This window comes from Catharus ustulatus, chromosome 8, assembly GCF_009819885.2.
Source record: "Catharus ustulatus isolate bCatUst1 chromosome 8, bCatUst1.pri.v2, whole genome shotgun sequence".
Taxonomy (NCBI): domain Eukaryota; kingdom Metazoa; phylum Chordata; class Aves; order Passeriformes; family Turdidae; genus Catharus; species Catharus ustulatus.
In genome coordinates, this window is record NC_046228.1 from 4,126,551 (window position 1) to 4,269,139 (window position 142,589).

At 44.0% G+C, this 142,589-nt stretch overlaps 5 protein-coding genes across 8 annotated transcripts; 2 read left to right on the forward strand and 3 right to left on the reverse strand.

The window, feature by feature from the left end:
* Positions 1-7,877: 7,877 nt before the first annotated feature.
* Positions 7,878-23,228, reverse strand: ACADSB (acyl-CoA dehydrogenase short/branched chain). Of its 4 annotated transcripts, none has more exons than XM_033066536.2 (11): positions 23,165-23,228; positions 19,009-19,168; positions 18,638-18,738; positions 17,986-18,192; positions 17,380-17,550; positions 16,764-16,889; positions 16,313-16,405; positions 14,248-14,337; positions 12,630-12,767; positions 11,780-11,879; positions 7,878-9,449 (listed from the first exon to the last, which is right to left on the reverse strand). In XM_033066536.2, the coding sequence occupies exons 1-11, from the start codon at positions 23,204-23,206 to the stop codon at positions 9,334-9,336; spliced, it is 1,344 nt and encodes a 447-aa protein (XP_032922427.1). In that variant the 5' UTR covers positions 23,207-23,228; the 3' UTR covers positions 7,878-9,333. The 4 variants fall into 4 exon arrangements, with proteins under 4 accessions (XP_032922427.1, XP_032922426.1, XP_032922429.1 ...); XM_033066535.2 differs by having other exon boundaries at positions 19,009-19,171; positions 23,165-23,224; XM_033066538.2 differs by having other exon boundaries at positions 9,327-11,093.
* Positions 23,229-23,369: 141 nt separating this feature from the next.
* IKZF5 (IKAROS family zinc finger 5) lies at positions 23,370-31,310 on the forward strand. The gene is made up of 6 exons (XM_033066738.1): positions 23,370-23,408; positions 25,819-25,884; positions 26,490-26,583; positions 26,899-27,061; positions 27,339-27,521; positions 30,047-31,310. The coding sequence occupies exons 4-6, from the start codon at positions 26,929-26,931 to the stop codon at positions 30,988-30,990; spliced, it is 1,260 nt and encodes a 419-aa protein (XP_032922629.1). The 5' UTR covers positions 23,370-23,408; positions 25,819-25,884; positions 26,490-26,583; positions 26,899-26,928; the 3' UTR covers positions 30,991-31,310.
* A 668-nt stretch (positions 31,311-31,978) lies between these two features.
* On the reverse strand, positions 31,979-38,576 carry PSTK (phosphoseryl-tRNA kinase). The gene is made up of 6 exons (XM_033066655.1): positions 38,310-38,576; positions 37,900-38,158; positions 37,000-37,198; positions 36,535-36,610; positions 36,338-36,431; positions 31,979-35,723 (listed from the first exon to the last, which is right to left on the reverse strand). Exons 1-6 carry the CDS (start codon positions 38,574-38,576, stop codon positions 35,536-35,538), a joined length of 1,083 nt encoding a protein of 360 aa, XP_032922546.1. The 3' UTR covers positions 31,979-35,535.
* A 1,224-nt stretch (positions 38,577-39,800) lies between these two features.
* On the reverse strand, positions 39,801-54,457 carry LOC116999600 (disintegrin and metalloproteinase domain-containing protein 9-like). Its single transcript, XM_033066440.1, has 22 exons — positions 54,388-54,457; positions 52,659-52,756; positions 51,734-51,810; positions 51,029-51,107; positions 50,255-50,331; positions 49,263-49,479; positions 48,790-48,855; positions 48,638-48,709; positions 48,128-48,300; positions 46,900-46,984; positions 45,887-46,008; positions 44,876-45,047; positions 43,956-44,045; positions 43,551-43,746; positions 43,305-43,410; positions 42,939-43,113; positions 42,466-42,546; positions 41,682-41,787; positions 40,950-41,082; positions 40,544-40,607; positions 40,165-40,217; positions 39,801-39,879 (listed from the first exon to the last, which is right to left on the reverse strand). The coding sequence occupies exons 1-22, from the start codon at positions 54,455-54,457 to the stop codon at positions 39,801-39,803; spliced, it is 2,391 nt and encodes a 796-aa protein (XP_032922331.1).
* Positions 54,458-56,280: 1,823 nt separating this feature from the next.
* On the forward strand, positions 56,281-60,825 carry C8H10orf88 (chromosome 8 C10orf88 homolog). Its single transcript, XM_033066705.2, has 6 exons — positions 56,281-56,303; positions 56,396-56,587; positions 57,587-57,659; positions 58,226-58,432; positions 59,070-59,539; positions 60,304-60,825. Exons 2-6 carry the CDS (start codon positions 56,478-56,480, stop codon positions 60,530-60,532), a joined length of 1,089 nt encoding a protein of 362 aa, XP_032922596.1. The 5' UTR covers positions 56,281-56,303; positions 56,396-56,477; the 3' UTR covers positions 60,533-60,825.
* The last annotated feature ends 81,764 nt before the right edge of the window (positions 60,826-142,589 follow it).

Consider the following 142,589-nt stretch of genomic DNA (forward strand, 5'->3'; position numbering starts at 1 on the left):
TTTCTCCTTCTTCCTGCATCCATCTTTTGGGTGATGTTGGCACTTTTAGATTGGTTTAGAGTAGAACCAGACTGTACAATAGAAGTGATAGGTATTGGAAGATAATTGTAAATAATGTTTCTGTAGTTTATAGTATAAAAAGATAATCCCACCACAGGGTGGGCAGTGCCTGGGGCTGAGCTGCTGAACAGACCTGGGCTGGGCAGGGAAAGAACTTTTAGATGAGATAAAATAAACAACAGAAAATAAACAACAGTTCTGGAAACCACAGAGTCTCCTGACTCTCTCTGGTACTTGGGGTGGAACACAGAGACTCTAAAACAACACAGGTGTCAGTTCAGGCTCCAGAGACACCACTCACCACAGAGGCGAGTTGGTTTGCAGCACCAGAGCTTTCAACCCACTTTTTTTTACTTTCAACCCACTCCAACTGCTTCAATTTCCTCAAACCGAGGGCACCACACCTGGGCACCAAGCCATTGCTCCTCTCCACAGGGGCACAGCTCCCAGCACCACTCAGAAATTGCTGTTTGTTACCCCTAATGACACCCACCCCTGATTTCCCCAGCAATACGGGAGATAATGACGTGGAAGGGACGAGAGTGCCCAGAGTGCCTCGGAATTACGCACCTACGGATTAAGAGCGTTGGGAATTTATGACAGGCAATAGTCACGAGGTGGCCATAAATGCTTTACGGGTTCACTTAGTTGACATAAAGCCTAACCTTGCCACAAAAATACATTTTTATTCCGCTGGCTTAAAGCAGGTTTGACAAATACTCTCCAGGATAACTCAAGCCTCGCGTTTTATCTTTGCTTGGCCCAGGCGCCGGCTGCCACAGAGTTTTGTCATGAAAGATGGAGCTCTGAGGCTGGGGACATTCCCCTCATGGCTTCATCTCACCTCCCAGCTCATTAGAAACCTTGGGCTCCTGCCTAGCATTTTATTTTGACATCAGAGGTGTAAATCAAGTCATAAACATATTTAAACTAATGTTGTTGAAAATCCGTAATTCTGACAGCGAAATGAGCGGCAAAAAAAGTGCATATAATATTTGGTGACATGTAATTTTAACTTCATCCCGTCCCTTTGCTTTTGAGACATTGTTACCTGCAGGATAAGGCAATAAAATAAGGATGTACAAGAATGTGTCAAATGTAGGGCTTCCCTAAATTACACTCTCAGGCACAGATTAATACATTTAATACATTCCAGTCATGAGTGAAGTACTTATAGCAGAACAACTGCTCCTTCAGTGATATCATTCACTGGAATGAACTACAGCTAACAGTGACAAGCTGGAAAAATGCCCCCACTTTTCAAACTGTACAAATGGCATTTGGACACAGTAACTCAAAACTGGACACTTCATTTCAAGTTTAAAGCTAGTGGTCCAGTCAAAAGCTATTACTCCATCTTCTTTATTTGTAGTCCATGCTTTTGTGCTCTTTAAGAATCAAATAAATACTGGTGTAATGGTTAGCAACTGCCAGTTCAACGAAAAATACTGCTAAATTCGCCAATAAGTCTTTTTTCTACACACACAAATTTATGACATAAGAACTGAACCCATTCCTGTTACAATGTCTGGATAGTTTTTTAATGTAGAGGGAGACTCACTTTAGTGATAAGAGTTTAAACCTCAACTCCTTTTTCCTTCTCTCTGGATCATACATCTGGATAGAGAAGAGGCTGAGACAAACAGCCCCTGTGTGCCAGCCTGGCTGCACTGAGCTGCTCTGTGCTCAGCTCCAGCACAGCTGAGGAAAGAGCTCCCCGTGGCTCTGCACTGACTCTTTCCCTTTTGCACTTCCACTGGGATTATTTAGGAGCAAAGAGATAATTTGCACTGGGATTATTTCAGTGCAGACACAAGATCTGCCCTCTGTTCTGCGTTATTTTAAGAACTGGATGGAGAAGGAAGGAGGCTGAGGTGGTAAAACCTCAAACCTCACTCAAGCCCTCTCCTTTTCAGCTCTTTATCATCCTCTTTGGTTCACATTTACTCCTCCCACCCTGCCCCAGCACTGGTTAGCGATAATTAGATCCCAGTTTGTGATCAGCACGAGTGTCCTGTTACTGTGCAAAGGGAGGGAGCAGATTTCCCTCTGACCAAGGAGGGGCTGGGGCTGCTGCCTCTCCATCCACTGCAGCACCATGTGTGGGCTTCAGGGCTGGAGTTTTTAGTTTCTGGTTGATCTACTGATGCAAAACAAGCAATCCTCCACATCAATCAGGTACATCACAGCCCCAGAGAAATCCCTGCTGCATCCCCACACAGCCCCTGCACCAGGGGTTTGTGAATTGATGTTTATTCCAGGCAATGGCAGTGCTAAAAATACACATTATAATGTGCTACATCACACCTAGAAAAACACTTATGGGTAACATCAGGAACTGTGCTAAACTTCTGCATCTGGCTGATGTGAGACACGAGTGGGGACAGTGTGTTGAAGGGATAAATATTCCAAGTGCCACTGGAATATTGCCAAGCTCCCCAATCAACTTTTTTAAGAGTGTGTTGCAGCAAATGTCACATTAAATCAAGAGATGGACAATGAATTTGTTTCTGAAAGGAGAAAAACTCACACCCTGACACTTTCTCAGGAAAGTACACAAAGGTGCTGCCCCAGAGCCATGAGATTACTTTCAACTTGTTTGAGGGGAGACAAGGAACTAAGCCACAAGTTATTCTGGGTTTTGTGATTGTATTGGGTTTGTTCTTCAGCTTCCCCAGGTAGTAATTATAGGTCTGCTCTGTTTTGTCACAGATATTTGCAGCCAGAAGCCTCAAAAATGGGGCTGTTCTCATGGTTTTTTTTGTTGTTTTTTTTTTTTCCTCCAGTGCAGCCTCTGTGGTGTCCCATCATCAGAAGACCCACAGCATTTGGAACACTCAAGAAAAACTCTCTGGAAACAGAAATTATTTTAATTTCTAAGAAATGTCTTACATTTTCTTTTATTCAGTTTCTTAAAGATAGTGAAGAAGGATTTTATGTTCCAAGTAATTTTATTTGGTGTCATAATTGTATCTTGATTAATTCTAGCCACATTTAAAATTAGGAGGATTTTGGTTTTGGGGTTTTATTTGTTATCTGCAGGGCAGATTTTAAAGATTTTGTAATGACTACAAGAACTGTGATAACCTGCAAACAAAGCACCTTTTGGGACTGAGAGGGGGTTTGTATTAGTTCACACCCAGTCCTAACCCAGCTTGTAAACACCTTGGAGCAGAATTCTTTATTTTTTTGGCTTTTACCCACCTGCCTGTGGTTTATTTGCATCCTGTACCACAGCTAGGGATCCTGGATCAATACAAGTAGGGATGAAAAATAACACTGTGTTCTAAACTGCTGTGACTAATTCCTTGAATTAGAAATACCAAAAAACAATTCAATCCATATTGCAGGATTTTATCCCAGGCCAAGTACCAATTCAAAATTTTACCTGCTTTCCATGGAATAATAGCAAAATATACCTCCAAATCTGGTTTTGACTCATTAAACCCTGTTGACAAAATCATTTATTTGAACTCTCCTCAAATGGAAACAAGGAAATCAGGCCTCAAATGTGTCATCCTTGGAAAAGCCAACAGGACATTGGGAGACCTGGTTCTCCTGCTGCAGTGCAGAACACAGAGCACAGAGTAAACTGACAAAATAATTGGATTATACATGCACAATTCAGACTTCCAGTTACTGGGTGCTTTCTTGCTCCTGGTTTCCACAGAAAAGTCAGGTTTTTTGTTCCTTAAGTCCTTGTACTGCTTATTTACATATGAAAAGGTAAGTTTATAAAAGAGCTTTCCTATTTTACTACACCTAATAGTTAATAATTTAAATCTGTAGCCATTATCATCATATAGATTGACACAAATGGCATATGGATCATTCTGGGGATGAGGGTTAGTTTCTTTTAAGAGAGAATTGTTTTAGTTTTTGCAGGAAATTAATCAGGGGAATGGGCTTTGTGGAGCATGGAGCAAATCTAATCTGTTCTTTGTTCAAATTTGCCTTGCTCCAATTCCTAGCAATTGTAGACAACATGCTCTTTTGTTCAGGAGCCACTTGTTACATGCATAATTAGAGACTGCAGTAGCTGTGTTTAAAGAAAAACTGTTTTCCAATGTAATGTGTGATCTTGATAATAGTATTTTCATCAAAGGTAGCAATTACATTCATTAAGCTGGGACTGGCAAGGCAGCAAGGAAATTAAGTGGAAGGTGAATAAAAAGCTCCCCATTTCTTTTTAAAATCTCTGCCTCTTTATAAGTTGAAATGCACCACGTTGAGCTGCAAACTGGAAAATACATACTGAATATAAGGGGGAAAAAAAGAAAGAAAGAAAGGAAAAAATAAAGTCCTCCTTAACCTTTCTGAATAATGATCCAGGAGATATCCTAGGGACACCTACTATAGATGCACTTTTCAAATTAAAGGGCTTTATTCTACATTAATTTCTTATGCAAGTTTTAAACGAGCTCAACATATGATTCAGGTCTTTAAAGGCTCCAGGGCTCTCTAGGATTAATTCACTGTTCTTTTCACACATGAATTAATTGTTTTGTGTTCTCAAAAACAGCAAACAGCACATAAATCAACCAGTTTGGAAAAGGCACAAGGCTGGTGCCTTTTGCAAATCACTGAAGTTTACTCTTTACACTCCTTTATTGTAAGATGCAACTTTTAAAGGAGAAGGTGGAAAAGTAGGATATATATTCTTAATTCTGAGTGGATTTCTTGAATGCATAACTCATTTCAGCAGTTTGATTCCTTGAAAGACCAAAGTTGTGGAGCCATTTTTCCAGTATGCCAATTGCATTTTCCCCACTTAATAAATCAATTACACATCACCAATATATTTGCAAACATTCCCACATAAAAAGAAATAGTTGTGAGGGGTTTTTTTAACCTCTTGCTGCCTTAAGCTTTGGAAGAGTGAGATTTGCAGATGGAAAAATGTGAAAATCTAAAGATGTGAGCACAGAGCCCTGTAAGGACTGTGCCCAGCCCATGGACTGCCCCACAGAAAACTCATTTTTAACCTCCAAGATCCAATCCTGATTTTATTCCAGGCTCTGTATCCCAGTGGGGGAAATTTCTGTCCCCTCACAGCTCTGCCCTGTGCTGACAGCAAGGGCAGGGCAGCACTGCTGACAAGTCACTGCTTGCTGGAGCCCAGAATCCTGGGAGTTTGGAACTTTCTGTGATTTCTGTGCTTTCTGACACTGACCCCCAGGAGAACACTGCTTTAGAGTTGAGGCCTTGGAGAAAGCTTCAAATTTGAGTGATAGAATTGGAATCACTGGTGTAGTTTGGGTTAGAAGTCTGTAATTTCACATAGTGGAGGGTTTTGGATTTGAGGTTTCAGAATATAGTAATAGGTAGGGACAAAATGGAGGGGTTTTGGAATTGTCTCTTTCTCCTTTTTGTGCCTTCTTCTTCTTGGTTTCAGGCAGTATTTTTGGTTGGATAGAAAATCCTGCACTGTGGGTCACAGGTGTTTGGTTATTGGGTCAAAAGTATAAATAATATAGGTGTTGGTTCTTTATATTCAGCTTTAAAAGACCCTGTAACCAGCTCGATTCAGCTCCATTTTGCTCACTTTCAGCTGGTTGCTAGAAGTGTTGCAGAACTCTCTGTACTTTAGCTAAGATTGAATAAACAACCAAGTCTGAATGAAAAATTGGTCTCCTTCATGTTTTTAATCCTGACTCTGAGTGAAGATAGATGAAAATGAAGACAAGTCACAACCCACTACAAGACCAGGGCTGAGGCATGATTTTGCAGGAGAATCCCCCAAGTGAGGGTCTCAGCCAGCAGCAGCCCAAGCAGGTGACACCTGCAGCCAGGGGGACAGGGTTAATTTGGGTTAATTTGGGTTAATTTGGCAGCACTCACACCAGGACAGGCAGAGAAGGGTGGTTCCAGGAACTGTGCCCCCTCCTCAGCAGGGATGTCCCAGCCCACTCCCAGCTCAAGGGAAGAGAGAAAACTGCAGCCAGAACCCAGCTGTCTCCAAAAATAACTGTTTCTCCCTCTGCCCTTCCCAGAAATAGAATCTGAAACCACAGCATCTTGGCCAAATTGGAATTTGCATAGTTCTGCAAAGCATTTCCTTCAGTTAGGAATGATTTAATTATTCTTCACTTCCTCTTCTAGAAATCATTCCTGGATAATGAGGTTAGCATAGAGCAGATATGTTTCAGTCAAGGAATAGATGTAATTTAGTGCCAGAAGGCTTTTACAGTTGAAAAAAAAAAAAAAAGATTTTTGGACACTTCTAAATAGAAGCAGCAGGATAGAGAAGGTTTGCTATTAAATTAGAACAGTCTGAGACACCAGACCATGGGGTGCTTTAACCCAGTGCTGTGTCAGCCCTGAAGAATCAGAGCACAAGCAGCACTCCCCTGCAGCCCAGATTCTTACACAAAGGTAACAAGGCACATTTTAAATAATTATTACATAATGGCAAGCTGCATTGCTGCCAGAGAATTGTTTATCTCTGCAAATTGGATCACTGAAGTCAAAGTACAGTGGAGCTAAAATTCTTTCATCATTAAATGGAAGATCTGTTGTTCTTTAGGTTCTTGAAAACTGTGAATCCTGCATGGCACTCAGATGTAATTTATGACAAATATCCTGCTTTTATTATTCAAGCTTTTATTATTCAAGCAATAGTCCAAATAACCTGCCTTATCAATCAAATGTAGGCACTGTTGCAATTAAACCCAGAATATTATTTTCCTTCTAAAGCCTGATTGGACAGACATTGAGAGGACCAGCTCTATCTTCAGCAGCTCCAAGACCAAACAAGTTCTTTGGAGCTTTTCACTATTTAACTATGCTTCCAGAACCTTAACTTTTATTTTTTAATTATTCCTGGATAATTTTTTCCTCAGTTTAGCAAATTTCTTCTACAGAAAACCAAAAAGTGTCTGGACAAGTTAATGTCTAACATGTAATTATCATGTCTTAAAAGCAGAAAACCTCAGCAACACTGTTTTAAATTAAACCTGCTCTGCTTATACTGAAAAATTTGCATTTAATTTGCATGCTTAGGATGCACTTAGGAAATAGAAAAATTTTACAGGGTGTCCTTGGAAACAATTCAGGCCAAAAACATCCAAGACACATCCAACTTAATGTGATGAGAAGGATGATCAGAAGATGATTCTGTTCCACTGAGGGCTGGGTCATTGCTTGAGACTTGGCTGAATGCTCCTGACTGAAGGCAGCAAACAGCTTCTCTTCAGCCTCACTAAAAAAAAAAGAATCACTAAAAACTTGTCTTTTTTTTTTTTTTTTAGTTTGTCTAAGCCCTCCAGTGTTAGCAGCTCTTACAGTTACTGAGAGAGAAAGAATAGTTTCAGAAAGATGTAAATCCAAATGATCTTGAAAGACAAAATATATAAAAATGCTATTACTGTCTAGTGAGATTGCACATATTTTTGATTTATATTTCTAAATATTTCACCAGAAAAAAAATGTTACAGTGTACACTGCATGTTCCTTTGAACATTAAACAAGCTATTAGGGAACACACTGGTTATTTCTAGTTACCCTGAATACATTCTGGGGCTGAGGAAAAGCATTGCTTCAGCTTTTGTGTATCCAGTACCAGCTCAGGGAAGTCAGACAGCTGCTTTCAAAGCAGACTGGGCTTCCAATCGAGCTTTGCTTGCTAGAAGAACTTGAAATGTGCCTCTCACCAAAAGATTTTCAAGTGGAAATGCAATAACATGTTAATTAGAATGGTCTTTACATAGCAAAAGGCTCCCAAAGAACAATAACTCTGTGGTTCATGTAAGCCTTTTCTAACACAATCTTTACACGGGGAAAAGAAAATATGAAAGAAAGAACAACAGCATAGAAAAGATGATATAAAATGTTGTATTTGAGAATTTTCCAAGTAGTGATTAAACCCTTCTGTGGAAATCTGCCTTGATCACCAACCAGAACAGAACTAGAGAAACCTGACATGACACTGTCATTCTCTCCTGGTACAAAAGCTGCAAGATCTGGTAACAATTTTAAGTGACAGATTTTTAAAGAACCATGAACTGATATACATTGATTGCATACAAGATTAGCATTGTATCAAGACAAAATCAAAATTCAGGCACTTTTTAATACATTCTCAATACAGGTTTTTTCTTCACATGCAACATTTGATACTGAAGTTGCTGTTTAAGGACAACAGACTGGATGGACTAAGGACATAAAAAGGGGAGAGTCACTAATAAAATACATATTGAGTGTACAGAGCAGCTTAAAAGCTCAGAAAGCCTCCCAGCACTGCCCACACCAGCTCTGCAGCCTGTGCCCACAGTGCCAAATGTGGAAATGCCATTTACTGCCACCCAAAAATGCCTGTCCCAAACCAGAACAGGGGCTGGGGAGCACAGGCAGCTCTAAAGACAACAGCAGAGCACTTCTCATTCCTAACCAAACATGAGTTCAGAACAGCAACGGAATCAGGCTTCAGGGGAGGAATTCATGGCAGGCTGGACAGGGCTTGGACAACCTGGGATGGTGGAAGGTGGCCCTGCCCAACCCAAACCATTCTGTGACTCTCTAAGTTAACCCTCCCCAGCATCAGTCACCAGAGTAGCCAGAGCCCTCCACACATGCACCTGTCCTCTTAAAACAACAAGGGAAGTTATTCAGGGGTTGTAATTGATTTGTGCACATATTCCTCCACAGGATTTGGTATATAAATACAAGGCATTATTTATTTCTTTCAAAACTGTGTACAAAATACAACATACATAACAAAGATGAAGACAACATACATAACAAAGAAATATTTACAGCTGTAACATTAGTTAAAGGCTTGACCTTGCTTTACTGAGAAAGAAAGCTCATCAGCTACTGTTGAATAGCTGATGAGGATGCTCAGGTTGTTTCCTGGACTCAGGCATCCCGTATCAGACTGTGAGGAATCACATTCATCTCATTTTTTCCTGGTTATTTTTTCAAATGGATGCCTGACACAGTTCTACACAGAGCCTTTTTACATAATCCTGGATATCCAGCCCTTAACAGTCCTTCAAAAAGCTCTGCACTTTCCTCCACAAAGACTTTGCTTCTGGCACTGTATTGAATCAGTTAAGTATTGCCAGCCCTCAGTCTCACACAGAACTGCAGATGATGAGCTGAGAGTGTCTGAAACCAGGAGATCACATCAAAAACCAAACCCTGTTTTCTGTGGACACTCACATGAACAAAGCAGATGAAACCTCAGCAGCCAAGAGCTGCCTCATCTTGGCACTCAGCACAGTAATCAACATTAACTCAAGCATTTTGCAGTGAGGTTATGATTATTTAGATTCACAGATAGATTGTGTTGAGCAGAATAACTGTAGTTAAATATTGTGGTGTCTGTAGTCTTAATTCTAAATTTCTCCAGCTCTTCAATCCAACTGAAAGAAAGCCTGCAAGCAAATCTGAAATGTATTAATAATGATAATGATTAATAATAATATTTCTAGAAGAAAACTTCAGAAACCATCTAGTCTACCTTCCTACTCTTGGATTTTTGAAAACCTCAAAGCTCTTGATCAAACTGATATGGGAGAGGCTTTTTTATTGATATAAGGATAATCACCACAATAATTCTTTGCCCATTAACAGGCAAAGCATGTATATAGAGGGATTAATTCACTAAAGCAGTTACTTCCCTTTGAAGTCAGAGAACTTTTTAATAGTGCTTTTCATCCTTGCTTGTTTCTTTGTCTAAGGCACTGCTTGTTTTACAAATCCCACTTGTTAAGTGTCACTTGCCCTGGTTTTGCTAGGAAATCCTCTGGGAGTCTCAGCCTAAAACGTTCTAAGCTCCACTCAGAGTGAATCATCAGTGAAAGGCAAGCTTTAAAAATGAGATTCTTCTAAGTCAGCCAAAACCAGAAAACAAATCCTTCCCTCCCCAAAACACTTGAAACAGATTGCCAATTACAGCAATTAGGATGATTTTTCATATATTAAGCTTCCTGTCTCTTGATTATTAGTTAATTAGCTCTCCAGCTCTGAAGAGGTTTCTGCTGTAAATAAAATGTCTAATTTTAGAGTAAACAGAGACAAATAAATAAAGCAAATACTTCCCAACCCCCTGCCCTTTTTTGTCTTTTAAAAAAGGGAAAAACTGTGCTAGAGAACCACTAACTTCCAGGAGCAAGGAATTCTAGGCTGTAAATTAACAGTGGCTCCCTTTAAAGTTTGTAAAATGCATTGAATGTGGAAAGGCCACTCTGAGGTAGTATCACAGCACTCCCATTACCCAGCTTGTATCTGTCCTTTTGCAGAACTACTAGGGCTTTTTTAACCCCATTTCAGAAAGATTTCAACTCAACCTTTTATGAAAGGAGAACTATAAATAGGCTCTTAGATTAAAACCCTTAACAGCTGAGAAGGCTGGAAAGGGAGGTGGATATTATCCACCTTTCAGGAGTACAAATTGGGGCTGCAAGGGCTTAATTACAAAGATATCCTTAAGAACACACTGAGGGCTGCTGTAAAAATGACTCCAATTACAGCAGCTCCACAGATATCATTCCACCTGGGAGAGAGGAAACCACCACTTCTCTCTCCTTGCACCCCATGCTAATGCAGGCAGCACATCCCAACTGCAGTTCCACTCCAGACACCAGCTCTGCTGCACGTGGAGAGTCCCTTCTCCCAGGTGGATTCACAGAAATGCCAGGGATTTGGATTCCTTTGTTTTCACTTTGAAATCTCCAAGTGGAGATGAACTGCTGGCATGGCCTAAGGGAGCTAAATTCAGCACCTGGGAGTTTCTCAGGCAGAAAGAAGTTTGGATTTGAATATGGAATTCATGATTGCACATGAATTACTCACTCTCCTGAAATGGGGAATTTGTGGTTTTCTCTATGATTTCACTGTGATAATGTATTCTTATTTATGGTGTCACCAATGCCTTCTGTAATTACAAATAAACAGGTAATTCACAATTTGTGCTCAGGGAAATAATTTTCATATACTATCAAGAAAGTCCTTATGGTTTCAGTACTCCTGTGCTATGAATTTTGCAATTGTGCTCAGCTGGATATTTGAAGTTCCTTCATATATTGTACCTGAAATCAGAAGAAAACAAATTAGTAAACTCTAAACCCACAGTGAATTTATGAAGACAGACCAAAATATCATCCTAAAGTCCAGTTAGAACCTTTACAATTATGAAATGAAACTTTACTGTGCAATTACTAGCACAGAATTAGAATTATTTATATAATATTATAAACGTTCATGTTTTATTATCTGTAACAATTAAAGCACTTTTCTGGCTGGCACCACATAATGCAAATACATTTTCCTGAAAAGCAATTCTTAAGTAGCCAACAAAAATGAAGAAGTTCCAAATGCTATTAAAATAAAAGCCAAAAGATAATACTGTTAAAAATATCAAACTGTTGTGACCAAGGATTATCCTGATAAACAAGAAAGCCTTGAAAAGAAAACTCTACATGGATTCAGATCTTAATGCCAATGAAAGTATTTTCCATTCTGTTTTTTTTACACAAATTTTCTTAATAGAATGGGACACAGTGTTTGTGTCTCTATTTTGTTGGTATCTAATGAAATATTTTAAGTAGCCTTGCATGTACATACATTTATACCTAAAGTTTTATATCTGAGCCTTTGAATTGGAGTTGGCACATATTAAGGAAAAGATATCCAGAGAAAAAAAGCCAGCCCTTCTTCCTCAGACTTTAACAACACTAAAGCCACAGGAGATACTTGGTAAGAAAATGTCACTCACCAATCTTGCAGTCCCTGTAGTACTTTTCTATTGGGTAATTCTTGGTGAATCCAACACCACCCATCCATTCAATGCATTTACTGGTTGTCAGTGTTGCAACCTATGAAGAGAATTTCAGAGTTACAGGATTCTACTTCACCACAGTGGTGGTAAAACTTACACTTTGTACCTAATTAATAACAAAACAGGGAATAAAGAAGGAGGGAAGGAGGATGGGTATTTTGGTATTTATTGTCAGCAAGCCATTTTAGGATAAAAATGACATAAATCAGAGGACACCAGGAGTTCATTAATTGTTACAGTAGTAGTTTCTATACTGCTCAGTGCAAAAGACCAGCAGTGGTATGCAAAACAACAATTGCAAAGAGGGAGAAGTCATCCAGTTTGGAGTCATTTTAAGACTCACAGATGTGACCAGCAGAGCTGAAATGGTCACAAATGAACTCTTTACAGTGCCATTTCTCATGCCACAATAAGATTTCTGAGAAAATTAAATCTTTCTAAGTAAGTGGAAGTATTAATTCACTCTCCTCTTTCAGTGTTGTTGGCTGGTTTTAAAAATTTTATTTAGGGGCATGAGCAGTTTATTATTTGTTGACTTACTTCAATTCTGTGCATAGACTGAGAAACACAGAATGGTTTGGGTTAGAAAGGATCTTAAAGCTCATCTCATCCCACCCTAGTGGAAGGGACACCTTCCACTGGCTCAGGTTGCTCCAAGCCCCTTGGACACTTCCAGGGGATGTGGCACCCGAGATTAAAAGTCCATCCAGAGATTTCAGAGCAAAGATGAAATAGGAGCTACACACAGCAGAGGGATGAAGGTCTGGAGTGAGGGAGCTGCAGGTACCTCAGCAGTGAAGTACTTGGCCATGCTGGCCTCCTTGATGGCCGGCCTGCCCGCCTCCGCCAGCCGCGCCGCGTTGTAGGTCAGCAGCCTGGCTGCCTCCAGCTGCGTGGCCACCTGGGCAATCTGGTGCTGCATCCCCTGCAACAGCAGCACAGCACTCAGAGAGAGCCACAGCCTCACTGAGCTGCCAGCAACAACCATTCTGCTCTCCATGGAATGTACCTGCACTCTAAAATGAAAACATGAAATACAGGTGGGAAGTAATTCCGTGTTCCAACAGAGGTTGGGAAAACTCCTGGGCCACTGAAGTGCTTTCAGGAACTGCAGTCCTATTTTCCCCTTTCCTGTTCTTGGATCAGGAGCACTGGGGCTCTTTTTGCCTGGCTGCAGAACAGAGCGTTACCTATTTAAACCCAGGAATATAAAGGAAAATTTTATCCCAATGTTAACATCTTCCTCTGGATTACAAAGGCATGAGGAAGTCAGAGCTGCATTTTCATTCTGCAGCTGTTCATTGAGACAAAGCCAGGTCTGGTTCCTTAATGAGCTTAGCCAAGGAAAACTTGCACACAAATATTTCTTGAATAAAATGGAGAACTAGCAACGTGACAACTCCTTTTCTTGTCCCAGAGGCACAAGGTAAGATTTAGAAGCAGCTTAAAAGTCCAGAGGACACAGCTGAGGAATGGATTCAAGGGGAAGGAGAGAGGTGATGGAGCTCCCATCTGAATGGTATTACAGGAGAATGGGTTTATTTAAGAACACCCAAATATTATGATCATTGAAACTGAACATTTAGTAGTCTAAAACACAATGAAATCTTTCATCTTATTAGAACATTAACACCGTTCCCTCAGATTTGCAGAAATATATAGGCAGGTCAAAATACCAAAATGATTTGGCAATTATAAATTCCATTTCCCATTCAAAAGACGTAGTTCCAATCATTTCCTAGGTATCTATGAGTGCTTCCTAAAATTTGCATAAATTATGAGTAGTGCTAATGTTCCTTCTCTTCAGCTGAGATGTAGGTTTCTTTTAACAAGAAAATTACTACAGTAATTACAATTATGTATCTTCCTTATTAAACTATACATCATTTTTGCAACAAAGAGTCTTTTTCGGTGTAAGAAATAGATATTATAATGAAAACTAAATGTCTTTGTACAACACAGGAAATCTAATAATTCAATCAGTTTTCCTCATCTTTTTATCATTTCTAGTGTCTCCAGAAAAAGCCCTTCCCCTACACCTCATGAAAGGGTATAAAAACTGAAGAGCATTCAGCATAGTGTGGTATCAAAACCAGAAGGGAGTTCCATGTGCATTGTTTCCAAAGAATGTCAATAAGTTATCAAGCAAAAGGAATATGTGAATAATATTTTTAATTTTTAAATTATTTGTGTGGCACTTGCAAAGGCACACAGCACTGAATTGATCAATTTTAGGTGGCAGATGAACGTTCATCCAGAATATTTTTGGAAAAATTCTTCTCCAATATTGAGGAGACAAGGCATGAAGTGGAACATGAATTATGCAAACATAATACTAATTTTACTGCTGATTGTGATCACTATTCTTTCTGAAGGAAACATCCCATGTGTCCATTAAGAAGTACCTGGAAATCAAAGATGCTTTTCCCAAACTGGACTCTCTCCTTTGTGTAGGGAACTGTACGGTCAAAGCAGCCCTGGGCCAGTCCCAGCATCTGTAAGGAAAAATAAGGATATGGTCAGAAAAAACTGATTAATTGAATGCACCTAATGGAGATGATAATAATTGGTCATCTTCTGGTCAGACAGGTTGATATCCAGGGAAAAGTTGTTTTCTTCCTATCTAGATATTGTTAAAACTTGTATAGAGAATTTTACAGTTATCAGACAAACTGAGGTGAGTTACAATAAAGAAAAGTTTGAGGAACAAACCTATTACATGCCCATTTCTTACCATAGGCAAGTATTTGTGAAAACACTACCACTCATTTTTTGAACAAAACTTATGGGTCAACTATAATTGCAAAAATACTAAATGTTTTTTTTTTTAAATTCATAATTGTGAACTGAAGATCTATAGATCTACATTACCCTATTAAAGGAAAATAATCTGAATAATTAATCAAAACTATTTTCAAAAGCAAAATAATTTCTCATTTTCTAGAGGACACCAGACTGCCAGAATTAACAATTTATTTCAAAAGTTAGATACATAGTGGAGTGGAAGGAGAGATAACATCTCCCAACTCTGCAGAACAACTGTAGAATTTAGATCAGTTTTGTCTTTCCACAAAGGCAGAAGCAGTAAAGTGTCACGTCAGGCAGCTTAGAAAAACTACCTTTAATGATGTACAACAGAAAAAAATGATACCTAGGAAAACAAAAAAAAGAAAATATTGCAGTCTGCTGCTAATTAGCCCCATTATCAGATTTGTCATCTCCTTATATGAATTACAAGAACCAAGTACATCAACTTCAGCACCTGTAATAACATTGCAGCTGCCTTGCACTAAAACCATCTGAAACTGTTTTCAAAGCCACAATTACATTTTATAAGATCTTCATTATCTTTTAAACCTATTACTACTGCAAAACTAAACTCAATACCACAGGGCTTTAGAGCTGCTCTTCTTGTCAAGTCCATTTCTCTTAATTTGAAGGTGCCAAGAAAGCAGTAACTAAGATATAACAACTGCCTGACCTTAACTTTTAATTAAGGTGTAACTTGGAGTAATTAAGAGTGAAATCCAGACCACGTATTTTACTGCCAGAGCCTTTATATTATTTATATCTCTGGGAACAATGGGGCCCACAGCCCTTTTTAAATGCCATATCAGACAAAGTTTAATCAGAGGTAATCTTTAGAAATGATGGAAAAGCCAGCCCAATTATCAGCATAGTGTATTGCCATGCAGAAAATCTCAGTTTCATGATGATTTCTTCTGGTCTGTCTGCAAACCAGGGCAAAAGATAAATGAGATTGGTAACACAAAAATATTGCACAACAAAGTATAAACACAGAAAAGATTACTTTCAAAAGTAAATTAAAAATATAAAAACTAATCACAAGTAATTTTATTCTCGGGCCGAACCTGATTTCCACTGAGATCAGCAGCATTCTGAAATCCAAGTGGACTTTACAGCAAAATACAACATTTTGAAGTAACTCCAAGGTCAGTAAATATTTCCCCCTAAGATGCCATACAGCGCAATTTTCAAACACAATAATGAACTGGAACAGTTCTTCTAGAGAAAATCACATTTGTTTTCAAAATAAGTTGTTGGGAAGACATCAGTTAGCACTTGGTTACATTTGCCAGCCCCATACAATCCCAGCTGGAATCATTAATATTATACATGTCAGTGTTTTCCAAAGTCAGTTTTCTTTGTAAAACAAATTTTCACAGTGGAAGACAAGAATGTGGACATAATTCAGTAGCAATAAGTTAATGACCAAAGACAAGCTAATTGTCATTTAATGTTTTTTAAGTCTACTGCTTATGTCACCACAGGAGAATTTTCCCACTGGCAGCTGTTCCCAGCTTCACTGTAACTTTGCTACGGGAACAGTGACATCTAGTGGCAACTGAGCTTTTAATAATTTTCTAAACAGCTTTAAATATTCCACAAATTTCAGTCCAAACTCAAATTATATCCTGTTTGTGCTCAGTAATAAACCAAACCACCCACCTGTGCAGCAATCCCTATCCTGCCAGTATTGAGCATTCCAATGGCATACTTATAGCCTTGTCCAACTTGTCCCAGGATATTGCTCTCAGGAACCTAAAAAATAAAACCACCCAATTATACTCTGCTTTGCAACTACTACAAGTTTTATCAGTTGTTTCTCATAAGTAAAGGCACAAAAAACAAACCACAATTTGATTCCTAGAACACATCATTAGAGCATTCCCATGATTAGAGATTCATGTGGCTATAAACTGATGACTGAGAAAAACTACATCAAAATTTAAGAAATCCAACCTCTCTCTAGAGTTCTGTGGGAGGAAAATGCTAAAATATGCCCAATAATCAGTGTGTCTAAGGGAAAAAATAGGGAATTCAGTTAATATTCTTTTCTTATGTGTGGTCAGGTTCCAGCTGTACACAAGTTATGCTTCAGCAGCTGAACTTACAATACCTTCACGTTGTCAAACGTGACTGGGCAGGTGGAAGATGCTCTGATTCCCAGCTTGTCCTCCTTCTTCCCCACGTGCAGACCCTCTGTGTCACGATCCACAATGAAGCATGTAATTCCTCTGTATCCCTGGGAGGAATTAGAAATAACCAAAAGTTGTTTTTTATACTAATATCCATCAAAATCTACTACCTACATCCAGAGTGGGAGCTAACCTGATACTTGCATACTCAGCTATGTAATTTTTTACTGGACATACTTTACTATAGAATAATTTTTAGCTTTCCATTTTGCCTTTTAATAACAGGAACTTGGCAGCTAATTCAGAAAGGTTGGAAAAGCATAAGACTGTGAGTCCTGTTACTCAGAACACCACCAGGGCTGAGCTCTTCATCTAAGCAACCATGATCCTGACATTTTTATTTTCCCTGGCTGGAGGAATTTATTAAAGAGCTCACCAAGTTCTCAAGTTTTGTTGGGAGATATTTTTAAAGGTTTGCAATCAGCTAGGAAAAGGTGCACAGAGTATTAACCTCACACATCAGATTATTAATATAAAATCCACAGTTTCAAATAGCAGCAGCTGTCACCGAAATGCAAGAATTCTGTAGCAACTTACTAAGGATGGGTCTGTATTTGCCATGACAAAGAAAACTCCTGCATCTTCTGCTAAGCTTATCCACATCTTTGAGCCATTGATGATGTAGTAGTCTCCTTTCTTTTCAGCTCGGGTCTTCAAGGAAAAAGCATCACTGCCAGACCCAGCCTCTGAAAGACAGAAACTCCCTAACTGGCAAGGGAAGGGAAAAAGCCAATTTAATTTTCATAAATATAAATAAATCCTACAGGAAAAATACTTATAAACCAGCATAAGCCTCTTAAATTCAAACATTTTAACCTATTCCATTAAAGTAACTGAGTTTCAGCTATGGAGATTAAGAATAGAAACACTGTGTAATTACACATCTCTCAAAGTCAACTGCTTTACAGTTCTTTTCCACAGTAAATTAAATTTTAATGAAACTAATAAGTGCCTTTCCACTTTTACCTCTCAGCTACAGATGACAGGATGTATCTGTATCATCACAGATCTCAGCTCTAACCAGTGTTTCAAAGTTCACACATATTTTCCAGAGCTGCACACACACATTAATCACTGAAAAAAAATTCCCACTAACATTACTAAATAATGTAATTTTAATAGTTAAGTAAGACTTTGACTCACTGTGTCTTTAGACACCCTGGGCAGATAAGTTCTCTTTTGTTCTTCTGTTCCATAGGTGGTAAACAATTTATTTGTTAGAGTGTTTTGGAGTTCACACACAAGAGCCACAGCTGGATCAACTTTGGCCAATTCTTCCACTGCCAATATGATTGAAAAAAATGAGGCTCCAGTTCCTCCATATTCTTCCCCAAGCTCAATACTCATCAGCTGAAATTGAAAAGGTGCAAATACATAAATTTGGTGGTCCTGATAGCTGGAAAAGGTAAAATTGAATCCAGGAATGAACTTGGCAATGTAAGGCACAGAGGACTCCTGATTCTCTTCTCCATCAACACTTGGAGTCATGGCCTTTCCAGTATCCAATTATGCTTATCCAACTGAAAAAAAGTGAGGGAGGGAAGACAAGGAACTAAAAGATAAGGTGAAGTATGTGGTATGGGGGAGATGGAAAAAAAATTACAGTAAAAGATGGAGAGTGATAATGCTGTAAAGAAAGTTGTCATGGTTGACAACTCCAAAATTTTTAATGATTCATTAGTTAATTTGATTTATACCCCTCAATCTTTTAATCTAAAAACCTGAACAAGGCACAGTTAGAGATTCTTTAAATGATGTTACTTTCCAAATAGAAGATAGGTAAAAGTGTACACACCCCCTGTTCAAACAATCCCTGTACGATGGAATCCTCCATTTTTGCATTCTCGTCCATTTTTTGCACGAAAGGCGCAACTCGCTCCTGGGCAAATTTGGTCACTGTAATGAAGAGAAGAGAGAAAATGTGTAAATATTCCAACAGTCTCCCTGGGGACCAATAAAACAGGAATGTGGTGCTTCTCACAGGTTATACATGTGTTCTGCCTCTCCCAGAAAAGTAAGTAGCCCAAGCAACACAAGGCATAAAGCACAATTCCCACAAAAATCTCAACACTTAACTAGAAATAAATAATGAAAACAAAATTTTTAACTAAAATATCCCTTCTACTTGAAACACTTCTAAATTTTAACTACAGAGATAATAGCTACCCATGTCTTTCAGCATGGCCTCCTCTTCAGTGAATGTTTGAAGTGGAGCACAGACAAGTCCATCACTGGCTAGATTTGGCTTGAGTTCTGATTTGGAGGATCTAAAAACACGGGGAGCAATCCTCCAAGGAGCCAAGTTTGCTGGCATGTGTCTTCTCAGCTGCTGGCAACAAATACAGAACATGCAAACAGTTAGATTTGTATGCAGACAACAATATATAACTTTATCCAGTTATATATGAAATATCTTACATTTAATGTTCAGCTTGAAAGCTTTTGGGAAAATACAACCTCTCCCTCCCCTGTGTCCTAAAAGAAATACCTTTTAATTACTTCTCTTTTAACATGAAAAAGTTTTCTTTCTGGAAGTTTACTAACACAAGGTTATTCTACAAAGTATGCACAAACTTTTTTTAGTCAATTTTAGTGTAACAGCAAATAAACCTTAGTAAAACTATTTATTTTTATAGATGATTTAGCAAGTTTACTGCAATATTCAGAGCAGTGTGTATTTCAATGGAATTAATACTTTAATTAACAACTATGATAAAGTACACATTAATGACTTTTGCAGGCCTGCCAGCTTTCATGACTGCCTTTAGCTTTCTCCCTGCTTTTCTAGGGACCAGCAACTCTTGTTTCTAAAGCAATCTGACAGCCCCTCATGTGGATTATTGGTATTTTGCTTTTAACTTATAACTTTTAACTGCACTGGGGATTTCTGTATTCAAACTGAATTCTCATCCACCACTTTATGATTTTCAGAAAGAGCACACATTTTGTAGACAAAGCCCTGGAATTTGAATGCTTCTGTACAGTTAATTTCTATGCAGTTAAAATCCCACAGTCAGTACGTTGATAGTGTAACTCATAATGAATGTGTCTTATTGGGTCGATTTTTTTTAAAAGCATGGGAAGGAACTAAAATGAAGTGATTTATGCTGATGCTCTTCCTTTGTCCACAATATACAACAATGATTTCAAGAAGCATTGATTATCCAACCAATAGTATTTAATATGTGGCAAAAGTCACAAAAATGAACAACCAGTTGCTTTTGGAGGAAGCTACACACAGTGATTGTCAGGACACAGATAATGAGACAGCTTTGTCCCTCAGAGACCTAAAAGCTTTTGTGTTCAAAGACTTATTTAGAAAGTTTTAGAAGGCTTAAGTTTGGTATGAAGGCCAATATGCCTTCCAAACACAGAATAATTTCTTAGAATTTTAAAGGAAGTTGGCATAAAGGATCTGGCTCAAAAAGTAATGAGCCAGCAGTAGCTAAAATGTATTCCTGAAAAGCAGCACAGTTTGTGTGTCAAAATGACAGGACAGAACAATGGTTCTGCTCTGCTCTCACAGCTCCCCACAGCCAGCCCACTCTGGGGCTGATGTCCACAGACCTGATCTCTGCTGCAGATTTCTGTCACTTCTGCTATGTCAGTCTAAAGTGTGGAGACACAAATATCTCACCATGCCAACTGCTGACAGAAACCCCCAGGAGAGACACAGCTGTGCCATAAAGTATATGAAAACACATGTCTGCCAACACACATTTTTGGCAGCACTCATTCTTAACCCCAGAGTGAGGAACAGACTGGCTGTGCCCTAAGCAGGCGCCTGTTTAGCTCACAGAACACAGGGCAATTCCACAATGCACATTGTGATAGCAGCATTCCTCAAAAAACAGCACAAACTCTGGGGTCAGGAAGTAAAAATTCCTTTGATCCTTCTAATAATTCCCTCTCTTTCATGTTGGCTTTCAACACTTGTCATCTCCCTGGCTGAAGAACTGATGTAAAACACATTGATGAACTCTTCTGGAGATAAGCAAAAGTCTACTGTGATAAGGAAACTCTGATTTTGGCACAAACAGATGTATATAAAATAGAACCCAACAACAACAAACAGTCAGAAGTGGTATAGAGAAAATAAATATTGCTGTGAACATTCAGTGTTTATTCATGTCCAAAACCCCATGTGACTTAAAACTACTGGTGAGCAGGGCTAAATTATGAATATATTTGGATGGTCAGCAAGAGCTGCAACACTTTCAAATTATGTTACTGGAGTCATTGTGGGTGTTCACAAAATAAAGAAAACATTGTTTTAATAGAGATTAAACCTCAGGCAACCATGTTCTGGAAGCAGTCAGCCAGGAATGAATTATTTGCAGAACATGCAGCTATGCTGGGGTCACCTGACACCCAGGTGTGCAAACCTCCACCTGTGCAAGTCTGCCCTTGGCAAGGTCTGAGAAGGAAAAACTTGAGTATACACATGTACATGTCTATTTAACACTGTGCTGCTTCCTGAGCAGTGACAAAACACAAACATTTCCTGCTCCTTCCACCACTTCATTTCCAAGCACAAAGAAAAAGTGTTTTCCTCCATGGCGGCATAAATAAGGTGAATCACTGGCAATATAAAGTATAAAATAAGACAAGTTTGGATTGGAAGGGACATTAAAATCTCATCCAGTTCCACCCTCTGCCATGGGCAGGGACATATTCCACTATCTGAGGCTGCTCCAAGCCCCAGTGTCCAGCCTGGCCTTGGACATTTCCAGGGATGGGGTGGCCAGAGATTGATTCCAGGTGGAGGCCAGGGCCTCACCATCCTCACAGCAATCTGGGATTGCCTCTCCTGAAACCACCCCAGGCTTTCCCTCCTTCCCATCACTTTCCCTGAGAGTAGGAAAGGTGTCCTACCACAGCAGGATAAACAAAGACATTTATCAACCATGCTTTGGTAAATACTTGTTTGAGACATGACTGAAACAGTGCTGCAGGAGCAAAGGAAAATTCCTAAAAAAGTCACCTTGAAAAGTCTCAGAACCAATGGGATGCATCCAAGGGATGGGATTAATGCTGGCAGCAGCCACACAAAGAGCAGCACCTCACAGCTGAACCAGAGGAATAATAGCTCAGTGTGGAAATCACGTTTTAGTTCAACATTTAGATTTAAAAACTAAATAAATAATCAAGTCACTACATTATTGTGTACCTTTCTTTTCTTAGAGGCCATGTAGTACCACTAATTTCAGGCAGTTATTTAAAGAGCATGTGCATTACTTAAATCCTTGGATGGTGCTTCCCTGTCTTTTTTCCTGCTCTTCTTCTGCATGTAGTGGTTTATGCTGCTACAGGATTCAGACTGCTTGACCTGCTAAACACATGCTTTTGCTGACAACACTGATTTTTCTGTTTACATCAATTATCTCCATCTCAGCTCTTTAAAAGATCAGTTCTCCTGGTTTTCTTCTGTTTATTTTGCAATCTAAAACAAGATTTTAATGCTGGACCTGGCAGCAGCACTAAGATATAAACAGAAAAAACCCAAAGCAATGTTTTCCTCAGCTCACTTTGCCTGCTTGGTGACTTCCACTCCTGTAACCATCCCAGCTGGTTTCCACACAGCTGCTGTTTCCCAGCAGACAAGCTTGCCTTCATTTCTGGGGTTGTTTTTCTTTATTTCAATTTATTTCCAGAACCACAACACACCCATGAGCTGCAGTGAGAAGGTCCAGGCCAGCACATCTCACTGCACAGCCAAGGGTTACGTGGCAAAACACGGGGTCTCTGCATGACTTGATCACACCTCCAGTGCCACAAGAGTGTTTAGAAAAACAGAATATTCCGAATTGAAAGGGACCCACAGGATCATCAGTCCAGCTCCTGTCCCTGCACAGACACCCCAAAAACCCCACCTGGCATCCCTGTCCGAACTCCTGGAGCTGTGGCAGCCTCGGGGCTGTGCCCATTCCCTGGGGAGCCTGGGCAGTGCCAGCACCCTCTGGGGGAAGAACTTTTCTCTAAAATCCAACTAAAGGGACCTCAAAGCGCCTCTGCTGCCAGGACGGTGCTGAGCACAACCTCACAACCATTTCATAACGAGAACTTTCCTCAGCACGAAGTTCCCCAACACCGTCCCCCACTCCCCCACACACAAACTCAAGGGACAGGAGGAGAAAAGGACTTTTCCCCACCGCCCCCACGCCTCGCAGAGCTGCCCCAGCACCCGACAGCTCCCAATCCCGGAGCCAGTGGCCCCCACCCGACACCAGCAGGCTCGGGAGCTGCAGCAGCCCAGCAGGACACGGCTGTGGCCTTCCCTCGTCCCCATTCCCCTCGCCCCTGTCCCGCCCTGAGCCGTCACCTTCGCGCAGCCCCTCAGCCAAGCTCCCGCCGCCGCCGCCATTTTGGCGCCCGCCCCGTGACGTCGAGCCACCACCCCGTGACGTCACAGCCACAGCCCCGTGACGTCAGAGACAACGCCCCCTCCGCTCCCGCCGGCGCGCGCGGGTCTCGCGAGACTGCGGTGGGCGGGGCCGGGCCGGGCCGGGGGGTGGCACAACAAACATGGCGGCGGCGGGAGGCGGGAGCGGCGCGGGGCGGCGGCGGTGAGTGCTGCCTGTCCTCCCCTTCCCCCTTCTTTTCTGCCCTTCCGTCTCTTTCCCTCTCCTTTTCTCTCACTCCTTCCCCCTCGGGGACTTTCTGTGCCGTGAGGGAGCCGGGTGGCGGCGGCGGGGGGCAGCGCTTGGGGAGGGCCGCGCTGCCCCGCCGGCAGCGAGGCCGGGTCAGCGGCGCAGCCCCGAGGCTGCTCCCTTGATGTGAAGCCGGGGGACACAGAAATTACAGAATCACAGAATTACTGAAATCGCAGGGTCTCTGTAATCACAGAATCACAGAGCGGGTGAGGTCGGAAGGAATCAATCCGGTCCCGTCTCCCTGCTCAGGCAGGGCCGTCCCAGAACACACGGCACAGATTCTGGGATATCTCCAGTGAGGGAGTCTCCACACCTTCTCTGGGCAGCCTGTTCCAGCGCTGTCACCCTCACAGTAACAAAGTTCAGGTGGAACTTGCTGTGCATCAATCCCTGCCCGTTGCTCTGGTGGCATCGCTGGGCCCTGGAGCAGAACCTGGGCCCTGCTGTGCCCCTCCCTGCACACAGGGACACCCAGGCACGGAGAGGGATAGACAGGGACAGAGAGGGATAGACAGGGACACCCAGGGACGGAGAGGGACAGGCAGGGACAGCCAGGGCTGAGGGCCCCTCTCAGCTGGGGCTCCTCTCCAGGCTGAACAGCCCCAGCTCCGTCCCAGGGGCAGGTAGGTGCCCCAGTCCCTTCAGCATCTTTGCTGCCCTTCACTGCATCCTCTGCAGAAGCTCTGTCTCTCCTGTCCCCAGGAGCCCAGAAAGGGACACGCGGGTTTCTGGGAGGTTTCCCGTGGCCGTGTCGCCTCCCTCTCTCGTGTGGGGAGGAGAAGGAGGAGGCTCGGGATGGGCCAGGAGTGTTCGGGGTTGATGACAGGTCAGGGGTGGCACCGACGCTGTGCTTCACTCCGCCTTCCCACGGTCCAAACTCTTGCAGCAGGACCGGGAAGGGTTGGATGGAGTTTGGAATCCTTCCTGCTTTAATTTATTTGCTGTGGAAAAGATGGAAGAGAGAACACCCCCCTTTTTTCCCCTTGGATTCCTTAGAAGAAGGTGGGATGCATACATATGCTCACAATAATTTTATTCTCTTACTACATACATGTCCTCATAGATATTTTATTCTCTTATAATTACTGCAGGATTAGTTCTGACTGTGTGTGTGAAACGATGAACTTTCTTCAGCAGCATTATTTAGGCAGAATATTCCATCCTGGCACCTTTCTTAGCTCACCTCAGTGCTGTGACCACTGTTCAGGCCTGCAGTTGTGCCTGGGTAGAAGATGAGTAACCAGTGCTCTGCTCCTGGTTGTGTGAAGCTGGAGGAGGTGTGGTTGTGTCAGCAGAGCTCGGGTAACACCCGGTGTGATCACCCCATCCTTGATGTGTGAAATGTGAGCTGGGCTGCTCAGTTTCTGATAATTAGAATTGCATTTTCTGGTTTGCAGGAGTGACACAGCAGGGATCAGATGTGCGTCATTCTCCCCTGAGAAGGCGATCTGCTGGCTGTGTAGCTCTAAAAAAATGCCACATAAAATCACAGAAGTGTTTGAGCACACAAATGGGAGCTTTGGCTCATGTTTAAATTGTGGTGACTTCAATACACTGATGTAAAAAAAAGGATGAGTGTTTTTGTGATAAATCAGTGAGGTAGAGAAAGGAAGTTTTATGCAGTTGATCCCTAGTATCTTTATGATTTTTTATGTCATTTTCTTTCAAAATTAAGTGATTTTTAAAAGAAATCAGTGCAATTATGTAAGGAGAGAATTGGGATTGTTCAGCCTGGAGTAGAGAAGGCTTTGAGGTGACCTAATTGTGGCCTTCAGTTCAGGAAAGGACACAAAACAAAGATGGAGAGAGACTATTTACAAGAACCTGGAGTGGCAGGACAAGGGGGAATGCTTTTAAACTGCCAGAGAGCAGAGTCAGATGGGATTTTAGGAAGGAATTGTTCCCTGTGAGGCTGTGAGGCCCTGGCACAGGGTGCCCGGATTTCCTGTGACTGCTCCTGGATCCCTGGCAGTGCCCAAGGCCAGGTTGGACATTGGAGTTTGGGGCACCTGGGACAGTGGGAGGTGTCCCTGCTATGGCAGGGGTGGCACTGGATGGGATTTAAGTTCCCTTCCAATCCAAACTATTCAATGGTTTTATGAAATAAGTCTCAGTGCCTTACCCAAAGGCACACATGGATTCTCCTCTGATAGCACAAACTTTTCATGTTTTGAATGATTTAATTTTAAATTGTTATTTCTTATTGTAATTCATGGAAAGTTGGCCTGGTCAGGATTCTATGTTACTGTTGTCTATTGTCCTGTTTTCCCCTTCATATCTTTAATATTATAATTCACATCCTGATGTCTTTGTTTTATTGCAGGAGACACCAACAAATGGAACACAGATTAACTTAAGCCTGCAGGAGGCTGGTGACACCTGGAAGAGGGTAGGTACAGACACACATAAAGATGTGTTCCAGACTAACTTAGTGGTGATAATCAGTGCTGGGAGTTGGGCACACTCAGGTAAGGTGTGATTTGGCATCCTCATCTGGATGCCAAAAATTAACAAACATCTATAAGTAGCTTTGGATACACAGGAGAAGATGTTTAAATTTCTGGGGAATATTTTAATCATTACAGTGCAAAATAATGGACTGGATTGAGGCTTTTACTCAGGATAGGAAAGTAAAATTTTGGGAGAACAGTGAAGCAGTGCTCTGTCTAAGGCTTCTCTCCAGCTCTGCTAATCACCAACATTAAATTGTTTGCCAGCATTGCAGTTCCCAATATAGATTGACCCAAATCTGGGGTTTTTTTGGAGCCAGATGTTTATTAGGAAAAAGTCAGTGAGTCAGAAGTGTCTTTCAGGTGACATTCAGGAAGTAGAGGATGCAGTCTTTGAAAAACTTTAACTGTAAGTGTGATTGTTTTAATAAAATTTAGAGCGTTACAGCCCTGTCTTTCAAACACAAATATTTTTCAGGTTTCTTATAACTCATGGGAGTTGGGAAGAAATAATGGACTCACATTTCCTTTTTATTCCTTATAGGGAAAGTGGAGAAGCTGTGCTCTCTGCTTTTTATCTGATGTGTTGGGGTACATTTTGGAGCATGTTTGCTACTTAGCAGGGAACTAAAATTCAGGTATGATCCATTTTTTTAAGACGGGTTGCTTTTTATTATTATATATTTTTTTATTTTAAAATTTTATTTACTATTTTGTTATGTCATTTACCTGTTGTTGAAAGTGATTTTCCAATAAATTGTATTTGGTGATCTTTAATGAGTTAAAAATTCAAAAGCCAATATTCTTATGGTGGTCAGTTTGTTCTTTGACTCATGCTGTGTGATAAAATTAATTCTTCACTTTAAAAAAATCCAACCCAAAACCTGAACTTGTTTGTATGAATGCAGCTGAATTCAATGACACTTGTTTTCTGAAAACATTTTCCCTTCTAGGCACGAGAGGTTGTAAATGAAAGAGGCAATATGGGGGAAAAGAAGGCAGAACCCTTGGATTTTGTGAAAGATTTTCAGGAATATCTGACCCAGCAGACTCACCATGTCAATATGATTTCTGGATCAGTTACTGGTGACAAGGAAGTGGAGACTCTCCAGGGAGGTGAGCTGATTCCAGTACCATAAATTTGATTTTTTGGAGAGTGGTTTCAGTGTTCTCATTCCAGGTAATGGTGCAACTGTATAGAAGCATTTCAGATAGTCATGTTCATGTCACAAAGGATGTGTGTGTACCTTTGTTTCAATCAGGGCATGGTTTTATAGCTCTCTATATTTAAAGAGCAAGGGCAGAGAAGCAAAAGCTATTTGGCATTTGCTCACAGTGTGACAGATGGTGTCCTGCAGATTGTTCATTAAAACCTGTGTTGCATTTTTCACAGCTGGGACAGAGGGTGATCAGAATGGTCTGGATCATCCTTCTGTTGAAGTTTCACTGGATGAAAACTCAGGAATGTTGGTGGATGGCTTTGAAAGGACTTTTGATGGGAAGTTAAAATGTCGATACTGCAACTACGCCAGCAAAGGAACAGCGCGGCTCATAGAGCACATCAGGATTCACACAGGTGTGGGATGTTCTGCTCTGCTTGGCTGGGAGGCCTTGGGTATTGATTTACTCAACATTGGGATTTGCATGTCAGGAGTTGGCAAATTTAGGCAGTGTGAGCATTCTTAACAATAACTGGGTATTGGTGGGCTTTTATAGTTTTATTTTTGTGATGGTGTGCCATGTACCTATTTAAACTGCAAATTCCTAATGACATTTTTATTATAAGTAACTATATGGGAGTAAAGTCTAGCATGGAAGCTTCAATGTAAATTGAAGGGCCCTAAAAATAGCTTTTAGTTTTTCTGTGCTGATGAGAAAAGTGACAAATGTACATGTTCCTACATAGAGATTTATAGGGCTTCCTCTGTTGTTTAGCCGTGAAAATACTCCTGTTCTGCACAACATTCTAGATGTGCAAGTACAAAGCATAGTAATAAGAATAAAGTTATTGTCAGAATATTCAAATGTGAGGATATACCATAAAGTAAGTGAGTGATACCAGGAGTGAACAGAAGAGTTATCCACTGTGGCTTGTTAAGGAGTGTTTGCCACTGTTGGATGTATAAACCTGAAAAGCAAAATTCTCATAAAGGTTAGAATATCCTAAACTGTTCTGAAAGCTCCAACTTCATGGCAGTTGAGAGAAAACAAAAAAATAGGTGCTTGTGAAGTCTGTCAAGTGTATCACACCATTACAGAAGACTTCAAGGTGTTAGGCAGAGCAAAAAAAAAATTATGTCCTGCAAAGAATGAAAATTTTTACAGGTTTCCAGTCTGGTATGGACTGTCCCAAAACTCCCAAGTGTCTCTTTTCAGTGGTCTTGGGTAGGTGGCATTTTGGGACTCACCTGTTGGAACTGGCCTTGCACTGGCCCTGCAGTGTTGTCTTGTTTCAACAGGGCATAATGGGGTAGGAAATGGCAACCAACCAAAAATCAGAAAATCAGAGTTCTGAGGTTCAGATTCTGAAGACCTGGTAAATTCTTTTCTTGTCTTCCAGAACAGGAAAAGAGTTATTTTGGTTTGGTTTTCCTGGTTTGGTTTGGTTTCTTTTTTCACTCAAGGGAGGAAGATCCAAGGCCTCAGTGTCCTTTTGCTTGGAAGGCTGGCAGAGGGCCAGGAGATGGATTGCTTGTGCTGTGAAGGCTCAGATGAGTCAACATTAAAATAGGGAAGTGGCAGCTGACTCATAGCCTTAGAGCAGGGTAAATAAACAGGTACAGCATCCTGGACATCTGCCAAAGGAGTTGTGACCCAGGCATGATCATGCAACCATTGCTATTACTATTATTATTATTACTATTATTATTATGTTCAGCCTACTGCAGAATTGGCTTCATGCAGAATCTAACAGCAGATAATGAGTAGTTATCTCTGTGTAACCAGTTTAGAATGAAATCAGATTGACAAACTCCCTGCATTCACATAGAATTTGCCAAGTCTCCAGATCTTTACCCATCCTTGTGTGTATATACATGAGTACAGAGAGATGCTCATGGAAAAATCATGGTTTTACTTGGTGCAAAGAGGGTGCTTAGAGGTAGCTCAAAAGTTTATTTCTTTCCTCTTGGAGAGCCAGTGATGTGGAGGGAATAAAAGGAATCTATTTGATATCCCAGACTATGATTCCAATCTGTGGAATGCTCATCAATCACAAGACAGGGATTTAGAAATTGAGCTGGCACTCTAGATGTGAAGAGTAAGATGATCTTTCATTTCAGCACCTGAACACATATCAGAGCCTTTAGGCACTTCTGCCATTGCAGACCCAGATCTGTAACTCCTAGAAGTCTATCAAGGGAAAATCAGAAGTCCTGAGGTGCTGTGTTACAGATGTGCTGGCCTGTTATTATGTTACAGAGTTTTTTGAGTATTTTTTGTAAAGTTTATGTGAGTATCTATAAATTTTGTTTAATAGAAGAGCAAAGTTCAGTTTTGCATGTGCAAAGGAGATGATGGTCTCCCTGATCATCATCCCATCTCCCATCTGGAAGAGCACACAGCTCTCCAGGAAATACCTGGCTTTTGTTTTCTGTTACAACTCTTTAGCCACAGGATGCTTTGTCAAAGCTCAGTTCTTGAGTGGTTACCTGTGTGTATGGTTGCTTAGGTGGTAGTTCAGGATGTTTAGGAGTAAGGATGTTTGGAAAGTCCCAGAGGGATCCCTTCTCTCAGTGTTTAAACAGAGTTACCATGAAGAACAGTAACATTTTGGTGGTAGGGACATTCCTGTGAGGGAGAGGTTGAATCCAGTTAAGGGCACCACACAAACATCACTGCATTCAGTCCTTGCCATTGTTGCTGCAATTCCCAGGCAGGTTGTGTGTTATGCTAATTCCACTCAGGATTTTTCCATGATGATCCTTAAGGTGAGGCAGAGCTGTCCCAGTGTTCCCCACTCTGCCAGGACACCCAGCAGAGCTGGAGGCTGGCGGTGACTGAAGTCTGACGAGCAGCTCTCAGTGAGCCTCTCTGTGCTCCACACAAAGCCTTTCCCAGGCGCTCCGAGGTGCTGTGGGCTAATCTGTTCTGATTTTCCAGGGGAGAAGCCACACAGGTGCCACCTGTGTCCCTTTGCCTCGGCCTACGAGCGTCACCTGGAGGCTCACATGAGGTCCCACACCGGGGAGAAGCCCTACAAGTGTGAGCTGTGCTCCTTCCGCTGCAGCGACCGCAGCAACCTGTCCCACCACCGCCGGCGCAAGCACAAGATGGTGCCCATCAAGGGGACAAGGACTTCCCTGAGCAGCAAGAAGATGTGGGGGGTTCTGCAGAAGAAGACCAGCAATTTGGGGTACAGCAGAAGAGCGTTAATTAATCTGAGTCCGCCTTCCATGGTGGTGCAGAAACCAGACTACCTTAATGATTTCACCCATGAAATCCCCAATATCCAGACTGAGGCGTACGAGAGCATGACAAAAACGACTCAGAGTGGTGGCTTGCCAAGAGATCCCCAGGACCTCATGGTGGATAATCCTTTAAACCAGCTCTCCACCTTAGCAGGGCAGCTGTCCAGCTTGCCACCTGAAAACCAAAATCCAGCCTCTCCTGACGTCGTTTCCTGTCAAGACGAAAAGCCTTTCATGATACAGCAGCCTGCTGCACCTGCAGTAGTTTCATCTGTGTCAGCAAATATTCCTCAGAATTCCTCTCCAACCAGCCCTGATTCCCGGCCCACACACAATCAAAGGAACTACAGTCCCGTGGCAGGGCCCAGCAGTGACCGCAGTGCCCACACCAGTACTCCCAGTATCAGCAACAGCCAGCCCAGTACTCCAGCTCCAACCCTGCCAGTGCAGGACCCTCAGCTCCTGCACCACTGCCCACACTGTGACATGTACTTTGCAGACAATATCCTTTACACCATCCACATGGGATGCCATGGATTTGAAAATCCTTTCCAGTGTAACATTTGTGGGTGTAAGTGTAAAAACAAGTACGACTTCGCTTGCCACTTTGCAAGAGGCCAACATAATCAACATTGACTGAGAACATGCTTTCGTTTAGTTTTTTAACATATTACAGTCTATTTTTCATACTTGCTGATGGAAAGCTTGCACATTCCCATAGGGAATCTTCACATTAATGAATTCAACAAAGGAGGCAAATTGATTTCCATGTTCATGTAAAACTTGCCAGGAAAGTTTTGTATCAGTTTCAGTTGCTGTTTTGTATGTAGCCTTTCAAAAAAAGCCAAGAGTGCTGTAAGGGTTGGAATGCATTTACATGCTGTGGTTGCTAAATTTAAGTTGCTTTTACTTAATCCCAATAAACATTCTGCAAGGAGCAGAGCGTGTGTCCTGAACCATAGGATATAATTCCCAGATTGTTTACTAGGCAAGATAAATTATCCATAAAATACAAAAGGTCAATGCAATACACATTGTGTGGAGACAGGACAAGGGGAAATGGCTTCATGGTGGCACAGGGCAGGGTTAGATGGATTTTGGGAAGGAATTGTTCCCTGTGAGGGTGGGCAGGCCCTGGCACAGGGCACCCAGAAAAGCTGTGGCTGCTCCTGGATCCCTGAAATGTCCAAGGCCAGGTTGGACATGGGCCTGGAGCAACCTGGGACAGTGGAAGGTGTCCCTCCTTTAAGGTCCCTTTCAAACCCTCCTATTCTGTGACTTTGGAGAAATCCTTAAAAACCTGGCTACTCAAACAAACTGAAGCATTTTTCACACACAATTCAATTTGATGTCAAAGGTGCTTTTGTCTGATGAAGGTTAATAAATTTTTGTTTAGTGTAGTCTAAATTCTTCATGCTAGGATTTAAACACTAATTTAACTATTAGCACAAAACTAGGAGATAAGAATTTTATTGTGAATAAAACTATAGTAGAAAAAAAAGAAGCTAAAAGCCTGTCATTCATGAGTTATAGAAACAAAAAAAGTAAGATACCTTATTTTACCTACACTCTACAAAATTTTCCATGCCATTGTTTTTCAGAGAAGGGAATTTTTAGAGACATAAGGAAGAGCCTGTAGAACTAGTATATATTCTGTGAGATTTCTAACTGCCTTAAACTGAGTTGTACAGATTTTTAAAATTTGCACAATTAGACTTCTGTCCTGCTGACAGAAGTTCTGATAGAAACAAAAAACAGTTTACAAATTAAAACTCCTTTGTTCAGTTTTCTGTTGGGCCAGGCTTCAACTGAGAGGTTGCCTGTATTTTTGAGAGTTGTATAATGCAGTTTATTGTACATTTCAGCTGGTTTGGAGACCTGGTTTGATGTCCTTTGGGTGTGCTGGGAATAAGGGGAAGGAATTCTGGCTTTTTCTGGGCTCTGTGTAGGATGCAAAAGAAAACTGAAGTTGTTGTTAGGAATTGTAAATGGCAAATGGTAACTGAAGTTGTTTATTTTGTTTCATAGTGTACACTCATCTTTAGAAGCCCTCAGGCTAAAGGACAGGCACTTTAACATAAACCTGAATAAAACATCTAATTAAAATTAATAATAACTTTATGTACTAGATAAGAATTTGAGACATTAAAAAGAAAGGAAGAACTGTTACTTTTGCTATATTTAGACATGCACTTTTACCTTGATTTGTCCTACCTGAGACAAATTAAAGCTTTCTTCATATATTCCCCTTTTCCTATCAGCAAACTGTATTTTGTTAAAAGGAAGAAGATTTTATTAATGTTCCACAAGTCAGAGGTTGGAATCTGAATAGCAAATGTTTGGCTTATTCAAATTTATATTGTTATGGGAGCTAAAATCCTGAAATTAATGGAAAAACTTAAGAGTGATCAGGGTGAGATCAATGCAGGAAAACCACCTGTGGAAGAATTTTAGCTGTAAAAATAATTTTGACTTTAATTAAATAGAAACATGGATACCACACATGTTTCTGTCTGCCTGACTGACCTGTTGAATTTCTGTTCCTGAGGAACTGGGTTCTTGGCTGTGCAGTCTTGTAGTAATGAGGTCAGAAATCTGCCACTGAAGTGGTTCCAGTGTAGTGAAGATGAACAGTAACACTGTCACTGCTAAAAATTGTTCTATTTTCAGGCCTGGTTCAGAATTAGTTTTGCTGGATTTGTAAGACAATGTAATTTCCATTTTTCATCAGGACACTGTAATTGCAAAATATTTCATTGTTGCTTTATACTTTTTAGATTTATTTTATAAGTAAAACTGCAAGTCTGTGTGTGTAAACATCCTTCATTTTAAGAACTGCATCCTTTGTTTTATTTAAAAGCTGATTGAACTGGAATCCAGTTAGAAGTGCCTGCTCCTGGACAGACTTTGGAATCCATTTTTTTTTTTTTTCCAGTCAAAGAGGGCAGAAATGGTGGCTGTCTTTGGATCACACATTGAACAATTCTACAATTTAAATTTGGCTCAAATACAGTGTTAGGATAAGAGACATTCCTCTTGAAGACTTTACAATTAGTAATTTATGGAAGTGGTTTTCCTTGCCTTTTTGACAGAATGATAATCTCCTCATTCCTAAGCTCTGGCATTTCCAAGGAACTTGTGGAATGGTGCTGCTCCAGGGAGCACCTGGAGTACTGAGAGATCACAGCAGCCAAGTTCTCCTTGCTTTGTGGGTTTTTCCTTCCTGGTCTCAAAGGGGAAGTAACTTCCATGTGCACTGGGGCTTCTGTTGGCAGTGTTAACATTGTTGGAGGCTTTTCTTTGTCTCAGGATTTGGTGATTTAGAGAAATGACTCCTGAGCACAATATTTAAACAAAACTGAGGACAGGTCACTGATGGAGGAGTTGGGAGCAAGAGGAAGCCAGGATCTCATGGGAAAGGGGCCCTTGTTTAGGAGGGGATCCTGTTGTGGGGAATGTGTGTTCTTAAAAAACAAAACTCAGTATGAAAAAATCTATCCCCAAGCGTCGCAAATCATTGTTTGGAAGGATTTTCTGCTGCTGCCTGGGTTCTGCTCTGGAGTAACTGAGGGAAAGATTAGTTGGGACATCCGTGAATGATTGAGGAATGAATAAACTCTTTTTCCTGTTTCCTTGGGCAAACTCCTCGTTGCAGGGGGGTTCTTGGGCAGCAGCAGCAGCTTTGGTGCTCATCCCAGATCCCTGGGGTGGATTCCCAGGACTGGGATTGTTCATGTTCCATGATCACACTGTGTGTTCAGTTGTGCCAAACAATGTCCTGACATCATTGTCCCCTTCTGTCAACTGAGGAACTTTTTTCCTATTTTTCCTGTTCTATACATACTTTTGACTATAATTTAAAGATCAGAGTTGGTACTAGCAAATTCTTTCCAAGTATGATCCCTTGCACAAGCAGGCCTTACCCAGAGTCAGTGAGGGAGATTTGTTCAGGATTCTGGGATTGAATCCTTAAAAGAACTTTTCTTATTGAATCCTCCATGTGCTACACTGCTCTTACTTTTGTTTGTTTGTTTTTTTAAACCCAAATCCTTATATTATAAGGTAATGAGTGATTAGAATTTTAACTGTTATTACTGGAAGTTTGGGAAGAAGATGGAATTTTCTGTTAAGTTCTGTAGTTGTAAACATGAACTTTGTGGGGGTTTTGTTTTTATTGTCATGCTTGTTTTATAGCCTTGTGGACATTTCTAACATGCACTATTTATAGCACTCTTAATACACATTTACTGTTTGGAGACTGAATATTCCAATGAACATACAAATATTTGAACAGCTTCATTATCTCAGTTAATACTTCATCTGTGAAGGAGGCAATAGGAAAAAAGTTGTTTTTTCACAGACATATATTTAGATGAAGAGGATTTAGACATAAAATGTTGATTGGCATTTTAATATAAAACTCAGTGCTGGGAGACACTTTCCAGCAGTGTTTTCCAACCAAATAATCTGTTACTGTTTGTTTTGTTCCAGAACGTTTTGGGGTTTGCTTTTTGTTTCTTTTTGACAGAGGGAATGTAATTTAGAAGTCTTCACTGGCAAGTTTTCTACTAATTTTAAGCTTGTTTGAAAAGCTACAGCAAATGGATGTTCTGCTGCAGGAAATCTCTCCTGCTAAAGCATTTTTCATTGAGCAATCTTTGTGTATGTGCATCTAAGTACCTACTTTGTTAATAATATGTATTTCAGTGTAAAGAGCAGATTTTATGCAAAAACAAAACCTGTTAGAGTTGTAAAATAAATTTTAATGTTAGTGAACGTTTTTGAGATGACAAGGTTAATTCTGAAATAACTCTATCTCGTGTAGTTCATGTTGTGAAGCTTTGCTTTTGTAAGATACGAATAAAATAACACTTTCTAATTAGGTCTCATGTCAGTTCTTAATTGCAGATCCTTCCATGGGTGGAGCTGTGATTTCCCAAGTGCTCCTCCTGGGTTAACTCTTTCTGATTCCATTAAATTTAAATCTCAGCATGGTTTGCTCTTGGCTTCATCTCCACAGCCAAGAAGAGCTTGGTTAGACTTGATTAAACTGTCTCTTCCATATCATGGGGAGAGGAGGCACAGGAGCTCCAGAGAAGGGAGCTGCACCTCAGATCTCTCAGCAGAATGCTCAGAGACTGCATTTGAAACTCCTAAACACCCAACATATTCTCTATGTCATCATTTTAAAATATACTTATTTACTACATTGGTTGCCTCATGTTGGAATGGAGAAATAACACTTGCAGCAGGGTCAGAATATTGGGTTTTCAAAGTCTTTCCTTGCCTCAAGTCTTCCAAAAATTCTGCTTTCAGTTTGTTGAGTTCTTCTGCCAGGCTCTTCATCTCACTTGGGAGAACATTTTTACCTAAAAGAAAATTGAACTTTTAACTTCATGCTAACAGAAAAAATCATGGAATCACAGAATATCCTCACTTGGAAGAAACCCACAGGGATCATCAGTCCAGCTCCTGTCCCTGCACAGACACCCCAACAATCCCACCCTGGGCATCCCTGGGAGCTTTCTCCAAACTCCTGGAGCTCTGGCAGCCTCAGGACTGTGCCCATTCTCTGGGGAGCCTGGGAGTGCCCAGCACCCTTTGGGGGAAGAACCCTTCCCTGAAATCCAACCTAAACTTCCCCTGGCACAGCTCCAGCTGCTCCCTCCTGTCCCTGGCCACAGAGCACAGGCACAGAGCTGAGCTTTTCTGTTAAAGACACTATTGCCATGTGTCCCAAAACAGTATTAAAATCCTCTAAAATGGGATCATTAAAGCTGTATTTAATACAGCTAATAAATATTATTTAACTATTATTAAATCTACAACCTTTACAAATAACACTGACCAGAACTGTGAAGGTGTTGCCTCAGGCACACCTGCTGGGATAGGATTCCTGAGCACTTTACCCCAGGGGAAGTTCAGGGACTGTTTTCCATTGCCAGCTGGCACCTGGGATAGGTAGGACAGGTGGAAGAGGTACCTTTGGCATCCTGCATTGCCTGAGAGATGACTCTCCTGCACGCCTGGTCAGCCTGATGGACAGCACTGGCTGCACAGATGGCTCGAGCTGCCTCCTGCCCAGGGCCACCATGAAGGAAGAAAACAAGCAAACACCTTGAATTTACTGCACTTTTGAAGTGCTTTTTGAAACAACACCCTGAAGCCCAGCAGTGCTACCTTTTGCTCCGTGTCCTCCTCGTTTGGCCTCTCTGGATTTTCCAAAGCAGTGGCCAGCAAATTCATGATCTGCTCACTATGAAAACAGAGTAAACCATGGCAATCAAACAGATACACATTTTTTCTTTTCTAATGATGCCACAGAAAAAAAAAGCAGGAAGTTTTCAGTTAAATTTTTAAGGCAATCAGTGAAATAATCTGAAATGAAAAACAATTACAACTCAAATTATTTCCAGACTCAGTGTTTCAGACAATTTACACAGGGTAGGAATGCTGTGAGTTTTGAGGTTAACTCTGCAGGGCATGGTGGCTGTGAGTTCCCAACAAGCCTGGGGTCTGTGTAACTGCCTGGCTTCCAAAAATCACCACTGGAAATATTTTTACACACTGTGTAGATACAACAAGAAGCTTCTACCACTGAAAATAGCACTTAGGGAAAACTCCAGGAGCAATCCAGTAACATACTCATCCTCTGAGATGCAATCAGAACTATTCAGAATGAGGCTGTGCTGCTCCCAAGCGTTTTTCCTGAGATCTGGCATTTCTATTTTCTTTGCCATTAATTGTATTGTCTGCTCAGGCACAGGGTCACTTCTGAGGCGATTCCTCTGCAGGCAGCGTTCCAGTGGACACTCTAAAAATAACTGGCAGAAGCCCAAGGAATCTAAAAAGAACAGAACAAGACAATTTTATCTTTAAACAGTTCAAATAACAATTTCTGAGAGCAACATGCAGGAGAAAGGCTCTAGATGAATGAGGAGCTTCTTCACTGGTTGTGATCCTGACATGACAATAAATCTAGACAGGGAACATAATTTTACCTTCAAGGCTACACAAGTAATGTCTGAGATCAACACACAGAACCATGGAATGGTTTGGATTGGGAGACACCTTAAAGTCACCCCTGCCATGGCAGGGACACCTTCCACTTTCCCAGGGTGCTTCAAACCATGTCCCGCCTGGCCTTGGGCACTGCCAGGGATCCAGGGGGAGGCACAGCAAATCTGGGCACCCTGTGCCAGGGCCTGCCCAGCCTCCCAGGGAACAATTCCTTCCCAATATCCCACCTAACCCTACCCTCTGGCACTGGGGAGCCATTTTCCCTGCCCTGTCATTCCATCCTCTTGTCCAAAGTCCCTCTCCAGCCCTCTTGGAGCCTCCTTATGTACTAGAAGGTCCTTTAAGGCTGCTCTAGAAAGAGGTTTATATAATCTACCAATTTATAATAAGGCAGTAACAAAGTTACATTGATTGCTACTCCATTACATGTATCCAGCAATCAGAACAACCAACGCTCCAAGATAGCACAGAAGCGCACTGAATTTCCTACAAACATCCTCATGCCGAAGATCAAGGAATAATTACATTTGCGGGCCAGCTGGTACACCTCGTAGCGCATGCTCTGGTAATAGAAGTTGTCATCCAGCAGGAGGAGGAGCGGCCGGGAGGCGGCTCCGGGCTCACCCTCGGCGGCGGGCAGCAGCCCCTGCCGGCGGCAGCAGCCCAGGAAGCGCTCCCAGCCCGGCTGCGCGGGGCCGGCCGGCGGCGCCCCGGTGAGCAGCGCCCGCAGGAATCCCTCCAGGCACTGCAGCAGCTCGCGGCGGCTCTGCTTCCAGCCGGGCAGCTGTGGAGAGAGAGAGAGAGAAAGAGAGAAAGAGAGAGATCACGGCGCCGCATGGCCGCTGCTGAGCGCTCCCTGAGGGGCCCCGGCGCGTCCCGTTGCCTGGCAACTGCGGGCGCACGCAGTGACGTCACCCGGGCGCAGCCGCACTGACCAATGGGCACGGCTCCTGCGGGCCCGCCCCCGGCGCGCGCGGCAGGAAGGCCTCCGGCGGGATCAGCTCATCGTAGGCGAGCAGCGCGCAGGCCCAGCCCGGCCGCTGCGGCAGCCGGCGGCTCAGGGCGCGGGCCAGGGTGGACTTGCCGGCCGCGGGCAGCCCGCACAGCAGGCACAGCCCCACCCGGGCACTGCCGCCGCTGCCCCGCTGCTGCTGCTCCGCCAGCGCTGCCGCTGCCGCCGCTTCCGCCGGCGCTGTGCGCATGCGCCGAGCCCGCCCCGCGGGGCGCCCCCTGGCGGGCTCGGCGCGCACGACAGAGCCGGGCACGGCCGCTTTTAGCCCGGTCTGGTTTTTCCCGTTTTTTACCCAATTCTGGTGTCACAATGAGCTCGAGAATTCTCTTCAGTGACCCCCGGAGCCCGCGTGCCCAGCCGCGCCTTTTGTGGTGATCGCAAAACAAAATTCCAACCAAGTGTGCTGCCCCTGAGGATTAATTTGAAATTGTAATGTAATAAATAAAATCAATGTAATATTATACCTGAGGTCTAAATGGTAGGAATATTTAATAATAAAAGTTTGAGATTCTGAGGGATCAAAGAAGAGGACACAGACTTTTAGCCAGACTTTTGGGTTCTTTTGTCCAGCTCTCAGTGATGTGGCCATTTGAGGACTTGGAAATATTTTCTCATTCAGGCAATCCTACAATTTATTCACTGATTTTCCCAGTTTGTACTCCCAAATTTGCATCAACACAGAATGACAAGAGTTAATCTGTTGCTTTTGTAGAGGAATCCATTTCTAGGGAAAATGCCAAGCTGCAAAACGCAGTAAACACTGAACCACTGTGGAGCTGTAGGAGGTATTTCCCAATATCCCGTATTTTCTGTAACAATAGAGATGGATGGTTCTTTCAGATCGAGGACCTGCAGAGTTTGTGGTGTCCCCAGGTGAGGTTACTTTATGAAGTACCTGAAATGGAAGGTGACACTGCTGGTGGGTTGTGGGCTCTGGTGGGGCTGATGGCAGGCAGGTGTCAGGGCAGGGCACAGGGACTGTCCCCAAACCTGGCTCTGCAGCCTCCAGAGTTCATTCTGAGCAGAGGACAGCCCAGGAGGTAAAGTGCAGATCTCCCATCTTTGGGTTATGTCTGTGAATAACTGAATTCACTTCTCTGTGGCCTGGGAGCGAGGCAGCAGCGTGGACGAGTCCTGTTCTCTGACACTGTCACAGGTTCAATCCTGTGCAAGTTGAACTTCAGGTTCTGATTTATAAAACCAGGAGGTGAGGTAGAGGAGGCACAAACACAGCCAGCAGCAAGGAGCAAAACATTGGGGTATCACCAAATCTGTGTTCAGTGCTCTTGGCACCCACTCCTTCCAGGAGGGACTTGCTTTCCAAAGGCTGCACAAGGAGAGCCCTGGAGCACTGAAATCCTTTACTTTGTTTTCCACACTTGTCAGAATTGGTTGAGGGTTCCCAAGAAACATTTCAGACAATTGGTCTAGGTGGGACTGGGGGCCGCTGAGGTCCTGAGGAAGCTGCAGGATGCTGGGTTTGGACTGGCTGCCTGCAGTGTGGAAAACACACATTGTGTTTAGTATTTCATGACTTGAGACACCTGACATTTCTAAACTGGCTCTTTACCATTTTTAAACAGTTTCTAGCATTTACACTTCCTTGCAGCATTTCTCTGTGTTTATGCCAACATTCCTCCCTCAAGCCTTTAATCTATTACAGCTCATGATGCTGCATGAAAAATCCCCCTAAGCAGGACACAGGACATCAATAACTTCACTTACAGCAACATAAACATAGGAAAGATGAAGTGAAGAAGGTTTTAAATACTACAAACCTTGTACCAGGAAAATGCAGTATGGTAAAAATATTGTGACTTGGTGCAGCAGGCTGGAAAAAACATGGCAGAAAATCAGGTTAGCAGAGAACACAAAGTGTAAATCATTCAGTCTTAAAATAACATCCTTTTAGAACTAGTTCTCATTTGCTGGAGGTTTCTTCATATACTCTTGCAACATTTTGTTTTGATAATTTTTATTCAGTTTTATCAGAACTAGACTCACAGCCTGGCTAAGCAGCACCTCCAGTGTTTGGCCTAAGAAATAATACAGGTGGTTTCAGTGTATCACAAAGTCATAATTAAGTGTGTTGGAGAAAAGGCACTGTGCAGCTTGGGTTACCCAACATGAAATAATCCAAGGCTGCATCTATTTTACCTGATTATTTCCTGTTTCATGACTTGCTCTGTTGCCTTGCTTTGGTTCCTGCCCATTGTTATCCCTGAAACAGAAACCACACAATCAGGAAATCCTTCAGGGATGCAGCATTTTCCAAGGACAAAGCTACAGCTCAGAGGTCTGGGTTCTGCTTTGAGTTCATCCTGTTCCGGACTTGACAAGCAATTATCAACAAAAATTAGGAAAGTGAAAAAATGCTTGAGAACAGATAACTGGAGTGTCTAGATTACACTTCCAAGGAGCAGGGGATGGACTGTTAAACTCCCCACTACTGCTTTTAGTCTGGTATTTTAGGAGGTGTGGAATATTTGTGTAGATAAAACATCCACCTGCACTGACCTGGAGCACACTCATGTTGAAATAGCAGCTGTAAGAAGGGAAATACCTGTGCTGTCCTCTGCTTTTCCTGCAGAGTTTCCTCCTGATTGCATCATGTTTAAATACTGCTACTGCAGTGAGGATGGCTACAGGCAGCACAAGGAGGAAGAAAATCAGCAGCCCATCTCGAAGTGAAGTATCTAGGGAAAAAGGATTGAAATAATGGAATTTAAAATATTACAGCTTTTTTTTGTTGGTCTAAAAAAGTACAATCTTCTAATTGTTGTAGAATAAAATTAATAACTTCACTGAAATTTATAACATGTTACAATAAGAAAAATAGGATTTAGCCTTATGGTATTACAAGTTCTTTCTGCCTTACCCACCCTATGTATATGCAACATTTTTCCATAAAATTTTTTCAATAATTCTGAAGCAGACAAATTCATTTTGTATTTGCTTATCACAACTGCTCTGCATGTTTGCTTTGCCTTCCTAAACTTTTAATAAATACAAAACAATTTTTCCCTTTCCCAAAATACAAATTTAGTAACATTTAACAAAACATGAATTGTTTCTACCCTCAGAGGGATCAGAGATTTTCCTTAGAAAACTACAGATTATGAACTTTGCTTTTAGACAAAGGGATGGAAAACATTTTGTGTGTAAAGGGCAGCAAAAGCTACTTCAATATCAAATACTAGTGTTTGTTCTTCAAGTCAGTCCATGAAAGAAGCTGTTATTATGGATTATTTTCTCAGTCTCTGGGGCAGAATGAGGGCCAGTTTCAGTGTCCTACCTGTGTGAGCTGGCCCACTGTCAACACTGCCACCATAGCCAGACTGGTTACAGAATGGGGGGGCCCATCCTGGATTGCAGTGGCAATTCCCATTGTTGTTACACACCTAAACCCAAACAACAGGGAGTCATGAGTCAGGCAGGGACAGTTCCCATTGCTGTCACACCCCTGCAGCTCAAACACAGGGATTAGTCAAACAACACCTCCCTGAGAGTGGCCACTCAAACCTTTGGTATGGATTTGGAGTTCCACACATGGAATGGCATGTGGGAACAAGAATTACTGCATACTATTGCAGTATTGCAATAGGAATACATGAAATATTAACTGGGAATAAGCTCTCCCCCTCCATAAAACCCCAAAGCACTGAGGGATTCTGATACCCCATGGTAATTCTCTCTAAGTTAACATTTGTGTTATTTGCCTTCAACAAATCACAGTCCAGAAACATAGTTTTACAACCTTTGGACTCCATTTTGATTTTTCACAGACACATACATAAATCAGGAATTACCAGATTCTCATCCTCAAAGGAATATTTTCCTTTTACAATTCACCAGCTCAGTAATATTAAAAAAAATCCCTTGGGAAATTCAGACAAAATGCCTCTCAGTGCTAGTGCTAAAAGGTTTGCAGTGTTCTGGCAACATGAATTACAGGTAAAAATAAGTGGATTTAACTTTCAGTGCAGATCAGGAAAAAGCAAAGCCACCTGCTTGGTTATTGCTTAAATGCAGGGAATTTACACAGGCTAGAAACAGGACACAAAGCATCATCTACTCACCCCATTATTATTACACTTCTGCTTTACATCACAGCTGTAGCCCAGATATCTTGCATCAAGACATTCAAAACCTAAACAGGCCTGGAACAAGTAATTAGTGTCTTGCAATCACAAAACTTTAAAAAATCCCATCTTTTTATAAATATACTATATAAGTGTATATATTTGCAAGTCTGCAGCTTTCACTCATATGTTAAGGAAAAAGACTGATACAGCATTCAGTATTTCAGAATGTTATAACTTCATTTGCCTCAGGTTTGCTTAACTCTGTGGATGCACTTTGATGGAGTAATTTCAATGACTGATAATGTAGCACCTCAGTTTTTTAAGAGCTAAATAATTGTTTATATGTATTGATCTCAAAAGATTTTATTGTGTTACAGCATATGAACAAGAGAACCAAGTAATGTTTTTGGAAGTTCAGAACTTTCCACCTGAAATATATTCTGTCATGCTGCTGTGATCCCACTTACCTTGTTCTCTCCACAGGCTGTCCCATCATGAACTTGAGCAGGATCAGGGATATCTGACCCTAAGTCAAAGTCAGAGGACCAGCACAAAATCCCAGATGCATTATTGACAACACTCCAGGCTGGAAGGTTGTGGAGACTGACAGATGTGCACTGGAGCTTCCCACACAGACTGTGCCTGTATGGAATAAAGGACACTCAGAGACAAGGTGAACAGATAAAAATCAGTATCACTGCAAATCCATTCCAACTTTTTAGCTTGCATTTAAAAAATATATTCTTTTAAATCTCTTAATTTAGGGCTTTGTAATAAATATGTTGTTTTACATTGAAGATTTTAGGGTTAGCTTGTATTTGGTGGTGACTTACTGGACAGGGCATTTCTTGTACACTCCACCTTTCATTCCACAGTTTCCAAACCTATCTCCTTTAATATTTGCTTTTTCAAAACATATATCAGGTGCTTTTCGTGCCCCTGTACCAAAAAAAAAAAAAAAAAAAAAAAAAAAAAAGTGAATCTCAGTAAGGTGTCTGAAAAATACCAGAAAGAAAAATTGTAAATGTCTATCAGGAGCCTACAAATGGGTTTACATTAATTAAATAATGCTACCATACCTTTGCCATAGATAGATTCACACTGTGAATCAAAGCTCTGGCACACTCCATAGTAGCAATAAGCCTTGCTGTTGCTGCATGGGTGACCATTCATGATGTAAACATCATCTGGGCAGTAGGCAGTGCTTCCATTGCAGTACTCAGGGAGATCACAGGCATCTTGTTTTGCTCTGCACTCTGCTCCTGCCACTTTAAACTAGGAGCAGAGAGGGAGAACACTTTTAGTATTGCAACAGAGGAAGTTCTAGAGTGAAACAAAGACAGCTGGGAATATTTAGTGATTTTAAAGAAGACAAATTCTCTTCTTACATGCTCTCTTACATCAAGAGGACTAGGATAGCTCTTTTCAAACATTAAAAAACCTCAGTGAACAGTAACAATTTAGTTGAATAAAGCACTGCCTACCTTGCAGTTTTTGCAGCACAGTCCTTGAGCACATTGTGAGCCAGGTGTGAGTTTGCAGGTGGCAGCATCACAGCAGGGGTTGGAGCATTCCTGAGAACATTGAAAAGGGATTCTGTTTTATTTGTACAGCCAGGAAAATACTCACCAATCCATGTGGATAAACAGGCCAAACTTTAAATAACTGTCTGTGTCAGCTTCTCACGTTCTCCTGCTTTAAAAAGAACCAGCAGACACTGTTGCTGTGTTTGATTTGTACAAGTCAGCAGAAAATCTCCTGTTCTGTTGTGGCACAGGGATGCCAATAGAACCAGGATTTGCTGGCAGCCTTTTGATTTATTGGTGCCTTTTTTGAGACACTTTTACCTTCTGAAGAATGAGCCAATACATCCATTGTTGGAGGGACATTTTGACAATGCAAATGTGACTCTTTAAAGTCACTTTGTGTAGGCAGAGTTTAAGGGTTGCAGTTAACAAACCTGTACATGTTCTATAGATAAAGTCTCTGTCATGGAACAGAAATATCCATGATGCTAAAACCAGCACAAAACCCAGTGGTGTTCCCACACACTCTGCTCTGAATTTCTCTTTTTTCTTAGCAGTGCCTCAATGTTCTGTGAATCCCAATAGCCCTCAACTGAGTCCACATCAAAATCAAAGCATGATTTTAAACTTTTACTAAAATTTATTTTGATATTGCTTGCAAAAATGCAAAATTACAAGGAAAACTCCTCAGATAATAATGCAGTTAGGCCAGTATTATATAGAAGAATAGGATAGGATAGGATAGGATAGAATAGAATAGAATAGAATAGAATAGAATAGAATAGAATAGAATAGAATAGAATAGAATAGAATAGAATAGAATAGAATAGAATAGAATAGAATAGACAACAAGTATCCACCTCAATTTCATGCATTACCTGTGGTTTGCCACAGTCACATTCTTCATTGTTATCCACCACATTATTACCACAGACAGGTTCTTTGTACACATTACTTGTTTTGGGAGGATTTCTGAGGCAGATTCCTCCTCCATTTAGAATAAAGGCCTCAAAATCATCAGCACTACAGGTGCTGAAATTCCTGGATCCACTGGAAAGGATAATATTTTATTAATATAAATATTTTGCTTACAGGAGAACATACAACTCAAGCTCTTAAAATATTGTTTTTCCATAATAAATACTGTATTTCATAATGCTAGGAGATCATGAAACAGTCAATTTTTATTTTGCTTTGCATTAAAGTACAGTACTAAAAGCTTAAAATACTATTATAATATGAATGGTTTTAGAAGCCAGAGATCATCAAATTATCTGTTCTGGTGTCCTGTATGAAACAGGCCTTAGAAATTCTATACTGAGTCTAAAAATGTTTGATTAAAAAATATTCACAGGAAAACATTCATCTTAGCTTGGAGTCCCTAAGAATTGAGAAATGCACCTTCCTAGAGTATTGTCCAATGTTCAGTTACTCTGATTTATAAATACAGCTGGGGATAAATAAAATATTATGATCTTTTTCTCTGAAGGGGAAAGCCAAAGAATACAAATGAACTGAAGGAAACATAAGCCAAGAAGTATTTTTAAAAATTAACTGTTAAATAATTTGTTGTATATTTCCACAAACCCAGTGAGTACATGTAAAGCATTCTCAACAGAGTGAAAAAAACTAGCAACACACTATTATTAAAAAACAATAATTAAACCCAAAAATTTTTTTATAAATAAAGAATGTTTGGTTCAGAAAACAGATAAAATTTCATATAAATTAAAATTATGTCAAATCCTAAGTCAGCGAATCCATCTCTGTGATTAAATTTTTCAAACAACTCCCCATCCACTAAAGTTCTTCCAGATTTATAGGAATTTCACAGCTTGTAAGGCTGAAAACAAAATGAATAATTAAAATAAAACAACTGGAAATCTTACTTATCTGTGCTGTGCATGATATAGGATGCAGGACACCTCTTATCATCGTGTTTCATTCCCAGATTGTGCCCCAGTTCATGTGCAACTACTGTGGCGTGACGTAACATTTTGTTGTGATTCAGCTAATAAAGAGAATCCAGTTTTAAAAAGTGAAACTAAGGAAAATACTGTTTGTATTTGTATGTAGTACTGTTTATACCCTGTGATTTACTCTCACCAAAAGCTCTCAGGGACTAGGAAGGCAGAATACCAAACTTATTGTAAGGTGAAAGCAGCAAGGACTGACAATTTGTCACTTTATTTTCAGGTAGGGCCAGATTTCTGCCACTCCTTCCCTGAGGATCATATTCTGGATAATAAATTGGCAACTGATCTGGGTCACCACTGCAGGTTTTATTCTGTGTGATTCTATTCTGTTCTAACTCTGTTAGACACTAATTTCAAATAAGGCTTTAACAACAAATGTACTATTAAAGAACAGAACCTGCTTCTGAGATTGTCCCCAGTGTTGTGCCATCCATACTTTAAGGAAACCTCTGAGTTACTGGTTCTGCCCCAAGGGTGGAGAAAAATAGAGTTTTGTACTAATTTTTAAATTTTTTTGCCTGTTTACAGCCCTGTTCTGAGGAATTTCAGACACTCAAGACTACAGTGCATTACGTGCACTTTCTATTTATTTAAAGAGTAAAAAACCCACCATTATTTTGCAGCTGCATTCCCATCCCAGTTATGAATTTTAATGATAGAAGGATGAGATTATGCAATATTGAGTTTGATGAATCACAAAAGATGACCAAAAGAATTCATTGAAGATTAAATGAGTCAAGTGGGCTGGAATTTGACAAAGAAATTGGGAAGTACTTAAAAACAAAACAAAACAAAAGGTGCAAAATATGCACAAATCTTTACATAAGAAACCCCATGAAAGAAATCAGCCAACTCCAGGACTAGGGTGATTTGACCAAGTAGGTCAAGGACCAATTTCTTCCACACCCAAATTATGATGTACTTACAGTGCTGATTGACCCTCCCTGGACATGTGAGCACACAGTACCCACAAAAGCCATTCCAATGGATCCACTGAAAGAGCTTCTGCCTCTGCAACAAAAGCAGTTTAGAGGTGGTGTTAAAGATGGGTTGAAAGTTCATGATTTCTGCCAAAAGACACTGATGAGCCAGAAAGAAATATTACAAGGCAGAATTTGGTCTTCCTGAAGTCAAGAAGGAATTTATCACCACAGCAGGGTTTCATTCTAATTAATAATGAATATCTGTATAAGAGCTTGATAATAATGATTAATCACCCAAGTTTGCTATGTCAGTGCACTCAATTACAGATGGCTGAGGTGGGAAGGGACCTCTGGAGGTCACCCTGTCCCTGGAGTTGATTAACTCTTAAGAATCCATTATAGTATCTTGTCTTTTTCCAGGTTAAACCATTTTGCAAGTGCAGAGAATTATACTCCAGGTAAATTTTAATTAATATACAAGCCCCAAATCTTATTGTCCTGAGGTGATGTTATGGTGCTTGTAATCCCCAGTCGTGTGTTCTGTTTAAGTGAAGGTTTGTTTTGTCTACTTATCAATTGGCTCACCTCCCCCATCATCTGTGCTTAGGGGAGGCTAGGTTTGCAGGCTTTGCTGGCTCTTGCTTGCTTGGTTGCTTTGCTTGCTTTGCTTTGCTTGCTTGGCTTTGCTTGCTTGGCTTTGCTTGCTTTGCTTGCTTGGCTTTGCTTGCTTGGCTTTGCTTGCTTGGCTTGCTTGCTTTAGCTTTGCTGGCTTTTGCTTTTGCTTATTAGTTAGTTTAGTTAGGCAGTCCAATCTCTTTCCCTGGACTGTTTTTTTGTTCTTTCTTTCTTTCCCTTTCTATACACCATCTGAACCTGTTCTGGACCAGGACCTGTGGATCTGCAGCAGTCATCCCCAGCGCCAGAGACTGATACCACTCACAGGAGAGATTTTCTGAGTTTGTCATCCTCTCACACCGGTGACAGAGTTTTGGGGATGAACAGTTTCTCTTCTTGTGTTGGGGAGTGTTTTGTTTGATTAATAAACAGGTTTTTTCCACTTTTCCTCTGAGGAAATTCTTCCCAAACCCGGTGGTGGGGGGAGGAGTCGTGGGGGTTTTGTTTTCTGGGGGCTCCTTCCGGAGGTTTTCCCTAAATTTGCCCTAAACTAGGACACATAGACATCATATCCTTAACCCTGGCAGCATGCTTTTCCCACTGAATGCAAACTTACATTATGAGGTGACCAACATCATTTCTTGAGCGCTTCAGAAGATCTTTCTGTCTCCAAGAAACAAATCTGCTCAGCACATCTCCAGCTGAGCCATCCATTACAGATATGTGGTTGGCATCTGTCCAAACCTCTAATCCAACCAAAACAATCTGAATGTTTAATGCTGTATACATCTGGAAAAAAGGTGATAATTAATGTTCCTCAGCTGTTCTGATGGAATTCTAAAAGATGACTTCATTACTATTGAGTAAACCATAAGCTGAACATAGTGACCAAGACATAACTTCAGTTTCTTTGAAACTCAATATATGATGTTTGTAATTATAAGTGAAACATAATGTATTTGTTAATTGTAAACGAAATAAAAATATTTAGAATATAAAACATGGTATAACTGAAACCAATCTACTTTATGAAAGCACCCAAATATATCTTTTGGAAAGAAAGCTGCTCATCTGAACACTATGATAAAATAGAAACTGCTGAATCCAGGCAACTTAGCTGACCTACCCCATCAACATAATTAATCAGCTCCACTGTTTCCTTTTGCACTGCAACAGGATCAGAATTCTTCAGCAAAAACTGTAAAATACCATAATAATGTCAGAGGAGAAAAATGAGCAAAACATTAAAATGTATTTAGTGTTGGATGATATCATTACCCTGTTGTGATCCACAACCACAAATAATTCTACATAGCTCTTCTGGGGCAGGACAGCTCGCTTCTCCTGCAAATCAGAAAGCACAGTAAGTTAACAGAATGAGTTTGCAGTGTTGCATTTTGTAATGAATCTGTGTTAGATTACTACATAAACATCTGTGTGTCAGTACTTCACACCAGGTCAGACACTGATGCATGAGCTGAATGGCAGCTTGTGCATTCAGTCCCACCACAGCTGTCCTGGCCAGACTCTGCTCTTCACTACAGGGTTGCTTCAAGCTATGTGAGATCCCCATTGTGCTCATCTTCTGTCTTCTAGGATTTCCTCAGCAGGGCTCCCACCAGCTTGGTGTCCATGAAAATGAAGGCCACAAGGAAATGTCTGCCAGGTCAATCCCACCTGCAGTGATGCTGTGCAAGAGCCCTGGAGATGCCTTGGACTGCAGCTCAAGGGAGAAACAGAAATAGATTTACCCTGAGGAGCCTGTCCCTGCTGGAGGTACTGTTTGATGAAAATGTGTGTGTCACAGACTGCTTCACAAACATCTCGTGCTCCAGGCTGCCATTCAGCACCCCACAGTGGAAGGGGATACCCTGAACATCTTCCAGTTCATAAAGCACATGTTCAAATGTGCTGGATGTGTTGAGGGGCTCCATTCCATACCACTTGCCTCCAATGTAGAGAATTCCCCTAACAATCATAATAGAATTAAACATTATTTCACCATTTTTCCCTCCTGGTTATGACTAGATGAATAAATAACAGCTGGATACTTAGACAATATGTTGAAACAAATTATTGTTTTAAATTATATTAATATGGTGTTAATTCAAATGCCTAATAAAATATTATTTAAAATACTCAACAAGTGTGGGTTTCTTGAATCAATTAGAAAAGGAAGAAAAAAGAGAATGAAGCCAAATTCTTAATAAATCAATCTGGATTGTGGGTACAGAGCTGATACAAAGGGTCCCTTTCAGCCCTTATCTCTGTTCATTTACAGGACTGATTTATTGTGAGTGACATCTCTCTGTGAAACTTCAGCTGAAAGGTACATGGGGGAATTTTATGCCATTTGTGATTTTATTGTATTTGAAACACAAAAAATGGGTTCAAATGTGGACAAATTTTTTTCATGGAAATGGTTTGTCTTTTGAAATGTGCCCATTCATAAGACAAAGTTGTTTGCAGGAGTGTTTTAAGTCAACAAAAGCTTCATCAAGGTAGGAATTTTTTTTTCTACAAAGGTATCTCTGATCATGACATTCACATCAAGTACTAGAAGCTTCAGTTCATGCCCAGGTTCTGCCTATATTTATTACAGTTTCTCTTATATTATCTTTTTTTCTGTGAAGGAATTTTGGAAAAGGGGAAAAAAGCGGGAGTTGAGGGAAACTATAAAACTATAACAAGTTTCAGCTTCATCAAAAGATGAAATATTAAAAAAAACAGGAAGAGAAAATACCTAAGGCCATCACATGTGCTAAGAGCAAGTGTGGAGTCAGCAATTCCTTCAACAGTGCCATGATAATAACAGTGTGTCTGAAAAGAACAAACCCACATAATTAGTGGCACAACAAGGTGGTTGCCTTCAACTGCAAGCTTATTTTCCAGCAAACCATATTATTTGCATGACATCAGGCCTGGCTGTTAGAAATTTACAGAACTCCCTACTTGGAAAGTAATCCTGACCTTCTTGGAGGAGAATATTCCTTGACATGAGTACTACAGTAGCCCTTGGTCCCTTGGCTCTAGAACACAGGCAGCTTTTTAGTTTAACCCATCACCATCTCTTCTAAAAATATTTTAAGCTACATTGCTCATCTTGTTATTAGAATCCTCTGAGAAGATCTTTCATGTACAAACCACACAAATATCACTGAGTTCATGTGCAGTTTGAAGTTGAAAATTAAATTTAGAAGTATTTATGAGATTTGTTTGATAGAAGATTTAAAAACTATAAAGCTTTGATGCTGCCATTGTACCTTAAATTGCATATCATGCAAAAGTGGCTCAAATTAATTTGCCATAATCTCCTGGCAAATCCTTTCACACCTTGGGGAATAGGGGTGCTGCACCCCACAAATAGCCCAGTCCCTCATGAACCCCATGTTTAGATCACTGGTAACTGTTAAACAGAAATGTGAAAACTCACAAAAGTCTCACTCCCATCTCATTCTTGGCTTCCCTGTTTTTTTCAAAGTCTGACACAAAGAGGAAGTTTTATTATGTACAATACCTCATTTTTGGATGGTGTTGCCTGGAGTTTCCCATTTTCCCCATATGTGTACAGCTTAAAGTCATCACTAAGAAGTTTTCTGGAAACAAAAATAAATTACTGTTCTTTTAATGGTCTAGAAACAAGAAACGAGTCAAGAGTCCTGGTAAGTGCTACATTCTGTTAGCAGCACACTCAGTGCTAAATTGTTATTCAAATCCAAGCACATGAAACAAAAGGAGCTGGAATTTTTGGAAAATAAGTTGTTTTGAAACTTATTATTCTTTATTTTAACTAAAATGTGCATAGAGAGGAATCTAAGCAGACTCAGTTGCATTAAGTCCTGGCCTATTAGAGGTTCAGGAATGAGAAACAAGAGAAACAGAAAAATTTCTTGAAACAGAACACAGCTAAAACTCTTCTGCCCTGCTGATAAAAAACTAATGTTGAACTGAATTCTAATTTTCCCTAAGGATTTTCTGAAATATTCTAAAATTATAAGCAGTGTTAATAAAAAGAAATAATTTTTTTTCACAGCTAGAAAAGCTATTATTTCCTTTTATTTGCAAGATACTACCATAACAGAGACATTATATTAACACTATTTAATAGAGTTGTTTTGTAGTTGCTGCAATCTGCCATTTAAATTATTTCTTCTGAATTTTTTCAGTATAAAAATGCTTGTCTGTATGCAACTGACCCTGAAACAAGACAATTATCACATACTTATTTTTCTTCAGTTTCAGGAGGTATGTTCCATTTTTGGTTTTAACTGAGTAAGAAAGATTGTCATCTGAATGTTCCTGAAAACAGAATAAAAGATATCACTTAATTAGGTTATTTCTATTCAGTTTTGTTAATTCCATGTTTTGCTTGACAAGAGAGGCCCAGCTACTGTGTATGTTTTAAGTAAAAAAACACAGATTCCTCACCCTCAGGCTTTAGTATTTCAAACTCTCAGCAGCAAACTGAACATTCTTTCCTGTGTAAAGTTTAAATTCTCTGAATCTATATTTTTATTCAGACAGGAGGGCACAGTCCATGAATGCAGTCTTTGCTAAGTACCACATCATGCTTTGTGACACTCCTTATGTAAATCAGATAAACGACTCCCAGTCTTTTATCCCCTAATTGGTTTGCTCAAAGATGACTAATGCTGTTTCATTAACAGTTATTTCAGTAAATGAACTCAGTATCTGGCACAAAGGTGAATTACCTCAGAACTGAAGAACTAAGGCTCAGGTTTCTCTTTTAACTCATCTTTTAACCTGTGCCACTCTGGGGGACCATTTTTATCTTTTAAGTGCTACATGGCTGAAATCCTCTGGTTATTATCCAGTGACCAGAACACAGAGAACATGGATGTTAGCTCAAGTTCAATATCTAATCTGACTCAGAAGAAATGAAAATATTCTTCATGTCCCTTCTCACTTCTGTTTTACAAGGTCATTAACAGGATTAGAAGTTTGGAAGGCAATCACAGGCCTTTGTGGGGAAAAAAAATACTTAAAACTAGTTGAAAACACTAAGAGAGAATGTGGGGCACATTTCATTACAAAAATCTGTACACCATCCATTGTGTGTGTGGAATGTAGGACAGTGTTTTGGAAACCAGCAACAAGAAAAAAGAAAATCAGACAGAATAACAAACCTCATGAGAAAATGGGGGATGTTTCTCTCTGCCTGTCAGACTTCGAGGAATTATTATTTCTGATGTAGAAAGTCTGGATGTGTGTTCAGAGGATACACCTGAAAATAAAGTTTGAAACTGGTAAAGAATCAGAAAGGATAAGGCATTATGTTGGCACCTGCACAGTGCTGATAGAAAAAAGCCTACTCTGATGCAGCCAGAAATGGAGAAAGAGTGAAAGAGATCAGGAATGATCAAACTGACTTTTAAAAAAGTTATTTCAGATTAAAACTGGGGTCTTCTGGAGCACACAAAGAAAAACTATCAAAGCATTTAAACAAAATCTTAATTCTCTCATATTCTGGTTTATTAAATTTGTGATTTTGTCATTTTTTCTTCCATGACTGACAATTTTAACCTGATACACTACAGAAAACTGCAGCTGGCTGTCCTTTCTCCATTGTCCTGAATAAGAAATACTTTTAGTTGTCCTCTGGATACAATTTGTCCATCTCCTCTGTGGGTGAAAATGTGGCTCACCACGCTGCCTCCTGCCATTGCCTAATCTTGGCATTTTGTTTGTTCTAGCAAGTCAGATCTTTGCAAAAGGTTTGTAGCCTTTTGCATGATATCAGAATTATCTCCACAACAACATGCTAATGCAGGAAGCTAAAGATAAGAAGCCTGCCAAGTATCTGGTTTCAGGTAAATGGTTATATATAATCTCTATTACCTTTTTAAAAAATTGAGTGAAGTTGAATTAATCTTTCTTTTTCTTGTTTCTTTGATCAACAGAGACACAACCATTGCTTTTAAACAGCAATAACATGAGTTTTAACAATGGAAGTGGTTTCTTCCTTATTAAATTGTTCTTTTATAAGGAAACAGATTTCTTCACATTTATAGTAGTACAAAGTCACCCTCAGCCTCCCACATTCCTGTGGAAGGAATTCATAATTGCAAAAAAGTCACACAACCAGCCAGCCATTCAAAGCTAGGAGGGTTCTCCAGTGTAATGATGATCTCTACCTGTTAGATAGCATCAGGATTTTTAAAAGCTAGGTGCAGGTAGCATATGTTTAACAGTACAGGCTGTAATTGCAATCAAAATGTGGAAGCTGATATTAGCAAACTGGTCTGAAAGGAATATCAGCACTTGATATTGTGATTTTGCTCTTAATCTTCAATAATTTTATTATCTAGATCACAAAATCCATTCTGTTTCACGAGTCAAGCATATGTTGAACTAACCATGGAGATGCTCTTTTAACAATTCAAATTTTGACACCTGAAAGCAGGAAATCATCTTTAATGCATGCCATAAAAATAGCACTTTCTATGAAACATTTCAGGTGTTACACTTAAATCTAAAATGTGAAGCCAAATCATAAATGGAATTAAGGAAAAATGACAATGAAATTGTAGGAATTTCCCTCCCATTAGCCAAGAAGAAATGTTTTCCTACAGTCTCTAATATTGATAAGAGTGCCAGCAACTGCAGTTGTCACAACCAGTGTCCTGCACAGAAAATGATGTAGGTATTTACATGCCTACAACATCCAGGATGTAAAAAAACCCACAGAGAGCTCAATTATAAAAAGTTTAAACCTGTAATCTTTTCCAAGATTCTCTCAATGAGCAGGGCTGCACATGGAGAGCCGTGGCTCAATGTTAAAGATGTGTATCATTACAATCAGGGTCCAAGCAGACTTGGAGAAACTTCCTGAACATTTTAAAAAAGAAAGCTTACCTTTTATCCAAAAAGGGTTTCCAGTAGAAATGAGTCCAAAAGTGAACAAAAATAAGCTGTGCATTAACATGACTTCCTGGAGAACCTACTCCAGCATCTGAGCTGGCTCTGGCTGCTCTGCAGGGAACCAGAAGAACAAGAACCGTCTGCTCCAAAAGTAAACAACAGAAAAAGCTCTCCGATACTGCATCTCTGCTGAGGAAATGGGAAGTAAAATTTAATCCACCAGGCTTGTGAGAAAACTGGTCAGACAGCCTAATGCAAACAAAAAGCAGCACATTCTTAAATGCTGATTGGAGAAGGAGCATGTCCCGTGTCGGGATCAAACTGGTTTATTCTAAAGGACTTTTAGCCCACGGTGAGATCATATGAGATTAGAAACACAGAATATTGCTACTGACAAATACAGTGTTTAGGATGTTTATCCTGGCTACTGCCAGCTCAATAAAAAGTAGCGTTTTTAGAATCAATTTACTCTGAAATTTCAGCTTCTTGTCTTCCACTTTTTCATCTTTACTTTAAAATATAATGCATATGAACACATGAAAATCCCCAAAACAGAGGTTCTACCCAGCCCCTTCTATGTTAAACACAATTCTCCTCACCATAAGTCCATAACTTTCTGCAGATCATTGCTCTTCCAGGATCAGAGTAATCTTCCATGCAACCACATTGCCACCAAAAGCAGAAGATAAACGCTTCTAAAACCAGAGGAGTTTGTAACGCATTTCAGAAGTATCAAGTGCATTTAGAAACACAAAAAAGAGACTGAGACAACACACACAAACATTTACATTAATTAATTTTAATTAATTCTTTGATTAAAGCAGAGAAAATCCAGTTTTCCATTGCTGGTAAATCCTATAAAACAATGTCATAAGTGACAAAAAGCAGAATGTTGGTTGTATTTGCTGTTCAGGTCCATTTCCCGGGAGTCACAGACTGAGAACACCCCGAACATTCCTGCACTGACAGAACTCGATATCCTCATTCCCTGGTTGTGTCTGAGCCTCAGGAGCATCATTCCCCAACTCCAGAAGGTGAGATCCTACTGAAAATTAAATGAACCCCATCTTTTATTGATGGCCTCTTTTATTCATAGCCTCTCTCCTGTTCGGTGCACTATCAGGACACAACCCGCGAGAATCCCGCTGCTCCAAATTTTGACGTATTAGCAAGTTTTACAGAATCCAAGAATCATTTCAGTTGGAAAAGACCTTTGAGATGTTGAGCCCAACAGGGGATCGCACTGCGGGGGAAGAAACTTTTCCTAATATCGACCTTGGACCTCTTCTGGTGCAAGTTCAGGGTCAGTCTCTTCTCCCAAACAACCCGTGCCAGGACAGGAGGACATTGTCTTAAGCTGCATCACAGGAGGTTTAGGGTGGATATTACGAGGAATTTCTTGTCAGAAGGAGCGATGGTGGGAGGTGCGGGAGTCGGAGGTGTTTAAGGACAGCCTGGACGTAACACTCGCTGCCAAGCTACGCTTGGCACGGCGATGCCGGGTCACCTATTGCACTCAGACATCTCAGAGGTGTTTTCCACACGAATTAACCCCGGTCTGGGCTCCCCTTCGGCCACCCGCAGCCCGGCCCCCGGCGCTCCCTCAGGCGCTTCCCGCCGCCGCCCAGCGCGCACGCGCGGAGCCCCCGCGCGGCGCAGGCGCGTCCGGGCCGCGGTGCCGCTGAGGCTCGGTCGGTGCCGCTGCCCCGGGCCGTGTCCCCGCCGGGCGCTGCCCGCGGCCCCGCCATGTCCAGCGGCTGCGCGGCGGCGGCGGAGGAGGAGGAGGCGGCGGAGGAGGGAGGCCGGGAGCCGCACTGTGTGTCGGCGCGCTGCTCCTGGCCCTGCGCGCCGCCGGGCGGCCTGGCCCGGGCGCTGTGCCTGCGGCGGGGTGCGGGGGACGGCGAGCCCGGGTGAGGGCGGCGGGCGGCGAGAGGGGCGCTGGGCGGGCCGGGCAGGGCTGGGCTGGGCTGGCGGGACTACCCGTGTCTCTTCCCCCCGGCAGCAGCGAGGCCGTGCTGGCGGAACGGCGGGCGGGAGGAGAGGAGCCCTGCGAGCTGCGGCTGCAGTGCCGGCCCGGCACCGAGATGGTGTCGGTGGGGATCGTGAGCCAGGCCCGGAACATGGAGGTGTACGTGGGTGAGGAGTACTGCGGCACCGGCCGGGGACAGAGCCGAGGCACCTGCCCGGCCCCGGGGTGAGTGCTGGGCACGGCCGGGCCTGGGTCCCGCACACGCTCTGGGTGTCTCTGTGAGGGTCTGCTGCTCTTACAGACGTGGTGTCTTCAACAAGGCTGAGAGAACTGAGGTTGTTCAGCGTGGAGACCCTAGAGCCATTTCCACTGCCTGAAAGGGCTGCGAGACAGCTGGAGAGGGACTTTGGACAAGGGCTTGGAGAGATAGGACAGGGGAGGATAGCTTCACACTAACAGAGGGCGAGGTTAGATGGAATATTAGGAAGAAATTCCTCCCTGTGAGGATGGTGGGACCCTGGTACAGGGTGCCCAGATTTGCTGTGGCTGCCCCTGGATCCCTGGTAGTGCCCAAGGCCACGTTGGACATTGGGGTTGGAGCAGCCTGGGACAGTGGGAGGTGTCCCTGCCATGGCAGGGGTGGCACTGGGTGACTTTCAAAATTCCTTTCAACCCAGCCCGTTCTTGGGTTCTGTGAAAGACCTCTTGTCTCTTTGATAAGTAGTCATCTCACACTTCAAAGGACAAGAGAGAAGATTTAAAAAAGAAGGTTTTGTTTTCCCCTTCAATAGTTTTTCCGTGCTTTGCCGGGGGAAATAAAGCAATGTTTCTGTTTTGTTTTTAAGTCATTACATGGCACATCTGCTGCTTAATTAGCTAAATAGAAACCAGTCGACTCAGAGCCTCAGGGAGGATGTGTGAATAATGTACTGAACCTCAGCAGCTTCTCTAGTGCACAGTGCATGCACACATACAAGTAGTTTTTTGCATAAATATTTGATAAGATTCATTACAAGTTGCTTATAAGCGTTAAAGCTGCTATTAGAAAGTAAAAAATTGCTAAAAACTAGAAACTAAAGCTGCTGTTGGAAACCATAAATTTGCATTAGAAATGTGTTCCAGTCTGTCTTGTTTCTTATCTAAATATTTACCAATATAGTTTATTTCTACAAAAGAAGTACCTTGTATATTGATGTCACAGCTTGTTTATTTTTATTTTTCTAGTGAAACTGAAGAGGTTACTTTATACCACAAGTACCTTAAGTTTGAATGCCCTGCAGCCTCCTGTACAATTAAGGTAGGGAGTTGAACAGCATTGTTTTATTTTTCTTTTATCTTTTTAACCACTTAATCAGCTAAATTACATTGCTCTTAGTAAAATTATTGGTTTTATCCACTTCATTTCTTCACCTAATGACTTAAAAATCTGCTTGCTGATACTTTGTCTTGATGGCAGAGTGCAGCTTTTAAATTGCTATCTCAGTTTTCTTTTCATGAAGACTTCATATGATACAGATAATTTAGTCTTAGAGAAAAAAAAAGCAACATAGACCAGATAAACTGCAGATCTCTGATTAGAACTGTCAGCTCTGGGGTTAAATAAGCTTGTGAAGATTGTGTGGCCACTACTCTTAAATGCTTAGAAAAATCTTTTGTTTATCTTTGTGGCACTCAGGTACCTCTGTTCCAGTCAGAATTTTATGGAGAATAATAGCAAGGAGAAATTGGCTTAATTTCCCTGGAAAAGACTTCAGCACATTTTATCCCAAGACTCTAAAGAACAATACATTGTCCCCTATGTACAAAGAAAACATGAAATGTTTTTTTCCCTAACCAAAGTATTTTTTTTCCTTCTTGCAATAGCTGCTCTCCTTTGGTGAGAAACACAGAGTACTCATCAGTAAAATAATTCTAGAAGTGAAAGCAGTGTCTGCAAAACTAGCAACTGATTTTCCTTCACTAGGCTCAAGCATAGACCTAGACAGAGTGCAAACTATAATGGAATCCATGGGATCTAAGTTGTCTCCAGGTGCTCAGCAGCTCATGGACATGGTCCGGTGTCAGCAGAATGTAAGTCACTGTTCCACAGGCACAAACTGCCACTTTACCACTTAGGAATGTTCAAAAAAGATTTTGGGTTTTTTTTAATCTGCACTTTCTGCCATTTTCATCCTAATTGATCTGTTGCCACTCAAATGAGTGCAGTGAGTAAAGATTGTGTACTCCAGGATTGTTATTTTTATATGCATAGTTATAATTTTAAGCTTTACTGCCACCCTGCTCTCCTGCCTGTTTGCACTGTAACTGGTCAAGGATGGTGGGCATTTTCCCTGGAGTGTTTAGGGTGTGGATAGCTGGGCTGGTTTGTCTCTAATGGTCATTATAACCATGTCACCTTCAACTGAAAGGGAACAACACTTACTTTAGATCCTAATCCTGCAAAGTAGGCTGTACCAACAGAATCCTGAATCCATCTGATGTTAATAACTCAGTTTGGGGGTACAGCATGGTGGAAATGAAGTCAGTAAAGCTCTTCTTTTACTTTGACACTGACAGGATAATTAACACTTCATAATTACAAGGAATATAATTCTAAACTACTTCTAAAATCTTTACTAGTAGAATGCTGGGTCATAAAGTATCTGTTGTTGTTGCTGTATATTTTCCAGTATATTTGAATACTCAAATGGGCTTTTCTCCCCATCAGAACAGTTTCCCTCTTGGAGACAAACTCAGTTGGATCTTGGGGAAACATTCTGACTTTGGAGGTGACCGTGCAGTGGATGGATTGTGCAGTGCAGCTCTTCAGTCATCACTGAGTCCATCAGCCAGTGAGCCTTTGCCTGTTAAAAATCACTTAACAAGTGAAGCAGTGCATAAAGATTTAAAAATAACTCGTGATCTGAACTCAGAGGTACCTGAAAGAGGGAATACTTTGGATTCTAAAAGACTCCCTACCCTGCAAAGTGCAGTTGACCTCAGGAATGATTTGAAAGCCATGGGATCTCTGCAAGTGCAGCAGCAAGGAGGTGACACTCCAAACGTGGCCAACCCACAGGTGCTTCTTCCTTTTCTTCAAAACTTGTGCACTCAGGTGAATCACCTTCGGCTCAAGGATGGGGAGAGGCACCTTGGGAAGAGTGCAGTGGCTAAAGAGGAAGGTGTTCAGAGTGCTGGGTGAGTTAAGTTTGGTGAATCTCTCCAAGCAGTACTGACTGTTTCTTGATAAGTTTAAATAAAATCCATAATGCAAGCATTTTCTTCTCATTAGCAGCAATAGTGAATCTTAGAATGTGTGGTTTTGAAGGCTGTGGTGATGAGCATTACAATGTTTCAGATGAGCTGCTTGAATGTAGTTTTTCAGAAGAAGTCACATCATTTGTTGTTACTAAACTTTTGTTTTTTACAGTGCAGATGTCACAGTTACCCAGTTTGACACCTCAGGAACAATAGTGTCACTCATGAGATGTGGGAATGTTGTGTAGGAATGAGGATTTAATGGAGACTGAATATCTCAGCTCCAGTATTTTTAAAGAATGCAGATGTCAACCCAGAGAGTTGCAAAACTTGGATAACTCTTGAAACACTTCTGCTGACAGGGACAGTCTGCCATGCTGACAGAATAGAAACTTTGTGTATATTGTTGACTTGTGTGGATTTTATTTTATGTAATTAAGCTCTCTAATGCATAATTGAGCCTTTGGAAAAACAAGGTTGAAAGAAGATGACTGTGTACAATAGCATGTTCATGAAAAAAAAAGAGATTTAAAGTGTGGCAGGCAGGGTATTTTACTTGTGCTAAAAACCCAATGGCTTCCAAAGTTCACTGCCTAATAAAAGAAATTTTACATTTAAAAAATGTTCAGGTGCTCAGATCTCTATATTGCCTCTTGTCATTAAGAAATAGGTTTTGCTTATTCTTATATTTGCTCTTTTTACAGAGTGGAACAACAGCCTATTTGCTCCTATTTGGAAAAGATAATTTCAAAAAATCTGGATCTGATGGAGAAGAAACTGATGGACTATATTGACTGCCAAATCCAGGCTCTTCAGACACACATAGACAATAAAATGTTCCTCTTGATGGACTTGGTTCAGAACTCAAAACCAAACAAAATTTCCCAAGCACACTATGATTCTAATGAGGGGTTTTCTAATGGAGAGAGATAGAGAGATTCAATGTGAATACTTTGAGAGTAATTACACTTCACAAAGCTTATATTTATGCAGTTAAAACTATAAAGAACCTCAGTGTTAACTTGCATTTTGTTACTGTAATTCTATCCACTGTTGTACACACTTGTTAGTTTTATGAAAGATCTTAAGAATATGTGTTTTTTTTTCCTGAATGTGAGAGTTTTGTATGCCCTTTGTGGCTTATTTATTTAAAGAACATTGCTAGAAGCTGAACAGTCCCCCAGTTGCAGTTTGAACAATAAACTGAGTTACTGCTTATCTTTTTACCTACATGTAATCAGTTCACTTTTTTGGTTGTATTCATTTTTGATGTGAAGTGTGTTATCAGTACAACAGAATATAGTTTATTGCTGCTTTTGCTTTTTTGGCACTCCTGTTGAAGACATTTATTGTTCTGTTTCTAAAAGGAAGGTTGGATTTCATTGGAGCTGTCTTTTAGAGAGCTGGGAAATGTGAACCCACCCTGGGTTCTTTGGGAGCCTTGTTGACTGTACAGGCACCTAAATTAGGAATCCAGGCTCCTTAAGAGATACCTACAACAAGACTGTGATACTTTTTTCCCTTCTAAATTACCTGAGTGTGCAGGAACAAGTGAAATGAATGTGTGCTCAGCAGACTTTATCCAGGTTTCATTATCCTGAGAAGTGCAAATACTTCCTTCATGGTTCCTCTCCAAGTGGATGTTGTTCCCAGACAGGATGTGCTGGGGTAGCTGCAGAAGACCAGAGGTGTTTTCCTTACTGCATCACGCTTCTTTAACCCACTGGGATCAGTTCTGCTGTCATTTGGGGAGGTGGGAATGTGTCTCCAAATGCCTCTTCTGTGGAAGGCTGAGTTTCAAACTTCATTCTGTTTGTTGCTCTTAGGTTCTAGGGTGCACCATTTAAGTTGGAGGTGTGGGGACTTGATGGTAATCCCCTCAGCTGGGTGCACAAACATTTTTGGCAGAAGCTAGTGATGGGAAAGCAAGTGTTGACACAAAGCAGCATAAGCATGTACAACCCAATATCTTTATTTATTCTGCCTGATATTTTCTTCTCCAGGAAAACTGATGTCTTTTGAAGACTGTCACATCCTGATGGTATAAACCCACAGAAGTAGATTTGGAAGAGAGGAAAATGTGCTTTGAAAAGACATCTTGCAGTTGTCCCTGATCTTAACTCCTGCCAGGTGCAGTTTCAAAATTATTAAAAAAGATAAGATTTGTTTTTTTAAAAAACAAAAGGACCTTAATTATCTTGTACTTCATGCCTGTAAAGGTGTAAAGTCATCTAAAGGTATCTATCTAAAGGCAGACACACTCTTTTTCAACTCAGTGACTTGAGATAGAGTACTAAGTTGAGAGATTTTTTGGTTTGGATTTTTTATTTGATAACAAAAGCTGAAATGGATTTCTGAGTGTTGTTGAGTTCCAATGCTGTTAATGTAATGGTTTTTTATTTTTTTTTCCCCTCTTCCCTCTGTGGGTGACAAATGTGAAGAGCAGTTGACACTAGACAGAAATCTCCAGAAGTAGTTAAAATGGGCTCTGGACACTTTGATAGCTGTATCCTACCTGGTGTTTGTGATATTTCAGTGTCACAGCTACCACAATGAGAATGTTTGAAATTAAAACCACAAATGCCAGAGTGTAGAAGTTGTATTGTTGCAGGTTTGGTGTTTTTTCAGCTTCCACTTCAGTGAGGGATTCTGTGTAGAGAGAAAAATAAAGTGTTTAAAGTTTAGAATGTTACATTATTTAACTGGGGATTAAATAAGCCTTCTTTCAGATATTTTCATTTGGTATGACCCACACAGAGTGGAAATCCTGAATATGAAGTACTGAAGAGTTGTAAAAATTGGTAATAAAACAATCCTGCAGAACATCATGATGTTCAATTCTTTGGTATTGCTGCAGCCAAGTTTCTGCCAAGCAGTGCTGTCACCGTGAGAGAGATTTGAGGCATTTGCTAGGCTAAAAAAAGCAACTTGTGGTTCCAGTGGTTTCCTATCTGCTCCTCAGTGAAACTCATCTACTTTATAATACCTGGTGTGATCTATTTGCGCTTTTTCACATTTACAGCTGTGTCCACTTCCACACATATGGATGCAAAATCTTTCACTACTGAAATAAATGAGAACATAGCTAAAATGTTACTAGAGTTCAGAAAGGTTAATAATTAAAAAAAAATCTCATTACTCTTAAGAGCAAGATTAATTCTAAATATTTCCTAGATCTGATACCTGAAAACAAGTGGCCCAATGGGCTTTGGGCTCTATTAAAGTGAGAACAACCAGCACAGTGGGAGTAGCAATAAAAGCTTTTAAAAATAGCTTTTCAGTATTTTGTGGTTTCTATTTGCTCTCAGTTCCTGACCACTGAGGATCAGACTGCAAATAGCACCCAAGCTTCGTTGTCTTACAAACACCTCTGCAGCTCTAATTTAAAGGCATGGTGCTTTTGGTTTCTGCTCTCAACACTGTCCTTTTTATTCCTTTCTGGTCAGTGCATGGAGTGGGAGGATTTAACCTTGCCTGGAATGACTCAACTGCCTTCATTATCTGGAGTACCAACAATACACCTGAATGAAGTGCACACATATGAATATTATTTTTTCCCTCTTACCTGAGTGCTCAGCAGCCCTGAGATCTCTTCTGAGGCGGATGGGCCCCACTACAGTGTTAGTTTTCCATGTGTATGGAGAGATGGCTCTTTTGTGCCTGGAGATGCAGCCTCTGGCACAGCGAGTGTTGATGTTGTTGCTGTCACAGATCACAATGTCACACTGCAGATAAACTGATGGGAATCTCCGCAGGAACCTGAAGGCCCTGAATTTGAATCTTCCATGGTTTTCAAATGCTGGGTAGGTTACCACAGTGTCATCTTTATTGCAGCTGCAAAAGAAGGTACAGATGTGTTAAAACAGTCCACTTAGAATAATCATTCTCACTGAATGCAGTGAACTGTAGGTACAGCATTTAACCAGGGCACTGTTTTTACATGTGGCCATACAATGATTGCTTTTTTTTTTCTTTGCCCAGCATGATATGGTGCATGTTTTTCCTAGCTCTGTTAGTGGAATATCTTTAAATTTTTCTGCAACTCACTTCCAATCACAGCCTGCTAAAGAAACTAAGTGGAAGAGACAAAAATAAGGAAGTGCAGTTGGTGTTTAGATTGCATTTCCTCACACATTAGGAGACTGTGATAAAGTCATCCTTACCCACTCCTGATCAAGTCGTACGTCAGAGATCCAAAATCAGGCTCTGGAGATGCTGTGCAGGTATCAATGAACACCTGGAGATTTGGGTCAGTGGAATGAAGAGTCACTTCAGCAAAGAGGGTTTGGTTCAAGTCTACGTAGTATGGGGAGTACTGTATGGGCTTGGAGAACGACTCTGACTCGTAGAAAGCCATGCTGACGTTGTACCTCCCCTCAGCAGTCAGGTTCTGGATGGCATTGTTTGTTGTGATGTAAATGAGTTCCAGGGTTTCATTGTTCTTCATTCTGCACTGTGCAATGATCTCAGTGTTCCTCTGGCGGGTGATGGTGCTGCCAGCTGGAGCCAGGGAGATGGTGTTGGTGTAAGTGATGCTGTGACCTTCATCCTGGGGAGGGAACCGTGGGAAGGGCTCAGCTGGGATTGCACAGCAGAGCAGTGGAAAGGAATTGTAATTAAGTTACAAACCTGCCCAGCTGGGCTTATCAGAGGCTCAGGGTGTATTGGAAATGTGAAACAGGCTGCAACCAAAAAATCTTATCAGTTCTCTGCCTGTTTTTTTTCCAAAGCACTGAACCAATCCAGGCAGCAAAAAGGTTAAGGAATAGTGCACGGAGCATGGGAAGTACCAAAGCTATGCTCCAGTCACCCTTATTGAAACAGAGCTATGAACTAGATCTTGGGAATCTTTTGGGGGTTAATTTATGTGGATTCTACCATATTTCTTTTGAAAGGTTTGTTGATTATCAGATTCTTAAAGAGGTGAAAATGTTCTTTGTACTTCAAGACAGGAAACATGGAATGGGATGAGCTAAGTGAAAATAAAATCAATTTACTCACATGCTGTTCATACACTGCTTTTCCTAGCTCTTATCTTTCCTAAACTCTTGTTAGCTTTTCCATATTTTTATCCCCTTTACCTTTTTGATTGTTCCACAGCTGGCCAATGGGAAAGAGAAGATCACTGAATCTGTTACAACTGGTCTGCAAGATGGATCATTCAGCTGCAGGTCATCTTCCCTAAAGCCAAGGGAGGCCAGGTAAGACTTGCTCAGAACAATTCTCATGCTGTATGAAGAGCATGTAAGGGTTGCTGCCATTGAAAAAGAATCAAACAAAACCAAAAACCCATTAGGACAAGCTGCAGTGGTTATTTTTCACTTTGTCTAAATCCTTGAACCTGTCACATGGTTCTGGATTTGTCAGTGAAAAAGCTCGTGCCTACTTGAGGTCATGCAGAAGTTGCACCAAAATTTCAAAACTCATGCTGAAAGTTTAATTTAAAACCAGTAACACAGAATGGGTCTCTGCCTTTTTAAAAGGGAAAAGAAATCAAAGTGCTGTTGCAGAATGGTGGATAAGGAAATTGATTTTTCTCAGACATTGAGGTTTTAGAAGCTCCTTTCCACCTCAGTTAATGGGAATATGGGCATGCAAGGATATGGGACCAATAAGGAAAATAAGGCCCAGCTCAGGGGGAAAGGAAATTGCAGCCCACCTAAACTCTGTCTAACCAGTGCAGACCAGGAAAATTCCTGAGTACCTTAGGACACAAAACCATTTAAACTAACCAGACAATAAGAGTTTATCTTTGCGTCTTAGCATGGTAACAAAAAGAAGGAAAGAAGGAAAACCTCCAATTTTAAGTGGTGCCAGCCAGAAAAAAAGGACCCAAAAGTGAAAGAACTGTTTTTCTTTTGCAGATGGGTCAGGAAGTAACTTATGCTGTATAGGTGAGATAATGTGGGATTTTTGTGTGTAAAGACTGCCAATAAAAAGGCTTAACTCCTCAGTGTCAGCCATCAGTTCTTTTGGATGTTTGTAAGAGAAGAATCACATAATGAAAAGAATCAGCATCCTCTCCATGCAGCAAGGGCACTCACTGTTGGGCTCCATGGGACCTGGCAGGGGAGCACTGGAATAATGAGCTGAAAATCCTCTGTAGGAGTTGGTGTCATCTGTGGACAGCACAACTGTCATTGTGTTTGAAGAAGACTCAAATGTGGGCTGGGCAAGGCCACACACTTTCCCCAATAATCCAGAACCCGTGGTGAGGCCATCATAGACTGCTGTGAAGTCAAGTCGGCAGTTTCTGTCCAATTCCAGGCTGCAGACACAGGAAAAATCATTACAGGGAAATCTGAGTGCAGACAGCTTTGGTTGTACTGGATTTAGGATCCAGTGCAGATAAAATGAGAGTTCCACTGAAGAAAAAGAATGGAGAACAGAACACCACAAATGGACGTCATTAAAAAAAAAGGCATTATTAAAATTATTTAAATAATTTTTCAAGTATAGAGTGGGCCTATGTGGGCCTCTGGAACCTCTTGTGTGTATCACAGAGGTGAAATTCCTGCAATTTTTCACCACTGGAGGGTGGATTTTCCCAGAAGAGCATTAGCAGATGGACCCTGGCCAGGAATGCTCAGAGCATTCCAACCTGTGCAGAGTGGATCATCTTAGAGGGCAGTGGTGAAGGTAATGATTTCCTGTGGAATCCTGTACATTTCATACTGAATTCTTGCAGGGCATTCTGCAGTCTGAATATCTCAAGAAATGGACCTACCCCTCATGATTGGTCACTGAGGTGTTTTCTGGCACTGCAGCAGCTTTAGGGTAATGTGCAGGGATGTGAAACACTTCACAATAATTTTATCATAACATTCAACAAAACCCTTCATTTTTAAAGTGTACAGATGTTCTAAAAGCTAAAAAGAGCTTCTTCCTGTGTTTAACAAAGTAATGCCTTTAAACAGAAAGAATAAAGAGCATTAGGGAATTTACTCACAAAAAATCCTGGAACTGTAAGTTTATCTTGGAGTTTTTTGGTGCTTTTATGTACCAAACACAGTATCTGAATTGAGGATAAGGTGCTGGGTAGTTGGGGCTGCTGAATGTCCCATTGGGACCAGTTAATTGTCCTCCACAATTTTCAGTACCTGAAAAGGAGATACATTGGTAACAGGATAAGTCATACAATGAGTCATATTAAAAAAAATCACACCCAAACCCTTATGTGACTGCCAGGATTGATTCTTTAGGACTCCAGTCCTCTGGAAAGGATTAAAGGTACTAAAGATGAAATTCTGTAGGGATTTTGAGGTCAGGTGGAATTACAAAAGTGTTCACTGCTTCTGTGAAGCTCAGGGTGATGACACCTGAGCTGGCTGTAGATGAGTTAACTTTGGTACTGGGAGCAACTTAAGTGAGAGCCACATTTTGGATAAATTTGGTGCCCTCTAAAAAACTCATAATGAAGATGCTACACCAACCTTACATGGTCTGTATGGAAGTGCAAAATCTGCAAGTATGAGAGAGATTTTACTTGATAGACAAAGGCAAAAAAAAAAATCAAACCAGTGGAACCTCAGACAAATGTAGATTAGAAATAGGACAGAATTTTTCAGCAGCAAAATTTGGCTGGAGCAGCATGAAGTGGGATTTGGTAACTACACTGTAAAGTTGAGCTTTTTAAGAGCTTAATACCATTCCACCAGGTCAGCAGAAGCAAAGGGACAGGTCACAAGCTAAGATTGATTTTGTCCGAGCTATTCTTATCTTTTAAAAGAAAAAAGTTAAGAGTTTCTTGAATTAAAACCCTTACTGACTTCTGTGAGCTGTACTTGGCAGGAGTTCTGACTAGATGGTCAAATTCTCCTGGGTAAATACTATAATATTTGCCAGCTGAGTACATTTCATAGAAGTCTGGAAGTAAAAGTAAAGTCCCATAATGTCACCTTTGCCATCACTTTTCCAAGTAAAATTTAACTTTTTTGGATCTCTGCAAATGCATTGTTTGTGCCCCTTTCACTGATTTTTGCCCCATTCCATTCTCTGAGGCCTGAAGACCTGAATGAAACTAATTAAAGTTTCTTTTATTATATTTCATTGCTGCAGTTCAAATATTATTTAATGACTTACCTGGCCCTGGTGAGAAGAAGTAGTAGTAGGCAAAGAAGTTTCGTGTGAAAGCCTCAGAGTTGGTTGTTATGAGAAAAGTTAAACTGTTTGAGGATGATTCCAGCACTGGGACTGCATCTGTGTCAGCACACACTTGTCCAAGAAGAGGTGAATCAGTGGAGGGACCATCAAACACTTTAATGCTTTCTGATTCACAGCTTGAAGAAGGAGCAAATCTATTGGAAAAAACACAGTGAGAATCATCTGAGCTCATTGACAGGCTCAGAGGTAATTGTGCACATGGGTTGGGGCAGTCCCACAAATACAGGCTGGGTGGAGAATGGGAGCAGCTCTGAGGAGATGGATTTGGGGATGTTGGTGGTTGAGAAACTCAACATGACCCAAAAGTGTGCATGGGCAACCCTGAAAGTGAATGGGTTTGGGCTGCCTCAAAAGAAGATTGGTGTCATGAGACTCAGACCTGGAATGCTGCATCCAGCTTTGGGACCCCAGCACAGGAAGGTTGTGCTGGAGTGAGTCCAGAGGAGGCCATGGAGATGCTCCCAGGGCTGGAGCCCCTCTGGAACCAGGATGGGAGAGCTGGGGGTGCTCACCTGGAGCAGAGAGGGCTCCAGGGAGAGCTCAGAGCCCTTTCCACGTCCTAAAGGGGCTCCAGGAGAGCTGGAGAGGGACTGGGGACAAGGGAGGGAGGGACAGGACACAGGGAATGGCTCCCACTGCCAGAGGGCAGGGATGGATGGGATTTGGGGAAGGAATTCTCTGTGAGGGTGATGGAACACCAGCACAAGTTCCCAGGTTTGCTGTGGCTGCCCCTGGATCCCTGGCAGTGCCCAAGGCCAGGTTGGACATTGGGGTTGGAGCAGCCTGGGACACTGGAAGGTGTCCCTGCCCATGGCAGGGGTGGGACTGGATGGGCTTTAACTCACATCCAACCCAACCCATTCTGGGATTCACTGGAGTGCACAACACATTCAATAGAGAGAAATATTTAGAGGCAATGCATTTCTGTGCTATATTCTAGTGAAATGAAACACTACAAAAGGAACTGTAGCAAATACTTACTTAAAATAGGAGAAAATGAGCCTAATTGTTTGATTTGTATTCCTCTGGATTTGCCAGATGCATCTTGCATTTGCATTTAGTTCAATCCCTAATGCTTTGTTGGGCTCATGAAGTGAAGTCCCACAACGAGGCACCCCTGTTGAACAACAGCAACCACAAAAACAGCTTGTAAGGATGTCTCTCAAGTTTTCTCTTGCAGTAAATGTTTCATCCTCCATTATGTAATGACTGGGAGAGTCCATCAAATAGATATGAAAAATGTGCTAATTTAAAAAATTTTATTTATATTACTTAATTTTATGAAATCTGATGAATCAGATGGTAAAAGAATATTAAAAAACATGGTTTATCCTGATTTTCCTAGTAGCAGAGAAAAGGATCAAGCTAACAGCAAAACTGGAATTGCCAAGTGATGAAGAACACCTCAGCAACCCTCTTCAGCAATGTTTGTTACCACAAACAATTCAAGCCTTGGGACTTGTAAGTTCTCTTATGAAAAAAACCCCACAACTCAACTATGTCTGACATCACTGATGCTACTTAATAAGCTGTGAAGTATTTGCAGTCATGGCCATTGGATAGGAAACTTTAGAGAAAGTTTATAATCCACCTTGAGCACAAGATCTCATTTCTACTTTAATATGAATATTTAAAAAATGGTCTAAAGCAGTCAGAACAATTTTCTACAGAGTGCATGCAGTCCCAGATAATAAGGCCAGGCTTTCTGATGCACTTCAGAGGGAATAGAAAGGTTTAGGAGAGGTTTTTACCATCCCAAATGAAACCTCCTCACTGTAAGAGCATTAGATCAGTCCTACCCTCCTGCACTCTGGGCGTTTCTGTGGTCACACACCACTGGAACAGCTGCAATACTTCATTATCCTCCAATACCTACCCTCCTTAAATCAGCTACATGGCTGATGTGAGCACAGAATGGTGATCCCAGACAGAACAACAAACAGCTCTTTATTGCTTCTGGTTGAACAAAGGAAAAATGAACAAATCTTTTTCAAAAAGCAAATGTTTCCCAGCTGGTCTCCTGATTGCTGTTATTCCAATATAGTATTAATTTATAAAAGCAGATTTAAATTCCAGAGTAAAACTGCTTCAAAATTGAGTTCTTAAATTAAAATAGCTGCCATAGGGTGGAATATATAGAATTATTATTTATTATTTATCACTTTAAATGCTTGCAATCACTTTTAGGTGTCACTATCATGCCATCAGCTCATTTACTTTTAGAGATGTTTAACATTTTGCCCTTCAGTTGCTTATATAAGACCTGTTGTGCAGAAATCAATAAAATATCACAGATAAACAGATTTCCATACCTGTGAATTCTATTGAGTTGCCTTCAGCAGGAGCCAGGGCAGTAAAGAGAGGCAGAAGGAGGAACTGCTTGAGCAGCTGCATTTTGAGGGCAGAGGGGGAGGGCAGGCTTTGGCTTTTCTGACTTTTATACCCCCTGCTATTTCACAATCATCCTGTAGTACAAGGTATCCTGGAGGGAGGGCTTAATCTGCCAGTCACTGTTTCTTTTTAACAGATATAAATGAGAAAGTAACAGGTGGGCCCATTTTTTAAACAGGCAGTGTGTGGAGCAAATTTAAAGTGCAATTGTCAGCTCTCATGGTTCAAAGCACATTTTTCAGCAGATTTCATTGAGAGGTTTTTTGGGGCTGTTGGCTCGAGCAGGAATGTTGTGGAAGGGTTGACAGGCTCTCTTGGGAGACACATCTGCAGTTTTCTCTTAACACTGCTCAGCAGGAGCTTGTGTTCTCCCACCTTCATTTTGACATCTCTCTCTTTAGGTTACACTGGGCAAATCATGCCCTGTCCTTGCTGAGGGTTCCTCAGGTTGTTAAGTGCAGCTATTGTAAAAGAGCTGTCATGGATATATTGCTGAAACATCCAGGGATGAGCAAGAGCAGGTTTGTGTTTGTCACAGATCAAAGATTGCACTGCCACCACTTTGCAGACAGAACTTTCTCAGTCCCACACTGGGAGCTACAGAAGAAAAAAGGAATCAGCCTTTCCTTCCTGAGGCAAGGAAACAAGCACAGCCCTGAAAGCCTGAATTCCTTTTGACAACTTTAACAAAGTACCTGTTCCAACATATTCACCCCATTTTGTCTCACAAGGAGCAAAGCTCTGAACTGCAGGGTATTTCTCAGTGCAGCAGTGAGTTCTCAGTCTTTAAAGCTCCTGAGGCTGTGCCAGTGCCCCAGGTGTGCTGTTACCTGGCCTTGGGTCAGGGTTTGGGATGTGGGAGCAGCCAGGGCTCCCTCAGGAGCTGCCTGTGCTTTGTTCCAGCATGGGCAGCACAAACCCCACAGCTGTGCAAACAGGGCTTCAGCCAGCTTTACTAGAAAAGACCTTCTTGAAACACAGCCAGGTGTTTTCTTTTGTAGTGTTGGTTTTTTGTTTGTTTGTTTGACAAAACCCTTTTCTTTTATAAGCAAACTGATAAATAATACATTTGTAATGATACTGTATTTCTAATCTCAGACCTATGACTTCTCTAAAACAGCTCTCTCTGATTTTTAACTCACTGTAAGGATTTTGAATGCAACAGTCTCTTCATCCTGAAATGTACTTAGACTTCCTTTGAGTGTGGAGGCATTGAATACATGTTTAAAGATGTTCCAGAGCTTTTGAATTCCCTTTGGCTTCTGGAAATGCTAAATTTGCATTTAATCTGTGTAGCATTTTATTTCTTAAACCTACACATGTACTTGCAAGGAATTTTCAGGTGTTAACATCCCTTTTGTCATTGGATGTGAATCTGCATGTGGATCCCTGCCAATCAGTCCTGTGCCCATCAGAACCAAACGCCCTTTAAATCGTTACCTGTGACAAGCAGAGCACAGGGTTATGAGTGTGGAGAGAGTTTTATATAAACTGAACATGGGAAATGAAGGAGCACTGAGAGGGAAACAAAGTCTTGATGAGAAAAAACCAGGCAGCTGATCCATTTATTTTTTGTCACTGAGAGTATTTACTGAAGTTTAGGCTTTTACAGATCCACTGTATAGATCTGAAAGATCTGAAATTAAAGAACCCAAGTTAAGATTATATACCTTTAGATTTACACCCACTACAGTACATTTTTAGAAATCAGCAGCAGATCTTGGAAGACAATGAACAGGTCTAGAAGTTGTCAACATGCCATGGTCAGAAGGTTCATTACTGGGGGACAATGACAACAACGACGCCGTCATCTGTGCTTCTCTTGGCTCTTCTAGAGCCTGGGAAACCTGGGAAACGAGGGCCTCTGTTCCCTGGGAAGGGTCGGGGTGGAAAAGGGAGCCTGTTCCCTGGGAAGGGTCGGGGTGGAAAAGGGAGCCTGTTCCCTGGGAAGGGTCGGGGTGGAAAAGGGAGCCTGTTCCCTGGGAAGGGTCGGGGGGGAGGAGGGGGAGCATTGCACCCTGACACTTTGCACCGTAGGCAAACTCTGGACTGTACAGAAGCTCTGTAAGGGAACTGGAAAAGCCTCTGGTCTGATGAAGGGCGATTCCCACAGGTTGGGTCCTTTACACACCTGAAAAAGTAAAATAAACCACCTATAAATTGCCATGTAATGATTGTGGAATGCTCACTAAGCCTGTTTCCTCATTTATAAGAAACTTTCTTCCAAAAATGTCCCTCTGTGATGTTACTCTCAGTTCACAACACTGAACTCCTGAACACGATGCCACTACATGGAATTTGATTGTTTGCTGGTGTGATGTGCATCACAACACACAAATATCACACATGTAAAGCACCTAGTGGAATTTTGGGAATATATACTAAATCACATTATAAACTGTACAGTGTTGAGGTAGTGGAATTTTACTGCACACTCCGCTATGGTTCATGCTTATTTAAAACAAACTAAAGGACAGCCCAGCCCTGGAAAGAAGGATTTTGCATTTTGGAAGCTCAGAGCTGGCCATGAAGGTTTCCCCTGGACAGCCAAGACAGCACCAGCATCCCAGCCCCTCTGACATGTCTTTGAAACCCTGCCAGCATCATCTGGTGCCATAAACCAGTGACTCCAGCAAGAATGGCTCCAGGGACATCTGGATCAAACAGATCCAGACATGCACCAAAAATGCTGCAGAAATAGTGGTGTTCTGCAAAATTTTAGTGTGATTAGTATTGGTAGTATGGGTATGATGGAGCAGTCAGATCAAGTTGTACCTGAGCATTTGAGGGGTGTAAGAAAATGGTGTGAAATCATTTTAGGGGTATCCCAGGCTGGGGCATCTCACATGCACAGATAAATATTTACCCTTCTATTGTTACTTTTGGCATCCCAGGTCTCCTTGGCTGGCACACGGTGTTTAGGTATATCAGCAACAGCTGCTTCACGTTGTCAGGCAGGGGAATGAGGTCTACTGCAGAGGAAGGAAGAGGTAAACTCAGAGAAAAATGCAGCACATATTAAATACTGGCTTGCTTTGCAAATTTAAATGAGGGCCTGGAATAGCAGCTGAGTGGAGAGGAAATTAATTTCTCTCTCTTTGATGATATTCCATTAAAAGCTCATTTCTCCCCCCTACAACTAGCAGCTAACCCCAGTGTTACTCCTTGGTGTTTTCTCCTGGAAGAGGGTGAATTTGCCAGGATCATGAGATGTCTCTGCCTGTGAGCCCTCCAGAGCACAGGGCACTGGCTGGGCAGCAGCTGGCAGGCTATGGGAGCACATTTCAAAGATTTTTTAACCATAAATGATGCAGATCTAGGCCAGCTCATCCCCTTGGCACTCCCCACTGAGGATGGCTCTGCTGCCAGCCCTGTATAAGCAGTGTGTGATCCCTGGCTGAGCCATGGCATTCCCAATCTCTCTGCCTGCTTCCAGCCTCTCCCACTTCTCCTGCACTCAGATCCCCTCTGCCAATGAACTGCCAACCCTTCCCAGCTCACATCTCTCACCCAGAGCGTCCTGCCCTTAGGAAGGGAAGTCATTGAGAAGAAGAAAGAATCAAATATCTTACCTGAGCCGGTAGTTGCTGCATTTGTCTTTGGTTGGGCTTTAAATGCAAAAAAAAAAAAAGGTTAAAAAGTGAGCTGATTGAGGAAAATATGTGCTTTTATGCCATCAGTTAATAAACATTGTAATGAGCAGAACACATTAGGAATTAGGACTAGAAAATATTATTATTATATTATTATTATATTATTATATATAAATATTATTAGCAACAGTTCTGAGGAATAGAATTGTCATGGATGAAGTTTTCATACTAAGAAAGTGTGGGGGCTTGAGTACTACAAGTGACATATTACTGGCATTGATGGGGGCAAGATTTAATTTTGTTTATCTCTCTGGTGGGGACATAATCCCATGCTCAAATGTTTGCTTTGCACCTGAATTTCACTTTTTTGTATGTTTTACTAAAGCAGCCAAGTGCCTTTTATCAAAGTGTAGTTGATATGGCCAGACTCTAAGAGAATCCCTTAGTCTGCTCTATGAGAAACTGAGGCAGAACATTATCAATTAGTGAGCAGAATTTGCAATTCAATTTTTTCAAAAGATAAAGCTCACTGTGGAAAACTAAGGTACAAAGCAAATACCACTGAATATGTCAAAAGGATTCCCATTGACTCAACTTCCATAGGGATGTGGCTTTGAAAGTGCAGGGGGGCTGACTTTGTAGGAGTGATCTAGAGGAAATCTGAATTTATAGTGGTGTAGTGTGTCTGCTCCAGTGAATTCCAATTCCTCAGAACTTTCAGCAGAGCAGGTATTCCTGCCATATTAATACCAACAATTCAGGTCCCTCAATTTGTATGGAAGCCAAAAAATTATCCCCAAAGTTCAATATTAATTTAATGAGATGATGCATGCAGTGGAGACAGGGACAGCACATCATCAGGTCCCAGCTTTGATAAAGAATTAAACCAGGATAAATCTGCATCACTTACTGGTGGCATTGGCTGTTGCTTCAGGAGTTGGAGGGACTGATGGAGCAGGTGAGGCTGTCACTGTGAGGAGAGAAAATATGAAGTTAAACATTATCCATGTTCTGAATACATTTCACATGAAATATAGTACATTGTTCACCACAGCTGAAGAAATGACCAGAAATAAATACCTGGGCTTTCAGCTTTTGTGGACTTGGCTGTGACTGTCAAAGAGAAAACAAAACCACACTTCAGGACCTGTTCCATTATTGTGTGGGCAAAACCAGGGCTGCCAAGGGGGAGTGGAGCAGGATTTTACTCAAACTGATGCTTAATCCCAAAATTGTGACCATTACACAGAAGTCATACACACCTGCTGCTCCAGGTGTTGTGTCTTGTGCAGGGGCTGATCAGAGACATGAGAGAAAACAAAACTGCAGGTTAAAAACAGTTTTCCCAGGTACCCAAACCTCAGGAGATTGCAGCTCTCACTTGAGGGCTGGCTGGGAGGAAAACACATCCCTGTGCTGCCTGTGCTGCCTCTGGCCATGTGGCAGCTCTGGGGCTCCTTGCTGAGCACCAGTTTGGGGTTGCTGGATAAAGTTTCCAGCACACGGTGCCTGCCCAGTGCTGTGTGCTGGAGAGGGCTGTGGTGGGCACTGAACCTGACCAAACACATCCCAGGGTGTGCAGCGACTGGGATGCAATCTGGGGAGTGCAGGAAGGATTTTCTGGGAATGGGATGATCAAGTGCAAATCTGAGTTTATATTGATGTGGTGTGTCTGCCCCTTCCTGAGTGCTTTCATCAGGGCCAGTTTCTCCTTTCCCTTTTGCTCCTTTATTGTGTCTGGAAGCCAATTGGGATTATCTCTGATTCTAATCCCTGAGATTTTGTTATTATGGAGACAGGGAGGCAGTCAATACATGATCAGGGCATGATATGCAGTTAAACCTGTAAGCCAGAACAACCCTGTGTTACTTACGAGTGGCAGTGTCTGCTGGGGCAGCAGTGGATGCTGCTGCTGGGAGAAAAAAATAAAATAATTCAAATATTGTCTACATGTTAAATGTATTTTTCCCCCCGACACCCATAGCATGTAGGTCATAGTTACTCTTTATTACTTACCAGGGGTAATTGTTGCTGCAGGACTCGGAGCAACAGTTGCTCCTAGTAAGAAAGTAAAGGGAAAATTAAATATTAAGTATACATATTTTTATATATTTTTACTCTGAAACTTGTAACATGTAAACCAGAGTAACACTGTACTACTTACCAGGGGTAGTGTTTGTTGCTGCAGGACTAGGAGCAACTGTTGCTCCTAGTAAGAAAGTAAAGGGAAAATTAAATATTAAGTATATATATTTTTATATATTTTTACTCTGAAACTTGTAGCACATAAACCAGAGTAACACTGTATTACTTACCAGGGGTAGTGTCTGCTGCTGCAGGAGTAGGAGCAACTGTTGCTCCTAGTAAGAAAGTAAAGTGAATAAATATTAAGTATATATATTTTTATATATTTTTACTCTGAAACTTGTAGCACATAAACCAGAGTAACACTGTATTACTTACCAGGGGTAGTGTCTGCTGCTGCAGGACTTGGAGCAACTGTTGCTGTGAGAAAGAAAAGATGAAACTAAATTGTATGTGCATGTTAAATGTATTTTTCCCCCCAAGACTGATAGCATGTATGCCGCACTAATGCTGGTTTACTTATGAGTGGTTACATTTGCAGGTTCAGGCTAGGAGAGATTGTTGCTGCAAGAGAGAAAAGATTAAATTAAATTCTGTGTGCATGTTAAATGTATGGTTTTTTCCACCAAGACCCACAGCATATAAACCAGAGTAATGCTGCATTACTTATTACAGGACAAAAAAGTGAAATTAATTATTGTCTGCATTTTAACCATATATTTTTCCTCTGAGACCTACAGCATTTCCTGTTTATAGGAAATCAGGGCTGAGATGTAACGGTGATAGAAGCTATTTTTTTCTAGGATTCCATGCTAATTTAAGGGATATGGATTGGGTTTGTTTTTCCCATCCTTTAATACTGCCTGGTTCAGCCTCTCTCCCCATCCTTGCTGCAGGGCTGGCACAGCACCATTTCCCCACGACAGTGGCAGAGCTGTTTCCTCAGCCCAGGCTCATTTCTGAGAGCTGGGTGCTTACAGAACACTCCTCACATTTATCTCCCTTGCACAGGGAAAGCCTCTCAGAGATCTCAAGTCCCAAACTAGTTTTGTGAACTAGTTTTTTGGAGTGTATTTTTCTTTCAGAGAGAAAGGTCAGGTGCTGCCAGCAGCATAATTTGAGCCCTTCCTGCTTTGTGGCCACCACAAAGTGCCCCATGTGCTCACTCCTGTCTCACCCCTGAGAGTTTTGGGGTTTTCATTTTGGGATCTTTTGCTGACCCCTGGCAGCTGTTTGTGAGCAGCTAATGCACATCCATCCCGAATGAGGGCTGGGTTTCCTGGGACTCTTTGACCTTAATTCCTTTTTGCTGGCCATGATCAAAGCTCCTTCCACCCCAGCACCGTGCCAAGCATTTATTTCTGTAGAAGCTGGCTGGGAAGAGCTGTCAGCAGCAACGTGCTTGGCTCCTTCCCCAACATCTAGTTCTAAACAAGACTGCCAAATATGAGATAATTGAGAGAAATGCTAATTAACCTGTTGATTCAGGTGCTGAGTATTCATCAGAGATGGTGAAAGGTGTGAAATAGAAAGTTTAGGACTGTTTTAAGGCTGCATTAGCTGTCTAAATCCAGGTAGGGATAGTGAGAAAGAGGCAGATTAAAAATTCTCTGTTCTTGACCTTGAATTGAAGGCAGAAATGAATTTGTTGTTATTCAGCTGATATTAAAAATGGCTTTATGGGAGGGAGGCACCTCTCCCATAAAAGTTTCTGAATAAATTAATTATTTAATTAATCTGAAATATCATCAGTAATCTGAAAATTTAGGGGAACTTTTTCAGCAAATAAAGAACTGATTAAATAATAGTCTCAAGAATCTCTAATGTCTTTTTGTGGGATGCCAGCTGAACAGCCACTTTTCACTTTCAGCAAATCAATAAAATAATCAATATCTGTATTTCTTCTCAAATAAAATTCTTTGTTAAGTGTAGGATATATTCAAAGGAATCAGTGAGCACTGAATTTTCCTGAGACTTTAACACAGTTTACCTTCAGTAAGTACAAATTTAAGTAATAAATTAGTTGAGCTGGAATGAGCTTTTTTCCCCTTTAACCATTGAGCAGCATCCCAGTTACACACTGTGTCTATAAGTAAGATGAAAGTGTCTGAACAAGGAAGGTAAATAGTGAAATCTGATCAAAGCTCTGCTAAAGAGTCTTCTAAGAAGGAAAATTTTTGTTTCTATCCTTTTGAAAGTGAAATGACTGCCCAGAAAAAGGCGGAAAAAGAGCAACTGATATTTCTTCACTATCTGGTGAAATTCTGGTTTGAATATTTTTTAATACCCAAAAATTATTTCATAAATTCATTAAAGCAGCCCATTCATTAAAAAGTTGTGAAGTATACTACAGAATAGGTGTCAGAGTGAGAGTTTCCCCAGAAAAGAGGGTGGAGAAGGTGGGAGGTGGGCACACATTGCAGCACGATGAGCTGGACCTGGCTCTTTCTCACCTTCCCTCACTGTAGCCTGTGGTGCTGGAGTTGTTGATGGCTCAGTGTTGCCTCTGGCTGGGGCAGATGTGCTCAAATTTTCTGCTTCTGTGGCAGAATAGTCTGTTGAAGCTTTGAGGGAAATAAAAAAAGCAGGAGGAACAATGGACAATATTGCCCAATGTAACCAGGAACCAGAATTAAATTTTGTTTGGGTTTATCTTATTCCTAGAAAAGTGTGAAGTCTATCACCACATAACACCACAACAAAAAAATATTTATTAGTTGGATTTTTAAGCTTCTTATCTACTGAAGCAGTATGTTCATAGCCCTCCTTATTAAAGTTCTTTGCATAATTTTGGCATACAGCCTGGCTGTCCCTTAGCTCATTTAGAGTCCAAATTGAATTTGCAACTCAAACTTCGCCTGTGTAAGCTGTGCTTAGGATTCCTGGTGTAGTCCCTGCCTCAGGCTCTTCATTCACTGAATGGATGAAAAGGAGGAATACAAGGGTTTTGAAGGGACTGTGGAAGTGTTGAGAAAATACTTTACTGGAGAAAAACTTCAGTCAGTGATAGAAAATGGAGCTGATGATTGCTGATATGCTTTAGATTATGTCCTTGGAGGAAAAGAGACTTGGAGGATTGTAGCCTCTAAAATCTGGTAATTTGAGTCAAAACACCCAGGTGAGGTTATATCTTGTTAATATTACACATAAGATGAACTTTTCTTCACTGAAACAATGAGTTAGCAGTTGACTGATCCCGAGGTTTATTAATTTACTTTAATCCTATCAATGTAACCTATTTTGAAGAGATTCAAGCACTATTATTAGATTTTATGGCATTGTGTCTGTGCCTTACCTTCAGCCAGTGTGGAAAGGATTTCTGCAGCTGGAGTTGTCACAGCTATAAACTCTGCAGGTAACAAGTTTGATTCTGTAGAATTTCCAGAGGCTGTGAGAAAAAGGAAGGAACATGGAGGCAGCACTCAGGTAAGGCTGAAATCAGCTCTTGGTGAATTTAAATGCCTTCAGATTCCATGGTGTGGATCCAAAATGTGCCAAATCCAGCTCCACTCACAGCAGGCTCTGCCCACAGCACTCACAGCTCCCACCTGGCTGGTGGCAGCAGGTCAGTGGCAAATTCATAGACAAACATGAGCTGCACTGAGAGATGCTGGTTGTGCAGCACATTTTGGGCTTCTCCACTGAAGTTCCATCCTAACCACTTTTTTCTGACAAGCTGCATGTTGTGCAAATGCCCTTTAGCTGCCTGTGGTGTAATCAGGATTTCTAACGTCCTGCTTTCATCTGGGGTGGAAGGGAGGGAAGCAGTTGTGCCAGGGGAGGCTGAAAGGTGAGAAATTAAGTGGCTGCAAGCAGCAATTAAATATTAAGGGTGATTTCAAGAGCTTGATTCAGATCCCAGGTTTAATAAAAAAAACCTGATCTATCTGGTGGGGGTTATCCCTGCCCATAGGAGAGGGCTGCATCCAGGTGATCTTTAGGGTCCCTTCCAACCCAAACCATTCCATGATTATCAGTCTGCTGAATAACTGAGAGGCTCATCCCCAGCTGAGGAGAATGAGTACAAATGTTTGTCTGTGATCCTAAATGTTTCCAGAGCTTTTATGAATGTTGGACACAGAATTGCAATGATCTGGACAGTTTTTCTTTGCAAATTTGTTAGTGTATTCTTTATAGTTACAACTCCAAGATATTAATCAGTAAGTGGATGTATCCCTGTGTCCTGGCAGGCTGATATTTTTCAAGTGAAGATGTTGTAAGGGGATTGTTCCTTCACAAAAGAGGAACCAAGGACAACTATATTGTCTGCTATGAATATTTACAGGTTTACATGGTCACATCTTAATTTAGCTGAAATGCCCAAATTAACTTAGTGTTTGTTTTAAAAAGCACATGTAAAATGGCAGTTCTTACCTTTTTCAGCTGTGGTTGGGATTTCAGGAGCTGATGTTCTAATTTCATCTATGACAGTAGCAGGTGCAGAAGACACATCTGGGGCCAGTTGAGGAAACACAAAGCAGAGAGAGATTGGCAGCAATTAGGAGTGAACATGTGCATGAAGACCTTAATGAAGGGAAATAAATTTGGGCTTTGTGGGACAATGAGTCTTGCACAGCCTTTTATACTTTATTCCAAAAAAATTACTTTCACCTCATTTAATATTTATTAACAAAGGCAGTCAGTCTTTGTGTTGTTCCTGACTGTTTCACTCCTAGAGGTGCAAAAATCATTTGGAAAGGTGCAAAGAAGCTGTTGTAAGGGAGAATAAAGTATGAGATTTTTTGCTTTGGGGGTGACTTCCAGCCCCCAAGTGTGCCTCACCTTCCCTGAGGGTTGTCACGATCTCAGCAGGAGGTGTCTCAGTCTGGGCTGGGGTTGGGCTGGGAGTAGGGGAGGCACCTGCAGAGACATTGCAGGATCTGTGACATCGTTCACACTTTGGGTTTCACGGCAAAGAAAGATCCTGGACTTGAACTTTTGGTCATGTGGCTCAGAACAACATCTTCCAGCAGTCACTGTGAGTGAACCTGGGAGGTTTGTGTTCCTCCTGTCTGCTTTAAACAAATTGCATCTGTTGCTCAACATTTCCACACATGACATTTGCAGCTTGCTTTTTTACCCTTGCCTTTGCCCAACAGAAATCAGGGGTTATGTGTTGTGTGTTGTTGTGTTGTCACAGTTGTTACTGTGTTAAAGCCTTAAGAAAAAATGGTTTTGGGAAGCAGCTTTTCATTTCTGTATTACATACAATAAAACTCATGATTCTATACAGTAGGAAACTGCCTTTTAACATCTACTCTTCTGTGACTGTCTATTATGAAAAGCATAATCAGCACCTAGAAATCACAAGAAACATTGGTAGAATCTATACTTTAAGGTTTCTAGGATGTTATGATTATTTCAGCAAAAAATGGAATCAGAAACTTAGACCTGGACTGTAAAGACTTGCGTCATATTTTACTAATTATTAGTAGGTATGTGGCAAATGCAGTTTGTATTAGCAATGCAAAGAAATAATGAGAGTATAAAGAAATAATGTTGCAGTGGATGAGTAAACAGCAATTTGGAGCAATAACTTATAATTCAGAGCATGTGCCTTTGCAGAAAACTGTCTGCCAAGGAGCTGTAATCACATGGGTTTTTGTGTTAAAAATTAGACTCTGAGCATTGGGGTGATTGTAAAGAGCTCATTTTGAGACTCCTGTCCCAAAAGCTCAGCCTTTCCTGTTGGTGCAACTGTGTAGTGCATTGCATCTGTTAATAGAAAAAAAAAAAGCAAAACTTTGCTTTATTGGGCAGTTATTTGTATTATATATTTATGGCAAGAATTATTCTTGTTTCCACTCACACATGCCTGGTTCACAACTGGATGGGTCTCTACTTTCTCCTTACTCTTTGCCTTTCTTAGCTTGGGGGTTGGCTATAATCAGATGCTGACTGAAGTGGTCCAGAACTACCTTCTTTTCTTTATTTTCATACTCAGAGTCTGCTGCCCAACCTTGTTATTTTGTGGAAGATGTCATTTTGCTCCTCAATCATTCAGACTTAAACATAAGAAACACCCCCACCTCCAATTTTCAGCCCTGATTTCCAAGCTCTACCCTGATGCTTCTTGCATTTATGGTGAACAGGATAGTACAATTTCTCTTGTTAATTTAGCTTTTACCTGAGCAGATGACACCAACATCCTCATTGAGTCCACAGTTGTGCTTGCCCCAGCCGGCGTGCCGGCAGTCCCAAAGGTGGGATTCAGTTCCTCTACACTGCACATCATCCAACTGGATAATTTTTCCACTGGGGCCAAAGTGAGACAGTCCCAGGACAGAGACAGCTTGGCCACAGTTAAGTTGTCTGCACACAACGTTGGCACTGTTCATATTGAAATAATCATCACAGACTGTGCCCCATTTTCCATCATGAAAAACTTCAACCCTCCCGGCACATCGGTCCTCTCCAGATTCCAGTCTCAGCTGTGGTTGTGGTGGAACTAAAGCAAAAATTGACAGGTAAACCCCAATTTGTTTGTTTATAGCTAAACCTCTGCTCTCTAAATTTGAATCCCCATGGCTCTGCTGTGTGCAGGGCCTGATCTACCCTGGCAGGGTATGGCTGTTTGTGCTGCTGGGGCACAGCTCAGCCACATCTGGCCGAGGGAGATTGGCACATCTGCCAGGTGTGTTCACACTCAGGAGCACATCTCTTACCTTTGGGCTGAAATGTTTCCTTAAGCCAATCGGTAAATTTGTTCCATAGGGAGTTTGGGTCTCTGTCTGGATTGTTCCACCAGGTTCCACTTGCTGTGGCAGAGAAGGATACATATTAGTCCTGAAGTAATACGTCATACTCTTGTTTTGTAAATAATTCAGTACAGCCTGCCCTTAATCTACACTCTGTGAAATCACCTCTTTTTGTAAGGGATTGGCAAGGCTTTTTTCATGGTGCCTCTGGTGATCAATAAAACTCCAATTATCTCATTCAAACTAGAAGATTATAAGTTTGAAGGAACATGTTATACAGAGTGTATTTCCAGCTCTGTGTTTCTTTCCCCCTCTTTGTCTACATTTTAAAATGTACAGTCTAGAATAATTTTAATTAAAACTAGAATATTAGAAGAAGAACATTTAGATAACAACTTCCTCAAGCTATTTCCCTCATGGAAAAGAAACAAAGGAATATTCTTCAGCTTTCTTCAGTCTGGAACCTTCATAGATTATATTTTGAAATACAGGATCTTAATATAATATTACATGTATTATATATATTGTATTATGTATTTTGAAATACTTATATTTTGAAATATATATATATATATATATATATTTTGAAATACATTTATTTTGAAATAATATGGATTTGGACTGAATCTTTGAAGTAGAAGACCAACCAGAAATTCTATGGTGCAAAACTCATGCACAATATTCGAGGAGAATCTTTGCCACCACTTCCCATCAAGCCAGCCTGTATTAGTAAATAATTCCACACTCTAACATTTCCCTGCAAGCATGAAAAAATGTCCAAGGCAGTACCTGGTTCAGACAGGAGAGTGGTGCTCAGCAGAAGCAGCCAGGTGAGACGCACGTGCAGGTCCATGGTTCTTGGGGGTGATCTGTTCTAGCCCAGCTGCAGAATTTATACCAAATGGGTTCTGGTGTGCATCAAAGGCAGGTGCTGTGCAACTTGATCCCTCCCCCTGCACTTCCAGATCGATGCCAAGGAAGTGATTTAGAGAGGATTTTCCTTTCACAGGGTACATCCAGACATCCGGATGAGGAGATCCAGCTCAGGGAGATGTTCCAGACTGGCCACTGAGATCTTCCCAAACACTCCCTGGGCCGGCCCTGTGTTGATGGTGAGGCTGTTCCAGGAAGCAGAGATTTACTTTTGGAGATTAGGCTGTTTGGTAAGGATTCTCATGGCACCCATGAAGATAGTTTCCAATTTACAACCATATTAACCAGATTAAATTGGTGTGAGGATTGTGCCAAAAGATTAGCATACCAGAAGTGTCAGGCAAGTCTCAAACAAATTCTCTTTGTTTGCCAAAGTTACTCCTGTAAGAAGCAGTTTTTGTTATTTTCCTGACTTGTTTTTAACCTGGGAGAGGATCCCTCCAGCACGTTTCAGATCTGCAGTCTCTCTGTCTGACTTGCAGCCCCCAGAGCAATAAAAGAGTTTCCAGTCCTCCTTAGCATGAGGTGATGGTGTCACCCCAGCCTCTGATATCCTAAAGGATGCCTCCGTCTCTGCCTCACTTTGTCCTGTCAGGGAAAGGGACTCAGCTACAGCGAGTAAAAAAAGCAAAGCTGAATTTTCTTAGCTGAATTGAAAATGAACATAAATTCTTTCTTTTCATGAATGCTTTTCTTATTTTCATGGCACAGCACAGCTCTATTTGGAGCCCTGATACAAGGATAGAAGGTGACATGGAAAGAACATGACTGAATGCAAAAATCTTTTGTTATTAAGAAGCATCAAGATTTGCTTTTTCAGCATTCCTCATTCTCCTTATGAAACAGATCCCAAAAAAGGGTAAATCCTGTGTGCAGCAGGGATGACAGTAGGGCTGACTCTTGTGTCTTGGAAGAGCAAAGCTGTTCCCCAGAACATCTTAATCAAAAATCTGCTCCTAGGAAAAAAACAGGGCTTGTAGTGAAATGGCTCTGGGCTGGAGGTTCACTGTTAATCTTTCTTCACACAGTGAAGTTTTGCTGCACCAGAAGATCTCCCCCTCCCTGGAAATAACTTTATTTAGTGTTACAATTTCTATAAATGTCTGGGCTTAAAGGGAGTAAAAGAAGAGGGAAAATGTGGAGCTCTTCTGGTGGCTGCTGCCACTGGAGGGCAGCGGGGCCCCGTCCTTGGGAATCAAGCACGGGGCTGGGGAAGGATGCTCCAACACCACAGAGCTGCTGTGGTGCCCATAAAGACACTCCACCTGAGCAAATCCCGTCAAATACACCTATTTGTGATGAATTTCACTAAAGGGTTTTTGAAGGAATAAATTAGGGCTGACTGCCTTTCTTCTGTATGCACATTTATTTGTATTTCTCATCCCCTGGGGAAGAAGAAAAATCACTGATGTGTGTGAACTGACAATTTTTCCCCATGGTGTAGCAATGTATTTGTTATTTCTTTCACCACCATACTGCACTTCTGAAAAGCTTTCATATGCAGTAAATTCTGATTAGAGAAAAGGCAAATGCCAGCTGAAGTATGTCACATCCTCAATACCATAACCTGCAAAATGACTGCTTGTATTTATTGTGAATTTATTATAAAGTGAAAACTTTATGTATGAAGCCACTGTCTATGGACAAAACTGAGTATTGAGTGCTGGGTCCAGCTTCCCAGTCCCAAAAGAGAATTCCCTTGGGATAAGGATGTCACATCCAGCTCTGGAAGCCCCAGTGAAGGAAAATCTTTGTCAGAGGTGAAGGCTGTGCCCAGGTCGAGGGTGTCAGTGACCTTGGCCCACACATGGCAGGAGAGGTCACTCCATCCTGTTACCCAGCCAAGGCTTCTGTCAACACACCTTGCTTGTCTTGGCATCTACTGCATTCCTGCAGCTTTTCCTGCTCTCCACTTCTTGTGGACAATGGTCTTAATGGAGAGCTTTTCTCAGCCTCCAGAAATCCCTTTGACCTCAGCTTGGGCAGGGTCACACAGAGTGCCACCAGTGCTGGTGACATTCTCCTGCACCCTTCGAACATTTGTCAGCACAAACACGGGAGTGCCCTTGGGGTGCTGGCACTACTGTTGCCTTTAAATTTAATTTAAATTTTGGTGATAAAGTCAGTGCAGTGAGGCACATGAAGTGTGCAGTGTAACTCACTCCCAGAGCAGTGAGGATAAGACTCTGTAGGCTGCCAAAGTTCGTGATTTATTCCCAGCTGAAGAGTGGTTATGAAATTAGTTCTAATGAAATAAATCACCTGTGTCAGACAAATGATAGTGGGTATTTATTGATATATTTACAATGAAGTGTTTAAATTAATAAAGCAAAATCAAGGTTCAACTCATTGAGACAAGGATGACCAAGATATGAGGTTCATCAAGCCAAAGCAACACAATGTCATCATTATTTCCTTATGACTGCATTTAATTTTCTCCTTGCATTTTAATATCACTTAAAGGCCTTTGAGTTTCATTAGGAAGTGCAAAAATTCCCTTAGGGTTTTATTTATGTAAGGTAAATCCAGATAACAGATAATATTAAAAATGCTGTTTTGTGCAACACCTTTCCTTTTTTAAGCCCTGAAACTTTCAACAACCAGATCCAGTGAAGAGGTTTTTTCACACACAAAAGGTCACATCCTTCCAGTCCTGTGGCAAATCATATTTGTATTTAGGTTTCATACATTAAATCTCCTGAAATATTAAAAATCTATGGTTAGCCTCATGAAAACTCATATAAATCAGAATTGCTGCTTTCATTGTGGTCAAAATACACTGTATTTTAAGTTTTTTCTCATGCATAAGCTACTGAAGAAACAAAATAAGGTGAAAACCAGTAATAATTTAAAGAGAATGCTTTTATGGTAGGGAATATTTTTTCAAGATAAAAATGTTTGAATAAATATGAAATTGAAAATGCCGGGTATTTCAGTTCCTACAGAAGCTGTCAGAGGAGCAAATAGACAAAATACACATTTTAGAAATTGCAGTTTCTTTAAAATTAACTCTATTTTTAGAAGAGGTTTTTCATCCAGAGGGTGGTTGGGCACTGGAACAGCTCCTCTGGATACAGCACCAAACCTACCAGAGGTCAAGAAGTGCCTGGACAACATTTTAAGTCAGGTGGTTTAATTGTAGGTATTCCTGTGAGGAGCAGGGAACTGGACTCAAACAAACTGGATTATTTCCAAAACAAGATATTCTATGATTCTGTGATAACACTTCACCATTTTGTAAACCCTGTTTTGTTTCACAGAGAGTCCAAAACTGTAAAATTAATTACGAGCTGACTGTCCTTGCTAACAACTTGAAAAATCAGTGGAGAACAAGACTTTGAACTTTTTTTTTCCATCAGGCAGACATTAAAAAATGTTAAGGGTTGTGTTTGGGTAAGGACTCAGAGGGCAGAAGGTCATGGCTTATCCTGCAGAGGGATCTGACTCAGCTCTGGCTCCTTTCTCTTGCTTGCTCTCCCTAAGCTGCAAAGGAGTCATGACTCTAAATCTTTGCATTTGGTTTATCCTGGTTATCTCACTCAAATAAATGATCCTCAGGTGTTCAATAAAAGCTTTGTCAAGGCAAGATATGTGGGATTAGGACCATAAGTTCAGGAAAAGTCTCCTGTGTGAAAGTTTGTTGGTTCTGTGAGGGCAGAATGTACCTGGGGATTGATTTTGCTGCTCCTCCCAAGCCTGGGTAGTGAGCAAATAGAGTTGGTTAAAAGAGGTTACAGCTGCCTAAAAAAGTATATAACAGGATGGAATCTGAGTGACACTGCTTAAAATGCTCTGAAAGATTTTGAATCTTAGTTGGATGGAAGTTTGCCATGTCAAATATGGATTAAAAATAAAGAAAAAGGAGGGAAACACTGCATGGGACAGAGATTTGGTGACAATGTGGGTACTAAGAGAGACATAATGTTGTTGAGAAATGTGTTTTATAGTTCAGGGGAGCACTTTTCTATTTGACAAAATTAAAAATTCACTGTGGCTCCTCTTGAGCAAGCAAAGATATTGCCTTGTGCCCTAGCAAATGGCTCTGGCATCACAGTGACTGTCACACTTCTCTCCATGCCACCCCTCATGAGAACACTCTGCAGGTATTTCTCCTTTCTCCTGCACTGCACAACACCCATGATGAGTTTTCTCGGGCTGTGAGCAAAAGCCACATCTCCTGAAGGTGCTGCAGCACTTTCACAAACCTGCTGGTTGCAGACAGCTGCTGTATCACTTCTATCCCAGAAATCACCACAAATGTTCCCCCAGTCTCTTTCACAAACTATTTCAGCCTGTCCTTAGCACTGGTCCCACCCATTCACCACCCTCACTGACATTTATTTGAAAGACAAAAGAGAATTTCCCTGAATATGGGCATTTAATAGAAAGATAGAATCAGAGATTTGTGCAATCAGAGGTTTATGCTGCTTGAAGCAGGTTGTTCTGGGTTGTGTCTGTGAGAGCATTGAATACCTCCAGTGTTTTGCTCTGTACAAATTCAGTTCTGAAACATCAGAACATATTAAATGCAGTTACACAAATGTAAGAAGTTTTTCTTCAGATCCTGTGCCAGCTGTGAATGAAAAATTCAGTCACTTCTAGGTGGAGTTGGGGTCACTGCAGTAACAACTACACCTAGCAAGGAAACAGAGTATTGCACGTGGTGCTGAAGATGTTGTTGAAACAATAAGATTAATACACCCTATTTCAGGACTATTACACAGGTCTACAGCAGAAATCAGACCATTAAATGCATTTATTTATGACTACAGGGAAAAATATGAAGTGTTAGCAATAAAGAGGTTGTATAAATGAAACAATGTGATCACTGAAATGAAAATCCAAGGCAAATCAAAGTAAAACCAAAGGATTTGATTTGATAGGGTTTGATACTGCAGAGGGAATGTTGCTGGAAGGCAAGAAACTGAAAGAGCAGTGATAGCGTAATTTCATGGAGTGGAGATACTTCTAAAACGTTCAAGTAAATTTTTCTGCAGGAGTTCCTTTCCAATAGCTCCATTTTTTGAGTACCTTAATAATTGTTTGAAGTCTCTCTCTTTTGTAGGACCAGAGGTAACCCCTCCCTCCCCTTGGGCATCCCACGGTGGCCCAAGAGCAGCCAGGGAGAAAACATTACCAAGGCAGCGGACTGCCTTCTCTGCAGCAAACAAATCGCTATTTTTTTCCAAAAGGCAATACCAGGATCCTCTCAAGACTGTCCAAATTCCAGCCTGTCTTTCAAACAGTTAATTCCCAGCTTGATTTTTGTCCTGTCACACTGCAGCCTTTGGGCAGCCCCTCGTGATGAATCCTTGGGTGCTGGCAGGGAGCAGCCCTGTTGTCTTCCCCAACAATGCATTCCTTGGTGAAATCCTGTGAACTTCTGGAACAAAGAGGGCTTGTCTCACGCTGGCAAGGCTCAGATCAAGTGTTTACTCTATGTGCTCAGAGTGCTGCTCCCAAACGAAGGGAAACTGAAGCAGCAGGTTCTGGCAACCCTTCTGCAGCTGGGGCTGACCTTTGGATTTCTGAGCCTGAATCAGGGATATAAAGATCCAGCATTAGGGACAGAGGGCCTGGCTTTGCCAAACAGAGTCATGAAATCAGAGAGGTTGGAAAAGACACACCTTTGAATGGAGGCATAGAGCCCTCACATGAAAACAACTCAATTTTCATCATATCTCATGAAACAAAGCTCTGCTTGAATCCAGGCTTAGCAATGGAAGATGGTAACTAATGCCAACTGCTTCTGAAACATCTCAACATCACTAGTCAGTCACTGGGGGGAAAATAGAGATCCCACCTCTCTGAAATGATGGTTCCTGAACACTGAGAATAATACTGAGAATAATACAGGAAAAAAAAAGTGACAGCCATTCAGACTTGGCAGGCTCTTTAGAACAGCAGCATTACAATAAATGTCTGTATTACACCCTGTGACTAATCCACTTATTTCAGAAAAAAAGGGAATATTTGGTTGGATGAGCACCAGGTGATTCAGGGCAAAAGAGGTGCTCCAAGTGTTATTCTAGGAAATGGAAACAACTCTCACTCCTCTGCCACAGCTGGGTCACTGACGAGCTTCCTCAGCCAGGAGAGGTTTCATTAAAATAAACTTCTTGTGTCATGAGTCTGAGAGAGAAGAACTCCTCATATTCACAAGCTGCTGTGTGGATTTTAGTGTCTCCTTAATTTTTGTCATCTAGATAAAAACAGGCAAAAATTAAAAACATGATAGGGAGATTCTGGTGCAACCCTGTCAAAAAAGCTTGGTTGTGACTTGGTGAGTCTGATAGAGTTAACTAAGAAAATAAAATTGTCAGTTGAGTGAAATGATCCCCAGAGAATGTTCCTTTAGTTAGATAATTGGAATTTGGTACGAGCAGTGGGAATTGGGCATTACAGGACCCCCAAGCCAGAACTAGGAGCAGAAGGTTGTGCTCAGCTACTGAATTCAGCTTGATGTCAATGGATGTCTGAGATTCCATGGGGAAGCATGGGGAGGAAGTAATGAGAACAAGAAAAATGGTGTTTCTTACCCATACCCTGCAAACCCTAATCAGCTTCTTGAAATCTCAATCTACATGAGGATTTGTTATTAACAACTGGAAAATGAATCTACTTGCTGGCTATGAGATGTAGAAACAAAACAATGTTTATTTATACCCTATTATAAATATTTTTGTGGCAGGTTCTTGGGAAGGAGGGCTAGAGAGTTGAATTATCTGCTTCAAAGAATAAACAGAACAGGAAATCCAACATACAAACAAGCAAACAAGGACTTTGTTTCTGAGCTCTGCTTCAACCCCTGGCCAAATAGGTGGCTTGGTAGCACTGGGAACAGCATGAAGTCAGGAACCCATGCAATTATTTACTAAAATATATATATGTATTTTAAATCAAATTGATTTTGCTCCCTTCTCTTCCCATTAAAGAAACCTTCAGGAGAGTTTCTCAAGGATGTGCAGTTTTGACAGAGTTCTGAGCACTTTCAGCTGTTTGCTCATTCCACACTGCCACCCCAGTTGGATGGGGGAGAGAACTGGGGAAAAAACAAAATAAAATAAAATAAAATAAAATAAAATAAAATAAAATAAAATAAAATAAAATAAAATAAAATAAAATAAAATAAATAAAATGTCTTAATCCCCCCAGCCTCCTCCCTAGCATGGAAGCACAAGGAGCTGACAAATCCTTTACTGAGTGTGAGAGTTGCTCAGAACCATCAGTGTGTTCTCAGCATTATTCTCATCCTAAATCCAAACAGGAATCCTCCCAGTGCTAGGATGAAAATTACCTATCCCTGCCAGCACCAGGGCAGGGTGCAATTCAGTCACTGGGCTGTCACTTCTAAAGGATTTTCTCATGGTACTGCAAATAAAATATTTATTTTTGGTGCTGAGATGATCACTTGAGTGCATACTGCTGAGTGAAGAAGCACATGCTGCATGGTTGAGCTGTGCCAGACACACCAGGAGGAAATGAAATCACCTAATACCAAAGTCAGACTGTTATTCAAAGGAAAAAGCTGCCAAGTGATGGTTGGTGTGTCTTGTCTGAGGGCAGAGGAGGTGGCAGAAATAAGCAGCCCCCAGAAATCTCATTTAAAAGAGCAAGAAGTGTCCTACACATGCTCCTGGTTCTTGAGACCCTTGTGTTTGCAGGCACCAGCTTCTCTGTGAGGTTGGCACAACACTGATCCCCTACAAACCAAACAAAAAACCAAAACAAAAGGCCAAATAAACAATTTTAGCTTACATTTTGGCTTTAATTCTCTGTGTTTTTTAAACTAAGACATGAAAGGCAGAAAATCACAGGTCTTGCTTTTCATGTTTTCATGCACCAGTGATAAATGTTTATGTGGCATTTGGCTGTTTGCATTTCCAGCATATTTCAGTCTGGTTTATGAATGTGCACAAGACACTCTGAAAGTCTGGGTAAGTCCTGAGAAGCCAAACTCCTCACAACCACAAACCATACAACCATGGAGGCGAAAAAAATTAAATAGCTTTGTGAACAGCATCCAAAAGCAATAAAAACTGAATAAAACTCTTCCTTTTGGAAAGCAGATATGAAATGTCTTTCACCTCATGACTGACATTTGGGTGAGAGCTGAAAAGTCTCCTGGCTGAGGTTCAATCTCTTGGATGATATTTGTATTTTTTTCCTGTTTTAGGATGTATGGTAATGGGATTGATAGAGCAAGCCTTTGGAACAGATTGTGTGTTTCAGCCTCAAAGATTGCAAACAAAATGTCTTTAACAGCTCAGCATATTTTGAATTTGGATTTATTCAATCTAGAGAAGTTAAAACTTAACGGAAAATATATTAATCAATGCTCAAAATAATCAGAATATTATATATCTGCAAATCCAGTTGCTGTGGTAAGATCAGTTTTTACACTTCCCTTCCAGAGATGATCCATTCTCACCAAATTAAATCTTCCTTCCAATGAACCTTGAAATATTTCTTGATGCCTCATCCACATTTTCACTCCAGCTCACAAAATTTTGAGGCATTAGATAAATAGTCTGAGAATGATGAAGGTGGAGAATTAAAAAGGAGAAAAATGATAAAATAATTGTGCCAAACAACATGTGGCACGGAAGTTGAAATTATTTCTTAATCTTTAAGAGGTGTTACGATTATAAAGCTGTTGTAGGGCACTGTAGCAGAATTTATTGTAGATAAAGATGCCACAGCTTCCCACAGATGCCACGTGTGGGACTGTCATCAGTGAAGCATTTTGGTGGCCCACAATATGTAAGGTTTGCCCTGCATTCACCCAGTGAGTGATGCTGACCTTTGCTCTGAATTATCCCATGTGAAAGCAGCTTCTTCAGTGCCAGTCTTGCAGGAAATCCTTCAAGAACAGAAACAACAACTGCCAGGAGGGTGACAGCACCAGCCACCAGTGTGAGGGAATTTTCAATATTTAAATATTTATATTAAGATAAATTCCATATTAAGATATTTAGAAGTTCCCTGTGTAGTGTTTCAGAAGCAAGGGCTCAGACCATTGCTTGGAATTTTTAACCAAACAGACCACACTCTTCAACACAGTAAAATATTTGTATTTTAAGCACAGAGACATTAATTTGAGAGACAAAATAGATTTACTGGCTTGTAAACATTCCTTCCTTCGATTATAAATTCTGCTCACAGAACAGATTAATTTTGATCTTGGAAATCTCTGTATTTTATAAATAAGCACAGACCCATCAGTGTTTCAATGAGAAATATAGCACTAAAAGCAAAACTCAAAATAATTGGAATATTGTACAGCCACAATTCTGATTGCTAGAAGAGCCCAGCCCAGTGAGTGAAAGTTATTGGGGCTTGATCTCAGCATTTTAAAGACCAAGGCACAAAGAGCTCCAGTGTAAAAGGGATGGCTCCCAGATCAAAGTCAGAAATAACCAAACTCACAGATTCATTGCTTCCAACTGTTTGGACAGACTTCATATTAGCAGGGATGACAACTCAACAAAGTAAACTGCATAAGCAGAAAACAACTGAGGGAATGAAATATTTCTCAGAAAAGCTGGGAATTTGCTCCCAAATGGCTGTCATGGAATTATGGAATCATTTAGGTTAGAAAAGACCTTTAAGGTTATCGAGTCCCACCATTAAACTAGCACAGGTAGGTCCACCAACAAACCATATCCCCAAGTGCCATCAAATTCACAATCAGACTGGAGCTAATTAGCACAATTCAAGGAGTTATAGCACTAAAATGGATTACAGACAAGTCTCCTCTGGGACAGCCAGAGCAGTTACACTTTTTAAAAACAGGGTTGAAAGCAGAAGCTTGCAAGGTGATGATCCCTTTCTATGGCAAAGTTGGCAAAAGCAGATTTCAGCAGAATTTCAGGCAACAGAACTGTGGCTTTTCTTGAAGCCCATTGGTCATCCTAGAGCGAATATGAGAGAAATTGATTCTGCTTTCCTGCTTTTTCTGAATTTATTCACTCTGAGCACCCCTGTCCCGGAGCACAATGGGTCCAGCCATCACAATCACTTCTTCATCAACAGAGCTGGTGTCTCTCTTGGCCCTGGAGCTGCAGCCCCTGTAGCAGTGCGAGGAGAAGTCCCCGAGCCTGCAGACCAGCATCTGGCACTTCAGGTACACTGACGGGTGCCGGCTCATGAACTCAAAGGCGTTGAATTTGAACCGAGCAAAGTGGCTGGAAGGGGAGTAGTATGTGGCGTAGGAGGGATCTCTAGGACACCTAGAAAAGAGCAAGAAAGGGGTTTAGTCTTCATGGATACACATATGCACATTCCTGCAAAATTAAAATTCGAATTATTCCTTTTGTTATTATAAATTCCTGCAAAATTCAGATTAAAATTGAATTATGTCATAGTCATGTACTAGGAAAGCAGTGGGATAAAAATGTAACTTTCATAGCATAGTATGGACTTTAAAAATATAGACTTTTAAAGTACTATGAAGTAGCTGGAGTATTGGCAACTCTTCTTTTTCCAAGAGGAGGACACTTGGAGTGGTGAAGAGTGAACAACAAACTGTTAGTAATGTCAGTGTTATACAAGGCATAAAAAATGCTTGAACTGGTTTTACTAAAATATTTAACTCCTAGGATGGCAATTCCTTCTGCCAGTTTTCACTGCCTCATCTACTTTCCTCCCACTACTTTGAGTTTTGTTCACAGGACAAAGAAGGAGTAAGTGAAAAGAAATTATAGCAAAGTCTAAATATAATTCCTTATTTCCAGGCTCATAGTGTAAAAAAAAAAAAAAAACAAAGACCATTTTTCACAGTCTGTTGATGTTGAGTTCTAACCCCATCCAGATTGGCTGCATTATTTAAAATAAACATGGATGACGGGCGTGCTTCTGACAACTTGAAGAAAGCTCTTACCCATTCCTGATTAAGTAATAGGCCAGCGTGTTAAAATCACGAGGGTCAGGTGATGCCACACACGTGTCCACAACCACCTTCAGGTTTGGGTCCGGGCTGTGAAGACAAGCTTGCAGGTACAGGTTTTGGTTGAGGTCGATGTAGTAGGGAGAGCTGCGCACTTGCCGCTGGAACGCCGCAGAGTCGTAGAAGGTGATGTTCATGTTGTATCTTCCAAACTGGTACTCGTTCACATCCACGGTGTCCTCAGCAGCGTACATCACCTGCTGCCAGCTCTTCCTCAGCATCTTGCAGCTGACGTTCAAGTTGATGTTCTTCTTCCTCTTGATTACGTACCCAGAAGACGCAACCCTGATCGTGTTGGAGTAGTTGATTGTGTCGTTGTTCTCCTGTTTAACAACACAATTCAAAATCGGGAATTGTGCTTTTCTCACATCCTGTCCCAGTTCTAAGTTTTGCTAAGCTAAGCTATGCAATTGGGTGCCCAAAGAGGGGAGTGTACCTCTTGTATTGTCCCACAGCCGTTGTAGGGAATGTTGAAAACAACCTCCCGTGACGTGACTGTTGGTCTGCAGCGATTGTCGTTCAGGGTGACCCTCTGTGCTGAGTAGCCCTGAGACCGCAGGTACTGTCTGCTGACCACTACGTGCATGTAGTCTGGCAAGCACTGGATGGCTGGCAGAAGAGAAAGGTACAACATAATTGTGACTTTAGGAATTTAGTAATTATTAAAGGCATTATTTTTTTTTAATTTAGAAGTCAGGTAGTTCCCACCCCAACCCACTGTATTTCACATACATTTCCACACATATCTTTAAATTTACACAGATATTTATTTTGCGAACAAAAGCAATAAATAGGCTTTTCTGTTGAGAAACACTGGCCAGGAACTTACTGGTGTTGTGACCAGCTGGAATGGAGGAGTAGTGAGCCTGAAACCCTCTGAAGGAGTATCTGGAATCGCTGTGGAAGCGAACACTCATCATGTTTGAAGAGGACACATATGTGGGAAAGGAACCAGAACAGAATCTCCCAAGAAGAGGGGAAGAGTGGAGAGGTCCATCATAGACTTCAATGTAGTCATCCTGGCATGTCCTGCTTTGCATCCTGGTAGAAAAACATCAGCACCTTGTCAAATGCATTTCAGAAAATCTGATTTCACTGCCTAAGAGGTCATAAAGTCTTTCAGCACGTAAAGTTTTCTCAGCAAAATTTAATTTGGCTTTTATGCAGCTTTAGCAGAAAATGGTGAGTAAAAAATGCAACAGCAATCCAGATTTTGATCTTGTCTTCCAACTCTGCATGTTATTGGAAATATCTTTAAAACTAGGAAGGTTGCCTGTATCAGATAAGATTTCAAACTTCTCAATAAGTTTTGACTTCGATATTTGCCCAGGAAATCAATGTTTTACTTACGCAATATCTCTAAATGTGAGTGTTACACGGAAATTGTTCTCTACTTGTATTTCCCACACGCAGTCAGCGTCGTTTGGATAACTTCCAGGATAGTTGGGACTCTGCAGAACCCCAGAGGAATCTGACATTGAGCCACCACAAAAATAAGGTGCTGCAGAAAGAAATGGGAAGGAATTTACTTACAGTAACTTCTGCAAAAGTGTGCTTTAGCTGTATGTGCCTCATGCCCAGCTATTGAAAAGTGGCTTCCCTGCCAACTGCAGGTCTATAGGAGCTGAATCAAAACTAATATTTGTTTTTGCTTTAGGTTTGCTTTCTTGTTGGATTTGGAATTCCATCCACGGTGTCAGACTACCCTCTTCAGGCTGGGCTGGTAACATCTGGTTGTTTTCTGCCCTTTTTTAGAGTTGAGGTCAATTCTGGGAGTGTCATGACAGTTGAAATGGAAGTCTGTCTGTCCTCAACAGACAGCTTCTCATCAGTTACTCTGCTGCTTCTCTTTATTGCCTTAAGGTCTTTGGAGGGTAAATAATTTGCAAGTTTTCTAGAAAACAGTAATTTTCTGGTCTCAGACTGAAATAAGTAATTCAGGCTGTTGGGAAAAGCCTTAAGTACAAAGAGATCTGCAAAAAGATTTAGTGTTCCTGCCAGCATGAATGACATAGTTCTTGTTAAACACACAGGTAATCCTAAAAGTGCCTTTGTAGGAAGGTGAGCACAAGCTCTGAACATAAATCCTATGTGACATTTAAAGATTAAAACCCATTTTATATTCTGCTTGAAAGAGATCACTCACACTTGCACCTATATTGTCATAGAGACAAAAAATAAATTTACAGAAATGTGCAACACGCAGACAGACAGACCACAAGTTAGCAATGTGAGAAGAGGCAGGGAAGAGCATTACCTGGAGGAGGTGTTGAGGTGGCCTCTGGACCTGGGGGTATGAAGGAAGAAGAGACACAGGTGAGAAGGGCAGGAAGAAAGAGAAAGGTTCTAGAGCCTGGATATGGCATTGGCCTGAGACACAGAGTGTAAAATGGGGATCACAGGGAGGCAGGGAACTGGAAACAGGAGGCCAGGCACAGAGGGCCATGAGCTCCATGGGAGATTCTGTTGCCTCCACTGCAAATGATCATATTCTCATTTCTTTGGATCATAACCCAAAATCAAGCATAGGTCTAGGAAACAGCTCAGGTACTACCCATGCAGAAATAGAAGGCAGAATGATGCCAGGACATGTTGCTCCTGGTTGCAGTAAGAGGCAATCTCTCTGCAAAGAGTTTCATTTAAGCAGCAATGGCTGCAGAGTTCCTGGACTCAAAGCACAGCTGCCCCCCTTGCCAGCTCTTCCCCGTGTTGTGTTTGCATGGTCACTTTAGTTTGTGCTGGCATAACTGGAGAGGCTCAGCAGGTGCTGGGAGACTCCCTGCAGTGCAATCAGCTCTGGCAAGGGAGGTCAGGAGCAGTGGGTGAGAGTGGACAGGGTTACCTGGTGCGCTGCTCTCTGCTGTGCCAGCCGCTGTTGTGGTGGTGGCCAGCCCTGCTGGGGTGGACGCCTCGGTTGTGGCAGGGGTTGGTGCTGTGGTGCTCACGTCTGGTGGGTTGGATGTGTCTGTGAGGGAGGTGATGAGTTCAGTGGCAATGGCCATGGAAAGCAGAGCTGGAGGCCAAATGCCAGGAGGGAGGGTGGATCTCTTCCCTTCCTTTCCCCTACCCTGGCACCAGCCCTGCCCCATCCACCATAAAGAACAATAACTCAATCCAGAGCGTACCCCCTCACTGGAAGCTGAGAGCAGGAATTGTGGAGAGCCTGCTGTTCCCTCTTTGTGCAAGAATTAGGACTTTGCATGACATTGACTTCATTCCCAGGTAGAAGACCCCAGCCTTACCTCTGTCCTGGCCAGACCCAGAACTTCTTAGAATGATATGGCAAAGACCTGGTGTTCTGTGTTGGGCACTCACCTGCACAGATGACACTGGCATCTTCCACGTGCCTGCAGTTGTGCACGCCCCAGCCGTTGTGCCGGCACATCTGCAGGGAGGGCTCGTCCCCGCGGCACTGCACGTCGTCCAGGAAGATGCGGCCGGAGCCCAGGCCGAAGTGGGCAGTGTCCAGCGCAGCCACGGCCTGGCCACAGCCCAGCTGCTGGCACACCACCTGGGCATCCCGCAGGTCCCACTGGTCGTCACACACCGTCCCCCACGTGCTGCCATCGTACAGCTCCACGCGGCCCTCGCAGCCGTTCCTGCCGCCCTGCAGACGCACGCTGGCCCCTGGCACATGGCACAAGGCAGCGATTGGGGTCACTCCAAGTCAGCATCCACAGTCCCCACCTCCCCTCCTACTGTTTGCAAGATTTTTAGCAGTGATCATGATCTAGGGTGATGCAGACCCCGAGGACTAGGAGAGGACAGTGGCCGGGGAAGGACCCTGCGTACGGAGATGGCTTGTGTGCCCTGTCCATGGTCCTGCTGGGGGCTGCTGGATCTGCCTGGGGACAGATGGGCTCAAGACTGTGAGTCATGTGCAGAAAAACCCTTTGCTACCCTTGCATGGGACCTATTCACTGAGGGGGACTCTGTTGCACCCTGGAGATGTTACTCCTTGCACTGAGCAGGATCAGCCCTACTAGACTCCCCTCTTCTCTTATCATACCAGCTTGGGGCTGGCTTTAAAAGCAGGCCTGAGCTGGACTTACCTGTTGTGACTGGCCATTGAGCAGGAGGGGTTGGCTGGGGAGCTGCAACAAAAACAGAAAGTGAACTAATGGACACGAATCCAAGAGGATTGTAACAACGGATTGACATGGGCACATGGACATGTACATGGTCATAGACATGGACATGAAAATCCTGGCTGTAGGACTAAAAGGGGAAGAAAGCATAGATTTCTGTCCAGCCTTTCCCCCAACCAGACACCAGTCTGATGTGCTCCTAGGCTTGCTCCTTCTTTCCCACCCTACAATCTCTCAATCTGCTCTTTGCCACCTTGCCACTCAGCTCCAGCTCAGACAAGAGACATCAACATGCCAACTCTCAATGGAGGAACCCAAAACCCTTCAGATGGGCTCTGCTGGGCACCCACCTGCACAGATGACACTGGCATCCTCCTCGTGCCTGCAGTTGTGCACGCCCCATCCGTTGTGCCGGCACATCTGCAGGGAGGGCTCGTCCCCGCGGCACTGCACGTCGTCCAGGAAGATGCGGCCGGAGCCCAGGCCAAAGTGAGCGTTTCGTGGGGCGTCCACGGGCTGGCCACAGCCCAGCTGCTGGCACACCACCTGGGCATCCTGCAGGTCCCACTGGTCGTCACACACCGTCCCCCACCTGCTGCCGTCGTACAGCTCCACGCGGCCCTCGCAGCCGTTCCTGCCGCCCCGCAGCCGCACGCTGGCCCCTGGCACAAGGCACAAGGCAGGGATTGGGGTCACTCCAAGTCAGCATCCACAGTCCCCTCCTCCCCTCCTACTGTTTGTGAGATTTTTAGCAGTGATCATGATCTAGGGTGATGCAGACCCCGAGGACTAGGAGAGGACAGTGGCCGGGGAAGGACCCTGGGTATGGAGATGGCTTGTGTGCCCTGTCCATGGTCCTGCTGGGGGCTGCTGAATCTGCCTGGGGACAGATGGGCTCAAGACTGTGGGTCATGTGCAGAAAAACCCTTTGCTACCCTTGCATGAGACCCATTCCCTGAGGGGGACCCTCATGCACCCTGGAGATGTCACTCCTTGCACTGAGCAGGATCAGTCCTATTAGACTCCCCTCTTCTCTTATCGTGCCAGACTGGGGCTGGCTTTAAAAGCAGGCCTGAGCTGGGTGAGGTGGACTTACCTGTTGTGACTGGCCATTGAGAAGGAGGGGTTGGCTGGGGAGCTGCAACAAAGAACACGGAGTGAACAAATGGGCAAATCCGAGAGGATTGCAACAAGGGATTGATATGGATGTGCACATGGACATGGACATGGACATGGTCATAGACATGGACATGAAAATCCTGGCTGTAGGACTAAAATGGGAAGAGAGCATAGATTTCTGTCCAGATTTTCCCCCAACCAGACACCAGTCTGATGTGCTCCTAGGCTTGCTCCTTCTTTCCCACCCTACAAATACTCAATCTGCTCTTTGTCACCTTGCCACTCAGCTCCAGCTCAGACAAGAGACATCAACATGCCAACTCTCAATGGAGGAACCCAAAACCCTTCAGATGGGCTCTGCTGGGCACCCACCTGCACAGATGACACTGGCATCCTCCCCATGCCTGCAGTTGTGCACGCCCCATCCGTTGTGCCGGCACATCTGCAGGGAGGGCTCGTCCCCGCGGCACTGCACGTCGTCCAGGAAGATGTGGCCAGAGCCCAGGCCAAAGCGAGCGTTTCGTGGGGCGTCCACAGGCTGGCCACAGCCCAGCTGCTGGCACACCACCTGGGCATCCTGCAGGTCCCACTGGTCGTCACACACCGTCCCCCACGTGCTGCCGTCGTACAGCTCCACGCGGCCCTCGCAGCTGTTCCTGCCGCCCCGCAGCCGCACGCTGGCCCCTGGCACATGGCACAAGGCATTGGTTTGAGTCCCTCCAACACAGCATCTGCAGTTACTTGGAGTAACTCTACTGTTTTGCAGTTTTGGTCTCTGTGACCATGATCTGGGATGTTGCAGAACCAAGAGGATCAGGGGAGGGCAGTGACTGAGCAGACATCACTGGAAAGTACATGGCGGATCTGACCACCTCTGGCCCTTGCTGCTAATGTCCTGATTGAGCTTCCTGGGGACAGACAGGCTCAAGACTCTGGGTCTTGTGCCGAAAAACCCTTTTCAACCCTTTCATGTGTCCCATTCACTGTGGGGGACATTCATGCAGTCTGGAGGAGAGAGGGGACCAGCATCCTTGCACTGACCAGGATCAACCCTGTTGGACTCCCTTGTTCTCTTCTTGTGCCAGGCTGGGGCTTTGTTTAAAAGTGGGCATAAATAGGCAGAATTTAACTTACCATTTGTGAGTGGAGCCTGAGGAGGAGGTGTTGGCTCTGCCACTGCAAAGGAGAAGAAGGAGTGAACAAAAGGGTAGTGAATGCATCAGGCTGGTGGCAAGGTATGGACATGGATGTGGAAATGGTCAGGAACATGGACATGAAAAGCCAGGCTGGAGGATTAAAGGAGGATGACAGTGTGGAGCCGTGTCCCACCTTTCCCTCCATCCAGACACAAGCCTGATGTATCTCCCAGTCCTACCCTAAGTGCCAGACTCTGCAATCCATCCATCTGCTCATTGCCAACTCTGCTCTGCCCCAGCTGTACTGAGGGAGATCAGCAGGGCACTCACCTGCACAGATGACACTGGCATCTTCCACGTGCCTGCAGTTGTGCACGCCCCATCCGTTGTGCCGGCACATCTGCAGGGAGGGCTCGTCCCCGCGGCACTGCACGTCATCCAGGAAGATGCGGCCAGAGCCCACACCAAAGTGAGCGTTTTGTGGGGCAGCCACGGGCTGGCCACAGCCCAGCTGCTGGCACACCACCTGGGCATCCTGCAGGTCCCACTGGTCATCACACACCGTCCCCCACCTGCTGCCATCGTACAGCTCCACGCGGCCCTCACAGCCGTTCCTGCCGCCCTGCAGCCGCACGCTGGCCCCTGGCACACGGCACAAGGCAGGGATTGGGGTCACTCCAAGTCAGCATCCACAGTCCACACCTCCCCTCCTACTGTTTGTGAGATTTTTAGCAGTGATCATGATCTAGGGTGATGCAGACCCCGAGTACTAGGAGAGGACAGTGGCCGAGGAAGGACCCTGCGTACGGAGATGACTCTTGTGCCTTTTGCATGGTCCTGCTGGGGGCTGGTGGATCTGGCTGGGGACAGACAGGCTTAATACTGTGGGTCATGTGCAGAAAAACCCTTTGCAACCTTGCATGGGACCTGTTCACTGAGGGGGACTCTCTTGCACCCTGGAGATGTCACTCCTTGCACTGAGTAGGATCAGCCCTGTTAGACTCCCCTCTTCTCTTATCGTGCCAGACTGGGACTGACTTTGAAAGCAGTCCTGAGCTGGGTGAGCTGAACTTACCTGTTGTGACTGGCCATTGAGCAGGAGAAGTTGGCTGGGGAGCTGCAACAAAGAACAGGGAGTGAACAAATGGGCAAATCCACGAGGATTGCAACAAGGGATTGATATGGATGTGCACATGGACATGCACATGGACATGGTCATAGACATGAACATGAAAATCCTGGCTGTAGGACAAAAAAGGGAAGAGTGCATAGATTTCTGTCCAGCCTTTCCCCCAACCAGACACCGGTCTGATGTGCTCCTAGGCTTACTCCTTCTTTCCCACCCTACAATCTCTCAATCTGCTCTTTGCCACCTTGCCACTCAGCTCCAACTCAGACAAGAGACATCAACATGCCAGCTCTCAATGGAGGAACCCAAAACCCTTCAGATGGGCTCTGCTGGGCACCCACCTGCACAGATGACACTGGCATCCTCCTCGTGCCTGCAGTTGTGCACGCCCCATCCATTGTGCCGGCACATCTGCAGGGAGGGCTCGTCCCCGCGGCACTGCACGTCGTCCAGGAAGATGTGGCCGGAGCCCAGGCCAAAGTGAGCGTTTCGTGGAGCGTCCACGGGCTGGTCACAGCCCAGCTGCTGGCACACCACCTGGGCATCCCGCATGTCCCACTGGTCGTCACACACCGTCCCCCACGTGCTGCCGTCGTACAGCTCCACGCGGCCCTCGCAGCCGTTCCTGCCGCCCTGCAGCCGCACTCTGGCCCCTGGCACATGGCACAAGGCATTGGTTTGATTCTCTCCAACACAGCATCTGCTCTTACTTGGAGTTACCTCCTCTACTGTTTTGCAGTTTTGGTCTCTGTGGCCATGATCTGGGATGTTGCAGAACCAAGAGGATCAGGGGAGGGCAGTGACTGAGCAGACATCACTGGAAAGTACATGGTGGATCTGACCACCTCTGGCCCTTGCTGCTGATAGCCTGATTGAACCTCCTGGGGACAGACAGGCTCAAGGCTCTGGGTCTTGTGCTGAAAAACCCTTTTCAACCCTTTCATGTGTCCCATTCACTGTGGGGGACATTCATGCAACCAGGAGGGGAGAGGGGACCAGCATCCTTGCACTGACCAGGATCAACCCTGTTGGACACCCTTGTTCTCTTCTTGTGCCAGGCTGGGGCGTTGTTTTAAAACTGGGAATAAATAGGTGAAACTGGACTTACCATTTGTGAGTGGAGCCTGAGGAGGAGGTGTTGGCTCTGCCACTGCAAAGGAGAAGAAGGAGTGAACAAAAGTGTAGTGAATGCATCAGGCTGGTGGCAAGGTATGGACATGGATGTGGACGTGGTCATGAACATGGACATGAAAAGCCCAGCTGGAGGATTAAAGGAGGATGACAGTGTGGAGCTGTGTCCCACCTTTCCCTCCATCCAGACACAAGCCTGATGTATCTCCCAGTCCTACCCTAAGTGCCAGACTCTGCAATCAACCCATCTACTCATTGCCAACTCTCTGCTCTGCCCCAGCTGTACTGAGGGAGATCAGCAGGGCACTCACCTGCACAGATGACACTGGCATCTTCCACGTGCCTGCAGTTGTGCACGCCCCATCCGTTGTGCCGGCACATCTGCAGGGAGGGCTCGTCCCCGCGGCACTGCACGTCGTCCAGGAAGATGCGGCCGGAGCCCACACCAAAGTGAGCGTTTTGTGGGGCAGCCACGGGCTGGCCACAGCCCAGCTGCTGGCACACCACCTGGGCATCCTGCAGGTCCCACTGGTCATCACACACCGTCCCCCACGTGCTGCCATCATACAGCTCCACGCGGCCCTCGCAGCCGTTCCTGCCGCCCTGCAGCCGCACGCTGGCCCCTGGCACATGGAACAAGTACAAGCTGACACCAGCCCGGCATTCTGCTCTGCCCACAAGGGACACTGCAACAGGGAGCCTGCAAGGCTCCTGCAAGGCTGGACATGGGTCTAGGGGACTGGAATTACCTGTGGAATGTGGCCAGGATGTGGTGGATGCTGGAGCTGTGGATGCAAGGAATAATTTGGTGTAAGTGACCAAGGTTCCAAACATAATGTCATGCACCATGCCATGCAGATGAGAGTAGACCTTTTTCTAGAAGCCCCCGTCCTGTCATTCCTACAACAAGCTGCAGATCTCTTTCACTCATTTGATATTACCATCTTGACATTGTTGTTTCACACACGACCCCTGTGCACAAAGTGTTCTCTCCCGAATATCAAAATATTTAAGGCGAGAACTTTCATTCCTCCAGCCACATCCAGAGTGCCAGACCATGTCAAGGAAATAGTTCTAGTACTCCCCATGCAGGACTTGAGGCAGTTAATACAGAATGACTTGTTGCTCCTGGTTGCAGTGAGAGGCAATCTCTCTGCAATGAGTTTCATTCAAGCAGCAATGGCTGCAGAGTTCCTGGACTCAAAGCACAGCTGCCCCCCTTGCCAGCTCTTCCCCGTGTTGTGTTTGCATGCTCACTTTAGTTTGTGCTGGCCTAACTGGAGAGGCCCAGCAGGTGCTGGGAGACTCCCTGCAGTGCAATCAGCTCTGGCAAGGGAGGTCAGGAGCAGTGGGGAGAGCAGTGGGTGAGAGTGGACAGGGTTACCTGGTGCGCTGCTCTCTGCTGTGCCAGCCGCTGTTGTGATGGTGGCCAGCTCTGCTGGGGTGGACGCCTCGGTTGTGGCAGAGGTTGGTGCTGTGGTGCTCACGTCTGGTGGGCCGGATGTGTCTGTGAGGGAGGTGATGAGTTCAATGGCAATGGCCATGGAAAGCAGAGCTGAGGCCAAATGCCAGGAGGGAGGGTGGATCTCTTCCCTTCCTTTCCCCTACCCTGGCACCAGCCCTGCCCCATCCACCATAAAAAATAATGCCTCAATCCAGAGCTTTGCCCCCACACTGGAAGCTGAGAGCAGGAATTATGGAGAGCCTGCTGTTCCCTCTTTGTGCAAGAATTAGGATTTTGCATGGCATTGGCATCATTCCCAGGCAGTAGACGACCCCAGCCTTACCTCTGTCCTGGCCAGACCCAAAACCTCTTAGAATGATATGGCAAAGGCCTGGTGTTCTATGCTGGGCACCCACCTGCACAGATGACACTGGCATCCTCCTCGTGCCCGCAGTTGTGCACGCCCCAGCCGTTGTGCCGGCACATCTGCAGGGAGGGCTCGTCCCCGCGGCACTGCACGTCGTCCAGGAAGATGCGGCCGGAGCCCAGGCCAAAGCGAGCGTATCGTGGGGCATCCACAGCCTGGCCACAGCCCAGCTGCTGGCACACCACCTGGGCATCCTGCAGGTCCCACTGGTCGTCACACACCGTCCCCCACGTGCTGCCATCGTACAGCTCCACACGGCCCTCACAGCCGTTCCTGCCGCCCTGCAGCCGCACGCTGGCCCCTGGCACAAGGCACAAGGCACAACATCAGGTTTCCCACACCCCAGCATCCACAGCCTCCTCTCCCCAAATGTTTTGCAGATTTTGCCACAGCGACCATGAATTACAATAGTGCAGACCCAAAAGCGATTTGCAGAGATTGTTGATGAGGATAAACTCCAGGCATGCAGACAGCAGTCTAGCCCAGGAACCTGTTGGTGTCCTGTTGGAGCTGCCTGGGTTCAGAAGTCATTGATTCCATGAGGCATTTCCAGAAATACCCTTTGCAACTCTTGGGTGCGAACCAACCCCAATGGGGACCAGTCAAGCACCCTGGAGTTGTCATGGGCCAAGAGGATCAGCAGCCTTGCACTGAACACGAATCAGCACTCTTGGACTCCCCTCTTCTCATCTTATGCCAGGTTAGGCCTCACTTTAAAATTGGGCATAAACTGGGTGAACAGGACCTACCTGTTGTGAGTGGCCATTGAGAAGGAGTAGTTGGATTGGCAGCTGCAAAGAAGAAGAGGGAGTGAACAAAAGTGCAGTGAGACTTGTTGCAGTGTATGGAATTGGATATGGACATGGTCATGACCATGGTCATGAAAATTGAGGCTGTCGGACTAAAGGGGGAAGAGAGCTTGGGTCCTGCCATTCCCCCCATTCTGATACGAGCCAGACCTGTCCCCAGTCCTGCCCCATCCTCCCAAAAGAACAATCCCACCCTCCTGCTCTTTGCCCACTCATTTAACCTCTGAAACAGGAAGTGTGGGAAACCCAGTGTGCCCTATCTGAGTAAAAATGTGTCTTTTGTATTGCACATGCTTCAGCCCCAGGTGGCAGAAGATCCCAGTTTCTGCCCGGGCTCCAGCAGGGGAGCCGAGTGTGGCTGTTCCCAGAGGATACACCCGGAATGCTCTTAGAATGATATGGCAAAGGCCTGGTGTTCTGTGCTGGGCACCCACCTGCACAGATGACACTGGCATCCTCCCCATGCCCGCAGTTGTGCACGCCCCAGCCGTTGTGCCGGCACATCTGCAGGGAGGGCTCGTCCCCGCGGCACTGCACGTCGTCCAGGAAGATGCGGCCGGAGCCCACACCAAAGTGAGCGTTTTGTGGGGCAGCCACGGGCTGGCCACAGCCCAGCTGCTGGCACACCACCTGGGCATCCTGCAGGTCCCACTGGTCATCACACACCGTCCCCCACGTGCTGCCATCATACAGCTCCACGCGGCCCTCGCAGCCGTTCCTGCCGCCCTGCAGCCGCACGCTGGCCCCTGGCACATGGAACAAGTACAAGCTGACACCAGCCCGGCATTCTGCTCTGCCCACAAGGGACACTGCAACAGGGAGCCTGCAAGGCTCCTGCAAGGCTGGACATGGGTCTAGGGGACTGGAATTACCTGTGGAATGTGGCCAGGATGTGGTGGATGCTGGAGCTGTGGATGCAAGGAATAATTTGGTGTAAGTGACCAAGGTTCCAAACATAATGTCATGCACCATGCCATGCAGATGAGAGTAGACCTTTTTCTAGAAGCCCCCGTCCTGTCATTCCTACAACAAGCTGCAGATCTCTTTCACTCATTTGATATTACCATCTTGACATTGTTGTTTCACACACGACCCCTGTGCACAAAGTGTTCTCTCCCGAATATCAAAATATTTAAGGCGAGAACTTTCATTCCTCCAGCCACATCCAGAGTGCCAGACCATGTCAAGGAAATAGTTCTAGTACTCCCCATGCAGGACTTGAGGCAGTTAATACAGAATGACTTGTTGCTCCTGGTTGCAGTGAGAGGCAATCTCTCTGCAATGAGTTTCATTCAAGCAGCAATGGCTGCAGAGTTCCTGGACTCAAAGCACAGCTGCCCCCCTTGCCAGCTCTTCCCCGTGTTGTGTTTGCATGCTCACTTTAGTTTGTGCTGGCCTAACTGGAGAGGCCCAGCAGGTGCTGGGAGACTCCCTGCAGTGCAATCAGCTCTGGCAAGGGAGGTCAGGAGCAGTGGGGAGAGCAGTGGGTGAGAGTGGACAGGGTTACCTGGTGCGCTGCTCTCTGCTGTGCCAGCCGCTGTTGTGGTGGTGGCCAGCTCTGCTGGGGTGGACGCCTCGGTTGTGGCAGGGGTTGGTGCTGTGGTGCTCACGTCTGGTGGGCCGGATGTGTCTGTGAGGGAGGTGATGAGTTCAATGGCAATGGCCATGGAAAGCAGAGCTGAGGCCAAATGCCAGGAGGGAGGGTGGATCTCTTCCCTTCCTTTCCCCTACCCTGGCACCAGCCCTGCCCCATCCACCATAAAAAATAATGCCTCAATCCAGAGCTTTGCCCCCACACTGGAAGCTGAGAGCAGGAATTATGGAGAGCCTGCTGTTCCCTCTTTGTGCAAGAATTAGGATTTTGCATGGCATTGGCATCATTCCCAGGCAGTAGACGACCCCAGCCTTACCTCTGTCCTGGCCAGACCCAAAACCTCTTAGAATGATATGGCAAAGGCCTGGTGTTCTGTGTTGGGCACCCACCTGCACAGATGACACTGGCATCCTCCTCGTGCCCGCAGTTGTGCACGCCCCAGCCGTTGTGCCGGCACATCTGCAGGGAGGGCTCGTCCCCGCGGCACTGCACGTCGTCCAGGAAGATGCGGCCGGAGCCCAGGCCAAAGCGAGCGTATCGTGGGGCGTACACGGGCTGGCCACAGCCCAGCTGCTGGCACACCACCTGGGCATCCTGCAGGTCCCACTGGTCGTCACACACCGTCCCCCACGTGCTGCCATCGTACAGCTCCACGCGGCCCTCGCAGCCGTTCCTGCCGCCCTGCAGCCGCACGCTGGCCCCTGGCACATGGCACAAGGCACAACATCAGGTTTCCCACACCCCAGCATCCACAGCCTCCTCTCCCCAAATGTTTTGCAGATTTTGCCACAGCGACCATGAATTACAATAGTGCAGACCCAAAAGCGATTTGCAGAGATTGTTGATGAGGATAAACTCCAGGCATGCAGACAGCAGTCTAGCCCAGGAACCTGTTGGTGTCCTGTTGGAGCTGCCTGGGTTCAGAAGTCATTGATTCCATGAGGCATTTCCAGAAATACCCTTTGCAACTCTTGGGTGCGAACCAACCCCAATGGGGACCAGTCAAGCACCCTGGAGTTGTCATGGGCCAAGAGGATCAGCAGCCTTGCACTGAACACGAATCAGCACTCTTGGACTCCCCTCTTCTCATCTTATGCCAGGTTAGGCCTCACTTTAAAATTGGGCATAAACTGGGTGAACAGGACCTACCTGTTGTGAGTGGCCATTGAGAAGGAGTAGTTGGATTGGCAGCTGCAAAGAAGAAGAGGGAGTGAACAAAAGTGCAGTGAGACTTGTTGCAGTGTATGGAATTGGATATGGACATGGTCATGACCATGGTCATGAAAATTGAGGCTGTCGGACTAAAGGGGGAAGAGAGCTTGGGTCCTGCCATTCCCCCCATTCTGATACGAGCCAGACCTGTCCCCAGTCCTGCCCCATCCTCCCAAAAGAACAATCCCACCCTCCTGCTCTTTGCCCACTCATTTAACCTCTGAAACAGGAAGTGTGGGAAACCCAGTGTGCCCTATCTGAGTAAAAATGTGTCTTTTGTATTGCACATGCTTCAGCCCCAGGTGGCAGAAGATCCCAGTTTCTGCCCGGGCTCCAGCAGGGGAGCCGAGTGTGGCTGTTCCCAGAGGATACACCCGGAATGCTCTTAGAATGATATGGCAAAGGCCTGGTGTTCTGTGCTGGGCACCCACCTGCACAGATGACACTGGCATCCTCCCCATGCCCGCAGTTGTGCACGCCCCAGCCGTTGTGCCGGCACATCTGCAGGGAGGGCTCGTCCCCGCGGCACTGCACGTCGTCCAGGAAGATGCGACCGGAGCCCAGGCCAAAGTGAGCGTTTCGTGGGGCGTCCACGGGCTGGCCACAGCCCAGCTGCTGGCACACCACCTGGGCATCCTGCATGTCCCACTGGTCGTCACACACCGTCCCCCACGTGCTGCCGTCGTACAGCTCCACGCGGCCCTCGCAGCCGTTCCTGCCGCCCTGCAGCCGCACGCTGGCCCCTGGCACAAGGCACAACATCAGGTTTCCCACACTCCATCATCCACAGCCCTCACCTCCCCAAATGTTTTGCAGATTTGGCTGCAGTGACTTTGATTTTAGGTGGTGCAAACCTAAAAGGACCAAGGAAATGGAGTGAGAGAGCAAAGATCCCAGGTACATGAAAGGCTCATGCCTAATGAGCAAGGATCTGCTGGGGAATTCCATGAGAACAGCCTGGGGGTCCTGGGAGCTGCTCAGGGCATGGGGGTGTTTTCTAAAATGCCATTTTTGCATGCTATAATCATGGGACATTCCCTGAGGTGTACCACTCATATCCCTTGCAGATTATTTGAGGCTATGGGCCATGACAGGGTATCCAGAAGGGACTGGCCACCATTGCTTGATGTTTGCAAAGCAACAACCATGACCTGGCATCAGGACAGATAGCTGTGTCTTGGGCTGGCCCAGCAAGCACATAGGCTTGAGGGAAGAGATTGCCCCACATCCAGGAGCCGTGGAGTCCCTGGCAGACCAGGGCTTGGACTCAGTGCCACTGCAGCTACCATTGTGCTGAGGCTCAGATCCTCCCTGGCAGAAGCCCTTAAATGACCAGACCCCTTGCCATGGGCAGAAGGGACCAGCAACATTGCAGTGAGCAGGCTCAGCCCAGCAGGCCTCCTCTCTTCTCCTCTGCGGCCAGGATGGGGCTCATTACAGAACTGGAAATATACTGGGTGGGAAAGAATTACCTGTTGTGTATGGCCATTGAGCAGGAGGGGTTGGATTGGCATCTGTAAGGAAAAGAGGAGATGAATGAACTAAAGGCAGCAAACTTGTGGCAGAGGATGGATGTGGACATGGATATGGATATGGATATGGATATGGACATGAACATGAAAATGCTAGGCTCAAGGAATAAAGAGAGGAAAGGACATAAAAATCCTGCCATTGACCTATTCAGAAACCAGCCTGACATGTCTCTAGTACAGCCCATGCAGTGATCTCACAAACCTACTCTTGGCAACCACATGGAGCACCTATACCTGTGTGACTGGAGAGCCTGTAATGCCCTCTCTGTGCAAAAATGGGGATTTTGCATGACATGTGCTTCAGCATCATGCAGCAGAAGACCCCAGGCTCTGGTCTCTGCCCTGCTCTGCATGGCTGCTTCCCATGGAGGACACCTGAATGCATCCTGAGGTGCTGGAAAGCTGATGGGCTCTGCTGGTCACTCACCTGCACAGATGACACTGGCATCCTCCCCGTGCCTGCAGTTGTGAACGCCCCAGCCGTTGTGCTGGCACATCTGCAGGGAGGGCTCATCCCCGCGGCACTGCACGTCGTCCAGGAAGATGCGGCCGGAGCCCAGGCCAAAGTGGGCAGTGTCCAGCGCAGCCACAGCCTGGCCACAGCCCAGCTGCTGGCACACCACCTGGGCATCCTGCATGTCCCACTGGTCGTCACACACCGTCCCCCACGTGCTGCCGTCGTACAGCTCCACGCGGCCCTCGCAGCGGTTCCTGCCGCCCTGCAGCCGCACGCTGGCCCCTGGCCCACAGCACAAGGCACAAGCTCACACCAGCCCAGTGCTCTGCTCTGCCCACATGGGCCACTGCAACAGGGAGCCTGCAAGGCTCCTGCAAGGCTGGGCATGGGTCTGGGGACTGGAATTACCTGTGGAATCTGGCCGGGATGTGGTGGATGCTGGAGCTGTGGATGCAAGGAATAATTTGGTGTAAGTGACCAAGGTTCCGAACATGATGTCATGCACAATGTCATGCAGATGAGAGTAGACCTTCTTCTAGGAGCCCCTGTCCTGTCATTCGTACAACAAGCTGCAGAGCTCTTTCACTCATTTGATATGACCATCTTGACATTGTTGTTTCACACAGGACCCCTGTGCACAAAGTGTTCTCTCCCGAATTTCAAAATATTTAAGGCGAGAACTTTCATTCCTCCAGCCACATCCAGAGTGCCAGATCATGTCAAGGAAATAGTTCTAGTACTCCCCATGCAGGACTTGAGGCAGTTAATACAGAATGACTTGTTGCTCCTGGTTGCAGTGAGAGGCAATCTCTCTGCAAAGAGTTTCATTCAAGCAGCAATGGCTGCAGAGCTCCTGGACTCAAAGCACAGCTGCCCCCCTTGCCAGCTCTTCCCCGTGTTGTGTTTGCATGCTCACTTTAGTTTGTGCTGGCCTAACTGGAGAGGCCCAGCAGGTGCTGGGAGACTCCCTGCAGTGCAATCAGCTCTGGCAAGGGAGGTCAGGAGCAGTGGGGAGAGCAGTGGGTGAGAGTGGACAGGGTTACCTGGTGCGCTGCTCTCTGCTGTGCCAGCCGCTGTTGTAGTGGTGGCCAGCCCTGCTGGGGTGGACGCCTCGGTTGTGGCAGAGGTTGGTGCTGTGGTGCTCACGTCTGGTGGGTTAGATGTGTCTGTGAGGGAGGTGATGAGTTCAGTGGCAATGGCCATGGAAAGCAGAGCTGAGGCCAAATGCCAGGAGGGAGGGTGGATCTCTTTCCTTCCTTACCCTTACCCTGGCACCAGCCCTGCCCCATCCACCATAAAAAATAATGCCTCAATCCAGAGCTTTGCCCCCTCACTGGAAGCTGAGAGCAGGAATTATGGAGAGCCTGCTGTTCCCTGTTTGTGCAAGAATTAGGATTTTGCATGGCATTGGCATCATTCCCAGGCAGTAGACGACCCCAGCCTTACCTCTGTCCTGGCCAGACCCAAAACCTCTTAGAATGATATGGCAAAGGCCTGGTGTTCTGTGTTGGGCACCCACCTGCACAGATGACACTGGCATCCTCCTCGTGCCCGCAGTTGTGCACGCCCCAGCCGTTGTGCCGGCACATCTGCAGGGAGGGCTCGTCCCCGCGGCACTGCACGTCGTCCAGGAAGATGCGGCCGGAGCCCAGGCCAAAGCGAGCGTATCGTGGGGCATCCACAGCCTGGCCACAGCCCAGCTGCTGGCACACCACCTGGGCATCCTGCAGGTCCCACTGGTCGTCACACACCGTCCCCCACGTGCTGCCATCGTACAGCTCCACACGGCCCTCGCAGCCGTTCCTGCCGCCCTGCAGCCGCACGCTGGCCCCTGGCACACGGCACAAGGCACAACATCAGGTTTCCCACACCCCAGCATCCACAGCCTCCTCTCCCCAAATGTTTTGCAGATTTTGCCACAGCGACCATGAATTACAATAGTGCAGACCCAAAAGCGATTTGCAGAGATTGTTGATGAGGATAAACTCCAGGCATGCAGACAGCAGTCTAGCCCAGGAACCTGTTGGTGTCCTGTTGCAGCTGCCTGGGTTCAGAAGTCATTGATTCCATAAGGCATTTCCAGAAATACCCTTTGCAACTCTTGGGTGTGAACCAACCCCAATGGGGACCAGTCAAGCACCCTGGAGTTGTCATGGGCCAAGAGGATCAGCAGCCTTGCACTGAACAGGAATCAGCACTCTTGGACTCCCCTCTTCTCATCTTATGCCAGGTTAGGCCTCACTTTAAAATTGGGCATAAACTTGGTGAACAGGACCTACCTGTTGTGAGTGGCCATTGAGAAGGAGTAGTTGGATTGGCAGCTGCAAAGAAGAAGAGGGAGTGAACAAAAGTGCAGTGAGACTTGTTGCAGTGTATGGAATTGGATATGGACATGGTCATGACCATGGTCATGAAAATTGAGGCTGTCGGACTAAAGGGGGAAGAGAGCTTGGGTCCTGCCTTTCCCCCCATTCTGATACGAGCCAGGCCTGTCTCCAGTTCTGCCCCATCCTCCCAAGAGAACAATCCCACCCTCCTGCTCTTTGCCCACTCATTTAACCTCTGAAGCAGGAAATGTGGGAAACCCAGTGTGCCCTATCTGAGTAAAAATGTGTCTTTTGTATTGCACATGCTTCAGCCCCACGTGGCAGAAGTTCCCAGTTTCTGCCTTGGCTCCAGCAGGGGAGCTGAGCTTGGCTGTTCCCAGAGGATACACCCGGAATGCTCTTAGAATGATATGGCAAAGGCCTGGTGTTCTGTGCTGGGCACCCACCTGCACAGATGACACTGGCATCCTCCCCATGCCCGCAGTTGTGCACGCCCCAGCCGTTGTGCCGGCACATCTGCAGGGAGGGCTCGTCCCCGCGGCACTGCACGTCGTCCAGGAAGATGTGGCCGGAGCCCAGGCCAAAGTGAGCGTTTCGTGGGGCGTCCACAGGTTGGCCACAGCCCAGCTGCTGGCACACCACCTGGGCATCCTGCATGTCCCACTGGTCGTCACACACCGTCCCCCACGTGCTGCCGTCGTACAGCTCCACGCGGCCCTCGCAGCCGTTCCTGCCGCCCTGCAGCCGCACGCTGGCCCCTGGCACAAGGCACAACATCAGGTTTTCCACACTCCATCATCCACAGCCCTCACCTCCCCGAATGTTTTGCAGTTTTGGCCACAGTGACTTTGATTTGAGGTGGTGCAAACCTAAAAGGACCAAGGAAATGGAGTGAGAGAGCAAAGACCCCAGGTACATGAAAGGCTCATGCCTAATGAACAAGGATCTGCTGGGGATTCCCATGAGAACAGCCTGGGGGTCCTGGGAGCTGCTCAGGGCATGGGGGTGTTTTCCAAAATGCCATTTTTGCATGCTATAATCATGGGACATTCCCTGAGGTGTACCACTCATATCCCTTGCAGATTTTTTGAGGCTATGGGCCATGACAGGGGATCCACAAGGGACTGGCCACCACTGCTTGATGTTTGCAAAGCAACAACCGTGACCTGGCATCAGGACAGATAGCTGTGTCTTGGGCTGGCCTAGCAAGCACATAGGCTTGAGGGAAGAGATTGCCCCACATCCAGGAGCCGTGGAGTCCCTGGCAGACCAGGGCTTGGACTCAGCGCCACTGCAGCTACCATTGTGCTGAGGCTCAGATCCTCCCTGGCAGAAGCCCTCAAATGACCAGACCCCTTGCCATGGGCAGAAGGGACCAGCAACATTGCAGTGAGCAGGCTCAGCCCAGCAGGCCTCCTCTCTTCTCCTCTGGGGCCAGGATGGGGCTCATTATAGAACTGGAAATATACTGGGTGGGAAAGAATTACCTGTTGTGTATGGCCATTGAGCAGGAGGGGTTGGATTGGCATCTGTAAGGAAAAGAGGAAGTGAATGAACTAAAGGCAGCAAACTTGTGGCAGAGGATGGATGTGGGCATGGATATGGATATGGACATGGACATGAACATGAAAATGCTCGGCTTAAGGAATAAAGAGAGGAAAGGACATAAAAATCCTGCCATTGACCTATTCAGAAACCAGCCTGACATGTCTCTAGTACAGCCCATGCAGTGATCTCACAAACCTACTCTTAGCAACCACATGGAGCACCTACACCTGTGTGACTGGAGAGCCTGCAATGCCCTCTCTGTGCAAAAATGGGGATTTTGCATGACATGTGCTTCAGCATCATGCAGCAGAAGACCCCAGGCTCTGGACTCTGCCCTGCTCTGCATGGCTGCTTCCCATGGAGGACACCTGAATGCATCCTGAGGTACTGGAAAGCTGATGGACTCTGCTGGCCACTCACCGGCACAGATGACACTGGCATCCTCCCCGTGCCTGCAGTTGTGAACGCCCCAGCCGTTGTGCTGGCACATCTGCAGGGAGGGCTCGTCCCCGCGGCACTGCACGTTGTCCAGGAAGATGTGGCCAGAGCCCAGGCCAAAGTGGGCAGTGTCCAGCGCAGCCACAGCCTGGCCACAGCCCAGCTGCTGGCACACCACCTGGGCATCCTGCATGTCCCACTGGTCGTCACACACCGTCCCCCACGTGCTGCCGTCGTACAGCTCCACGCGGCCCTCGCAGCCGTTCCTGCCGCCCTGCAGCCGCACGCTGGCCCCTGGCACATGGCACAAGGCACAAGCTCACACCAGCCCCGTGCTCTGCTCTGCCCACATGGGCCACTGCAACAGGGAGCCTGCAAGGCTCCTGCAAGGCTGGGCATGGGTCTAGGGGACTGGAATTACCTGTGGAATCTGGCCAGGATGTGGTGGATGCTGGAGCTGTGGATGTAAGGAATAATTTGGTGTCAATGACAAAGTTTCCAAACATAATGTCATGCACAATGCCATGCAGATGAGAGTAGCCCATTCTCCAGGAGCCCCTGTCCCGTGATTCCTACAGCATCCTGTAGAGCTCTTTCACTCATCTGAAATGACCATCATGAGTTTGCTGTTTCACACACTGAACAGTGAGTGAGAGACGGCAGGATTACCTGGTGTGCTTTCTTCTGCTCTCATAGATGTGATCAATGGTGATGTTGCCATCTTTATGGATGTGGTCGTCTCTGCTGAAGCAGTTGTCTCTGCTGAGGTGAACATCTCTGATGAGGTGGATGCCTCTGGCATGCTAGTGGGTAGTGCTGTGGTGGTCATTTCTGGTGAGGTGGGCACCTCTGTTGTGGCAGTGGATAGCACTGTGGTGGTCATCTCTGGTGAGGTGGACATCTCTGGCAAGGTGGACATCTCTGGTGTGCTAGTGGGTAGTGCTGTGCTGGTTGGAAGTAGTGGGCTGGTCATTCCTGATAAGGAGATCATTAGTGGCATGGCAATGGGCATGGGAATGGACATGAAAAGCAGAGTTGGAAAATTAATGGGGGAAATCAGGATATCTTGTCATTCTGGGAGTCTCCCTGCAGAGCAATCAGGTCTGGGAAGGAAGTCCAGGAGCACTAAAGAGAACAGTGAGTGACAGTGGACAGGGTTACCTGCTTTGCTCTCCTCTGTTGTGGTGTCCAATCCCACTGTGGTGATCATATCAGACGGTGTGTACAGCAGTGACATCTCTGGTGAAGTGGACATCTCTCCTGGGGAGGTCAGTAGTGATGTGCTGTCCAGGGTCGTCATTGGCGCTGTGGTGGCCAGCTCCTCCAGGAAGGACTCCTCTGCTCTGGGGGATGATGGCACCGTGGTGGTCTGCAGTGAGATTGTTGTCTCCTCTGTGTGGACTGTTGATGCTGACATTGTTGTCTCTCTTAGAGGTGTTGTTGGTTCTGGGCTTGTTGTCTCTTCTATGGGGGTCATCTCCAGTGTTGTTGTTTCCCCATATGTTGATATTGGCTCTGTTGTTGTTGGATCAGACTCTTCTGTGAATAAAAGAAGAAAAACACTCCACACATGAGCACTGTGCAATGGGTACATCTGTGTGGTAGCTACAAACTGAGTTCCTTTAGGATGAAGTGAAATCAAGTACAATTACTCTGATGGTATAGTCCATCTTGCCAGGGACCAATGGAGAGAATGGAGGTGGGTAACATGCAATTTAAAATTTTTCTTGTAGTGGTATTTCCAGATGGTAATCAGGGTGAGGTTTTGGCATGGCATCTGCTCCCAGCCCCAGGAAACCACAACCCCGGCACAGCCTGAGACTTTACAGGCTCCTGGCATGAAAGGGGGAGCTGTGGAGCTGCTGGCAGCAGCAGGGTTGGACCTGTCCCCATCGTGAATGCCCTTCTTCAGAGGATCAGGACATCCCCAGCAACAGGCTGGGCAGTGGTCTTGGGATGGTGTTTGGTGCAAGGGCAGGAGTGGACCAGGCTGAACCATCTGTTGAATACATCCAGCATGAATGGAAGCAAGAAATAAATGGCATTTACAAAGGCTCTGAATACCTCACATATAGATTAATAGAGGTAATGTAGCAATTTTTATTCTTTTCTTCTAAGTGAAAAACACTGGCGTAGTTAGCACTTCCTTCTAGCATGGGTTCAGCTCTCCAGGCTCATACTCTCTAAGGAAATGTGGAAAACTGCAATATAAATATAAAAAACTTCAAGAATCTGTTGTCATCAGCCATGTCTCGGTTCATTATGATCTGTTGTTAATACATGAGAAAATAAGATATAAATAACTCACAATCTCCTAAAAAATAGTGGGAAAGTGAAATGAACACAGCAAGGTAAAAGAGTATTCAAAATGGATGGATATTCACAAAGGAAAAAGGCATTAATGGACCTCAACTAAGGAAGACTTGAAAAATATGGAAACAATCCAAAGTGGATTGTGAGCGATGACAATCTGAGTTATGATTGTGAAATTATTATTGCACATAACAAATCCATTAAGAGTGGACCTAACCCCATTCCTCCCTGATAAACTGCCTATCAGACATAGCATTGCCTCAAATTTTGAATTGTTTCCTTATTGCCACTGCCAGGTTGGACTAGGTGTTCCACATGTCTGCAACGTATATACGATCCTTGGGGTTTTTAATTGCTTTGCGTTGATGAGCAAGTGCAGTTTTTACACAACCCATAGTAAGAAAAACATGAGCCCATGCTGGTTCTGCAGGGTCAGAGGAGTGAAAAGACAGGATTGGGGGCAAAAAAATGTGGGAGTACCTGAGCAGACAACAGAAGCATCTTCATAGTGGGCACAGTTGTGGATCCTCCATCCGGTGTGATTGCAGCGCAGCAAGGACACCTCATTTCCTCTGCACCTCACGTTGTCCAGCACGATGTCACCCTGGCCTTGCCCAAAGTAGGCACTGCCCAGAGCTGCAATGGCCTTGCCACATCCCAGCTGCCTGCACACGACCTGGGCATCTGCGAGGTCCCAGAAGTCATCACAAACTGTCCCCGACCGTCCTCTGTAATAGATCTCAACACGACCTTCACATCGGTGCCTTCCGTTCACCAGCTGGACATATGGAGCTTTGGGACAGAGGGCATGGGCACAAAACAGTCAGGCAAATAAGCTGGAAGGGACTGGAAGGAGTATCTATTCTGCCTTCTTCCCCTATTGTCCCTAGAAGGTGTTGCCCAGACCAGTATTAGGTGCCTGTGAGGACAGAAGTGATTTGTACCATTTTTATTCCGCTCCCAGTTCTCAAAATCAGCCATGGATATTTTATGCAAGATCCCTGCAGTAAAGTTAGGCTAAGCACAAATGATTTAAGCAATAAAAGAAAATTTTGGGACAAGTTTAAGGACCTAGAGTACACACATCACCAAATCCTATAGCTTATAAGAGTAACTTTAGTTGAAGGATTCCACCAAATGTTGTACAGAATGGATGATGATCTCAACAGGATTACAAAGATTTCAATAGAAGTTCAGTGGGTTTATTTCTTATATAGTAGTAAAATGCTATTAAATTAAAAAAAAAAGAGATAACCTATCATGCATACAGCTGATTACTGCATTCATTCAGGTAAAGCCCATCTGTTTTTCAGTTTTATATGTCTTGTTTAGACATTCTGGTGTGACCAGCATGAAAATCCTGATTTTAGAGATCCATTTTTGGTGAAGAAGTTTATTAAAGGCCTTACTACCAAGTGTAAGCAAGCAAATAAATACTGTAACTTTGGATTTGCAGTATTTACACTCTGGAAATCAAAACATGCAGCTGCACTTGTTATATTTTGCTTTGCTGCCAAGCACATATTTACCTTGTTATTAAACACTAAGTCATCCAAAGCAAAACAAATCTCAAAAGTTAACAGCTCCAGGATTTCTTCCCGGCACCTAATTCTTTGCTATTGACCTAGAAGTACAGTCAAGATGGTGACCAAACTAAATTTGCCCTGATTTGTATGACTTTCAAAGGGCAGAGCTATAAAAGTGCCCCTTGACTTATATCTGACTTGTTCCTTCAAATATCTACTTGAACACGCACATTTTTGAGCCCTGCTCACAGGGTTTTTGAGAGGTGAAACAGCAAACCTGGCAAAAAGTCAGAGTGGGATTAGGAAATGAAAGCCAACCTAAACCAGTTTTATTTGCTTTCATTCAAGGCCTGTCATCACTGTGAGAGCATAACCATCAGCTGGGGATGAAATTGGATAGGTTGAATCCTGCCTCACACTTCAAAGGTATTAAAAAGACAAAAGCCTGTGATTATACAAATACAGCAAATACTCTGCTCTGGGACACAGAAACAGAGAGCAAGGAGAAGAACTAGAGCAGCCAGAGTGAGATGACTTATCACCAGAAAAGCAGAAGACAGATGAAGAGAATTGATGAGGTGAATAGTGGCAATATAAATTACCATCATGAAGCTTAAATAACTCATTAGAAAAATCATCAGCAATTATTCTAAGATATACACAGAACTATTAACTCAAAGTTACCCAGACCACTCAGGATGACTGCCATTCAGGAAATAGAAAGTAATCATGGAAGGAAAAATTCTGTGACCATAAAAAAGGTTGAATGAAAATATTTAATCTCTCATAATTTTTAGATGTCCATCATTAACCACAGTGCTAAAATGTGAAAACTTAAGGTCATGTTATATTTTGTTAAATAGTACATAGTATCAAGAAGAATCAATATAATTAGAATCAAGCAATATTAAATATGTAGCATGTGTGTGCACACATATACTCTGGAATAAAATACACATTGAAAGTAAGTGAAGAAATAAATCTTTCCATAACTTTTTGATCCGATTTTTGGAACTGGAAGAATATCTCATTCACAACATAGAGACACAATTCTTGCAATGATACAAGGCACTGAGACAAGTAGGACCTTGTGGCAGCAAAATTAACTCCACAAAATGGTTCAAATAGTTCTTATTATCCACTCTGATGATTAGTTCATAATTTTAGTAGAACAAAACTCTGCTCTTTCATCCAATTCTCCCTTTTGTCTTTTGCCCAAACCAATACCAGCCTGAATCTAATTTCTGCTCTTGGAATCAACAGAGAGGACGCCAAGCAGTCTTTATCATTTTTTTACTGTGCCCTGGAATGAGTCTAAGTGTTTTACCTGTTTTGGCCTCCAGAACTGCTGGACCCAACAAGAGCAGCCATGTCAAAATCATAGTGGTACCCATCTCACCAGGTGTTGTTGGTAAAAAGGACCTCACAATATATAGTCTCTATTTCTGAAGGGGAGTGGCTCTACAGGTCTCTTTTTCTACAGCAGAACAATAAAACAACCACAGTCCTCTGATCTGAAACAAACATATGTTTGATTTGTTATTTAATATTTTGTAACTTCCTGGGTTTTGCAAAAAGACAATATCTCAAGAGTAACATTTTCCATTGCCTAGAAGGAACTATTTATGCTACCATGGGTTTCACAATCATCTCATTGTACCAAAAAAAAGAGAGCTGCTGTCCAAAGAAACCCTTAAATTCTGGCTGATGCATCCCAGCATTTTGTTTTCATGAGGGGGTTCCTGGTCAGGTACTGGGCTGGTAGTGGAATCTTGAAACTTAAATGGGTTTCTTCCAGTAAAATAGCAAGAGACCCTTGCCAGCTAATGTGGCAGGTCTCCTTGGGGAGCCATGAATTCCCTAAAGCTTCAGCAGACTTTAAATAAAATAAGATCAGACCTGGTGGCCCTGTTAAATTAAGACTGAGGGGTCTCTGAAGAACCTTGCAGCTGAAGTCAACAGCTCTAGCCCCAGTATAAACCTATTATTTTAGGGAACATATAAGTTTAAACCAAAATTCCAGTAAAAAAAATCACTGATAGATTGCAAGGAAGTGTCAGAGAACCAGGGCCAACTGATAAATTTTTGTGCAAACACTGTGGTAAAAAATAAATCGATTTTATGCATAGTAGAGGAAATTACATTTGACATTGCATAGGTAGAAGCTAGTTTTGTTCTAAAATTTCATTTGATCCTTTGAACCAACAAATCAGGGGGCAAATGCTCTGATTTCTTCGGATCAAGAATACATTCCTTGTTTAATTTTTCATTGTGACAGTTTCAGCTGCATCATTCTTTGAAGAGTGAATCCAAGTTTTTTCCACAACATGAAATAATTCTCATTCATCACTCTCTTGCCAGAGTGATTACTTTCCTCTGTTTCTATGTTTCTAACAATTTAACTAGAAAATCTGATGATCATCCTAACACTGAAGAGTCAGAATACTGCTCTCCATCTCATCCCTACCTCCACAGCCATCATGTCTTGGATGGAATTATCATCAGTTAAAATTGTTGCCATTCATGAAGTTATTGCCTCCAGGGACAGTCATCAAGCAGGAAGACCAAAGCCCAGGGGGCAAAGAGAATGTTCTAAAACATCTTTCCACAAAGTCCAATATCATTGGAATGGAAGAAGGAAGTGAAAAATATAAGAGGCCAAAGATAACTTTGGAAGCCTTGAAAGTGAACATTCAGAATGGTAAATATGTTTCTTCTTTATCCAAACAACCACATTTGCACATGAATGAGGATATGTACACAACACCTGGTATTCACTATTCATATTCTGGTTTTGACACCTTGACAAGAATGAAAAATCCAGTGTATTTGACAGACCGATCAAACACTGCAATCAGTGAAGCAAGAGTGAGGGATGGAGCGCAGTTCTTCTCCAAACTCTTGTAATAACTGAAGAAGGGTGAGGAGGAAGGGGAACACAAAGGGGATTCCCAGGTGGTTCAAGTTTAAAAAAATGTCTTAAACTGCCCAGGTAAAAGATTGATTGATTGATTGATTGATTGATTAGTTCTTCACTACCTTCTTCATTAATAAATTATTAATTTCAAAAATCTAGATATTTCTAGAGATCTTTATTATCAGACAATCTCTAAACAGTGGAAATAGAAAAATAATTTCTTTTAATTAACCTAAGTTAATTAATGCAAATACCATACAGTATTTCACCCTTCCCACTGGCTAGGTAAATCTCTTGCAGCAACAGATTTTTGTTCTCAAGGTCTTCTGGCAGCTTAAGGGATTTCCCAGTACATCACTCTTAATGAAACTACACTGAGCTTTGAAAACACTTGTTCTTCTGCAGACAATTGTGAAGGCACTTTGCAAACATACTGGGTTTTTAAAGGTAAAAATGGAAACTGCTGAAAGGACAAACAAGATTAATCAGTTTTCACCTATGACTGTAGGAAAGTATTTACACTGGAATAAGGATATCCAGAGACTTCTCCACAAAGGAATGATAGGAAGATGGAATGATAGTCTGAATCCTGGCAGGAAGGTTTGTGGCAGAGTGATCATTCACCAGGCACATGACTCTTTCCTCACCATCAAACCCAGTTTTCTCAAAGCCTGCATTGCTATATAATGCTTGTGGATCAAGGGAGATAGCAAGAAGTGAGGTGCAGTCTGTGACATCTACTACCTGAACAGTTTGGCAATGCTTTCTGCAGCAATATTTGCTATGGAAACCAGTGAACTTGGCAATTCTACCTTGCATTTTTATCCAGCCTTGGTATTTCTCCATCTGGGATCTCTGGCACAGAGAGCAAACTCAGCTCCGAACAGCACAGGGACTGTGAGGATTGGAGACACCAGGATCTTTCTGCTTGTCTGGTGAAAAAAATATTGAGAGAATAGGAGAAGTGGAAAGAAGTGCCATCAAGCTGTACCCTGCAAGAGGGTGTGGTAGCACCACCACAGCAGGAAGAAGGGAAGGAGAACAGCAGGTCTGGGAAGAGCAGAGGGGAAGGTCCTGTTGTACAGAGTTAGGAAAGCCCAGGTCCAGGAGAGTCCTTGCTGTGCTGAGCAGGTGGCTGCATTCCTCTGAGCCTGGACAATCTCTGGCCCAGAGAACAGAGAAGGCAGGTCATCCCACTGAGGTGCTCCACCCTCCAAAGGTGGCAGCAGGCAGAGTGGGGAGGAGGACCCTAAATCCTTGTGCCTCTAGTGTGGGAAAAACCCTCTCACTTTCTGTGTGCAGTGCCAGTCCCTACTGGTGTAATCCCTTCTTCACATCACAGAAAGGTGATGAGAGGCCTGCCTGGAATCATGGGGAGAAGGCAGCTTGAAGGAACAAATGGTACAGGCTGTGGGGCTGGGGCTGGTTCCCATCAGAGCTGCCCTTATCCTCCTTGTCAGGTCAGGGTGTCACCCAAGAGCACAGCTCACCTTCCTCACACGTCACCACTCTGGCTCACCTTGCAGAGCTGACTGCTCAGTTCCAAATGAACTTACCTCTTCTTTTGGCTGGAAAACAGGAAAGTCTCAAGAAGGGCATTTCTCAATCAATACCAGTGACCTTTCCACCTGTATTAAGTAGCTTCATCCAAACATATTCTTCCTTTTTTGTTGTTTTTTATTTTGTTTTCGCATGGGGATAGGAGACAGGTGACACTTCCTTATGGGAACTTAGGTACATTCTCTCCCTCCCACCCATTCCAGGTGTAGAAATGTGTGAGAACAAGAGCAAGAATCATTGCTTGGCAAAGTCACTTTGTCAGAAGCCACGTTCTCCAACCTGACAGTGTGTTAGCCATGAGTTCACACACACAGTGGGGTGTTTGCAAGTACACAAAAAAAAGTATTGCCCAAAAAACCATTTTATTTTCTGCTTTTTTAAACTACAAATTTATGTAATAGGATTATATTCATCCTTCATACAAAATCTGCATTTACTCAGAGAAATAGGAATTTGGGAAGAACTATACTGTCCAAATTCAGGAACACTGTACAGCAATAATTCCTCACATGCAGCCCCTGAGAGTATTTCCTTATGGCTCATTATTGAGATTTTTTACTGCAAAGAAACTTTTTTCTTGTATTATTTCCCAGTGTATCTTATGGTGCTATACAGGTGTTTCATCTGCATATCATTGAGGGCCAAATAAATCAGTTTGTGTTTCTCTGTCACCTATTTCAGTCTTCTCAGACAGACAATGAGGAGTTCAACAGAAAAACTTTGAAATGTCCAGTACTGAAGATACTTATTTGGATGCTGGGATGAAAGAAGCAATCCTTCTTTACACCTTAGGTTTTAAAATCAGATTGCTTTGTAAATTCAGTTCATGGTAACATCAGGTGTAATCTTGGTTCTTCAAACATGGTCTGGATGGTGGAATAGTCAGGTAAGAGCTGCCCTTCACACTGATTGCAAACCCAAACAAGCAGGTGCCTGGTGAAAGTATCCTTCCACCTCCACGCCTGGAGCAGCCTCTCACAGTTTCTGATATGGAATGGCCTCCTGCAGTTTCTGCTTCCAAAGAAATCCTCCCACTGTGAGAAGAACAGCTACCAGCACTGCAGTGGTCACAGCCAGAGGAATGTGGGAGCTGGTAGCAGGCACTGAGCTCAGAGTCTCCCCTTTTGCCTGAATGTCAGAGGCCAGCTCTGTGCATAAAAAGAGTCAGAGAGAAACTTTTTAAAAATTTTCCTGAGCTAGTTGATTGCAAAGATAATTAGGCAAAGAGAATTTGAGTTAAAAAGCTCTAATCTGGATCTGATCAGAAACTGCACATTATTTCACAAATGATTCTGTGGCCATGCAAAACAAATAAAGATTGTGGCAAGAAATTAAAGAGAAGCTGGGAGTCTGTAATGATGAAACTCAAAGATCTTAAGATGTTGCTTTCTGGTAGTGGAAACAGCAGCTATAGGACACTGAGAAACAGCATTTCTAAGAGGACCTAGAGATTGATTGTAAATAAATAACAGACATGCAAATCAGGCACAGACAGCTTTGGAAAATTAATATAAATCCAGTAGGGAAATTAGTTACATCTCATCTCTCTTCCCATAGAGCAGAATCAATTGCCATTTGAATTGTGCAGAACAAAGAATGGATCGAAACTATGACAGAAAGGAAAGAGCAATAATCCCCCATAAGAATTATAGCAGAATTGTAAATAAACCAGCAAAGGCACATTTCAGAGCTGGATTTCGTGTCTGAACTGAAATGCAAACACACAGTAACACACAGACTCTTACGTTACTAAAGACAGTTAAACTTACCCGTGTTCCTGTTCTCAGCGGGAGCTTCCCGAAGCTGCACGGGTCCAATAACAACAGTCACTTCTTTATGGGAAGAATCTGCACTCCTCTTGAACCTACTGACACAGCCTTGATAGCAGCGGGAGGAGTAGTCCTGGTAGCTGCACACCACCAGCTCACACCGCAGGAAAACCGACGGGAATCGGTTCACGAAGGAGAAAGCGTTAAACCCAAACCGAGCGACATCGTGGCGCGGTGAGGGGAAAGGAGTGTAAGTGGGATCACTAGCACACCTGGAAAGACAAAAAATCAACAGATTAGCTATTAACTCACAGCTTCACTTGAGTAGAAGAGCTAATACACCCTCTCTGTGCTATAAGTTTCAGGGTTAAATATAAAACCAGGAAGTAAAAGAGAAATCAAAAGGCTTGGGGGGAAAAAAGTGCTTTTAGCAAGAAGAGAAATTATTAAGTGTACACAGCACAGAAATTTCACAGTTTGACAAGTTCTGTGTAAACATCAATAGCTGAAAAAGGGCTGGTGGTTCTGCTGGTTTCTGTGTTTCAGGTGAGAGCCTGTTAGGCACTTGCAAACAGGATTAACTGTTTGAAAAGAGACCCCTGAAAGTTGTTGCAGAAAGAGAAAGTTCCCCTTTCTGCTCTGGAAGCATAAAACTAATTTTAATGCACTTTTTTTTTTTAAAATAAACATTCTCTTTAGTGCTTCAATGTACTTTGATATAAAATTTGGCAAAGTGGTTTAGGTTTCTAGGATAATAAGAAAAGGCTAAGGGAGTTCTCTTCTTTTTGAGGAGACAATTGAGTATTTCAGTTATGATGCTGTAAAACTCATGATGTACAGAAGTGTAGAGCTGTAGACATCTCTCCCTTTCATAAATCTTTTTCAGAAACAAAGACCTCAATTTCCTCACAGCCTCCTTGAGTGAAATCTCAGTGCTTGACTGCAACTTCTGAAAGGCATTTGGTTGTCATTCTGGATTTTATTCAGGCTTTGTCAAAAAAGTTGTTCTTAGAACATTTGTGCTGAGAATTACAACCAATGTACACTGGTCCTAAATCACCCCATTTCATAAATTAAGCTCTTTTAGAACTACACATAAACACGCTTTTAAAGTAATTATAAACAAAGTTCTTACCCACTTTTGGTCAATTCATAGACCAGGGCTCTAAAATCACTAGAATTAGGTGATGCCACGCAGGTGTCCACAAACACCGTCAGATTTTGGTCAGAGCTGTGAAGAGAAGCTTGGAGGAACAAATTCTGATCCATGTCAACATAGTATGGGAAATCATGCACTGGCCACTGGAAAGATGAGGAGTTGTAGAACATCAGGTTCACGTCAAATCTGCCGTACTGGGTTTCGTTGACATCGATGACATCATCAGCAATGTACATGACCTGAACCCAGGTGTCCTGCAGCATTTTGCAGCTGATGTGCAAGTGAAGGTCCTTCTGCCTCTTGATGACTTTGCCAGGAGCAGGCACTTTGATCACGTTGGAGTAGGTGATCATTTCGCTGTTGCCCTGTTTTGACACATTAAATGAGTGTTAAATTACCTCACGTGGTCACTTTCCCTGCAAATACTGTGAGTATTACCAACTTCTGTATGTGCCAGGTCCTAGCAGTCAGAAAGCACACGTCACACTGAAAAATCCCAAGCATCCAGGATGGGATTGCTCACTTAACTCTCCCCTCGATTTTTGTTCTTTAGAACATCATTCTGAAATAGGTATGGGGAAGGATATAGGTATCCTGGGAAGGATAAGCAAAAATATTTAACAACTGCAGCCTTCAGAAACACATGCTCCTTTTCTGTGTTTTGCATTCCTGTGGCCTACAACACCCTTTGCAATCCAAGACAATTTTCCAAATATCTTTGAATTCCCCATGCCCAGAGCTCTCCCAAATTTTTTGACACCAACCTGTCTACGTGTACCACAGTCACTGTATGAAATGTTGAATATAACCTCAGTTGATGTAATTTTTGGTCTACATGTAGGGTCTGCCAGGCTGATGCTGGCCACTGAGTAGCCCTGGGACTGGAGATAGTGTCTGTCTACCACTGCACGCATGTGGGTTGGCAAGCACAGAAGGGCTAGGGGAAAAAAAAAGAATTATTAATCATTTTAGGGACATGATGACGCTTCCATATTGCAAGACCAACAAATGCAATCACTGCTACCATTCAGACAAGAGAATTCATAAAGTAAATCACTAATTTTTCATTTTATTGACCTTTAGATAAGAGTAAGCAATAGGACAGTACTGGAACAGGTCACCCAAAGTAGGAGCCACACATCTAGATCACTTCTTAATGGATCTGATCTGGTGTTGGCAATAGTTCTGTTCTGAATAGTTGGCCTAGGAAACCTCCAAAAGTCCCTTCTAACCAACATTTCGGGGAAAGTTTGTCCAGAAAAGTACAAAAATATATAGTAATTATGATGTGATGCAAAGAATTGCAAGTTTAAAAAATAGCATAGAAAACATCTAAAGGCAAAGAAATCAAATATTTTTAAAGAAGAAAACGTAGCTATTTTCTGAAAGTGAACCGTCAATAATCAGTCACAAAATAACAGTAGGAATATAATTTATGTAAGATTCCTTCAACAACACTAACAAATACTTATTTAGTAAAAAACCCACAGTGTATAAAAACTTCTGAGTAAACAAAACATTACCAAGAGAATAGAATTACAAATAGAATGGAAATTTACTGGTGTTCTGGTCTGCTGGAAAGGACTGATACTGAGCCCGAAAGCTTCCGCTGGAATATCTGGAGTCACTGTAAAACCTGACAGACATGAAGTTTGAAGATGAAGTGTATGTGAGACGAGATCTAGAACAAATTCTTCCAAGCAGAGGAGAAGATTTGGGTGGTCCATCATAGATCTCAATATACTCATCCTGGCATGCACCTTGCAACCTGAGAAAGAAATGAGAATATATAAAAAAATGCATTTGCTAAACGTTGGGTTTTAAATGCTGAACAAACAATATAATAGGATTCTGCACTCATACATTTCCCATGTATATATATCATTCACTTATAAGGTGGGAAATACGCCCAGGAACTGTGCATGCAGTTGATATTTGGAATTTTCTTATTGCCCAAGCAGAAAGTGGTTTACTTACTGAATGTTATCAAATGTGAGCGCAATGCGGAAATTGTTTGTTACATGTATTTGCCACAAACAATCTGCTTTATCTAAAGAATTCAAAGAAGGACTCTGAAATGTTCCAGAAGACTTAAAAAGTGTATCACCACAAATAATTTTTTGACCTGAAAAAGATAAGAAAGAAAGAGAAAAGAAAATAAGGGACAGAAGTGATTGCAGTAATTTCACGAATATAAGCCGCGCCATTTTGACTAAAATTTTGATCCCAAACCAGAAGTGCGGCTTATAATCAGATGCAGCCAATATATGAACATAATTCAGAAATTTGCCAACCCGGTAATACGAGCCTGCCGCCCCAGAGGGGCGGTGCTGAGCAGTGGCAGGCATGCCACTAATAAAAGCATGCTCTATATATAGAAATTGTGGTAACACAAGGTTGACTCTCAAAAGAAACATAATGATTGTACTCCTCTCAGTTAGGATGCAAGAGTGAACTGTTCACAGAATTATGACCTGTGCTTACGGTTAGTAAGTTTGTGGGCTTCAGACACATAGGTATGAAATAAAGTAAAAGGTAGTGGTCTAAATACCATAAAATCAGAGAATAAACAAAAGAAAACTCCCATGTAATCAGCATACTCTCAAATCCACCCCCAGCAATATACTCATTCAAACACAAAAGACCAGTGTTCAGCATATAAAGAGTTAAACACATTAAGGAATGCTCTCACATGGTGGGATCAACCAAAAATATAACCCAGCACTCATCCCAAAAATGCAACAAAAGTCCACTCAACACAACCACAAGGATGAGGCGTCCCTAAACAGGGTCATGGCATCAATCAATGACTTTTGGGCTCCCACAAATCTCAGATTCAAATGCATTCTACAGTGAACTTCTCAAGCGCTGCAAAGCCTTACAGAAGACTGAACAACAAAATCTGAGGCACTAATTCCTTATGCAGAAAATAGAAGCCAGAAGAACCAGGAAAAGTTCGGACACACCTGAAGGAGTGGAAATGGCGGGGCTGGATGTAGTTGTGATTGTGGCAGCTGTAAGGGAGGAAAGAAAAGAGGCAGGTGAGTCCTGTTGGATAAAGGTCCATGACTGGCTTTCTCCCAGTGCTGGGCATGATGATGCCACCTTGGCACATGGGCAATGGAGAGCCTGGGGTGGCAGCAGGATGGTCTCTCATGGTGGCATCAAACAAATACATAATCCCACACTCATCCCCAACACACACAGAATTCCAGCCAATAGGGGACACTCTGCAAAAGCGTGCCAGCATGCAGGCAGTGAAATGAGTGGTACCTGAGCACACAACACCAGCATCTTCATGGTGACCACAGTTGTGGACGCCCCAGCCACGGTGGCTGCACTGGAGGAGGGACGACTCCCAGCCTGCACATCTGACGTCATCCAGGTAGATGCTGCCACTGCCTTGTCCAAAGGAGGCGCTTGATGTTGCAGCAACAGCAGAGCCACATCCCAGCTGCCTGCACACCACCTGGGCATCGTTCAGGTCCCAGTAGTCATCACAGACGGTGCCCCAGCGCCCAGAGTGCCAAATCTCCACTCGACCCTCACAGCGGTTGCTGCCGTTCACCAGGCTGATGGTGGCATCTGCCAAAGAAGGAGGAATGGAAACCTTGACACGAGGTTCCAGCACAAAGGCACCTTCTCTTGCCAGGGCCTCGGCAGCAATCCGTGACTTTCAGAGTACCATGACTGCCAGCCTTGGCTGGGTTCAACAGTTTTTCCCAGCTCCACCTCTCTCATGGACACATTCAAACCCTCAAATTCTGAAGTGCTAATTAATTCTGTCGAAAGTGGTAGCCATAAACCCCAAGAGAAATTCAGACTCACCTGGTGGAATTGTGAAAGTAGGGATGGGTGTAGTTATGTTTGTGGCTTCAGTTGTGTCAGCTGTAGGGGAGAAAAGGAAAGAGGCAGGTGAGGCCTATGGGAGGAAGGTCCATGACTGGCTTTTTGCAAGTCCTGGGCATGTCGGTGCCACCTTGGCACATGGGAGATGGAGAGACTTGGGGTGCCAGTAGAATGGTTTTCAAAGCTGGGATCAACCACAACCATCATCCCACACTCATCCCCAACACACACACACAATTCCAGCAAACAAAGACTACACACAGGTTCCTTCCCTTGTCAGGGCCCTGGCAATTCTCTGTGAATTTCAGCCTACTACAACTCCCACTCTCAGCTGTATTCTGCTCTGATTTTCCAAGGGTCTGCTCTCTTGTGGTGAAGACCTGACTTTAAACTGTGGGGCAATAATTGTTTCTGCAGTAAGCAGTGTCAGAAAACCCAGGAGCAATTCAGACTCACCTGGAGTATTAGTGTAAGTGATGTTGGGTATGTGTGTGGCATCCGTGGCATCTGCAGCGGGGGAAAAGCAACAAGTAAGTGAGGGCCTGTTGGATGAAGAAGGATGGCCAGGTTTGTCCCAGTGCTGGGCATGTTGCTGACACCTTGGCACATGGGAGATGGGGAGCTCGGTGGTGTCAGCAGGATGGTTTCAATACAGGGATCAACCACAACCATCATCCCACACTAATCCCCAACACACACAGAATTCCAGCCAATAGGGGACACTCTGCGAAAGTGTTGCCAGCATGCAGGCAGTAAAATGAGTGGTACCTGAGCACACAACACCAGCATCTTCATGGTGACCACAGTTGTGGACGCCCCAGCCTCGGTGGCCACACTGGAACAAGGACGTCTCCCAGCCTGCACACCTGACGTCATCCAGGTAGATGCTGCCACTGCCTTGTCCAAAGGAGGCGCTTGATGTTGCAGCAACAGCAGAGCCACATCCCAGCTGCCTGCACACCACCTGGGCATCGCTCAGGTCCCAGTAGTCATCACAGACGGTGCCCCAGCTGCCAGAGTGCCAAATCTCCACTCGACCCTCGCAGCGGTTGCTGCCGTTCACCAGGCTGATGGTGGCATCTGCCAAAGAAGGAGGAATGGAAACCTTGACACGAGGTTCCAGCACAAAGGCACCTTCTCTGGCCAGGGCCTCGGCAGCAATCCATGACTTTCAGATCACCATGACTGCCAGCCTTGGCTGGGTTCAACTGTTTTTCCCAGCTCCTCCTCTGTCATGGACACATTCAAACCCCCAAATTCTGAAGTGCTGATTAATTCTGTAGAAATTGGAAACCATAAAACACAAGAGAAATTCAGACTCACCTGGAGGAATTATGAAGGTGGGGATGGGTGTAGTTATGTTTGTGGCTTCAGTTGTGTCAGCTGTAGGGGAGAAAAGGAAAGAGGCAGGTGAGGCCTGTGGGATGAAGGTCCATGACAGGCTTTTTGCAAGTCCTGGGCATGTCGGTGCCACCTTGGCACATGGGAGATGGAGAGACTTGGGGTGCCAGTAGAATGGTTTTCAAAGCTGGGATCAACCACAACCATCATCCCACACTCATCCCCAACACGCACCAAAATCCAATAAAGAAAGACTAAATACAGGTTCCTGTCCTGGCCAGGGCCCTGGCAATTCTCTCTGAATTTCAGCCTACAACAACACCCACTCTCATCTGCGTTCTCTGATTTTCCAAGGGTCTGCTCTCTTTTGGTGAAGACCTGACTTTAAACTCTGTGACAGTAATTGTTTCTGGCAGTAATCACTGGTCAGAAAACCCAGGAGCAATTCAGACTCACCTGGAGTATTAGTGTAAGTGATGTTGGGTATGTGTGTGGCATCCATGGCATCTGCAGGGGAGGAAGAGCAACAAGTAAGTGAGGGCCTGTTGGATGAAGAAGGATGGCCAGGTTTGTCCCAGTGCTGGTCATGTTTCTGACACCTTGGCACATGGGAGATGGGGCGCTTGTGGGTATCAGCAGGATGGTTTCTATGCTGGGATCAACCACAACCATCATCCCACACTCATCCCCAACACATACGGAATTTCCAATCAACAGGGGACACTGTGAAAGCGTGCAAGCATGCAGGTAGTCAAGTGAGTGGTACCTGAGCACACAACACCAGCATCTTCACTGTGGCCACAGTTGTGGACGCCCCATCCACGGTGGCCACACTGGAAGAGGGACGACTCTGACCCTGTGCAGTTCACATCGTCCAGGTAGATGCTGCCACTGCCTTGTCCAAAGGAGGTGCTTGATGTTGCAGCAACAGCAGAGCCACATCCCAGCTGCCTGCACACCACCTGGGCATCACTCAGGTCCCAGTCATCGTCACAGACGGTGCCCCGGCCTCCAGGGTGGGAAATCTCCACGCGCCCCTCACAGCGGTTCCTGCCATTCACCAGGCTGATGGTGGCATCTGCCAAAGAGGGAGGTGTGCTCTTTTGCATGGAAGTCACCTGGGAAAAGGATATACTCCAGGGTTTTTCTTTATGAGATCTTTTTCTGTGTGTTGATGTGTCCAATTGGCAGCTGATTTAATAACTGACAGTTTGGGAACACAATTGGAAGTGCTCATTCGTTCCATGACTCACATTTCAAGGCTAGTAAAATCCAGAAAAGCAACTCTCTTACTTTTCCAGCTGTGGAACAGGGAACCCTGACTTGGCTCGGCTTGGCCCGGCCTGGCCTGGCCTGGCCCCGCTCCATGCTGCCCAGACAGGCAGGAGTGGGATCAGGAGCTGCCAGGCCGCCCCTGTTTTTAACCAGAGGCCCTGATGGCCAGAGAAAGGAAAGAAAACCTTTGTTAACATTCCAGCTTTCCCCCTCCAGCATGGCCTAAGCTCTGCTGGGGTCCTTCCGCCTTCTCAGAGCAGCTGTGGGGAGATGAATCCCCCCAGCCACCTACACAGTTTGGGGGAATGCAGCTGGGCTCTGTTTCACCAGAACCTCTCCCCCCTCATGCATTTGCTTGCTGGGCTTTGCAGTTTCATCCAGCCTCTCCCAGCATGGCCTGTGTTTCCTGAAATCCTGTCACGGCCTGAGATCCTGACAGCTCCTGCAGCTCCAGCATGGCCTGGCCCAGCCCCGTGCACCTTCCATGTGAAGTTTTAATCCTTCCAATGCGTGAATGAGACTTGCAGATCTCCTATCATCCTCCTTTGAGTAAAAAAGTTACAGAGTAGATAGAAATACACTAAAGTCGATGAAGAAAGAGCCCAGTTTCCAGATAGAAAGAAATTGAGGAAATGCCATAAAAGTTGGCTGAAAAAATCTTTTTTATAAGCTATGGGGTGGATTGTAGTGCATTAAAGAATCTTATAAATTGTGAAGGAAAACAGGGGAGGTTGAAGTGTTTAAGAAAAAGATCCTTTGCCCTGAGGGAAAGGAGAAATCTCTGTTCTTGGAGAATCGAACTATGAACAGATGAATTAGAGGAAAAATAAGTGGAAAGAGCTTTTGTTTCTAAACGGCTTACCCTTAAAACTAATACCCCATGAATTTGACATGGCCCACAAGTACAGCTCTGGAAAGGTTGTGAAGATGGGAGGAGTTTCATGATTTGCAGATTTTCCCAAGCGAATGCAAATAGTGAAAATGAAAACACAAAGGAACTTTTTTCCCCTTGGAAAAAATCCCTGTGACCAAAACAAGAAAAAACTCCTCTCCCTGAAGTGGAGAACTGACAAAGGTGTCTCTGGATGTAATTGTTAAGAAATGTAATAAGAGGGGAGGAGGAAGTGGTTGGAAAAATCTTATTCTGAATTTTTTATTTTCTCTCTGTTGTTAATAAAGTTCCTTTTACCCTTTTAAGATTTAGACCTGCCGCATTTGGCTCCTAATCCTATCCCACTACAGAAATTAAGTATATTAGAATTGGCAAACCAAAACAAAACCTAAACAGGAGGAATGGAAACTTTGTCAAGAGGCTCAAGCACAAAGACATGTTCTCTTGCCAGGGCGTTGGCATAACTCCATGACTTTCAGAGCACCATGACTGCCAGCTTTGGCCGGGTTCAACAGCATTACCTGGTACCTCCTCTCTCATGGACACATCCAAACCCCCAAATTCTGAAGCGCTAATTAATTCTGTAGAAAGTGGTAGCCATAAAACCCAAGAGAAATTCAGACTCACCTGGAGGAATTACGAAGGTGGGGCTGGGTGTAGTTGTGATGGGGATTGTGGTTGTGGTTGTGGCAGCTGTAGGGGAGCAAAGGAAAGAGGCAGGTGAGGCCTGATAGATGAAGGTCTGTGACCTTCTGCCAGTGATGGGCATGTTGGTGCCACCTTAGCACATGGAAGATGGGGAGCCTGAGAGTGTCAACAGAATGGCCTGTCTTGGTGGCATCAACCAAAACCATTATCCCACACTCATCCCAACACACACAGAATTACAGCCAATAGGGGACACTCTGTGAAAGTGTTGCTAGCATGCAGGCAGTCAGGTGAGTGGTACCTGAGCACACAACACCAGCATCTTCATGGTGACCACAGTTGTGGACGCCCCAGCCATTGTGGCTGCACTGGAGGAGGGACGACTCCCAGCCTGCACATCTGACGTCATCCAGGTAGATGCTGCCATTGCCTTGTCCAAAGGAGGCACTTGAAGTTGCAGCAACAGCAGAGCCACATCCCAGCTGCCTGCACACCACCTGGGCATCGCTCAGGTCCCAGCTGTCATCACAGACGGTGCCCCGGCCAGCAGAGTTTGAAATCTCCACGCGTCCCTCGCAGCGGTTGCTGCCGTTCACCAGGCTGATGGTGGAGCCCACTGGGAAAGAAGGAGATATAGAAACTTTGGCACAAGACTCCAGCACAAAGTCATCTTCTCTTGCAAGGGTGTTGCGTCTTTCAATCTAGAAATGAAACACCACAGCTTTCCAGTAAATTTTCCTATAGGAAGTAATATAAAAGTGGATCTTTATTGGGGGCCTCCAGGGCAAGTATGGAAAAATATCCACAAAAGCCTACCCTCAGAGGGTTGGTATCAGCTTCATATGCTTAGTAAATGAGCATAGTTGTCAAGAAGAAGCAGTTAGGATGGCTTATGGGGATGCACTTAGTCCCCCTCAGTCCAAGTTCCTTCAAAGTTCTCTCTGCCTCAGAAGGGACTGTACTTTGTTGATGAAAATGTGTCTGAAGAACTGGGTTTTTAAGACCTTCCTAGTCAGGAAGACGTAACAGATCAGAGGGATCCTTCAATAAGATTTGTCTTCTTACCTAGTAAAATGCTATAGCAAAGTTAAAAAAAGAAGTGACAAAGCTGCAAATACATGTTTAGAGGATACAGAGAATACATAAAGGAAAAAAGGTAGAAACCAAAAAGGCATCGGAGCCTTGGAATTATTTAATGAGTTTAAGACCACCACAACTCCCAGACTCGGCTTGGTTTAACTGTTATTCAGGCTTCTTCACCCCCATAGACAAAACCAAACACAAAAACCTTAAGCAACAGTGGTTTCTGCAAAAAAAAGGGGCCAGAAAATCCAGGAGAAATTCAGACACACTGTGGAGACAGGGAAGGTGGTGCTGGATACAGTTGTGATTGTGGCAGCGGTAGGGGAGGAAAGAAAAGAGGCAGGTGTGGACTGTTGGATGAACGTCTGTGACTGGCTTTCTACCTGTCCTGGGCATGTGGCTGGCACCTTGGCACATGGGCAATGGAGAGCCTGGGGAGGGCAGCAGGTTTGTCCCTCTTGATGACATCAAGCAAAACCATAATCCCACAGTAGTCCACAAAAGAAACAGAATTACAGTCAATAGGGGACACTTTGAAAGTGTGCCAGCATGCAGGCAGTCAAATGAGTGGTACCTGAGCACACAACACCAGCATCTTCCTTGTGGCCACAGTTGTGGACACCCCAGCCATTGTTGGCACACTGGAGGAGGGACGCCTCTGACCCTGTGCAGTTCACATCGTCCAGGTAGATGCTGCCTCTGCCTTCCCCAAAGAAGGCGTTTGATGTTGCAGCAACAGCAGAGCCACATCCCAACTCTCTACACACCACCTGGGCATCTTGCAGGTCCCAGCTGTCATCACAGACGGTGCCCCGGCCCCCAGAGTAGGAAATCTCCACGCGCCCCTCGCAGAGATTCCAGCCGTTTACGAGTACGATGGCAGCATCTGCGAAAGAAGGAAGAAGGGAAATCTTGTCACGAGGCTCCAGTACAAAGGCACCATCGCTGGCCAGGGCCATGGCAGCACTGCTTGACTTTAAGAGCACTATGACTGCCAGCCTTGGCTGGGTTCAACTGTTTTGACCAGTTTCTCCTCTCCCACGGACACATTCAAACCCCCAAATTCTGAAGTGCTAATTAATTCTGTAGAAAGTGGTAGTCAAAAAGCACAAGAGAAATTCAGACTCACCTGGAGGAATGGGTCTGGGTGTAGTTGGGATTGTGTCTGTGGTTGTGTCAGCTGTAGGGGAGAAAAGGAAAGAGGCAGGTGAGGCCTGTGGGATGCAGGTCCATGACTGGCTTTGTGTCAGTGCTGGGCATGTTGGTGCCACCTTGGCACATGGGAGATGGGGAGCTTATGGGAGTCAGCAGGATGGTTTTCAAAGCTGGGATCAACCACAACCATCATCCCACACTCATCCCCAACACACATCCAGTTGCAGCAAACAAAGTCTACATACAGGTTCCTGCCCTGGCCGGGGCCCTGGCAATACTCTCTGAATTTCAGTCTACTACAACTCCCACTATTATCTGCGTTCTGCTCTGATTTTCCAAGGGTCTACTCTCTTTTGGTGAAGACCTGACTTTAAATTCTGGAGCAATAGTTGTTTCTGCAGTAATCAGTGGTCAGAAAACCCAGGAGCACTTCGGACTCACCTGGTGTAGTGGAGTCAGTGAAGCTGGGTGTGTGTGTGGCATCGGTAGCATCTGCAGGGGAGGAAGAGCAACAAGTAAGTGAGGGCCTGTTGGATGAAGAATGATGGCCAGGTTTGTCTCCGTGCTGGTCATGTTGCTGCCACCTTGGTACATGGGAGATGGGGAGCTTGTGGTTATCAGCAGGATGGTTTTCCTATCTGGGATCAACCACAACCATCATCCCACACTCATCCCACACACAGAGAATTCCAGCCAATAAGGGACACTCTGTGAATGTGTGCCAGCATGCAGGCAGTCAAATGAGTGGTACCTGAGCACACAACACCAGCATCTTCACTGTGGCCACAGTTGTGGCTGCCCCAGCCATTGTGACCACACTGGAGGAGGGACGACTCCCAGCCTGCACATCTCACATCGTCCAGGTAGATGCTGCCACTGCCTTGTCCAAAGGAGGCGCTTGATGTTGCAGCAACAGCAGAGCCACATCCCAGCTGCCTGCACACCACCTGGGCATCGCTCAGGTCCCAGTAGTCATCACAGACGGTGCCCCGGCCCCCAGAGTGTGAAATCTCCACGCGCCCCTCACAGCGGTTGCTGCCGTTCACCAGGCTGATGGTGGCATCTGCCAAAGAAGGAGGAATGGAAACCTTGGTACGAGGCTCCAGCACAAAGGCACCTTCTCTGGCCAGGGTCTCGGCCGCGCTCCCTGACTTTCAGAGTACCATGACTGCCAGCCTTGGCTGGCTTCATCTGTTTTTCCCAGCTCCACCTCTCTCATGGACATATTCAAACCCGCAAATTCTGAAGTGCTAATTAATTCTGTAGAAAATGGTAGCCATAAAACCCAAGAGAAATTCAGACTCACCTGGTGGAACTGTGAAAGTAGGGATGGGTGTGCTTGGGATTGGGGCTGTGGTTGTATCAGCTGTAGGGGAGAAAAGAAAGAGGCAGTTGAGGCCTGAGGGATGCAGGTCCATGACTGGCTTTGTGCCTCTGCTGGGCAAGTTGGTGCCAGCTTGGCAGATGGGAGATGGGGAGCTTGTGGGTGTCAGCAGGATGGTTTTCCTAGCTGGGATCAACCACAACCATCATCCCACACTCGTCCCCAAGACACACCAAATTCCAATAAACAAAGACTGCAGTAATTTCACCGTTATAAGCCGCACTGTCTATAAACTACATTTCCGGGTGTCGGCAACTTTTCGTTCTTTGTCCATACATAAGCCACACCTGAGTATAAGCCGCACGTTTCAGTACAGAGTGTGATAAAAGGTATCTATTCTATCACCATCTGTTGAGGGTGGGGACAGTGCTCCTTATCTCCAAGGGAGATATTCTGCCTATGGGCCATCCATTGAAACCAGGCAGGGCATTATTCTTTATCTTTTCACAACCCATCCTTCCTCCAGGGAGTCATTTTCCCCTAATGGCCATTGAGTCCCACTGTGGGACTGATAAAATTATTGCATCCCATTGGAAGTTGCTCCAGCCAGGGGGAAGAGCCCAACATTTCTTACCAAGATCGAAACAGAGGTTTTGGGACACTAAGGGAGCCCTTTCTCCACTGGACTCCAGAGGGAAACCGGATTTCACCACATCACCACTGGAGCTCCGGAGGGAAACTGCACCTTCTACAGGAGCACTGCTTCAACTGAATCACATCTGTCACTGCAGGAGGATGCAGCCACTATGGGATGGGACTGCTGCCAACACCCTGCCTGATGGGTGTCAGGCTGTACTCTGACTGTGTCAGGGTTTGGGGTTTGTTTCTTTGTAGTACTGTATTTCTATTTTAATTTCCCTAGTAAAGAACTGTTATTCCTAATTCCCATATCTTTGCCTGAAAGCCCCTTGATTTCAAAATTATAATAATTTGGAGGGAGGGGGTTTGCATTCTTCATTTCAAAGATAATTTCCTGCCTTTCACAGCAGACACCTGTCCTCCAAACAGCAATGTTTCTTTCTTTGTCCATATATAAGCCACACCTGATTATAAGCGGCATTTTGGGTTCGGACCAAAATTTTATTCAAAATGGTACAGCTTATAATTGTGAAATTACTGTACATAAAGGTGCCTTCCCTTTCATGGGCCCTGGCCAATTCTCTGTGAATTTCTGCCTACTATAACTCCCACTCTCAGCTGCATTCTGCTGTGATTTTCCAAGGGTCTGGTTTCTTTTGGTGAAGACCTGACTTTAAACTCTGGAGCAATAATTTTTTCTGCAGTAATCAGTGGTCAGAAAACCCAGAAGTAATTCAGACTCACCTGGCGTAGTGTAGTCAGTGAAGCTGGGTGTGTGTGTGGCATCGGTGGCATCTGAAGGGGAGGAAGAGCAACAAGTAAGTGAGGGTCTGTTGGATGAAGTCGGATGGCCAGGTTTGTCCCAGTGCTGGTCAGGTTGCTGTCACCTTGGCACATGGGAGATGGGGAGCTCGGTGGTGTCAGCAGGATGGTTTTCCATGCTGGGATCAACCACAACCATCATCCCACACTCATCCCCAACACATATCCAATTCCAGCAAACAAAGACTACATACAGGTGCCTTCCCTTGCCAGGGCCCTGGCAATTCTCTGTGAATTTCAGCCTACTACAATCCGTCCTGCTGAAAGTGGCAGCCAGAAAAACCAAGAGAAATTCAGACTCACCTGTAGGAGTGATGAAAGTAGTGCTGGGTGTAGTTGTGATTTTGTCAGCTGCAAGAGACGAAAGGAAAGAGGCAGATGAGGCCTGTGGGATGAATGTCCCTGACTTTCTTTCTGCCTCTGCTGGGCATGTTGCTGCCACCTTGGCACATGGGCAGTGGAATGCCTGGGAGTGGGATCAGGGTGGTGTCTCATGGTGGGATCATCAAAACATCATCCCACACACATCCCCAACACACCCAAATTCCAGCAAACAAAGACTACATACAGGTGCCTTCTCTTGCTAGGGTCCTGGAAATTCTCTGTAAATTTTGTCATACTCAAACTCCCAGACGTGGTTGCATTCTGCTCTGATTTTCCAAGGGTCTACTCTCTTTTGGTGAAGACCTAACCTTAAACTCTAGAACAAGTAATCAGTGGTCAGAAAACCCAGGAGCACTTCAGACTCACCTGGTGTAGTGTAGTCAGTGAAGCTGGTTGTGTGTGTGGCATCCGTGGCATCTGTAGAGGAGGAAGAGTAACAAGTAAGTGAGGGTCTGTTGGATGAAGAAGGATGGCCAGGTTTGTCCCAGTCCTGGTCCGGTTGCTGACACCTTGGCACATGGGAGATGGGGAGTTCGGTGGTGTCAGCAGGATGGTTTTCAATGCTGGGATCACAACCACAACCATCATCCCACACTCATCCCCAACACACACAGAATTACAGCCGGAAGGGGACACTTTGCGAAAGTGTTGCCAGCATGCAGGCAGTCAAATGAGTGATACCTGAGCACACAACACCAGCATCTTCACTGTGGGCACAGTTGTGGACGCCCCATCCTCGGTGGCCACACTGGAACAAGGACGACTCCCAGCCTGCACATCTCACATCATCCAGGTAGATGCTGCCACTGCCTTGTCCAAAGGAGGCGCTTGATGTTGCAGCAACAGCAGAGCCACATCCCAGCTGCCTGCACACCACCTGGGCATCACTCAGGTCCCAGCTGTCATCACAGACGGTGCCCCTGCCCCCAGAGTGTGAAATCTGCACGCGTCCCTCGCAGCGGTTCTTGCCGTTCACCAGGCTGATGGTGGCATCTGCCGAAGAAGGAGGAATGGAAACCTTGGCCCGAGGCTCCAGCACAAGGGCACCTTCTCTGTCCAAGGCCTCGTCAGCACTCCATGACTTTCAGAGTACCATGACTGCCAGCCTTGGTTGGGTTCAACTGTTTCTATCAGCTCCTCCTCTGTCATGGACACATTCAAACCCCCAAATTCTGAAGTGCTAGTTAATTCTGTAGAAAGTGGTAGCCATAAACCCCAAGAAAAATTCAGACTCACCTGGTGGAATTGTGAAAGTAGGGCTGGTTGTACTTGGGATTGGGGCTGTGGTTGTATCAGCTGTAGGGGAGAAAAGGAAAGAAGCAGGTGAGGCCTGTGGGATGCAGGTCCATGACTGGCTTTGTGCCTCTCCTGGGCATGTTGGTGCCAGCTTGGCAGATGGGAGATGGGGAGCTTGTGGGTGTCAGCAGGATGGTTTTCCATGCTGGGATCAACCACAACCATCATCCCACACTCATCCCCAACACATATCCAATTCCAGCAACCAAAGACTACATACAGGTGCCTTCCCTTGTCAGGGCCCTGGCAATTCTCTGTGAATTTCAGCCTACTACAATCCGTCCTGCTGAAAGTGGCAGCCAGAAAAACCAAGAGAAATTCAGACCCACCTGTAGGAGTGATGAAAGTAGTGCTGGGTGTAGTTGTGATTTCGTCAGCTGCAAGAGAGGAAAGGAAAGAGGCAGATGAGGTCTGTGGGATGAATGTCCCTGACTTTTTTTCTGCCTCTGCTGGGCATGTTGCTGCCACCTTGGCACAAGGGCAGTGGAGAGCCTGGGGGTGGGATCAGGGTGGTCTCTCATGGTGGGATCATCAAAACATCATCCCACACACATCCCCAACACACCCAAATTCCAGCAAACAAAGACTACATACAGGTGCCTTCTCTTGCTAGGGTCCTGGAAATTCTCTGTAAATTTTGTCATACTCAAACTCCCAGACGTGGTTGCATTCTGCTCTGATTTTCCAAGGGTCTACTCTCTTTTGGTGAAGACCTAACCTTAAACTCTAGAACAAGTAATCAGTGGTCAGAAAACCCAGGAGCACTTCAGACTCACCTGGTGTAGTGTAGTCAGTGAAGCTGGTTGTGTGTGTGGCATCCATGGCATCTGTAGAGGAGGAAGAGCAACAAGTAAGTGAGGGTCTGTTTGATGAAGAAGGATGGCCAGGTTTGTCTCAGTGCTGGTCATGTTGCTACCACTTTGGCACATGGGAGATGGAGACCTTGTGGCTGGCAGCAGAATGGTTTTCAATGCTGGGATCAACCACAACCATCATCCCACACTCATCCCCACCACACACCCAATTCCTGCAAGCAAAGAGTACATAACAGTGCCTTCCCTTGCCAGAGCCCTGGAAATTCTCTGTGAATTTTGGCCTACTACAACTCCCAATCCTGGTTGCATTCTGCTCTGATCTTTCAAGGGTCTGCTCTCTTTTGGTATAGATCTGTCTTTAAACTCTGGGGTAATAATTGTTTCTGCAGTAATCAGTGGTCAGAAAACCCAGGAGCAATTCAGACTCACCTGGTGTAGTGTAGTCAGTGAAGCTGGGTGTGTGTGTGGCATCCGTGGCATCTGCAGGGGAGGAAGAGCAACAAGTAAGTGAGGGCCTGTTGGATGAAGTCGGATGGCCAGGTTTGTCCCAGTGCTGGTCAGGTTGCTGTCACCTTGGCACATGGGAGATGGGGAGCTCGGTGGTGTCAGCAGGATGGTTTTCCATGCTGGGATCAACCACAACCATCATCCCACACTCATCCCCAACACATATCCAATTCCAGCAAAAAAAGCGTACATACAGGTCCCTTCCCTTGCCAGGGCCCTGACAATTCTCTGTGAATTTCAGCCTACTACAATCCATCCTGCTGAAAGTGGCAGCCAGAAAAACCAAGAGAAATTCAGACCCACCTGTAGGAGTGATGAAAGTAGGGCTGGGTGTAGTTGTGATTTTGTCAGCTGCAAGAGAGGAAAGGAAAGAGGCAGATGAGGTCTGTGGGATGAATGTCCCTGACTTTCTTTCTGCCTCTGCTGGGCATGTTGCTGCCACCTTGGCACATGGGCAGTGGAATGCCTGGGGGTGGGATCAGGGTGGTCTCTCATGGTGGGATCATCAAAACAT

What these genes read in the sequence shown, in the direction of transcription:
- ACADSB (XM_033066535.2), bottom strand. Translation starts at nt 23,206, where the DNA reads ATGGCGGCGGCGGCGGGAGCTTGGCTGAGGGGCTGCGCGAAG. An exon ending in AGGGATTGTTTGAACAGGGG is followed by an intron (nt 18,193 to 18,637) that starts GTGTGTACACTT and finishes TTTCAATTTCAG; the next exon opens with CTGATGAGTATTGAGCTTGG. An exon ending in CCAAGTACTTCACTGCTGAG is followed by an intron (nt 11,880 to 12,629) that starts GTACCTGCAGCT and finishes TTCTCTTCATAG; the next exon opens with GTTGCAACACTGACAACCAG.
- C8H10orf88 (XM_033066705.2), top strand. Translation starts at nt 56,478, where the DNA reads ATGGTGTCGGTGGGGATCGTGAGCCAGGCCCGGAACATGGAGGTGTAC. An exon ending in GGCACCTGCCCGGCCCCGGG is followed by an intron (nt 56,588 to 57,586) that starts GTGAGTGCTGGG and finishes TTATTTTTCTAG; the next exon opens with TGAAACTGAAGAGGTTACTT. An exon ending in GAAGGTGTTCAGAGTGCTGG is followed by an intron (nt 59,540 to 60,303) that starts GTGAGTTAAGTT and finishes CTCTTTTTACAG; the next exon opens with AGTGGAACAACAGCCTATTT.
- PSTK (XM_033066655.1), bottom strand. Translation starts at nt 38,576, where the DNA reads ATGCGCACAGCGCCGGCGGAAGCGGCGGCAGCGGCAGCGCTGGCGGAG. An exon ending in CGCAGGAGCCGTGCCCATTG is followed by an intron (nt 38,159 to 38,309) that starts GTCAGTGCGGCT and finishes CTCTCTCCACAG; the next exon opens with CTGCCCGGCTGGAAGCAGAG. An exon ending in AGGAGGACACGGAGCAAAAG is followed by an intron (nt 36,432 to 36,534) that starts GTAGCACTGCTG and finishes GGCCCTGGGCAG; the next exon opens with GAGGCAGCTCGAGCCATCTG.
- LOC116999600 (XM_033066440.1), bottom strand. Translation starts at nt 54,457, where the DNA reads ATGTTAATGCACAGCTTATTTTTGTTCACTTTTGGACTCATTTCTACT. An exon ending in AGCACATGTGATGGCCTTAG is followed by an intron (nt 49,480 to 50,254) that starts GTATTTTCTCTT and finishes TATGATTGTTAG; the next exon opens with GGGAATTCTCTACATTGGAG. An exon ending in AGAAGTGTAATAATAATGGG is followed by an intron (nt 41,788 to 42,465) that starts GTGAGTAGATGA and finishes GTTTGGGTTTAG; the next exon opens with GTGTGTAACAACAATGGGAA.
- IKZF5 (XM_033066738.1), top strand. Translation starts at nt 26,929, where the DNA reads ATGGGGGAAAAGAAGGCAGAACCCTTGGATTTTGTGAAAGATTTTCAG. An exon ending in AGTGGAGACTCTCCAGGGAG is followed by an intron (nt 27,062 to 27,338) that starts GTGAGCTGATTC and finishes CATTTTTCACAG; the next exon opens with CTGGGACAGAGGGTGATCAG. An exon ending in GCACATCAGGATTCACACAG is followed by an intron (nt 27,522 to 30,046) that starts GTGTGGGATGTT and finishes CTGATTTTCCAG; the next exon opens with GGGAGAAGCCACACAGGTGC.